General features: G+C 45.3%; 3 protein-coding genes and 3 long non-coding RNA genes across 6 annotated transcripts; 3 read left to right on the forward strand and 3 right to left on the reverse strand.

Annotated features, from left to right (window-relative positions):
* Window positions 1-18,248: 18,248 nt before the first annotated feature.
* On the reverse strand, window positions 18,249-73,235 carry LOC144737829 (uncharacterized). The gene is made up of 5 exons (XM_078620704.1): window positions 73,153-73,235; window positions 71,984-72,319; window positions 27,716-27,967; window positions 21,864-22,293; window positions 18,249-18,281 (listed from the first exon to the last, which is right to left on the reverse strand). Exons 1-5 carry the CDS (start codon window positions 73,233-73,235, stop codon window positions 18,249-18,251), a joined length of 1,134 nt encoding a protein of 377 aa, XP_078476830.1.
* On the reverse strand, window positions 29,890-31,727 carry LOC144737859 (uncharacterized). Its single transcript, XR_013589088.1, has 3 exons — window positions 31,584-31,727; window positions 30,875-30,976; window positions 29,890-30,133 (listed from the first exon to the last, which is right to left on the reverse strand). It is a non-coding gene; the product is annotated as an uncharacterized LOC144737859 (long non-coding RNA).
* On the forward strand, window positions 46,273-60,550 carry LOC144737858 (uncharacterized). The gene is made up of 3 exons (XM_078620730.1): window positions 46,273-46,325; window positions 47,019-47,078; window positions 54,705-60,550. The coding sequence occupies exon 3, from the start codon at window positions 54,733-54,735 to the stop codon at window positions 56,398-56,400; it is 1,668 nt and encodes a 555-aa protein (XP_078476856.1). The 5' UTR covers window positions 46,273-46,325; window positions 47,019-47,078; window positions 54,705-54,732; the 3' UTR covers window positions 56,401-60,550.
* Window positions 73,236-77,079: 3,844 nt separating the features above from the next.
* LOC144737860 (uncharacterized) lies at window positions 77,080-83,467 on the reverse strand. The gene is made up of 3 exons (XR_013589089.1): window positions 83,391-83,467; window positions 81,736-81,808; window positions 77,080-79,003 (listed from the first exon to the last, which is right to left on the reverse strand). It is a non-coding gene; the product is annotated as an uncharacterized LOC144737860 (long non-coding RNA).
* Window positions 83,468-89,643: 6,176 nt separating this feature from the next.
* LOC144737830 (uncharacterized) lies at window positions 89,644-110,591 on the forward strand. The gene is made up of 3 exons (XM_078620705.1): window positions 89,644-90,261; window positions 98,552-99,010; window positions 110,481-110,591. Exons 1-3 carry the CDS (start codon window positions 89,644-89,646, stop codon window positions 110,589-110,591), a joined length of 1,188 nt encoding a protein of 395 aa, XP_078476831.1.
* A 12,042-nt stretch (window positions 110,592-122,633) lies between these two features.
* On the forward strand, window positions 122,634-124,589 carry LOC144737850 (uncharacterized). The gene is made up of 3 exons (XR_013589083.1): window positions 122,634-122,783; window positions 123,027-123,128; window positions 123,483-124,589. It is a non-coding gene; the product is annotated as an uncharacterized LOC144737850 (long non-coding RNA).
* Window positions 124,590-144,179: the final 19,590 nt, after the last annotated feature.

A 144,179-nucleotide genomic window follows, 5' to 3' on the forward strand; every position in this document is an offset into this window, starting at 1 on the left:
CGGCCTTAGAGGCGCGCCGTCGCCAACCTGGCGAAGATCTACGTGATTACGCCGAGGATGTGCGCGAGTTAACAAAGATCGCACGCCCGGGGTACGCAACTAATGTTATTGAGGAACTGGCCGCCGAGAAAATCCAGCGGTACCTGTCTCGCACGGCGTGGTGGCAGCCAGACATGAGCTGCCCACGTCTTCCCTTTAACACCCTTGTCGAGCGCGCGCGTAAGTGTGAAAGAATTCACAGCGAACGCGCGCAGCTCCGGGGGCTGGGACGAGAGCGCGCCATTGCGAGCCTGCTCTCGGAAGACGAGGAGGAGGAACAGGAGCTCGCGAGGACGGTAAGGGGCCGGGAAAGAGAGCCTCCAGTGTCCCGCGAGACAACCCCGGGATGGGTTGCCGGTATACAAACGGGTATAAAGGATGTCTCCGGCCAGGTAACCCAAATAGACAACAAGGTAACCCAGGTAGGCGACAGGGTAACCCGGGCACACATGACTGCGCTGGAGACAATGGTAGAGACGGTCCAGGCCGAGGTAGGAGGATTAACTGGGAGAGTGGCTCGACTGGAGGCAGAGTCGGGGCAGCGGCGTGCCGGAGGGGGGTTAGGGAACGGACGGGGAGGCTCCTACGGGGCGGCCCCCCGTGCGTGTTACCTGTGTGACCGGCGAGGGCATCTCGTGAGAGACTGTCCGCAGATCGCCCGCGCTAGAAACGCGCCGGGGTTAAACCCCAAACGCCCCCTAGAGAGTGGACCATCTGGGGGTGCATTCGAAGCGGTCCCGATGCAAAAAGACGGTAATAATGGCGAGCGAGTGATCTCCACACAGGTTCCAACGACAACACCCAAGGGCGCGGGGACCTCGGGCGATTGGCTGCGGGAGCTGGTGGCAGGGATAACGGGAGCCACGTCGCTGGTGGAAGGCCAGGTGAACGGGCAGCGCACCCGGATCCTGCTGGACACGGGCGCCGTGGCCTCTCTCATGAGCGCCGCGCACTGCAGCATGCTCGGGGTGGACGTGGGCTGCCTGCAGGCGCCGGATCGCGCGCTGCACACTGCAAGCGGAGCCGGGATGGGGTTGCTGGGGAAGGTCTCCCTCGAGGTCCGTCTAGGAAACCAGGTGTGCACACAGGAATTCTACGTGTCGAGTGTGTTGTGCCACGAGTGCATTGCAGGAACGGACCTCCTGGAAAAGTTGGGACTTAACGTACAGCCCCGGCAACGATGCGCTACGGTGGAGGGCAGCGGGGAGCGGATTCCGTTCCTTGGACAGGAGCCGAATCGCCCACGCTTCACACCCGTGGCCGCTACGCTGGTGTCGGCCGTCACCATCGGGCCTCTCGCCGAGATGCTGGTGCCAGTGGCAACCCTCTCCACCGACCCAACCCATCGACCATCGGGCGAGGTAATGCTGACTCCTCACCCGGAGTTGGCATCGCGATACGGGGTGGTAGGGTCAGCTACACTGGTAAACGCAGATGGGGGCCGGCTGTTTATACGTGTGTTTAACCCACACAGTACCCCGGCAATGATACGACGACGCACCCCGGTAGCCACCGTACACCCCCTGCATGCTCGCCACTCGAACGACTCGGTGTTCGCACTCTGGGCGGAGGACCCTGGCCGCTCCGAGGACAGCCAGGATCTGGCCTGGCGGGTCGGCCCGACCCCCCGAGCCGAGATTGTTCCCCTGCAGGATGCGTTACATGTGCCTTGGGCAGCCTTACCTAAGGGGGAGGCCGATCAGCTGCGCGGGTTATTGCGGGAGTACGCCGACGTGTTCAGTGAGCACGATTCGGACGTGGGCCGGACCGACCTGGTCAAGCACCAAATTGACACAGGTGCAGCCCGACCCATCAAACTCCCCGCATACCGAGTGGGCGCGCCTGAACGGACCCAGATCAAAGAGGCAGTCACGGATATGCTACGCGATAACATAATCCAGCCCTCCGCGAGCCCTTGGTCTGCCCCGGTGGTACTGGTAACGAAAAAGGATGGGTCAACCCGGTTCTGCGTCGATTACCGTAAACTAAATGCAGTCACGCTCGGCGATGCCTTCCCCATACCCCGCATCGACGACACCTTCGACAGTCTCGCAGGAGCGCGGTATTTTTCCACCCTCGATCTGGCGTCCGGTTACTGGCAGGTGGAGATGACGGAGGAAGATCGGCCGAAAACCGCATTCACCACCCCGATGGGACTATTCGAGTTTCGAGTACTCCCGTTCGGACTCACCAATGCGCCTGCGACGTTCCAGCGGCTGATGGAGTTGGTGATGCGGGGCTTGCAATGGGAACAGTGCCTGATTTACTTGGACGATGTGATAGTGTTCAGTAGATCTTTGTCTGAGCATTGGTCCAGGCTTCGAGAGGTGTTCCAGCGACTGCGAGCGGCTCATCTCAAGCTCAAGCCACGTAAGTGTTACATCGCACAACGCGAGGTGGGGTACCTCGGGCATCGCGTCAGCGAGGCAGGCGTGCACACCGATCCGGAGAAGGTACGCGCCGTAGTGGAGTGGCCACGGCCAAGGAATCTGACGGAGATCAGATCCTTTTTGGGGCTCGCCACCTATTATCGTCGATTTGTAAAGGGATTCAGCGAGATTGCACGCCCTCTCACCCAACTCACCTCCCCTAAGCACCCCTACCAGTGGACGGGGGCCTGCCAGACGGCCTTCACCACTCTCAAAGATCACCTCACCCACGCCCCCACCCTCGCTTTCCCCGATTTTACCACCGATTTTATTTTGTACACCGACGCCTGCAGCAGCGGGTTGGGCGCGGTGTTGTCACAGGTACAGGATGGGACGGAACGAGTCATCGCGTACGCCAGCCGGACCTTGAGTGGGGCCGAGCTGAACTATTGCGTGACACGCCAAGAGTTGTACGCCGTGATTTTCGCATGTAAACAGTTCCGGCCGTATTTGTACGGCAGGAAATGTCACGTACGCACTGACCATTATGCTCTGCAGTTCCTTCTTACATTCAAGGAGCCGCGGGGGCAGATGGCCCGTTTCGATCGTTCTAAATTAAAACACTAGTTCATAGTCGTTTTATGTTTAGTATTATCGTTTATAGTGTTACAGTTTACATGTTATAGAGTACAGTGTATCCCCGGCATACTTCGGGATTAAGGACTGGTAGGTTGAGAAACGATTAACTACGGGACCTTTCCCCTCAAGGAACACGTGTTAATCGGGTAGACAGCCAAGATGCTGCCGGTTAAGGGCACACTTGTGTGATAGAGATCCTCCTCCTGAAATAATCTTAACATGTTTTTGCTAAGAACATTATAAAATAAAGAACGGACAAACATGAGTTAATAATACGTTTTTATTCATCTGCAATCATTTTTACGTCAAAACTCGAATGGAATATTTATTATGTCCTATGTTCACATATTTCCAGTACAATGCAAACCATTTCCGTTCCAGGAATACCAAAGCGTTAAAGTATCATTCACCATTATTTCCTTATTAGTTCATCACGTTTGTTCACCTGTGCGTCTATGTTGAAGTCAAGGCCATATATCCAACGAACGCGTCATCAATGTACATCCTGAAATCGACTATCTAAAGTCGATTAATACCAACCACAATAAACCTCATACTTGAAAAAAAAACCTTTTAAAATGTTGAGTAAAGATCTAACTACAGACGCATTCCAACTTTAGCTCAACAGGAACACTTAACGACCACAATTCAACCATCTCACAACCAGTACTCATCACACCACTTCAGCAAGTAATCCGATAACATTACAAACCACCACTGTACACGTCATTAAACTCTCAAAAAAACTATAAAACTAAAATGGTCAAAATTAAACACAAAAGTACTCAAGACAGCTTAATAGGTATAACCGCATGCAACATTATATTTCAGTCACCCCGAGCTCTCGGTTTGATCCTCGAGCCACTCCATTACATCCAGCCATCTCTCGGGATCCAACTGCATGGGATCGAATGTGGAAACTTCTTCAGGACTCATTGCAGCACCTTGAATTTCAGCTTTTGATTTCAGTTTCCTATCATTGTGGACCTTCTGATGCCTGTTCATGGTTGATGACCGTGCAAATGCCTTCCCACACACAGGGCACAAGAATGGCTTCTCGCCCGTGTGTGTTCTCTGGTGACTCTGAAGATGTGATGAGTTTGTAAATGTCTTCCCACACACAGGGCACAGGAATGGCTTCTCGCCCGTGTGTGTTCTCTGATGAGTTTGAAGAGTTGACGACTGTGCAAATGTCTTCCCACACACAGAGCAAAGGAATGGCTTCTCACCAGTGTGTGTTCTCTCGTGACTCTGAAGATGTGACGAGTGTGCAAATGTCTTCCCACACACAGGGCACAGGAACGGCTTCTCGCCCGTGTGTGTTCTCTGGTGTCTCTGAAGATGTGATGGCCATGAAAATGTCTTCTCACACACAGAGCAATTGAATGGCTTCTTGCCTCCGTGTGCGTGGGGCTGTGTGCTCCATGTGAGCGTAGTAACAGCAGCGGTGTTATCGAGTTAACAGTACGCTATCGGTCGCAAGGATGTTTAGCGTTGAGTTTTGGATTTTGTTAACTGCTAAAACAAGAACGACACTCGCGTCTAACCGAGACGCAAACAAATCCCCTAAATTTGACGACGAACACGTTTAAGAGTTTATCCGCGAAAATAGACACTTACTTGGAGATTGACGGTATATCGATGTCTGAAACCCGTCTGAAGATGTCGCCACGAACTCTCCGACGCAAAGTCGCCTAACTGTCGTCACAGCAATTGTGCTCGCCAGGCTGCGTTGTCTCGCGGTTGAAGGGCGATCAGCAGAGCGACGAGTCGAGCGTCCAACCTCATCAAGTTCCCTCTCGAAATGGCATTGAGCTCTGCTTCTGAGCCGCCTTATAACTCCCCCCCTAGGATCCAATCCTTTGTCTTTCAGGATATTTGCATTCGATTGTTAATTTTGGAAGGTACAATCCGCATGTATACTAACATATCGAAGGGTAATGTGCCCATTGTGCTTCATGCATGAATATGTAAGTGCATCTCAGTGTGTAATTATGCGCTTATTTTGAATAAATGGAAAAAACACGTTCCCCATGCCCTCCATTGTCCTCGATTTGAAGTGAATGCAGCCCCGTGGCGTTGCCAAAAATCGCCGAGCTTCGGGAGTGAGCACGTACAGACGCGTAGTGACCACACTTGCAACACAATCACTCTAACATCAGTAACCAAAATCCGATCTGGTACATGGTCTCCGCTTGGTCTGGTTTGTATCGGTCATCATTCCGGAGACAAACAGCGATGCATGGTTTGTCCAGCCACCACCTCGTTTGCCAAATGAGCTATACATTGCGACGCTTTAAAATAACACTACAAACTAGTGTTATAGTAAACTATAATGTTGTGAACTCTAACAATATAAGCTATGTTACAGATTAGAACACCGTACATTGAAGTGTGATATTTAAATCTCATTCGAATTCTTAGCTTCATACCGTGGACCTCTAAGAATCACACTATGCTCGTGAGTATATAACATGTCTGTTTGTAATATGCATGAATATAATATGTCTGTATGTAACATGTATGCATGTAACATGTATGTAATATGGACGTGCGAACCAAGGGTGGAATATGTGAAACGGAAGGTGCAGGATCAGGATGGGATTAAAATTATTTGAATAACACTTTGGTGGTATTAGGATCAAGCTGTCCACTATTGGATGAATATTCCATATCAATGGCATCAAATAGCAATATTCAGTATGAATATGTAAAATAATCGCACAAACCCAATATTAGCCCGTGAAATAATGAATCGTTACAATTGTAATGACTCCGGACTCAGACTGCAGAGGGTTCTTTTATTCAGCCTTTAACGCGGTTTCAGACCCCAGGCGTCACGATATAGCAACGACGACGACGAGACAGCAACCAGCCAACGCAGCCCCAAAACTCGTTCCTCCCCCTCTCTCATTCTCGGCGTGAACCTCCGCCCACACTTGGTCTCGCATTCCCTTCTCGAACTCTCTCTATCATGTTGTCACCACTTGTCCCTTAGTTGATGCACTGTTATTACATCACCCACCTCTATGACCTCTATCTGACCCCGCCATGGGCGGAATAACTTGGGGGACATACCCGGTGGCACCTGTAGGCAATACAACCATGCCCTGTCCCCCACTGCCCATGGAAGCACGTGTTCCCACCACCCGTGTTCTTTTCATTAGCGGCTTGCACTCTGGCGGGGAAAGGTCCTCGTTATAAATCGTTTCGCAACGTTCTGGTCCCGAAACCCGAAGTATACCGGGGATCACTATAACATGTAAACTGATAACACTATAAATAAACAATAACACTAAACATTAAACGACTAAATTTCGATTTAAAGCTTTCGTGACTGCAGGCATTCATCTTCTTGGTTCTTTCGGTAAAGTCACGTAGAAGGAAAATAATAAAAGAATAAAAATAAAACATAATAATGTAATGCACAGCGACAGCTACCACTGAGAGGGGTGTCCAATTTAAAACGCGATGAGATGAGAGATGCGAGAGGCTCATCGCATGCAATGCACTCTGAGATGCCTTCGACGTCAAGGGAGGTGGCTCTCTCGACCACAAATCACTGACGGACACTTTTTTGAAATCGTGGATGTGTTGAAGCGGCCAAATGGTCGTGCACGCATTCTTCACCGCTTACAGTTCAGATCTTGCTTCCCGCCTTGGCTATTATTGCTGCTGCATTGACCACACAGATCCACACCCATTCCGTCACAGTGGACGTTCAGGATCTCTATCGATGCCATTTGAAATGCTTAGGACATTATGTGCAAGGGGTCAATTAGAATATACATATAGAAAATGTCAATCTAGATTTTCATTTTTCGTGACTGCAGGGATCCATACTCTTTGGTTATATCGGTAAATTCACATAGGTATGAAATAAAATAAATTAAATCACGTTTCGATGGCCATGTCGTTATTGCAAGAAAGTTTCTTTCTGTGGTTTCCCACCTGATGATGATTGCTTGTGTTGCAATCGAAACGTGACTTTACCGAAAGAACCAAAAATGTCACTTCAAATTATTCAGCTGAATTTGCACAGCAACGCCACCCACTACTGTGAAACTACAGCAGTCTGTGTGAGACACAGCTGCACCTATCTCATGGATAGCCTGGCGCCATGAGAATGACAGCACCAATACTAAGCACACTCACTGGCCATGTCGTTATTGCTGTTTCTATTCAGCTCGAATTAATCCGCCACACATTCCACCCACGGACGATGGGGAGATGGCGATGTCTGCCGTAGCAGCAAGGTGGAACGGTGTCGTGTTGTCTCTTCACAGATCTGAGCCAGTGCAGCCCTCCTCCTCACTCGTCCAGGCCTTTGAAGTGATGACAGGGGTTGTGGAGAAGGAGGCGAAGGGAGAGGTGAAGGAGAAGATGATGGAGGATGAGGTAGAGACAGAGGAGGAGAAATCGGAGGAAGAGAAAGCAAAGGAGGACGAGATTGTGATGGTGACAATGGAGGAGAACACGGAGGGAGAGGAGAAAGACAATACGGAGATGGAGGACAAGGAGACAACAAAGGATGAACAGATGGTCGTGGTGGAGGACATGGAGACGACGGACAAAGGGGCAACAATGGTGGTAGAGGAGGAAGAGAAGACGGTGTCGGAGATGGTGGTGCCAGAAGTTGAGGAGGAGATGAAGGAGGAAGAGATGGTGCTAGCGGAGGAGAAGAAGATGGAGAAGATGGAGGTGGCGCAGGAAGAGGAGGAGAATAAGATGGTGGCGGAGGATGAAGAAGAGGGGATGGAGGAGGATGAGACGGAGGAGAAGATGGAAGAGGTGCAGGTGGAGATGCACGAAAAGAAGAGGAAGCGAGGGGGCCTCGCTCGCGTGGCGAGAGCGATCGCCTCACTCCTCCGCCGCGTGCTGCTTTGTGGTGGCAGGTCCACCGCCCAGTAGGGGTGGTGGCGGTGGTCGTGCATCGGTGCCAACCGTCACCGCTATCACCACACTACCCACCCACCCCGTGATACTCGCTACACACACCACACGGTTCCCCAGAGAGACGGTGCCACTGGGACCACAGCTGGGGAATGAAGCTGAGCAGCAGATGCCAGGACTACAGTGGAGAATGACTGCTGCCAGGAGACCTCACATCACACACACACGGGACTATGTCATTAGCATAGCCGGCCCCACAATGGGCCCCTTCTATGCTGGTTTTCATCCAGGCAGTCCTCATGGGATGACCTTGCCATGGTTTCCAGGACATGGTCGTATTAGCATTTTATTGTTCTTGAATGTATGTTAGGTGCAAATGCACATCATTAGTCGTAAATGCGAGGGAGGGGTTAAGAGGTGCACGTTTAATCCAGTGTTAACATTTATTTTAGCATCATATTAAAGGACACTGTTGTTGATACGAATTTGTCTGGACGTGGCACGTGCCTTGTTCTACTCGATCAACCAAATTTAGTACAATGTTGGTCATACAGGAGTGTGATATCATTCATGAGTAGTATTCACAGAGCCCCGATGACACTAACCTACCTAAAGTTTTGGTTAAACAAAGTAATATTGAGTGACTTAATTCTCAGCTCAGACATGATCATCGTAATCATTTCCAAAGACGTGTGGGGTCCTGCGAGAGCAGGTCCCGACTCCAAACAGCTGGGCAGCAGAATCGGAAGTAGCTGCGTCGCCCTCGAAATGTGATGTTGCTGCTGTTGTTGTCGCTGCTGTTGTTGCTGCAGCTGTTGTAGCTGCTTCTGTTGCTGTGATAAACGCAGGGAGATGGTGTTCCGTGATGGGAAGACGCATTTGATTAAAGCCTCTGATGAAACTCACCCGATTGACGCCCGTGATCGTCGCATTTGATCAACTCTGATATTGTATACTCTCACATGTTAAGCTCTATCATAGTGAAACATAATATTATAACCTATGAACCATCACCTATCCATTGTAACGCTGTAAAAGAATATTACCCATTGGGTTTCACTCCCTCGTCGAGAAGGCCGCTCTCTTCCTTTTCTAAAGTTACATGCTAATTTCTCACGTGAACATCACTAGCCCCGGCCACTTCTTTATGACCCGAGGTCTACACCCATTTCAAACGTTGTAAAACAGTCTGCCTCAGCAGCAGACCATGCTTTCCAACATGACGGACGCTTGTGTTGTGCCCGAAACGTCGTGATTTATTCTATGCCTATATGACTTTTAATTAAATAACCAAAGAGTTTATAATATTATAAACTATTAACTACAACCATTATAACTCTGTAAATACTATTAATTGTTAAAGTGTATAATCACGTAAATGGAGGTATGGGATTATAATCGCATAAGAATCATTAGAATCGCACTGTGCCCATTTTAGAATCACACTGTGGTCGTACGTATGGTAAGTGAATATGCGAACACGGGGGTAGGATATGCAGGATTAGAATCGAATTACAATTATTCGAATCACACTAGTCGAATTAGAATCAGACTGTCTACTGTTGGATGCATGTGTGGTATCAATGGAATTGATTAGCTATTTTCAGTAAATACACACATTTAAAGAGTATAACAATCACACATTATAACATTTATACAATACACATAATTTCAAAAACGTATTTAAGCATTTCCATTCGTTTTTTTTTAAACTGAGAATGTCGTTGTCCATGTGGGGAGATGGAGCACAGTGGGTCGTATCGTCTAAGCTGCTTTTAGGAATCCGTGTGATAACCCAGTCACATCGCCTAACTACAGTGACAGCACCTTACCCAAACTACATCTCCCCAACAAGGCAGCCTTACCGATGCTGTGTAGTGTTTATGGGATAACAGAGGTGTGTATTTTCCCATACGCCTTGCCCAAAAAGATTGATTGTCCGCTTAACAGCCTAGCCTGTAAACCACCATTGGTGATAGTGTTGTTTGAGAGCAGCTATTAAAGTCGCTTTGGCCAAACCATGCCTCGCTGTTTGTCTCCGGAGTGATGACGGATACCAACCAGACCAAGCGGAGACCATGTACCAGATCGGATTTGGTTACGGATGTTAGAGTGATTGTGTTGCAAGTGTGGTCACTACGCGTCTGTACGTGCTCACTCACGAAGCTCGGCGGTTGTGGGCAACGCCACGGGGCTGCATTCACTTTAAATCGAGGACAATGGAGGGTATGGGGAACATGTTTATCCATTTATTCAAAATTTGTTGTTGATAAGAATTCGTCTGGACATGGCACGTGCCTTGTTCTACTCGATCAACCAAAATTAGTACAATGTCGGTCATACAGGAGTGTGATTTCATTCAAGAGTAGTATTCACACTGCCCCGATGACACTAACCTACCTAAAGTTATGGTTAAACAAAGTAATCTTGAGTGACTTAATTCTCAGCTCAGACATGATCATCGCAATCATTTCCAAAGACGTGTGGGGTCCTGCGAGAGCAGGTCCTGACTACAAACAGCTGGGCAGCAGAATCGTAAGTAGCTGTGTCGCCCTCGAAATGTGATGTTGCTGCTGTTGTTGTCGCTGCTGTTGTTGCTGCTGTAGTTGCTTCTGTTGCTGTAATAAACGCAGGGAGGTGGTGTTACGTGATGGGATGACGCCTTTGATTAAAGCATCTGATCAAACTCACCCAATTGACGCCCTTGATCGTCGCATTTGATCAACTCTGATATTGTATACTCTCACATGTTAAGCTCTATCATAGTGAAACATAATATTATAACCTATGAACTACAACCTATCCATTGTAACGCTGTAAAAGAATATTACCTATTGGGTTTCACTCCCTCGTCGAGAAGGCCGCTCTCTTCCTTTTCTAAAGTTACATGCTAATTTATCTGCATTCACTTTAAATCGAGGACAAAGTTTTTCCATTTATTCAAAATAAGCGCACAATTACACACTGAGATGCACTTACATATTCATGCATGAAGCACAATGGACACATTACCCTTGTTAATATACATGCATATTGTACCTTCCAAATTAACAATCGAATGCAAAAATCCTGAAAGACAAAGGATTGGATCCTAGGGGCAGAGTTATAAGGGGGCTCAGAAGCAGAGCTCAATGCCATTTCGAGAGGGAACTTGATGAGGTTGGACGCTCGACTCGTCGCTCTGCTGATCGCCCTTCAACCGCGAGACAACGCAGCCTGGCGAGCACAATTGCTGTGTCGACAGTTAGGCGACTTTGCGTCGGGAGAGTTCGTGGCGACATCTTCAGACGGGTACCGTGATTCTCCAAGTAAGTGTCTATTTTCGCGGAAAAACTCTTAAACTTGTTCGTCGTCAAATTAGCGGGATTTGTTTCGGTTAGACGCGAGTGACGTTCTTGTTTTAGCAGTTAACAAAATCCAAAACTCAACGCTAAACATCATTGCGGCCGATAGCGTACTGTTAACTCGATACCACCGCTGCTGTTACTACGCTCACATGGAGCAGAGACGCTCTCCACAGCCCCACGCACACGGAGGCAAGAAGCCATTCAATTGCTCTGTGTGTGGTAAGTCCTTTTCACGGCCATCACATCTTCAGAGCCACCAGAGAACACATACGGGCGAGAAGCCATTCCTGTGCCCTGTGTGTGGGAAGACATTTGCAAAGTCATCACATCTTCAGAGTCACCAGAGAACACACACGGGCGAGAAGCCGTTCCTGTGTTCTGTGTGTGGGAAGGCATTTGCACACTCGTCAACTCTTCAAGCCCATCAGAGAACACACACGGGCAGCAGAAACTGCAGAATCAGAAGTAGCAGCGTCGCCCTCGAAATGTGTTGTTGCTGCTGTAGTTGCTTCTTTTGAAGTTATATACGCAGGGAGGTGGTGGTCCGTGATGGGATGACGCCTTTGATTAAAGACTTTGATCAATCGCACCCGATTGACGCCCTTGATCGGCGCATTTTATCAACTCTGACATTGTAAACTCTCACATGTTAAACTCAAACATATAATATTATATATCATGCTCTCATGCCCTTTGGATTGCACCCGTTGGGTTGCACTCCCTCGTCGAGGAGGCCGCTCTCCTCCTTTTTTATAGTTACATGCTTATTTCTTACATTAGCATCATGCTAATCTCTCACACTGTGGTCGTACGAATGATAAATGAATATGCGAACCGGGTGTTGGATATGCAGAATAAGAATCGAATTAGAATTATTCGAATCCCGCTAGTCGTATTAGAATAACACTGTTCACTGTTGGATGAATGTGTCGTATCAATGTAATCGAATAGCTATATACAGTATATATACACATACAAAGAGTATTACAATCACACATTGTAAAATATAAACAATACACATGATTCGAGAAGGGAAGGCGAGACCAAGTGTGAGAGGAGGTTCACGCCGAGAATGAGAGAGGGGGAGGAACGAGGTTTGGGGCTGTGTTGGCTGGTTGCTGTCTCGTCGTCGTCGTTGCTATATCGTGACGCCTGGGGTCTGAAACCGCGTCAAAGGCTAAATAAAAGAACCCTCTGCAGTGTGAGTACGGAGTCATTACAATTGTAACGATTCATTATTTCACGGGCTAATATTGGGTTTGTGCGATTATTTTACATATTCATACTGAATATTGTTATTTGATGCCATTGAGATGGAACATTCATCCAATAGTGGACAGCTTGATCCTAATACCACCAAAGTGTTATTCAAATAATTTTAATCCCATCCTGATCCTGCACCTTCCGTTTCACATATTCCACCCTTGGTTCGCACGTCCATATTACATACATACATTTTACATGCATACATACTACATACAGACATAACTCATGCATACATACATGTTACATACTCACGAGCATAGTGTGATTCTTAGAGGATCACGGTGTGAAGCTAATAATTTGAATGAGATTCGAATATCACACTTCAATGTACGGTGTTCTAATCTGTAATACTAGTTTATGATGTTATTTTATAGCGTTATAATGTATCGATCATAGCTTACATTGTTAGAGTTCACTACATTATATTTTACTATAACACTAGTTTGTAGTGTTATTTTAAAGCGTTACAATGTCTAGCTCATAGTTTAAAGGTTATATTGTTAGAATTTATAATGTTAAAGTATGCAATGTGAGTTTACAATTTGAGAATATGTGGACGTGCACTGTTCTCGTGGGACCCGACACGGATTTGGAAATAATTGCTAAAATCATGTCTGAGCTGGAATGAGCGACGAATGTTTACTTTGTTTAATCATAACTGTGTGTAGGTTAGTGATATCGGTGCTTAGTGAATACTACTCATGAATGAACTCATACTTCTTTCGGTAGAAATTTGAAATCGTGTTGGTAGAACAAGTCGCCTGCCTTTTCTAGACGAAATTGTTATCTTCAAGTGCTTCCGTAAATATACGGAGATGTAGTTTGGGTAAGGCGCTGTGGCCGGGTGATGACACGGATTCTGAAACAATTGAGTTAAACACTCGCTGCTTGGCCCCGTCGACAGCAGCGAAGGCTGTCATATACCGCCCCATTTACGAGTTGGCTGTATAATGTGTATAGTTGAAGGTGCTAGGTGTTGTCTTCTTCTAACAGCTACTAACGTGCGTGTGTTGTCTGTTTTTTAGGTTTGTGCGTGTGTTTATATAAATATATTCCGTCTTTTGTTATTCGATGACATCTAGCAGTGAAAATCGTGATTGCAATATGACCATGTTGCAATTGTAATACTTTTTATCCGATCCTTGCACGTACACTATACAAACATATTAGCGATTCTTATACGACCACACTGTGATTCTAATCATCTGCAATCATTTTTACGTGAAAACTCGAAGGGAATATTTATTATGTCCTGTGTTCACACATTTCTAGTACATTGCAAACCATTTCCGTTCCAGGAATACCAAAGCGTTAAAGTATCATTTCCCATGATTTCCTGATTAGTTCACCACATTTGTTCACTGTGCGTCTAAAGTCGATTAATAGCAATCAAAAAAAGCTATATACTTGAAAACTAAAACGTTTAAAATGTTGAGTAAAGATGTACCTACAGACGCATTTCAACTTTAGCTCAACAGGAACACTAGTTGCCGTCTCGTCGTCGTCGTTTCTATATCGTGGCGCCTGGGTCCTAAGCCTCGTTAAAGTCTAAATAAAACAACCCTCTGCAGTCTGAGTCCGAAGTCATTACAACCATCAATAATCTCACGGGCATATATTGATTTTGTGCGTTTATTGAAACATATATATGTGTACATTGCTATTGGATGTCATTGAGATTGAACATTCATCTAGCAGTCACAATCCTGATCCTAATATGACCATAGTGCTATTGTAATAGTTGTAATGGGATTCTAATCATGCATATCCAAAGTCGCATTAGCGACTCCCGATCTGCATTTACAAATATCATACATTCGAGCATATATACTGTATAGAGCTATTCGATTCCATTGATACGACACATTCATCCAACAGTGGACAATGTGATTCTAATACGACTAGTTGGATTCGAATAATTGTAATTCGATTCTAATCCTGCATATCCTATACCCGGTTCGCATATTCACTTACCATACATACGACCACAGTGTGATTCTAATTTGAGCACAGTGCGATTCTAATTATTCTTATGCGATTTTAATCCCACTATAACAGTTAATAGTATTTTACAGCGTTCATAGGTTATAATATTATGTTTCACTATGTTAGAGCTTAACATGTGAGAGCTTACAACTATCAGAGTTGATCAAATGCGACGATCAAGGGCGTTAATCGGTTAAGTTTGATCAGAGTCTTTGATCAAAGGCGTCATCCCATCACGGACCACCACCTCCCTGCGTATATAACTTCAAAATAAGCAACTACAGCAGCAACAACAGCAGCAACAACACATTTCGAGGGCAACGCAGCTACTTCTGATTCTGCTGCTTCCGCTGCCCGGCTATTTGTAGCCGGGCACTGCTCTCGCGGGACCGCACACGTCTTTGGAAATGATTGCGATGATCACGTCTGAACTGATAATTAAGTAACTTAAGATTACTTTGTTTAACCATAACTGTATGTAGGTTAGCGTCATCATGACTCATCGAATACTACTCATGAATGAACTCACACTGTTTGATGACAGAAATTGTAATCATTTTGGCTGCCCGTGTTATAGACAAGTCACCTTCCTTGTCTAGACGCATTCTAAACACAACACTGACCTTTAATATGTTGCTAAAATAACGTCTACACCCTATTCAACATGAAGCCACATCACGCGCAGAGGGAGGAGACCACGAGGGAGACGGCCTCAATTTGAAGAGAAAGTTGACAAACTCACGGATGCCATCACCCAGCTGCTGCAACGCTTGTCGGATGAGACGCTGCGTCCCGCGGCACCAACCAGGCGAGTAAAGGAAGAGCTGAGCCCGAATCGGAGGTCGCCATCGAAACATCAGCAGCAGTCGATAGCGTGATTCTAATAGGACCACGTTGTTATTATAATTTTGATGCGAATCTAAACCGCGCACCTCCCAGGTTGCATTAACTCCCGATGTGCATCTACATATAACATACATTCTAGCTCAGTGTAATTCTAATACGACCATAGTGTTATTCAAATCATTTTAATCCGATCCTAATCTTGCACCCCCCGGTTCGCATGTCCAACGGACGTACATATTACATACATACGAGCACAGTTCGCTTTCACGTACCCTATTATACATACATATGCGCAGAGTGTGATTCTAAGACGATCACATTGTGATTCTAATACTTTTAATGATATTCTAATATTGATTTGAAGCTTTTATGACTGCAGCAATCCATACTTTTTGGTTCTTTCGATAAAGTCACGTAGGTAGAATTGAAGCAAAATAAATCACGACGTTTCGGAGGCAACACAAGCGCCTTCAGGTGAAAATCGCGATATCCGCGATGTCTGCTGCAGACATCGTTTCGGGTGCGCTTGTGTTGCGTCCGAGGCGTCGTGGTTTATTTTGTTTTATTTCTACCTATGTAGGGGTGTTACGGAGGGGCTGTTATAGAATGGGATCAGATAGGAAAAAAACACAGTGGGCGTGGCTATGTCGGTGCACGGGAAGGTGCTCCTAGCGACGTCCGCATCGGGCAGCCTGGGGGGCTGACTCGGAGCTGGGATCCCCCGGGGCCCCACCCCTCAGCGGGGGTTTTGGTATAAAAGGGAATGAGCTAGAGGGCTGAGGAAAAGATGTTGAAGCTAACCAGTGAAGGCTGAAGATCGTCGTAGATAGAGCCTTGGACTCCCCTGGATCGCCGCCCTTATCAGGGCCGAACAGGATCGAGCCAGCGGCGTGGTCCCGAGAGCCAGAGCCGGTGCTCTTGTAAGAGCTGGTCTGGGACTCCGGGTACCGTGAGCCCGACTTACCAGTGTCGGGCTAGCTAGCCTCCCCTAGCCCGTTAGTGGAGGACCCAGAGGTAGGCTAGGCGTAGCTAGAGAGTGTATCCCCAGTTAGACGGGTGAGGGGGCCGATACCCCCTCCAGTGTTGTATGTCAGTGTTGTGCTGTACCGACACGGAATAAATACGTGTGCCTCCAAACCCCGGCGTCCAGTCTCCTGGAACATTATTACACCTACGTGACTTTACCGAAAGAACCAAAGAGTATAAAATTTCTAATACTGTCCCTCCGTGTTAAAAATTACGTATTAAAAAACTATTTTATAGTCGTCTAATGTTGATTTTGCTTCTGGAGAATGTTATATTTGAATCTCATTCAAATTTTTGGCCAGCCACCACCTCGTTTGCCGCAGCGACTTTAATAGCTGCTCTCAAACAACACTGTCACCAATAGTGGTTTATGGGCTAGGGTGTTAAGCGGACAATCAGTCGTTTTGGGCAAGGCGTATGGGATAATACACACCTCTGTTATACCATAAACACAATACACAGCAGCGAGAAGGCTGCCTTGTTGGGGAGATGTAGTTTGGGTAAGGCGCTTTGACTGGAGTTCGGCGATGTGACTGGGTGATCACACGGATTCCGAAAAGCAGCTTAGACGATACGATCCACTGCGCTCCATCTCGCCACATGGACAACGACATTCTAGTTTCAAAAAAATTACATTGATTCGACACATTCAGTGGACAGTGTGATTCTAATACGACTAGCGGGATTCGAATAATTGTAATTCGATTCTAATCCTGCACATCCTACCCCTGGTTCGCATATTCACTTATCATACGTACGACCACAGTGTGAGAGATTAGCATGATGTTAATGTAAGAAATAAGCATGTAACCGTAGAAAAGGAGGAGAGCTGCCTCCTCGACGAGGAAGTGCAACCCAACGGGTGCAATCCAAAGGGCATGAGAGCATGATTTATAATATTATATGTTTGAGTTTAACATGTGAGAGTTTACAATGTCTGAGTTGATCAAATGCGCCGATCAAGGGCGTCAATCGGGTGCGATTGATCATAGTTTTTGATCAAAGGCATTATCCCATCACGGAACACCACATCCCTGCGTATATAACAGCAAATAAAGCAACTACAGCAGCAACAACGATATCAGCAACGACAACAGCAGCAACATCACATTTCGAGGGCAATGCAGCTACTTCTGATTCTGATTTTTCTGCTGCCCGGCAGGACCCCACACGTCTTTGTAAATGATTGCTATGATCATGTCTGAGCTGAGGTTTGAGCGAATAAAGTTTACTTTGTCTCACCATAACTGTGTGTGGGTTAGTGTCATAGGGGCTAGGCGAATACTACTCATTAATGAACTCGCACTCCTTTATGACCGACATTGTACTAATTTTGGTTGATCGAGTAGAACCAGGCACGTGTCATGTCCAGGCGAATGATTATAAACAATAGTGTCCTTAAATATAATGCTAAAATTAACGTTAACACTGGATTCAACGTGCACCTCTTAACAACTGCCTCGCATTTACGACAAATGATTGCATTTGCACATAACATACATTCAAGCACAGTAAAATCCTAATACTATTGTTATTCTAGGAATTCTAATGCGATTCTTACCCTGCACCTCCCACAATTCGCATATCCGATCCCCGGTTCGATTGAACGAACACTTTACATACATATGAGCAAAGTGCAAATATAATACTTCTAATGAGATGTGAATACCGTATCCATAAATTGCCTAAATATGAAAATGCGTCGTTAAACCCGCCACCACCCAACACACCTAATAAGTAAGGGTTGTCACGTCCAGCACAATGGTGTGTTTGAGAGCCAAGCCACAACATATACAATCTGAGTACGACGTTTTGCCAGTAATTACAACAATTTTCATTAGGCGACGGCCAGTTTTGTGGAGACGTCCTCCTGTTTCGTTCCGTAAATAGAGAGGTAGATGTGATGACAAAACGTGTGTGCTCTTCTTGCGCGAAGTGGGGGAGGGGGGGTGTTAATGGATACATATATATATATGGCTATGGGTACCCATTGCCGTTTGGGTAATGTATATGGTAATCAACGTACATTAGGCATGCGAATTAAGTGAACCCATTGACCTTGTACATCCTGTCGATTGTGTGTACTAAAATAGCCGTGCCAACGGTAATCCTAATTGAAGAATAGTGACCGGAATAGACATGCTTTAGTAACGAATTGTCATGTTCTGTTTAAGTGACAAACCTTACTATTTTCATGTGGCGGGTTTAACAAAATATATTTTTTACTTACGCAATTTAACCCAAAAACCTGTTCGATTTAACATATACTATACATATTTATGAGCAGAGTGCTATTCTAATACTTATAATGAGATTTTAATATCGTACCTCCGTTAATGGTGTAATAAATTATTAAACCAGTTTATAGTAGTTTAATGTTTAGTGCTATCGTTTATAATGTTACAGTTGACATGTTATAGAGTACAGGTGATCTCCAGTATACTTCGGGATTAGGGACCAGAATGCTGCGAAACGATTTATAACGGGGCCATTCGCGTCTAGGAACATGTTAATGGGGAGACAGCCAAGATGCTGCTCGTTAAGGGCAGACTTGTGTGACGGAGTTTAGCGAATACTACTGAATAATTAGCTCACACTCATTTATGACAAGATTTGTCGTAATTTTGGTTCATTACGGAGAACAAGACACCTGCTATGTTGACGAATTCTTAGTACATATAGTGTACTTACCTATATTGCTCAAATATCGTTAACACTAGAATAAACTCTTAGCCATCCCATCACGTTGCTTCAAATATGCTCTAGGTTGAGTGTCCTGATGTGGTCTGAAGCATTTACTGTGATTAAATTGAAGCATTCAAAGCGGTCCACAACCCTGAATTGTGCAGCTTGGAATAATGGAGGAATTCGCATTAATTTTTTTTTTGTTTTTTTGAACCTGAGGCCATAATTAGGAGGTACATCACAAGCGAAAGCGATAGTATTTGCCAAGAATATCTTCATAAATCGAGAACGAAAGTAAGAAGTTCGAAGGCTGTCAAATACCGCACCATTTACGAGTTGGTTCTTTGGGGCTGTACAATGTGTCGAGTTGAAGGTGCTAGGTGTTTTCTTCTTCTAACAGCTACTAACGTGCGTGTGATGACTGTTTTTAGGATTTGTCCATTGTTGTTGTTTTTTTTTTAGGCTTTTTTTCTTGAGTTCTGTCACTTGAGTGTTGCAGTTTGAGAATTCGTCTAGTGACAGTGGTGTTTTGCTAAGTATTACATATAAATATTCCGTATTTTGAAATATAATTTAATTTCGGGTTTGTCTATGGCAGTATATAGTGCGGGGTAGATCCGTGTGATGTAAGAAAAAGTTTAGCTGGAGGCATATTAGTAAAAGAAAAATTGCGGCCTAGAATTGTAATGTATGACTTACTGTTGGTAGCTCAGCTTATTGGAGAGTATATTTAGCATATTGATAATATTGATGTAGTTTATATTTTAGTTTTTTACGTGGTGGAATGGCAGCTGCAGCTCCTTATTATTTAAATTCCATCCCTTTATTACTGCTAACCCCAATTCCTCCCTTTCTTCCTGCTAATCCTACATAATGCACTGGCATAATATGACTTTGAGACCCCCCCCCTACCTCCTACACATTCCACAAGTAGTGACTAATCCCCTATCTGCATTTGCCATAAATATTCTAAATTCATCTGTTGATATGCAAATTCCCTTGTCAAGGCGCCCTTCCCCCTCCAGCTTAAATATACGCTGCCAAGCTTGGTGGTGTTCATTCAGACGCTGTCTTTCTGACAGCCCTGTTCTTCACCTGAGGACGGCTGCCTGCGTTGTGGCCGAAACGTCGTGATAATTTTTTTATTCTGTTTTATTTGTATTATTTTATTATTTCCCTTCTACGTAACTTTACCGAAAGAACCAAGAAGATAACCTACACACAGTTATGGTTGAACAAAGTAATATTTAGTCACTTAATTATCAGTTCAGACGTGATCATCGCAATCATTTCCAGCACGGCCACAAACAGCCGGGAAGCAGAAGCAGCAGAATCAGAAGTAGCTGCGTCGCCCTCGAAATGTGATGTTGCTGCTTCTGTTGCTGTTATATACGCAGGGTGGTGGTGTTCCATGGTGGGATTACGCCTTTGATCAAAGACTCTGATCAAACGCTCTAACATAGTGAAACATAATATTATAACCTATGAACGCTGTAAAATACTTTTAACTGTTATAGTGGGATTATAATCGCATAAGAATAATTAGAAGCGCACTGTCCTCAAATTAGAATCACACTGGTGTCTTATGTATGGTAAGTGAATATGCGAACCGGGTATAGGATATGCAGGATTAGAATCGAATTACAATTATTCGAATCCCACTAGTCGTCAATTTGTGATTGTTATAATAATTGTAACGATTCATAATCTTATGAGTTTATAATGGGTTTGTGCATGATTCTTATACGACCACACTGTTATTCTAATGATATTATAATACCTTACCTCCGTGTTATCGTTTATAGTATTACAGTTTACATATTATAGAGTACAGTTTATCCCCGACATATTTCGGGATTAGGGACTGTTACGTTGATGAACGATTAACTACGGGGATCTTTCCCCTCAAGGAACACGTGTTAATCGGGTAGACAGCCAAGATGCTGCCGGGTAAGGGCACACTTGTGTGACGGAGATCCTCCACCTGAAATTCTCTGAACATGTTTTTCCTAGGAACATTATAAAATAAAGACCGGACAAACATTTGTTAAAAATACGTTTTTATTCATCTGCAATCATTTTTACGTCAAAGCTCGAAGAGAATATTTATTATGTCCTATGTTCACACATTTCCAGTACAACGCAAACCATTTCCGTTCCAGGAATACCAAAGCGTTAAAGTATCATTCTCCATGATTTCCTTATTAGTTCACCACATTTGTTCACTGTGCGTCTATGTTCAAGTCAAGGCCATATATCCAACGAACGCGTCATCAATGTACATCCTGAAATCGGCTATCTAAAGTCGATTAATACCAATCAAAAACAGCTATATACTTGAAAGAAAAAATGTTTAAAATGTTGAGTAAAGATGTACCTACAGACGCTTTCCAACTTTAGCTCAACAGGAACACTGAACGACTACAATTGAACCCTCTCACAACCAGTGCTCATCACACCACTTCAGCAAGTAATCCGATAACATTACAAACCACCACTGTGCACGTCATTAAACTCTCAAAAAAACTGTAAAACTGAAATGGTCAAAATTACACACAAAAGTACTCGATACGGCTTAAAAGGTATAACCGCATGCAACATTATATTTCAGTCACCCCGAGCTCTCGGTTTGATCCTCGAGCCACTCCATTACATCCAGCCATCTCTCGGGATCCAACTGCATGGGATCGAAGGTGGAAACTTCTTCAGGACTCATTGCAGCACCTTGAATTTCAGCTTTTGATTTCAGTTTTCTATCATTGTGGACCTTCTGATGCCTGTTCATGGTTGATGACCGTGCAAATGCCTTCCCACACACAGGGCACAGGAATGGCTTCTCGTCTGTGTGTGTTCTCTGATGACTCTGAAGATGTGATGACCGTGCAAATGTCTTCCCACACACAGGGCACAGGAATGGCTTCTCGCCCGTGTGTGTTCTCTGATGACTATGAAGATGTGACGAGTGTGCAAATGTCTTCCCACACACAGGGCACAGGAATGGCTTCTCGCCCGTATGTGTTCTTTGATGGTCTTGAAGAGTTGACGAGTGTGCAAATGCCTTCCCACACACAGGGCACAGGAACGGCTTCTCGCCCGTGTGCGTTCTCTGATGAGTTTGAAGAGTTGACGTTTGTGCAAATGCCTTCCCACACACAGGGCACAGGAATGGCTTCTCGCCCGTGTGTGTTCTCTGGTGTCTTTTAAGATTTGATTGCCGTGAAAATGCCTTCCCACACACAGAGCAATTCAATGGCTCATTGCCTCCGTGTGCGTGGGGATGTGGAGAGCGTCTCTGCTCCATGTGAGCGTAGTAACAGCAGCGGTGTTATCGAGTCAAAAGTACGCTATCGGCCGCAAGGATGTTTAACGTTGAGTTTTGGATGTTGTTAACTGCTAAAACAAGAACGACACTCGCGTCTAACCCGAGACGCAAAAAAATCCCGTAAATGTGACGACAAACACGTTTAAGAGTTTATGTGCGAAAATTGACACTTACTTGGAGATTCACGGTTTATCGATGTCTGGAACCCGTGTGAAGATGTCGCCACGAACTCTCCCGACGCAAAGTCGCCTAACTGTCGACACAGCAATTGTGCTCGCCAGGCTGCGTTGTCTCGCGGTTGAAGGGCGATCAGCAGAGCGTCCAACCTCATCAAGTTTCTTCTCGAAATGGCATTGAGCTCTGCTTCTGAGCCTACTTATAACTCCCCCCCTAGAATCCAATCCTTTGTCTTTCAGGATATTTACATTCGATTGTTAATTTTGGAAGGCACAATCCGCATGTCTATTAACATACCGAAGGGTAATGTGTCCATTGTGCTGCATGCATGAATATGTAAGTGCATCTCAGTGTGTAATTGTGCGCTTATTTTGAATAAATGGAAAAACACGTTTCCCATGCCCTCCATTGTCCTATATTTAAAGTGAATGCAGCCCCGTGGTGTTGCCAAAAATCGCCGAGCTTCGGGAGTGAGCACATACAGACGCGTAGAGACCACACTTGCAATATAATCACTCTAACATCAGTAACCAAAATCCGATCTGGTACATGGTCTCCGCTTGGTCTGGATTGTATCTGTCATCACTCCGGAGACAAACACGAGGCATGGTTTGGCCAGCCACCACCTCGTTTGCCAAAACGACTTTAATAGCTGCTCTCAAACAACAATGTCACCAATAGTGGTTCATGGGCTAGGGTGTTAAGCGGACAATTAGTCGTTTTGGGCAAGGCGTATGGGATAATACACACCTCTGTTATCCCATGAACACAATACACAGCATCGGGAAGGCTGACTTGTTGCGGAGATGTAGTTTGGGGAAGGCGCTATGACTGGAGTTCGGCGATGTGACTGGGTGATCACACGGATTCCGAAACACAGCGGAGACGATACAGTCCACTGCACTCCATCTCCCCACATGGACCTCGACATTCTCAGTTTAAAAAAAATGAACATGTATTTTAAAAATAAGTTTTTGAAATCATGTGTATTGTTTATATGTAAAAATGTGTGATTGTTATATTCTTTGCATGTGTGTATGTGTCGGGGTCGCTGGCCCCCGAAGTCCCTCCATGCTCCGTGCGTGTGGCAGGGGCCCCGCCCGACGGCTCCCCTCCCTGGTCCGTCCCTCCGCGAGCTCGTGTGAGAGGCATAGCTCGCCGCCCGCTCTCGTTCACCTGCAAACGCTGCGTTGTCTCTCCACGGCTCACGCGCTATTAAACGGGGGTCAGGGGTCGGAGGGCGAACGACGCTGCCCTCACACTGCGCGAGTCCCGGCGGCGACAGACGGAGCGGGGACCTGCGGGCGCACCGACCCCTTCCCCCACACTACGAGCGCACACACCTGCACACACGCGACACCCACTCGTGCGCCGCTCTACGCAGCGCTCACTCACGTGGCGAACTACTGTGTACACACGCGCACCCACACACGCCGCTCCGCGCACTCCAACTCAACTCACGTTATGATCGCGCACCTGTATCACACACGGAGTGAACCCACGCGACACCCGCTCTCGCGCCGCTCTGCGCAGCGCTCCCCCGAGGCGAGCCGCAGCACTACACTCACCCCTGACTACTCGCGTTATGATCGCGCACCTGTATCGCGCACGGGGTGGACGCACGCACCTACACGCAGCTCCCCACGCGACACACTGCTCAACAAGATCACGCGAGACCACGCTTCGCTATTAATGATTTATTATCTGCTACTCGCGAATTGATGCTAAGTCAGTGAGTCGACGAGGCTGGCCCACGCTGATACCTTTATGCCTATTCCCGATTTTTCTGCTATGATTATAATTCACCTCCTTACTCACTGTTAGGTGCTCACGGCGGTCCGTTGATCCCCTGCTCGCAGCGTACCTCGGTGCGTCACACGGACGTCCGGGTCGCTGGGCTGGAGCTGCGTATCGTCGCCTCGCGCTGGAGTGAGAGACCCCGATTTCCCCTTTGCGCCCACTATTTATCCTCCCTACCTCAAAGGGTGTCGGCTCTGAACAATGGGCTCGCGCCCCTCTAGCACGCGCACCGCGGTTCCGGGCGCCTGTGATATGCTAATCAGTGTGCGGCGTTGCGCGGCGTACATTCTAATTAATCCCTTTCCCTCCCTAACAATGGTGCCTGCGCGCTCAAGCGTAATATCCCAACTATCCGTGACTATGCGCAAGAGCCCCTGCGGTCCCGCTACTCATGCTGTCCCGTCCCTCCCCTGCTTGCCCCGTCGACACGTGGGTGGTGTGTGTGGGGGATGCGCTTCAACCGCGGTGGCCGAATGCCCCTCGCCGCGGCCACACCATCTTAAGGCAGGTCGCAGCGCCGCGGTGCAACGTAGCGTCGGGGGAGGCCGTCCAATTCCCTGATTGCCGGAAACCGTGAGAGTTAATCCCGATAAGGGTTTCTCAGATAAAAACCGGTCAATCAGGTGACCTTCCCTTCCAGCTCTATGGGGGGGGGGGGGGGATGCGTGCGGGTGTGTTCATGTGAGGTGAGGTGAGGGGGACGAGGGGTTGGCTCCGTTGCTTGGTGGTGGCGAGGTCGGGGATGGGGCGCCTGCTGAACGGCATCACATAATCAACGTACATTAGGCATGCGAATTAAGTGAACCCATTGTCCTTGTACTTCCTGTCGATTGTGTGTACTAAAATAGCCGTGCCAACGGTAATCCTAATTGAAGAATAGTGACCGGAATAGACATGCTTTAGTAACGAATTGTCATGTTCTGTTTAAGTGACAAACCTTACTATTTTCACGTGGCGGGTTTAACAAAATATATTTTTTACTTACGCAATTTAACCCCAAAAACCTGTTCGATTGAACATACACTATACATATTTATGAGCAGAGTGCTATTCTAATACTTACAATGAGATTTTACTACCGTACCTCCGTTAATGGTGTAATAAATTATTAAACCAGTTTATAGTAGTTTAATGTTTAGTGCTATCGTTTATAATGTTACAGTTGACATGTTATAGAGTACAGGTGATCTCCAGTATACTTCGGGATTAGGGACCAGAATGCTGCGAAACGATTTATAACGGGGGCCATTCGCGTCTAGGAACATGTTAATGGGGAGACAGCCAAGATGCTGCTCGTTAAGGGCAGACTTGTGTGACGGTGATTAGCGAATACCACCGAATAATTAGCTCACACTCATTTATGACAAGATTTGTAGTAATTTTGGTTGATTACGGAGAACAAGACACCTGCTATGTTGACGAATTCTTAGTACATATAGTGTACTTACCTATATTGCTAAAATATCGTTAACACTAGAATAAACTCTTAGCCATCCCATCACGTTGCTTCAAATATGCTCTAGGTTGAGTGTCCTGATGTGGTCTGAAGCATTTACTGTGATTACATTGAAGCATTCAAAGCGGTCCACAACCCTGAATTGTGCAGCTTGGAATAATGGAGGAATTCGCATTAATTTTTTTTGTTTTTTTGAACCTGAGGCGATAATTAGGAGGTACGTCACAAGCGAAAGCGATAGTATTTGCCAAGAATATCTTCATTAATCGAGAACGAAAGTAGGAAGTTCAAATGGTGTCATATACCGCCTAATTTTCGAGTTGGATCTTTGGGGCTGTACAATGTGTAAAGTTGAAGGTGCTAGGTGTTGTCTTCTTCTAACAGCTACTAACGTGCGTGTGGTCTGTTTTTAGGATTTGTCCATTGTTGTTGAACTTGTTGTCGTGCGCATTTCTTGTTGAGTTCTGCCACTTTAGTGTTGCAGTTTGTTAAATAATCCGCCACGTGAGCGTGATGTTTTGCTTAGTGGGAATTTCGCTTTGTTACAATTTGTGATTGTTATAATAATTGTAACGATTCATAAGCTCATGAGCTTATAATGTGTTTATGCGTTTATTTATGAATAGAAAACTGTCTATTGTTCTTCGATACCATTGAGATGTAACATTCATCCAGCAGTGAAAATCGTGATTCTATAACGACCGTAGTGTAATTGTAATGATTTTAATCCGATCCTTGCACGTACACTATACATACATATGAGCAAAGTGCTATTCTAATAAGACCACACTGTGATTCTACTGCTTATAATGAGATTCTAATACCTTACCTCCGTTCATATCGTTCTAAATTAAAACACTAGTTATAGTCGTTTTATGTTTAGTATTATCGTTTATAGTGTTACAGTTTACATGTTATAGAGTACAGTTTATCCCCGGCACAATTCGGGATTAAGGACTGGTACGTTGAGAAACGATTAACTACGGGACCTTTCCCCTCAAGAAACACGTGTTAATCGGGTAGACAGCAAAGATGCTGCCGGTTAAGGGCACACTTGTGTGACGGAGATCCTCCACCTGAAACTCGCTTAACATGTTTTTGCCAGGAACATTCTAAAATAAAGAACGGACAAACATTTGTTAAAAATACGTTTTTATTCATCTGCAATCATTTTTACTTCAAAACTCGAAGGGAATATTTATTATGTCCTATGTTCACACATTTCCAGTACAATGCAAACCATTTCCGTTCCAGGAATACCAAAGCGTTAAAGTATCATTCCCCATGATTTCCTTATTAGTTCACCACATTGGTTCACTGTGCGTCTATGTTGAAGTCAAGGCCATATATCCAACGAACGCGTCATCAATGTACATCCTTAAATCGTATATCTAAAGTCGATTAATACCAACCAAAAAAAGCTATATACTTGAAAAAAACTTTAAAATGTTGAGTAAAGATATACTTCCAGACGCATTCCAACTTTAGCTCAACAGGAACACTTAACGACTACAATTGAACCCTCTCACAACCAGTGCTCATCACACCACTTCGGCAAGTAATCCGATAACATTACAAACCACCACTGTGCACGTAATTAAACTCACAAAAACTGTAAAACAAAAATGGTCAAAATTATACACAAAAGTACTCGATACGGCTTAAAAGGTATAGCCACATGACATCACATTTTTTCAGTCACCCCGAGCTCTCTGGTTGACTCTCGAGCCACTCCATTACATCCAGCCATCTCTCGGGATCCAACTGCATGGGATCGAAGGTGGAAACTTCTTCAGGACTCATTGCAGCACCTTGAATTTCAGCTTTTGATTTCAGTTTCCTATCATTGTGGACCTTCTGATGCCTGTTGATGTGTGACTTGTGTGCAAATGTCTTCCCACACACAGAGCACAGGAACGGCTTCTCGACTGTGTGTGTTTTCTTGTGACTCTGAAGATGTGATGACTGTGCAAATGTCTTCCCACACACAGGGCACAGGAATGGCTTCTCGCCCGTGTGTGTTCTCTGATGACTCTGAAGATGTGATGAGTGTGCAAATGTTTTCCCACACACAGAGCACAGGAATGGCTTCTCACCCGTGTGTGTTCTCTGGTGTCTCTTAAGACTTGATGACCATGAAAATGCCTTCCCACACACAGAGCAATTGAATTGTTCCTGGCCCCCGTGTGCGTGGGGCTGTGGAGAGCGTCTTTGCTCCATGTGAGCGTAGTAATAGTAGCGGTGTTATCGAGTCAAAAGTACGCTATCGGCCGCAAGGATGTTTAGCGTCGAGTTTTGGATTCTGTTAACTGCTAAAACAAGAACGACACTCGCGTCTAACCGAGACGCAAAAAAATCCCGTAAATTTGACGACGGTCACGTTTAAGATTTTATCCGCGAAAATAGACACTTACTTAGAGATTCACGATATATAAACCCGTCTGAAGATGTCGCCACGAACTCTCCGAACGAAGTCGCCTAACTGTCGACACAGCAATTGTGCTCGCCAGGCTGCGTTGTCTCGCGGTTGAAGGGCGATCAGCAGAGCGACGAGTCGAGCGTCCAACCTCATCAAGTTCTTTCTCGAAATGGCATTGAGCTCTGCTTCTGAGCCGCCTTATAACTCCCCCCCTAGGATCTAATCCTTTGTCTTTCAGGATATTTGCATTCGATTGTTAATTTTGGAAGGCACAATCCGCATGTCTATTAACATACCGAAGGGTAATGTGCCCATTGTGCTTCATGCATGAATATTTAAGTGCATCTCAGTGTGTAATTTTGCGCTTATTTTGAATTAATGGAAAAAACTTTGTCCTCGATTTAAAGTGAATGCAGAGAAATTAGCATGTAACTTTAGAAAAGGAAGAGAGCGGCCTTCTCGACGAGGGAGTGAAACCCAATAGGTTGTAGTTCATAGGTTATAATATTATGTTTCACTATGATAGAGCTTAACATGTGAGAGTCTACAATATCAGAGTTGATCAAACGCGACGATCAAGGGCATCAATCGGGTGAGTTTGATCGGAGGCTTTAATCAAAGGCGTCATCCCATCACGGAACACCACTTCCCTGCCTATATCACAGCAACAGAAGCAACAACAGCAGCAACAACAACAGCAGCAACATCACATTTCGAGGGCAACGCAGCTACTTCCGATTCTGCCGCCCAGATGTTTGTAGTCGGGACCTGCTCTCGCAGGACCCTGTGGGGGCCGTTGGCCCCCGGGGTCTCTCCCGCCATCATCCCCTATTCCGTTTATGTTACCCCACCTCCCTAATACCCGCTAGGGTTTCGCCGGCCTTCGAACGCGACGCTCCTACCCATACGGCTTCACGCAGCGCTCCCACGCTGCGAGCATACGTGCGCACGGCATCATCAATCAAACGCCATACTCCCCCTCTTTACGCCGCTACGTACAGCTCTCGCACGCTGCGAGCGTGCGCTCGTCTACAGCCCTGTGCGGCACTCGCCTCCACGTCGAATAACCACGTTACCAATGCGCACCCGTATCCGACACGTAGCGAACGTACGCGCACTCCCGCACACAGCTCCCCGCGGCACCCACTCACCACGGAGCACTCACGTTGTGATCGCACACCTCTATCATACACGTAGCGAACGTACGCGCACTCACGCACACGCCATGTCCCTCTCTGAGGGACATGGCGAACTGGCTGGTTATCTCCCACACGTACACCAGCACCAAAACGAACGCGGTGGCGTGCACGCGCGCGCCGCTGCATGCGAATGTGCTAAGCAGAGGTCGGCGCTATCTTCTTGGTTCTTTCGGTAAAGTCATCACGTAGAAGGGAAGTAATAAAATAATAAAAATAGCCCCTTACCCATTGTTCTCCCGTGCCCTGAAGTTTGCGTCTTAGGGTCTGGTCTTTACGCCTAATATTCCACCCTCCGTCCTCCCAACAATGTTGTGTGTAACTCATTGCGGTTGGCCCAGGGCACCTTTTCTTTTGCGCCCATACAATTTTAAGCCAATTTAGGGGCACTGGATTGTAACCTGTCCTGTGAGGGTTGGTCAATCTCCTGGCACCGGGAAACCGTGGGACTCTCCCTCTAGGGGCCCCTTCGGATTAAAACCCGATGTGCCAGGCAACCCCCGGCCAGGACACTACGTGTGTGCGCTGCGTGCGGGTCGCGTGTTTAAGTTGCGGGGACCGGGAGGGAGTCGCGTGGCACCGCAGGTGGTTAGTCCGTGTTGTGAGCTGGATATGGCGGCGGGGAATCATCCAGTGGAGCTGTCTTCTCGTATGGAGGAGGTGAAATCTGCAGACACACAGACAAAGGCAAAGCTTTATCAGGTAGCCTCTAGCAGGGATATAGGGGCAAGTGCTGTTACACACAGACAAAGGCAAAGCTTTACCAGGTAGCCTCTAGCAGGGATTTAGGGGCAAGTGCTGTTACACACAGACAAAGGCAAAGCTTTACCAGGTAGCCTCTAGCAGGGATATAGGGGCAAGTGCTGTTACACACAGACAATGCAAAGCTCCCCCAGGCAGCCTCTAGCAGGCTGCAGGGGCAAGTGCTGTTACACACAGACACAGACAAAGTTCCCGAAGGTAGCCTCTAGCAGGGATGTAGGGGCAAGTGCTGTTACACACAGACAAAGGCAAAGCTTTACCAGGTAGCCTCTAACAGGGCTGTAGGGGCAAGTGCTGTTACACACAGACAAAGGCAACGCTTTACCAGCTAGCCTCTAGCAGGGATATAGGGGGAAGTGCTGTTACACACAGACAATGCAAAGCTCCCCCAGGTAGCCTCTAGCAGGATGTAGGGGCAAGTGCTGTTACACACAGACAAAGGCAAACCTCCCTCAGGTAGCCTCTAGCAGGGTATAGGGGCAAGTGCTGTTACACACAGACAAAGGCAAAGCTCCACCAGGTAGCCTCTAGCAGGATGTAGGGGCAAGTGCTGTTACATACAGACACATGCAAAGCTTCCCCGTGTAGCCTCTAGCAGGCTGTAGGGGAAAGTGCTGTCAGTAGTAGCGAGTAGCAGCACACGCACCTCATTGGTCGCCTCGAAGCCACGCCCCTTGTGGACGGGGGCCGTGGGCACGATGCCACGCCCCCTCGCCTCTGATTGGTCTACAGGAGGAACGCCGCCCATCTGCGAACGACAGCCAATTGGAGCAGAGCCAGCGACACGCCCATCGTGAACCCCACCCACCCACACAATCACCCATTCACCCACACACTCACCCACACATCCACACACTCACCCACCAACTCACCCATTCACTGACTCACTCACCCACCCACTCACCCTACCACCGACCCACTCACCCACCACACTCACCCACCCAATCATCCACCCACCCACCCACTTACCCACTCACTCACTCACCCACCCACTCACCCACCCACTGACTCACTCACCCACCCACCCACTCACCCACCGACTCACTTACTAACTCACTCACCCACCCACCCCGACTGACTCAACAGCTGGTGCTCAGATTATCCACTCACTCACTCACTCACCCACCCACCCACTTAACCACCCCCCACCCACTCACCCAACCACCCACCCACTCACCCACTCACCCACCCACTCACCCAACCACCCACTCACCCACTCACCCACCCACTCACCCACCCACTCACCCACCCACTCACTCATCCACCCATTCACCCACCCACCCACTCACCCACCCACCCACTCACCCACCCACCCACTCACCCACCCACTCACCCTCCCACCCTGACTGACTCACCAGCTGGTGCTGCTCCATCAGCTCAGAGTATCCACCCACCCACGACCTCCTCCACCATCTCTTCCTCGTCCTCAAGAAGCAGCACAAGAGAAGTCCCAGCGAGAGGGCGAGGAGCAGACCCAGGATGGAGATACCGGCCCTGAAGATCACTCACAAGGGGGGGGGGGGGGAGATCAGTGTGTGATCAGCGGTGATCAGCTGTGATAATGCGTCATCTTAAACAACTACGCTGGTTTGGTCGTCTGCGTGCGTATCTGGACGTTAATTTATTTACGGACCCGCCCAAACAGCTCGCTCTGATTCGATGAAAATAAAACAGCCGGCAAAAAGCCACAGCTCACTTTGATTCGATAAAAATAAATAATTAACACGCCCGGAAGAGAGCGATAGCATAGGTTTGGCAAAGTCTGCGCCGCAGTGATGCAGTGCACTGTGGGCGCAGACCCTGCGCTGTGTGAGTGCGGTGTGTATGCAAGTGTGCGAATGGTAGTTACGCTAATATTACGTTTATTTATGTAAAAAATGGGTGCTGCGTGCTGCGATTAGTGGAGTCCCCAAACAACTTTACCTTACGAGTAGGCAGGGGTCGCTATACAGTGAGTCTTAGCGGACTGAGCTGGCAGCTTCACCTGCCGGAACCACGGAGGGTTGCGTAGCGCCCCCTACAGTTTCGCCCATGGGTCAATACCCCCATGGGGCAACCCAGCTGACTGTTTGATGGGTACAATGGGTACTTTTCGGTTTATCCGGCTTATTACCATTATTATGTATTGACGTTGATCACGTCTCCATGGACGGCTTGCTGTCTACTTCGGTTGTGTAATTGAGATGTTGTGCATGCTGCTGCTGGTAAGGGCATGTGTTGCATAATATGCAGCATGTGTCCGCGTATCATGTTTGGCACGGATGCAGTTGGCGTTACTGTACATTTATCATGTTTTGGAGTGCCAATCCCATGCACTTTGAAATGTAATTAACTGTCTAAAAAGGTTGCAGCCCGGCCCCCGCCGCTGTCACTCTCTGGCCGTTGCACAAGCCATAACGGAATTTGCGACATGCTAAAACAATGAGTACAGTGTGACACCACCCGGGTAACTCACGGGATCAAAATGGGCATTGGAAAGTGATCGCTTTGTTGAGATGATTATGGTACTACCACAGGGTATTGTGAAAGGTTCAGGAGGAGGAGATGTCTGGATTTGTAAGTCTCACAGTACCGGTAAGAAGCGCCGGGTGGGGGATGCCCTCCACTGGGGTACAAATTCTGTCATTATTAGTATACGATCATGCAATGTTTCTAACTGAAAGCTGTCATAACTGAAACGATCCCCGTTATTCTTCGATTGAGAAATGGAGTGAACCACACCTCTGATACCATATGTGAGGAACCCAAAAATCTGAGGCATGCGTAAAACACCCACAATGGGAATACGTAAACGTAAAAACACCAACAAAATATTTTTTTATAAGAAAAAAATAGGTGGCCCCATAGCGCATCTGTCTGTGTGTGTACATACAGACGGAGGATGCAGGGGCCAACCTGTGTGCGATCGGAACGGTGCAATTGCTGACCAATGTCACTGTGGATGGCGCACACGCTGACGCACACCGGAGCTGTGTCTTTGCGATGCAAGGTGGATAGTCATGCCATGGTGGATGGTGGAGCGCATATGGATGGTGCGTTACGAATAAAATAAAACAAACCGCTGGAAGCAGCCATGCGAGCAGGCTACCTTGAGAGCGATCGCGAATGGGTTGCGTGTCTGGAAGAAGCCTCGCTCTTTCAGATGCCGTACCAGCTTCGTCAACTCTTCGCTACGATTCTGCTGTATTCCATGCCAGCAGATACAAAGGCTCTCTGGGATAAATTCTACGACGAATTGGCTCGCGATTACGAGTACCAGTACCGCCAGCTAACCAAAAAAGAAGAAATGGTAATTCTTCTTGGTTCTTTCGGTAATGTCACGTAGAAGGGAAGTAATACAATAAAAAAGAATTAAACATAATAAAATAATTCTCACGAAGTTTGGCCACAACGCAAGCAGCCGTCATCAGGTGAAAACCAGGTCTGTCGAGGCGAAAGCGTCTAAATGAAACAGCACACGTGCTTGGAGCATATATATAAGCTGGGTTGGAAGGGGGGGAAAGGGCGCCTTGACGAAAGAATTTGCATTTCAGGAGGAATGTTGCATATTTATGGGAAATGCAGGTATGTGATTAGTACTACTTATGCCCGTGCATTATGCAGGATTAGCAGCATCAAAAGGAGGGGATATGGGAAATGCAGGTATGTGATTAGTACTACTTATACCCGTGCATTATGCAGGATTAGCAGCATGAAAGGGAGGGGATATGGGAAATGCAGGCATGTGATTAGTACTACTTATACCCGTGCATTTTGCAGGATTAGCAGCATCACGGCAGGTGGGATGGCTCTGTCGGACTTTGACGACCTCCCGCAGCTTTCCGAGTACCCACACTTGGTCTTGGACTCGCTGCTTGAGAACAACCATATCCGCCGCGAATTGGACACGAAGGACTTCCCATTTCGACTTCGGCGCAAACAGTTCCACATTGTCCCAGCCTTCGCGATGACTATCAACAAGGCGCAAGGGCAAACTGTTCACAACCTGGGATTATATCTACCAACGCCATGCTTCTCGCACGGCCAACTGTACGTGGCACTATCGCGAGTCACGGCAAGATCCAACATCAAGGCGCTTATTGAGGGACCTGACGACGAGGAGGAAGACAGAGTGCACACGAAGAATATCGTGTATCGCCAGATATTTCAATAAGTTGCATTCTATATTTGAATAAGTTGCATTCTTTAATATTGTCGATTGAGCGTCTCATAAAAATTAATATAACCTCACAAAAATAAACATAAAACAATCACCAAAACATGTCTATTGTGTCCAGCCACTTTCAACTCCCCACCAACCAAGGATATACACAACGCCCGCGAAGCGGGTGGCGACTGCTAGTTTGAATAATTTGCATTCTTTAATATTTTCGATTGAGCGTCTCATAAAAATTCATATAATCTCACAAAAATAAACATAAAACAATCACCAAAACATGTATATTGTGTCCAGCCACTTTCAACTCCCCACCAACCAAGCATGTACACACCACCCGCGAAGCGGGCGGCAACTGCTAGTCGTTACAATTGTAATGACTCCGGACTCAGACTGCAGAGGGTTCTTTTATTTAGCCTTTGACGCGGTTTCAGACCCCAGGCGTCACGATATAGCAACGACGACGACGAGACAGCAACCAGCCAACACAGCCCCAAACCTCGTTCCTCCCCCTCTCATTCTCGGCGTGAACCTCCGCCCACACTTGGTCTCGCCTTCCCTTCTCGAACTCTCTCTATCTTGTTGTCACCACTTGTCCCTTAGTTGACGCACTGTCTTTACATCACCCACCTCTATGACCTCTACCTGTCCCCGCCATGGGCGGAGCAACTTGGATTTTCCCGGTGGCACCTGTAGGCAATACAACCATGCCCTGTCCCCCACTGCCCATGGAAGCACGTGTTCCCGCTGCCCCGAGTTCTTTTCATCAGCGGATTGCGCTCTGGTGGGGAAAGGTCCTCGTTATGAATCGTTTCGCAACGTTCAGGTCCAGAATACCGAAGTATACCGGGAATCACCTGCAGTTAAAAAACATGTAAATTGATAACACTATAGACAATAACACTAAACATTAAACGACAAAAAAATATCAACTGGTTTTATAATTTATAGCACCATAAACGGAGGTACGGTATTTAAATCTCATTAGAAGTATTAAAATCGCACTCTACACATATGTATGTAAATTATTTGTTCAATCTAACCGGGGGTCGGATATGTGAACTGTGGGGGGTAAATGGCAAGAATCGCATTCAAATTTTAGAATAACAATAGGGTCGTATTAGCATTTTTCTGTGCTTGAATGTATGTTATGTGAAAATGCAAATCGTTAGTCGTAAATGCGAGGGAGGGGTTAAGAGGTGCACGTTTAATCCAGTGATAACATTTATTTTAGCATCATGTTTAAGGACACTGTTGTTGATAAGAATTCGTCTGGACATGGCACGTGCCTTGTTCTACTCGATCAACCAAAATTAGTACAATTTCGGTCATACAGGAGTGTGATTTCATTCATGAGTAGTATTCACAGAGCCCCGATGACACTAATCTACCTAAAGTTATGGTTAAACTAAGTAATCTTGAGTGACTTAATTCTCAGCTCAGACATGATCATCGCAATCATTTCCAAAGACGTGTGCAGTCCTGCGAGAGCAGGTCCTGACTACAAACAGCTGGGCAGCAGAATCGGAAGTAGCTGCGTCGCCCTGGAAATGTGATGTTGCTGCTGTTGTTGTTGCTGCTGTTGTTGCTGCTGGAGTTGCTTCTGTTGCTGTGATATAGGCAGGGAGGTGGTGTTCCGTGATGGGATGACGCATTTGATTAAAGCCTTTGACCAAACTCACCCGATTGACGCCCTTGATCGTCGCATTTGATCAACTCTGATATTGTATACTCTCACATGTTAAGCTCTATCATAGTGAAACATATTATAACCTATGAACTACAACCTATCCATTGTAACGCTGTAAAAATTAACCCGTAAAAACGAAGTTTTTCACTATAAATCCTTTATATGCGTGGCGGCTAGAGTCCTCTCGTCCTCTGGCTTGAGATTGCTGCCACCTAGGGGTCAGATGATTGCCTGCCACCATTAAGCAATTGCTAATTAAATATAATTTATTTTTTCCTTAAAAGTGTAAAATTTTGGGGGAAAAAATTCACGAAAATAAATTGTCACGAACAACGAGTCTGTGTGCAAAATGTCAACTCGATTGGATCACGGGAAGTGGGTTAAAGAACGACTGAAAGATGTGTACGGTCGTAAGCGCGCAAGCAAGCAAGTGAACTTAATATAAAGGATTTAAAAATAATATTACCTATTGGGTTTCACTCCCTCGTCGAGAAGGACGCTCTCTTCCTTTTATGAAGTTACATGCTAATTTCTCTGCATTCACTTTAAATCGAGGACAATTGTTTTCATTTATTCAAAATATGCGCACATTTACACACTGAGATGCACTTACATATTCATGCATGAAGCACAATGGGCACATTACCCTTCCGTATGTTAATATACATGCATATTGTACCTTCCAAAATTAACAATCGAATGCAAATATCCTGAAAGACAAAGGATTGGATCTTAGGGGGGGAGTTATAAGGCGGCTCAGAAGCAGAGCTCAATGCCATTTCGAGAGGGAACTTGATGACGTTGGACGCTCGGCTCGTCGCTCTGCTGATCGCCCTTCAACCGCGAGACAACGCAGCCTGGCGAGCACAATTGCTGTGTCGACAGTTAGGCGACTTTGCGTCGGGAGAGTTCGTAAATGGGGCGGTATATGACAGCCTTCGCTGCTGTCGACGGGGCCAAGCAGCGAGTATTTAACTCCATTGTTTCAGAATCCGTGTCATCAACCGGTCACAGCGCCTTACCCAAACTACATCTCCCCAACAAGGCAGCCTTCCCTATGCTGTGTATTTTAGCAGTATATTTACGAATGCACTTGAAGATAACAATTTGTCTAGAAAAGGCAGGCGACTTGTTCTACCAACACGATTTCAAATTTCGATCCGAAAGAAGTATGAGTTCATTCATGAGTAGTATTCACTAAGCCCCGATGGCACTTACCTACGCACAATTATGATTAAACAAAGTAAACATTAGTCGCTCATCCCAGCTCAGACATGATGATGATTATAGCAATTATTTCCAAATCCGTGTCGGGTCCCACGAGAACAGGGCAAGGCCACAAACTCTCAGATTGAAGAAGTCGCTGCTTTGCCATCGAATGGTTTCGTAGCTGCTGTAGTTGCTTCTGTTACTGTTATATCGGCAACATGTTGGTGTCCCGTGATGGGATAACGTCTTTGATTAAAAAAAAAACTATGATCGAACCTACCAGACCAACGCCATCGATCGACGTCTTGGATATACTCTCACATTGTAAACTCTCACATTGTAAATTCTCACACTGTGAACTTTAACATTATGAACTTCAACAATGGTAACTTAAAAACATTCACATATACATTTGAAGAATCTACAAATTACTGTAAACTAGTGTTATAGTAAACTCTAAATTTGTGAACTCTAACAATATAACCTATGAGCTATACATTATAACGCTATACAATAACAGTATTAACTAGTTCTAGATTTGAAGCTTTCGTGACTGCAAGGATTCATACTCTTAGTTCTTTCGGTAAAGTCACAGACATAATTTCAACCGTGATGATGGGTACAAACTTAGTAATCATTGGAAAGATGTTATCAACCATGCAAAAAAGATTTAATTACACATTTTTTGACCATCTTATCTAACAGGCACTATTTTACTTCACCGAGTGTTAACATCCCTAACGTTTAACAGTACTCTTTATTGTCAGCCAACACTGGTATAAACATGGGAATTTCCGCTCCTTTTCTATTATGTACATCCACAGTAACTTGCGCAACACGTCCCTGACCACGAGTCCATTCATCCCACAGTGACTTGCGCACAAACAACATAACAAAGTTATTCTTTGGTTCTTTCGGTTAAGTCACGTCTAAAGATAAAATAATAAATTAAAATAATAGCGACGTTTCGATTGCAACACAAGCAATCATCATCAGGCATAAGAGAAACAGCAACAAAAATCTAACTAGAAAACTATAGACAGACATACAAGCACACAAACTATAGACAGACATACAAGCACACATTTCGATATTTTGCGAGGTTATTTAATTTTATTGTGTCTTTCTCCTAATTTTCAAGCTTGCGTGCAGTGCCACGTCGTCATCTTACTTGCGCAGCAGCAACACGTTGCCGTCCACTCATTGATATGCTAATTTTCTCTGCCCCCTCCCTCTCTCCGTCCCCGCCCCCCCTCCCTATATTTAAGGGAGTCACAGAAACGACCCCTCTCTGTGCCGATATGTGTCCTCTCTCTGTGTGTCCTTGTGATGTCTGTCTGCTTGTATGTCTGTCTATAGTTTTCTAGTTAGATTTTTGTTGCTGTTTCTCTTATGCCTGATGATGATTGCTTGTGTTGCAATCGAAACGTCGCTATTATTTTAATTTATTATTTTATCTTTAGACGTGACTTAACCGAAAGAACCAAAGAATAATTCCTGCAGTCACGAAAGCTCCAAAAATTAACATAACAAAGAGCGGCTTAATCGTATCTAAGTCATTTACCCACCCAGCAGTATAACAAAAGCAGTAATTGACCACTTCACAACTCCTCCTCCCCCGCTGCCCTTCCTGGCTCCTCCCCCCTTAACCACTATATAAGGTACAGATATTTTGCTGTGAAGGTTTCACCTGAAGACGGAAGCTTGTGTTGCCTCCGAAACGTCGTGATTTTTATTGTTTTATTTTTATTATTTTAATTTCATTTTTTACCTACGTGACTTTACCGAAAGAACTAAGAGTATGAATCCTTGCAGTCACGAAAGCTTCAAATCTAGAGAATCATTACCACCCTTCATAATCACCACCCATCATCACCACCATCCATTATCAAGAAACATCATCACCACCCATCATAAATAACAAACACACACAGCTACAAACCAAGATATGTAACTTGACACAGACATAGATAACAGACACACACAAATAAACAATCTCATTAACAACTTAATTATAAAAAGCCCATATTACCACTGCCAGGATAGGTGCACACAGACAAATCCTTTACACAATAACAATTTACATGGAACTCAAATTCACACTTAGTACAACCACCTCACTCACTTAAATATAACTACAGATCAATAACTATAATACAAACCTTAATTTAAAAGTAAATAAACCAATAGGATGGTGTTTATACGTTTTAAATGTAATTAATGAAATGCAAGTTAATAATTCCAATTAAACAAAAAATAACTACGAACAAATATGAAGCCTGAGGCCTAGGTATATGCCAGGCCTGATGGCCAGGCATCGCTTCAGTCCTCGCCGCAGTAACGGCGACATCAAAGACGGCACAAAGCGAGGGGGCAAATGTTTAATGTCGAACCGAGGACTCTGCTGTTTCCGGTGACGCACACCACCCGCACTGCACCACGTGGTGCGCCCGTCAAGCGCGTGGGGGCGGAGCCTCGCTGTAGTGACGTCACCTCTGTTACGTCATAGCCACGCCTCCACCAGCAGTCGAGAGGAATGCGCACGAGTGAGCAGCAGAAGAAGCCTTTGCAGAGCGAATTCTCAACGAGGTGAGCGTCCCTGTTGACGATGTGTGTTGTTTATTTTTATTGCACGTTTTGACTACAAACTAAAGCTTCATTATTTTTGTGTATGTTGGTATTTGGATTTTCTGCAACCAAATTAGGACTATTAGTTAGTTTACTTGGCATGCTCTGATATGTTGCTGTTACTGTCATTGTTTAGAACCAAAGCAGGTCAACATTTAAAACGTTCATAACTAACCTGTTTAAATCTCATATAATATGATTAACATGTCTATAATTATTGTGTTCTGATTGCCTGCATAATTGTGCCCTGCATTGCATGTATTGAATGTTATCCAACACGGGGGAGGAGTCTGCCTTTTAGTTCAGACCCTAGCTGCTGCCATAGACGTCTTCTATCTGTGACGTCACAGCCACATGGGCGGTACCTCTGACTTCAAGTGACCTACGACGTCATTCTCGGGTTATAACAGATAATTTAAGTATGGTCATTTGACCCCAATGACCTACAAGACATAGGGGGGCCTATATCAAGCAGTCGATTAATACAAATGGGCTGTGCATCAACATGCTTGTCTGGATTAGAGGTTAAACATCACGGTTATGTCTGGCCATTATGTTTAATGCAATAGGAATAAACATGTTCGCGTGGGTGGATGAGTGAGTGATCTGACGCACGTGTGAGTGGGCAAACAAGCGAGTGAGTGATTTGATTGGTAAAGTGAGTGGTCAAATTTGTAATAATTGAGAGGATGAGTGATTCAAAAGGCTGATAAATCTGAGCGTTTTTACAACCTCCCCAGGCCCTCCAACATCAAACAGAAACCATTCCTTCCCAACAACATGGACAGACAACGCAAGTGGGCTGATATCTTGGAGGACTATGATGGTAAGTCCCAGTTACCTGCATCACGTGGCTTTTATGATGAGGAGGCAGCTCCCTGATTAATTATTTTTAGTGGACGTGGCTTTGTGGCAATGGGAAGAGGTAACGGTCAAGTGTGGCAGACAGCATGGATTTAGAGCTGCGTTTCAGGCATATTGGTTTAAACGGGGGTCTCACCTTTATGAAATTGATGATCTCAACATGCTTACAAAATATGACTTGTAATGTTTTACTGCCATGTGACTAATGTTTCTCAACAGCAGGTCATGTTATGTGTTAAGAGGTAATTACAGGGATCTCAGAATTAGTTGTGTGAATATCCACGTGCTTCGTTCTCTAAGACATTACTCGTCCTTTGAATTAATTTTGTTTTCCGTAGCCGGGAGTCATGGCGCCAGTCGACCACGTGGGGGGACATTATGGATGAAGTGAACCCTTTCCCAGGCCAAAGCTACGAGCATCCCTCCCCAAAGGTGTGTATGGGGTCCATGGGGGTCAAACACCACATTCTCACACCATTTCACCACACCATTGCACCAAAACATCACTACAACTCACATTATCTCTTCACGTCACCTTTCTCATCACACCACCACCAACTCAATACACCGTCACAGAGCCTCAATGCGTCAATACCATCACGACACTATCTCTCCAGAACATTCCACAATTTCACCTCTCTATATCACAACACCATCTCCCAACACCATCCCTCCATCTCTCCACCATCACGTCATGCCATATCCCACTCGTACAGGCAAATGAAGTCGCCATTCATTACCAATGAAGACAGAATGATATCATGCAATCTCATGAATTATGTCTGTGAGCTGATTGGAAGTTGCCATTCCAGCTGCCCATTATGGGTGCTGCAATAAAATTTGTCCAGATCATGGGCATCCAGATCTTTACAATAGAACATTCTGTGGAAACTATTGCCCTTGATGATTGTTGCAACAATCGCCATGAAATCGTTGTAGACTATCACTGCATTAAGTGCGTGTATTGAATTTGTGAGAATATGAGGATGTAACATGTATTTTGATAACATTAGGTGATGGTGTATATTCATACGTGTGCTAGCATGTTTGCATGAGTGAATGTGCATGTTTGCATCCGTACATAGATGTGCAAGTATGCATTTTTGTTTGCATATGTGCCCGTCCATGTTTGTGTGCCTGCGAGAATGGATTTTGTCCTGAGTGTGCATGTCTAAATGGTCATGTGCTTATCTTCGCGTGAACAGAGGAGCATTGGGGAGGTGAAGAACTTCAGCGGAGTGACGCGTCTCCAGGAGGACAAGCGCCTTGCGAAGGAGAAATGCACAATGGAAGAGAAGCGCCCCAATGAGGTGAAGCACCTCGCCAAGTTGAAGCACCAAACGGAGCAGAAGTGCCTTCGAAATAATATCCTCAACGACGTGAAACGCGTCATGGAAAAGCGTCTCCTTGAAGAAACGCGCTTCATAGAGGAGAAGCGCCTTCGCGAGGTGAAGCGTCTCAAGGAAAAGCATCTGGAGGAAGAGAAGCGCCTCATAGATGTGAAGCAGGTCAAGGAAGAGAGGCGCCTCATGGAGCAGAAGCGGGTGGAAGAAGAGAAGCGCCTTGTCGAGGAGCAGCGCCTCATTGAGGTGCAGCGGGTCGAGGAAGAGATGCGCCTAATGGAGGAGAATCGCCTCTTTGAGGTGAAGCGTCTCATAGAGCTGAAGCGTCTCGAGAAGAAGAAGAAGCGTCTTGAGGAGAGGCGCCTTCGCAAGGTGAAGCTCCTCGAGGAGAAACGTCTCATGCAGGAGAAGCGCCTCGTTGAGGTGAAGCGTCAAGAGGAGGAGGAGCACTTGATGGAGGAGAAGCGTCTTGTGGAGCAAAAGCGCCTCGAGGAGGAGCAGCACCTCGCCAAGATCGAGCGACAATGGCTCCAGACCGCTACCACCAGCAGCACCACCACCACTGACACCACCTCCGCCACCACCACCACCGCCAACGCAACCAAACCTGTGTTGAGCCCAATTGCTCCAAGCTTTGGAGAAGAGCGCTTCCAAGAAGATAAAGCAAACTCCAGAGTCGCTGAGCCACGGTAAACCACTCTGCGTGTGCGCCCTGTGTGTTTATTTTTGTTATGTATTGCCATGCTTCTCACGCAGCATCAGCCTTACTCGGTCTCAAGACTTTTTTTCAGGAGGATCCTGCCAAGTTTGCTCGCATTTTGCAAGAAAGTTGCTACTGTTTGCGATCCAAATTGAACGATTTGCATTGCTTGTGTGGGTTCAGTAACAGGGAGAAAGCTGCAGAACCTTCCCAGAACAGGGGGATGCATAATCCACACGGAGAATGTGGCCAAACGTGGAAATCAAACCCAGGTCAATGTTGCTGTGAGGCACAGGTGCTCAAGCCCTGTCGCGCTCACAAAATTCACAGACATTGCAAACCCCACGTGTACATTCCGATATACTGAGGACAGATTTATTTTTCATAACTGATTTCTGGGTTAGACCACGTAACAAAGTGGGCATATCTTCACCATGTAACCCTCCATCCACCGTGAGATTTTCGCTGTCTATCGCCTGTTTCCAGGCCAGGTGCCAAGTCGCCTTGTAATGCACAGCGACAGCTACCACTGAGAGGGGTGTTCAATTTAAAACGCGATGAGATGAGAGATGCGAGAGGCTCATCGCATGCAATGCACTCTGAGATGCCTTCGACGTCAAGGGAGGTGGCTCTCTCGACCACAAATCACTGACGGACACTTTTTTTTAAATCGTGGATGTATTGAAGCGGCCAAATTGTCGTGCACTCATTCTTCACCATTACAGTTCAGATCTTGCTTCCCGCCCTGGCTATTATTGCTGCTGCATTGACCACACAGATACACACCCATTCCGTCACAGTGGACGTTCAGGGTCTCTATCGATGCCATTTGAAATGCTTAGGACATTATGTGCAAGGGGTCAATTAGAATATACATATAGAAAATTTTCAATCTAGATTTGAAGTTTTCGTGACTACAGGGATCCATACTCTTTGGTTATATCGGTAAATTCACGTAGGCATGAAATAAAATAAATTAAATTAAATCATGACGTTTCGATTGCCATGTCGTTATTGCAAGAATGCTTCTTGCTGTGGTTTCCCACCTGATGATGATTGCTTGTGTTGCAATCGAAACGTTGTGATTTAATTTATTTGATTTTATACCTACGTGACTTTACCGAAAAAATAAATGTCACTTAAAATTATTCAGCTAAATTTGCACAGCAACGCCACCCACTACTGTGAAACTACAGCAGCCTGTGTGAGACACAGCTGCACCTATCTCAAGGATAGCCTGGCGCCATGAGAATGACAGCATCAATACTAAGAACACTCACTGGCCATGTCGTTATTGCTGTTTCTATTCAGCTCGAATTAATCCGCCACACATTCTACCCATGGACGATGGGAAGATGGCGATGTCTGCCGTAGCAGGAAGGTGGAACGGTGTCGTGTTGTCTCTTCACAGATCTCAGCCAGCTCAGCCCTCCTCCTCACTCGTCCAGGCCTTTAAAGTGAAGACAGGGGTTGTGGAGAAGGAGACGAAGGAAGAGGTGAAGGAGATGATGGAGGATGAGGTAGAGACAGAGGAGGAGAAATCGGAGGAAGAGAAGGCAAAGGAGGACGAGATTGTGATGGTGACAATGGAGAACACGGAGGGAGAGGAGAAATACAATACGGAGATGGAGGACAAGGAAACAACAAAGGATGAACAGATGGTCGTGGTGGAGGACATGGAGACGACGGACAAAGGGGAAACAATGGTGGTAGAGGAGGAAGAGAAAACGGTGGTGGAGATGGTGGTGCCGGAAGTTGAGGAGGAGATGAATGAGGAAGAGATGGTGCTAGCGGAGGAGAAGAAGATGAAGATGGAGGTGGCGCAGAAAGAGGAGGAGGTAGAGGAGAAGATGGTGGTGGAGGATGAAGAAGAGGGGATGGAGGAGGATGAGACGGAGGAGAAGATGGAAGAGGTGCAGGTGGAGATGCACGAAAAGAAGAGGAAGCGAGGGGGCCTCGCTCGAGTAGCGACAGCGATCGCCTCACTCCTCCGCCGCGTGCTGCTTTGTGGTGGCAGGTCCACCGCCCAGTAGGGGTGGTGGTGGTGGTCGTGCATCGGTGCCAACCGTGACCACTATCCCCACACTACCCGCCCACCCCGTGATACTCGCTACACACACCACACGGTTCCCCAGAGAGACGGTGCCACTGGGACCACAGCTGGGGAATGAAGCTGAGCAGCAGATGCCAGGACTACAGCGGAGAATGACTGCTGCCAGGAGACCTCACATCACACACACACGGGACTATGCTTTTAGCATAGCCGGACCCACACTGGGCCCCTTCCATGCTGGTTTTCATCCAGGCGGTCCTCATGTCTGGATGTTTTCGCCTGAGGACGACCGCTCGTGTTGCGATCGAAACGTCGTGACTTATTTATTATTATTTTATTTTTTCTACCTACGTGACTTTACTGAAAGAACCAAAGAGTATGAAAGTCGTCTTGTCTGCTGATGTTGTTCATATCTGTGTACATCGATATCCCACATTGCTTACACGTTCACACCACACACAATGAAATAAATAGAAACTAGAACGACTTCCGGGGATGGGCAAAGATCGAGGAAACTCTTTAAATGGAGCGAGTTCAGTGTGTTCGATTCAACATCTGTCAGTCTGTGTCTGTTCGCCTCTGTGTCTCTCTCTGCCTGTCTCTCTGTCTATCTGTCTCTGTGTTCCTCTTGTCTGTGTCTGTCCGCCTGTCCTGCCTGTCTGTATGTGTGTGTCTATCAGCGTCTGTCCAACCGGAGTCAACGACTGTCAGTAGCAGCATGCGTCCGTTCAACTCCCACGGCTACACGCCACTCAAACTTGCTCCCAACACACAAAGATCCCCCGTATAGCCTTAACAGACTGTAGGGGCAAGTGCTGTTAGCGGGCACCTATTAAGATTGGGACGGCACACGAGGAGTGGGTGGCCAGCACCACGCCCGGACGCCTTTGTCTCCCCAGTGGCGATGTTTACACACCGCACCGGGTACTCGTTTGAGGCTGAGTCGACGTAGGGGAGGCTCAGGACCGGTTCAGAAAGTCGTCACTGGCGGTGTTGGCCACGAGCGGGAATGGAACTCGGCTGGTCAGTGCGGAGCGCAGCGCTCACCACGACACTGCCGCTCCCCTTCTGTCAACAAACTTGAACTCTGACCCCGCCCTCCAACGTCACCGCTCAGCGTGACCTCATCGGCGTCAAACGCCAGGGGGAGGTGTTCCTCGGTAGTGACGTCATGTCACCCACCTCCCCACCACTGCGCTCTTGAGCGTGACGTCATCTCTGCTCGGCCGCTGCCGATATCTGTCCCAGTGCCAATCCTTATTTGGGCAAAGCCACGCCCAGTAACTGGCGGCTCATTAACATAATGAATTCGTGAAAGTCGTCGCGAGTTTCGAGCCGCTCATTGGGGGAGGGGAGTGTCATCGTACCCCGCAAGTGACGTCATGTCACCTGCTGCCGCGTGACGTCGCGAGGGACCAGGAAGTTCCCGCTCTACCCGTGCACTGAACTCCGAGGTGAGAAATTCTCATCGCTGTTGTGGTTGTGGTGTTGGTTGTTGTTTTGGTGGTGGTTGCGGTGGTGGTGGTTGTTGTGGTGGTGGTTGTTGTGGTGGTTGTTGTGGTGGTTGTTGTGGTGGTGGTTGTTGTTGTGGTGGTGGTTGTGGTGGTGGTTGTTGTGGAGGTGGTTGCGGTGGTGGTTGCGGTGGTTGTGGTGGTGGTTGTGGTGGTGATTGTGGTGGTGGTGGTTGCGGCGGTGGTGGTGGTGGTGGTTGCGGTGGTGGTTGCGGTGGTGGTTGCGGTGTTTGTTGTGGTTGTGGAGTTGGTTGTGGCGTTGGTTGTGGTGGTGGTTGCGGCGGTGGTTGTGGCGGTGGTGGTTGCGGTGGTGGTTGCGGTGGTGGTTGCGGTGTGGTGGTGGTTGTGGTGGTGGTTGTGTGGTGGTTGTTGCGGTGGTGGTGGTGGTTGTGGATGTGGTGGTGGTTGTTGTGGTGGTTGTTGTTGTTTACCGAGGTAGAGCCTCGCTCTCTTTCGTTGGGATGTCAATTGAGTAGCAGCGAGCATGGAAGCGATGTCCAGGTTGTAACTTTACAACGCGGGGCCTTGCCTCCTGCCCTCGCCTGATCGCGTTTGCTTCAAATCTCTCGCTTAAGTTTAATTTCTCTTCACCTGGCTCGCAACTTTGTAACTTTGTTTTACTTTATATATTCTCAGGCCAAGCCCGCTTGAGCTGCTATACCGCTCTTGTTTCAGAAGCGACCTTCCCACAACAAGGTGAGGTTTGTCAACAGCGTGGCGGTGTTCACTCTAGACGCGTGGTGGTGTTCACTCTAGACGTGTGGCGGTGTTCACGTTAGACGCGTGGCGGTGTTCACTCTAGACGCGTGGTGGTGATCACTCTAGACGCGTGGCGGTGTTCACTCTAGACGCGTGGCGGTGTTCACTTTAGACGCGTGTCGGTGTTCATTCTAGACGTGTGGTGGTGTTCACTCTAGATGTGTGGTGGTGATCACTCTAGACGCGTGGTGGTGTTCACTCTAGACGTGTCGCGGTGTTCACTTTAGACGCGTGTCGGTGTTCATTCTAGACGCGTGGCGGTGTTCACTCTGGACGCGTGGCGGTGTTCACTCTAGACGCGTGGTGGTGTTCACTCTAGACGCGTGGCGGTGTTCACTCTCTGCATGTGGAGTGAGGACAACCGGGATATCCGGAGATAAATCCACGCGACCATGGGGAGAGAGAGACACGTAAACTCGAAATATACAGCAGGCGTCAGGGTTGGGATCGAACCCACGACTTCCTGTATGCCATGACAGGTAGTTAACATCTCACCACCAGGAGAGAGACATGCAGCCTCGGCTGTGTTGGTTGTTCCTCAATGAATTACTTGGAGTGAGGAAGCATTAATACTGAGCGGATGAAGGTGGCCAGGCATGGGTCTGGACACACCACCACCTGTGAACCGTGTCACTGAAAAACCCTGAAAATGTTATTTTTGTAAGAAAGAAAAAAGCTGAAAGAAATCAATTTAACTAAATGGGATGTTTTTCACTGAAGGAAATTTAACCTTAACCCACTTCTACGTAATGTCGATTTTGACAACTCGGGAAGGGAATGACGTGGCAAGCTGAAAATAGTCGTGTTCACTGATTAATTCCAGACAGCATAAGCTGTGAAAATTTCATGACGGCAGAGCTCAGCGTTGGAGAGTTTTTGCTGCTTCACACAAACAAACATATGTAATTTCTGCTTTATATTTAAGATAGCAGTTGTACCTGTTATTCACACGGATATGTATTGAAACTCCGAGAAGCCAATGGCTTCATCGGCCAGGAGCGAAGCGCCACCTAAAATCTCCCGGCACGCTGTTAACAGCTCTAGAAGTACGGTACACGAAGAGCCATATGGTAGGGGTACGCGTTGCAGAGCGCTTAACTCAGGTGTGTTGCGGGTTGATTCCACACACTCCATGGTCATTTCTCCCCCCCCCCCCTCCCAAAATACAAAAGTCTATTTTTATAGTTATTACATTGTGTACAGTATGGAACCTACCCACATGCCAAATTTCAAGTGTGTTGCATATTGGGAAGTATGCAAAACATTTCGAACAGACACACATATCCACACATTTCCCTTTGATATATAGACTAGCTTTACTACCCGGCTTCGCCGGATTAAAACACGGCCTACGCGGAGTGTTTGGGGGGGGTGACGTCAGCAAGCACACTGTGAAATGCTTCCGCATGCGGGTGTGACATCACAGATGTGATGACAGATGTGATGTCACTGCTCACTTGCATGCAAAATATATGCATTATTGCACCCCTTCCCCAAGATACAAAAGTCTATTTTTATATTCTTAGGTTTTTTTTGGTAAAGTCACGTAGGTAAAAAATTTTAACTTAAAATTAATAAAAGTAAAATAAAAATAAAAATCACGACGTTTCGATTGCAACACAAGCAATCATCATCAGGTATATAAATGAAATAGCAACAAAACATTCTAACCAGAAAAACTATAGACAGACATATAAGCAGACAGATATCACCAAGATACATAGAGAGAGAGTAACACAGGTACAGAGAGGGAGATCGTCTCTGTTGAGTGGCCTTAAATAGGCAGAGGGGGCGGGGGCAGAGAGATGGAGGGGGTTAGATAAAAAATTAACATGTCAATGAGTGCGGAAAATGCGTAACAAATTAACATGTCAATGAGTGCGGAAAATGCGTAACAAATTAACATGTCAATGAGTGCGGAAAACGCGTAGTAAAGAAAGCAAGTTTGAACATTAGGAGAGAGGGAGAAAGAACACACTAAATTAAATAACCTAGCAAAATATCGAAATGTTATGTAATACAACACAGAGAGTCGGTCAACACACAATTAACGCATAGCCTGGTCGATTACGTATTTCAAAGATTGCTAAGTTAGAATTTAAGTGTGAAAATTACAAAGAAAGACAAAACATAAAACAAAAGGAACGGAGACACACAGACAGAGCAGAACATAAGAACGACAAAAAACGAGTGTAGACAGAAAAAAGTACACTAAATACATAGGCAGATAGAGAAAACAAAAACCCAGAGAGAGAGAAAAAAAGGTAAACTTGGAACTTCCCCGTCCATTTCTCTGCCCCCGCCCCCTCTGCCTATTTAAGGCCACTCAACAGAGACGATCTCCCTCTCTGTACCTGTGTTACTCTCTCTCTAAATAACCTATGTATCTTGGTGATATCTGTCTGCTTATATGTCTGCCTATAGTTTTTCTGGTTAGAATGTTTTGTTGCTATTTCATTTATACCTGATGATGATTGCTTGTGTTGCAATCGAAACGTCGTGATTTTTATTTTTATTTTATTTTACTTTTATTAATTTTAATTAAAAAATTTTTACCTACGTGACTTTACCGAAAAAACCTAAGAATATGAATCTTTGCAGTCACGAAAGCTTCAAATCTAGAATTGAACCACTTCTACGGGGAAGTTCCAAGTTTACCTTTTTTTCTCTCTGGGTTTTTTTTTCTCTATCTGCCTATGTATTTAGTGTACTTTTTTCTGTCTACACTCGTTTTTTGTCGTTCTTATGTTCTGCTCTGTCTGTGTGTCTCCGTTCCTTTTGTTTTATGTTTTGTCTTTCTTTGGAATTGTCACACTTAAATTCTAACTTAGCAATCTTTGAAATACGTAATCGACCAGGCTATGCGTTAATTGTGTGTTGACCGACTCTCTGTGTTGTATTACATAACATTTCGATATTTTGCTAGGTTATTTAATTTAGTGTGTTCTTTCTCCCTCTCTCCTAATGTTCAAACTTGCTTTCTTTACTACGCGTTTTCCGCACTCATTGACATGTTAATTTGTTATCTAACCCCCTCCATCTCTCTGCCCCCGCCCCCTCTGCCTATTTTGGGCCACTCAACAGAGACGATCTCCCTCTCTGTACCTGTGTTACTCTCTCTCTCTATGTATCTTGGTGATATCTGTCTGCTTATATGTCTGCCTATAGTTTTTCTGGTTAGAATGTTTTGTTGCTATTTCATTTATACCTGATGATGATTGCTTGTGTTGCAATCGAAACGTCGTGATTTTTATTTTTATTTTATTTAACTTTTATTAATTTTAATTTAAAAAAATTTACCTACGTGACTTTACCGAAAAAACCTAAGAATATGAATCCTTGCAGTCACGAAAGCTTCAAGTCTATTTTTATAGTTATTACATTGTGTACAGTATGGAACCTAACCACATGCCAAATTTCAAGTGTGTTGCATATTGAGAAGTATGCAAAACATTTCGAACAGACACACACATATCCACACATTTCTCTTTGATATATAGACTAGCTTTACTACCCGGCTTCGCCCGGGACTTGGATTCTTGTCTTGGATTAAAACACGGCCTACGCGGAGTGTTTGGGGGGGGTGACGTCAGCAAGCACACTGTGAAACTCTGCCGCATGCGGGTGTGACATAATAGATGTGATGTCACTGCTCACTTGCGTGCAAAATATATGCATTATTGCACCCCCTCCCCAAAATACAAATGTCTATTATTATACTTTTCGCATTGCGTACAGTCTGAAAGCTACCCACATGCCACATTTCAAGTTTGTTGCATGTCGGGAAGTATGCTAAACATTTCGAACAGACACATTCACAAACTTCCCTTTTTTATATATAGATAAATCAGCATTTTGCGACCGCCACCGTATGGCATATTATTATGTGCCAGGGACTCTTGAGAGGACAACAGTCCAAGTCCATAATTTGCAATAAGTAAGAGAAAGGCAGTTACAAGCGACTCGCAGAATTGTGCGCAGTTGCGTATACAGTACACGACTTCCGTGAAGGCAAACACCTTCAGCGAGCGCGATGCCGATCACACGCGTCAAATAAAAAGCAAGGGACAAGTCCTTACTAATAACTCTTTACTAACAACTTTGAAGCTTTCGTGATTGCAAGGATTCATACTCTTAGGTTTTTCGGTAAAGTCACGTAGGTAAAAACTTAAGTAAAATAATAATAATGAATGAAAATAAATCAATTAAAATCACAACGTTTCAGAGGCAACACAAGCCTCCTTCATCAGGTGTCAAAAGGCACAGCAAAATATCTGTAGTGGGAGTTATTTGTAATGGGGCATTTAATATATAGGGTAAGAGGAGGGGGGAGGAGCCAAGGGGGACGGGTGCAGGATGGGGGGGGGGGGTTGCGGTGTGGGTGGAGCCAGGAATGTGAAAATAGTAAAACGTTGTAGGAAGGTGAAAATAGTAAAACGGCGTCTAAATAGTCATTGGAGGGAGAACGAAGTGTAGGATGGGGGAGGGGGGGGGGGTTAGGATGTGGGTGGAGCCAGGAAGGTGAAGGTGGAACTAAAAGACGGCGTCACGGATGGTGGAGGAGGGACGCAGAGCGGGGGGGAGTGGCGATTTAAGTTTAACATGGTTAATCACATCTTTCCAATGATTGCTCAATTTGAATCCATCTTCTCGGGTGAAGTTATGTCTGTGTTTGTATATCTGTATGGCTTCATGGACAAATCTTTGGTGGTATCCAGCCGGCTTGCAGAGTACCTTCGTATCGGAGAAAACGATATCATGATCACCCACAGCATTGTAACAATGATTGGCAATGGCTGAAGAATTTGTTCTGCCATGTTTCAAATCTGATTTGTGTTCGCGAATTCGGTCCGAAATGTCGTTTCGTCTCCCCGATATACAAGTCCCCGCAGGTACAACTCAATTTGTAAACACCGGGGTACTGTTAGTCCGGAATGACATCCTTTACGGATGGGATCAGATCCCAGATTTTATGTACTGTACTGAATCGGACTTGGATCTTATGTTTGTTTAGAATTTTGGAGATCTTTTTGGTCACGCCTGCTATGTATGGCAACGTGACAGTTTTGATCGGAGTTTCAAGTGGTTGTTTCTGTATGGTGGGAGAAACAGCTTGGCGGATAGTGCGGACAGAGTATCCGTTCATCTTGAGGGCCAAATGTACATGTTTCAGTTCACTGGCCAGGTGGTGTTGGTCAGAGATGCAATGAGCTCTCTGGTATAGTGTTTTGATGAGAGAATTCTTTTGAGCCGGATGGTGGTGGGAATCAGGTTTCAATTAGGAATCTGTATGGGTGGCCTTCCTGTAAACACAATGTCCCAAGGATCCATCAGGTCTCCTCTCAAACAGAACATCCAAGAATGGTAGTTTGCCATCTTTCTCCACTTCCATGGTGAATTTGATGGATGGGTGTCTGGAATTGATGTGGTCCATAAAATGGTTCAATGCTGGGAGGCCATGTGGCCAAATGACGAAAGTGTCATCCACATATATCTTCCACAGGGAAGGACGCAGGGTGGACGTCTGGATAGCATCTGATTCAAACTTTTCCATGAACACATTGGCTATCACTGGTGACAAGGGGGAGCCCATGGGGGTACCCTCATTCTGTTTGTAGAAGGTGCCATTCCAGGTAAAGTAAGTGTTGGTGAGGCAATGCCTAACCAGCGCAGGTACATCCGAGTTCAGTCCATGTTGGACCAAGTCTTCGATTATTGTTAAGGTGTCAGGAACTGGGACTTTGGTAAACAGAGATACCACATCAAAACTGATGAGGATATCATCAGGAGACAGTACCATGTCCTTGACCATAGAGACCAATTGGGTTGAGTTAAGTACTGCTGTCGAGGTCTTGCCAGTGAAGGGGAGCAGAGTATCTGATAGTAAACGGGCCAGTTTGTAGGTAGGAGAGTTGATTGTACACTATGGGTCGTAGTGGGGAGCCTTCTTTATAGATCTTGGGAAGACCATAGAATCTGGGAGGTCTTGCAGCCGAGGGTTTTAAGGAGGGACGTTTGGTTGGTTCGATTAGGGACGTCGAACTCGTGATGATCTTGTTGGTCTTTGTCGTTAGGCTGTTAGTAGGATCCTACTAACAGCCTAACGACAAAAACCAACAAGATCGAACCAACCAAACGTCTTTTACGAGGATTCATGTCTGCATTTACCACAATACTTGCAGTCAAATGCAAACAAAACACACTATGATAATATATGCATTGTCCTTGAAACTGATTGGTCCACACCAAGGGACGGCGTTTTTTGAGCCTTGACCCAATTGGTGCTCGACCAGAGGACGCCAATTGGTGCTCGACCAGAGGACGCCAAAAGGCGTACAGCTCACACATTATCATAGTGTGTTTTTGCGGTTGGGGGTTGTGAGGGGTCCTACGATCCCTCGCAAACACTCCCAATGGCCGGGGGGGCTACGGACGTACTGGCCTGCAACGGCAGACATGCAGACCTCGGTGAGGGACTCTGGGGTCACCCGCGTCCCTCACGGAGGTCCGCATCTCGGCTGAGAAACGTATATAAGGCAGACCTCTGGAGAGGTCCTGGCAGTTGAAGACGACCAGTTGAAGCAAGAAGACCTGCTAGAATAGGACCCTGGACCCCTAGCTCCACCGTCTTTTTAAGGGCCGAAGCTCTGTGAGGCCAGTGGTGGACCCTGGGTCTCCCATAGGATATTATAGCCAGAGGACCTGGAGCACAGCCGGGGCAGGCATGTTACGTAGGAGGCGTATACTATACCGAGTGGAAGTACTCGAGATAAACTGTACGAGGAGTTGATGTTTAGTAGTTAGGGCGCGTGTATATAATAAAGACGTGCCCCCAACAAAGTGTCTCCGGAAAAAACACGACACAGAAATGAATCCTCGTAAGGTTTCAGTTTTGTTGCCAGAAAAAAGGGGAAAACTCCTATTATTAACTCCTATCATTTTTCATTGCTGGAGGGTTTGCCCCCCTCCCTACCTTAAAATGCTGGCTCCGCCCCTGAGTGTGTGACAGTGTCAAGTTTGTATTTGCAGTAAAGTCTATTAATTCTATTGAGCACGGAGGTTATATCAAAACGGTAGTTTATTTTTGTTTTCCTCTGGAAGTCTTTGTAAGATTGGAGTCAGGAAGTTATCACAGCACATGTGCAGCTGAAGTCGGAACTTCATACCAGCATTCAAGGACATCTATGCCTGGTTTCACACCTCTAAGTTGCAATTGAACATTAATTTATGCATTTGTGCATAACACAAATAGTATTTTTTTCAACACCCTTTGCTATGTCAGCTGAATTTAGCTTTCATAAATAGTAATTTTGAAGCCAGACAGCCGAAATCGTGTGCTCGGAGTTTTGGGTTAACATTTATTTTGAAGATACTAGGGCTTCCAGGTATGTTTATAACCATTTGCCCTCTCATTGTGTGCCATAACAGCCCGTGTGATGAATTTGGGACACTTTTTCACTATCATGAATATATGTATAAGTATAGACGTGTAAGTCACGTGTGACTGTATATATGCATTGATACTGATGTGTAGATGGTGTGGATATATTTTTCTGTCTGCAGCTGTCGCTTCCTCTGCAGAATTGGTCTGATGGAGCAAAGGCACTCGGCGCGGCTCGGTGCAAAAAGGCAACAATGCGACCTGCGTGCCAACAGCACAGATCGTACTGAACATTTGACACAGCACCAGAGAACTCACACAGCAGAGAAACCCGTCAAGTGCAGTGTGTGTGGGAAAACGTTTGCACAGTCATCTACTCTTGTAAAACACCAGAGAACACACACAGGAGAGAAACCCTTCAAGTGCAGTGTGTGTGGGAAGGCGTTTGCAAAGTCATCTACTCTTGTTATACACCAGAGAACACACACAGGAGAAAAACCCTTCAAGTGCAGTGTGTGTGGGAAGGCGTTTACACATTCATCTACTCTTGTAAAACACCAGAGAACACACACGGGAGAGAAACCCTTCAAGTGCGGTGTGTGTGGGAAGGCGTTTGCACTTTTAGCTACTCTTGTAGAACACCAGAGGACACACACGGGAGAGAAACCCTTCAAGTGCAGTGTGTGTGGGAAGGCGTTTGCACAGTCATCTGCTCTTTTAAAACATCAGAGAACCCACACGGGAGATAAACCCTTCAAGTGCAGTGTGTGTAGGAAGGCGTTTCAACAGTCATCTACTCTTGTAATACACCAGAGAACACACACAGAAGATAAACCCTTCAAGTGCAGTGTGTGTGGGAAGGCGTTTGCACAGTCATCTGCTCTTGTAATACACCAGATAACCCACACAGGAGATAAACCCTTCAAGTGCAGTGTGTGTGGGAAGGCGTTTGCAAAGTCATCTATTCTTGTTATACACCAGAGAACACACACGGGAGAGAAACCCTTCAAGTGCAGAGTGTGTGAGAAGGCGTTTGCACGGTCATCTACTCGTGAAGCACACCAGACAACACACACGGGAGAGAAACCCTTCAAGTGCAGTGTGTGTGGGAATGCGTTTTCACGGTCATCTGTTCTTGTAATACACCAGAGAACCCACACGGGAGATAAACCCTTCAAGTGCGGTGTGTGTGAGAAGGCGTTTGCACATTCATTTACTCTTGCAGAACACCAGAGAACACACACAGGAGAGAAACCCTTCAAGTGCAGTGTGTGTGGGAAGGCGTTTGCACAGTCATCTGCTCTTGTAAAACACCAGAGAACACACACGGGAGAAAAACTCTTCAAGTGTGGTGTGTGTGAGAAGGCGTTTGCACGGTCATCTACTCTTGTAGAACACCAGAGAATACACACGGCAGAGAAACCCTTCAAGTGCAGTGTGTTTGGGAAGGCGTTTACACTTTCACCAAATCTTCAAAGACACCAGAGAACACACAAGCATCACAATATCCACAAGGAGTGGAGTCTGAAATCAGCTTGTGAAAGTCAAAGTGATGCAATGAGTTCATCTCTCGTGAAACAAGAACCGGAAGAAAATCCCAGCTTGGATACTTTGAAAGGTATCGAGGTGAAACGTGAAGATGTGAAGGTGAAATGTGAAGAAGTGATGGTGAAGAGCAAAGAAGTGAAGGTAAAATGTGAAGATCAAGATTCAACTCCAAAATCGGACCTTCACATCGATGGAGGCAACGTGAAGCAGGAGGAGAATTCTCACTGTGAGGCAGAGCGAGGCAACTCCCAGCAGTTTGTGGAAGTGGAGGTGTGGGTTGACTTCCTCCGAGACAATAGAAAGTCAAATGAAGACCCGGGAGATGTGTAAGCTTGAGACGATGTCGCTCCAATAGACGCACCTTTGTCACAGGCCTTTAATGACAAGAATGTGAAGTTGAACACTCGGTTCCTAGGTTCAACCTGCAGGGTAAGAGCGGCCAGTCTTTGTGGACCTGTGTGTTGGTTAAATTTCTAACCAGGAGCGAGAGCCAATAAGCTCCCAAGCATTCACGGTGCCTTAATGCGGCGAGAGAGTTTGTGTACGTCTGAGAAGCTGATCGCTATACCGTCGAGAGCCTAGTGCTCTCAGAAGGGTCACCCAAGGCGGGAAGACTTCAGTGGAGACGTCAGACAAAACCCGTTTCGAAAGGTCCCCACGTGACCTTTTCAAATAAATTGTGATCCAAGAAAGCAACGGGAAACTACTTGGATTATTTCTCCCTTGAAAACTTCAATGATGACAAGCAAAATCAACAAAGGCCCTGAGTATCGGCGTCCTTTAAATAGGACAGGGGTGCTAATAATCTCCGAGCTTGTGTCAAAGAACCCTTTCAAAGTAGAAACTTGGAACGTTAGAAGTTTACTTCAAGCAGGAAAACTAGCCAATGTCGTACAAGAAATGGATCGACTTAAAATCAACATAATCGGTCTAAGCGAAACTAAATGGCCTGGAACAAAAAAGTTTATATCGAGCGAACACCACATCTTCTGCTCCGGAGGAGAAGAAAACACCAAACAAACATACGGTGTCGCCTTTATAGTACACAAGAAATTAGCGAATAAAGTCAACAACTTTACCCCAGTATCAGAACGAATAGCACTACTACAATTAGCAGGCAACAAAGTCAACGTGAACATTCTACAGGTTTATGCTCCAACAGCAGATAAACAAGTTTATGAAATCGAATCGTTCTATGAGCAACTAACCAACACGCTGAAGAAGCAAGACATCACTATAATCCTCGGCGATTTCAACGCCAAGGTTGGCCACGGTCGAATGCAGAACATTGTCGGAGAACACGGACTAGGAACAAGGAATGAACGAGGCGACAGACTGGTTCAATTCTGCCAAGAAGAACGTTTCAGTATTGCTAACACGTGGTTCCAATTACCACCTCGACGACTGTACACGTGGACCTCGCCGCAAGACTCCGACAACAACATCGTCAGGAACCAAATCGATTATATCCTAATTAACATCAGGTTTAAGTCCAGTGTGATTACAGCAAAAACCTACCCTGGAGCCGATATATCGTCAGATCATAACCCAGTAACAGCTACAATAAGACTCAAATTGCGATCAATACAATGTACAAAGACGAGACGAGCAGACCTGGAGAAACTGAAGAACAGCGCCGATAAAAGACAAGTACAGCAACATCTCAACGATAGCATCCGCTCAATAACAACAGAAACAGCAGATGTTCAGGAGTACTGGCGCTCGTTCAAACAATGCATCACAGAAACAACAGAAGTCATGCTGGGACATCAGCCACCGAAAGAGAAACAACGATGGATGACACATTGTATTCTCGATCTAATGAGCAAACGAAGAATGTACAAAAATAACAACTTGGAGAAGTACAAACAAATGCAACAGAAGATCAGAGAAGCAATCCGACAGGCAAAAGAAAAGTGGATGGAAGAACAATGCGCCGAGATTGAAGAACTAATTAAAAAACATGACAATTTTACTCTGCACAAGAAGCTCAAAGAAGCTGGTAACATCTATAGACCAGCCCCAACAGCTACCTTGTATGCGGACAACAACCAACCAATCCTAAATAAACAAGAAAAAATGGACACCTGGACAAACTATATACACAAGCTCTATGGTGCCGCGAGAACACCTGCAGAAAAAGACCAACAGATGTCGAAAGACGCTCTACACATTTTAACATCAGAAGTAGAACATGCAATCAAAACAGCTAAGTCAGGCAAAGCGTGCGGGCCCGACACAATCTATGTAGAATTGCTCAAACTATTAGACAGTAACAACATACGACAATTGACTAATTGGTACAATCAAATATACAATGGCAATAAAATTCCATCCGACTGGCTACAATCCATCTTTGTGGCCATACCAAAGAAAGCAACAAGCCGGAAATGCGAGGACTACAGACTGATAAGCTTGATGAGCCACGCGCTGAAAGTCTTCCTGAAGGTGATCCAACAGCGCATACGCTCCACATGCGAAAATGCATTGAAGAACACACAGTTTGGCTTCTGCAAAGGACTAGGCACAAGAGAAGCAATCTTCTGTCTACAGATACTACTACAGCGATGCTACGAACATCAGAAAGAAGTGTACATCTGCTTCATAGATTACGAGAAAGCCTTTGACTCAGTCGACCACGACCGACTAGCAGCTCTATTAAAACAACTGGGACTAGATAAAAACGACATCAACTTCATCATTGCTCTTTATTGGAAGCAAACAGCCCAACTCCGATATGACAACGAATTGACAGACCCAACACCAATACAAAAAGGTGTACGACAAGGTTGCCCACTTTCACCCAGTCTTTTCAACATCTACTCGGAGCAGATTTTTGATCGAACACTAGCAGATAAAAACATTGGTATTAAAGTCAATGGACAAAACATCAACAACATCAGGTATGTCGACGACACTGCACTGCTGGCCGATTCGGAACAAGACCTACAACAAATCTTGGACGAGGTTGCCACAGAGAGTCAAATATGGGGCTTACGAATTAATAAAAAGAAAACAAAGGTTATGAAGGTCAGCCGAACTACAAGCGAAATAACAATCAAGCTTGGCAGCGAAAAATTGGAACAAGTACACCGATTTAAATACCTTGGTGTAATCATTGACGATCAGTTGAACCATGAAGTCGAAATCAAGAGCAGAATTGAACAAGCAAGGCAAGCATTTATTAAATGGAAAACACTCCTTGCAGACCGCAACTTGAGTACATCACTGAAACTGCGCACACTGAAATGCTAAATCTGGGCAATTTTGCTGTACGGAGTAGAGACGTGGACACTAACAACAACAGCAACAAAAAGTCTCGAAGCTTTCGAGATGTGGCTATATCGAAGAATGCTGAAAATCCCATGGACAGCCAAAACCACCAATACACAAGTTCTGCAAGATATGGGCACTGACAGGCAACTGCTGAAGACCATCATTAGCTGGAAGTGTTACTACCTAGGCCACATTGCCCGAAACGACCACAAATACCAGCTATTAAAGCAAATCCTGGAAGGAAAAATCGAAGGGAAAAAACGACCAGGACGGCCAAAAACGACACGGCTCAGTAACATCAAAACATGGCTACAATTAACAACAGCACAAACTCTACACGCCGTGCTAGACCGGGACCAATATCATCGTGAAGTCGCACACGCCGTTAGGCAGCACTAAAGAAGAAGATGGTGCTTACTTAATCGCCTCGGCAACTCGGAGTTTTGTATCGTATCTCGTTTCAAACACTCGAAGAGCACCCCCAAGTAGCAGCTGCCCCTGTGTGGCACAATGTGGTGGCCCTGCACCGGCCTGCATGTAGACAAGAGCCTGTCAGTAGAGGGCGATGGTTGATGTGGCACCTTGGTTGTGGAGTTTGTAGGTAATGTTTGGAATTTGCTCAATTTTGACCCAGACACCAGCATTCGTTTTGAATGGCGCAATAGTATTAGTTAAAATGATTGTCAATAATTTAGAATGATTACTTGTCTGGTGTGCGCACATGTAACATTTTGTCTATAAGGGTCAAACATTGAATAAGTGATGTTAGGACAAAGTTTGTGTTTTGCAAGTAACCTGTACAGATCACTTGGGTGAGACTCATTGATTTTGTGATACAGGTCAAAGGGTACTTTTGTGTTTTCAGGAAGCGTCTGCCTCTGGAGCAACTCATTGTCTTTTAAATAGTGAGCACGCTCGGATCATTAATCAGTTACAAGGCATACCAATTCAAAGTTACACGAAAAGGAGGAACATTCTCTACAACACGAATTATAATTTTGTATTATGTGTTGACATACATTTTGTCGAATTAGGACGAGAAATGGTCCTTGCTGATTGTAAAGTGACGAAAAAAATTGCACACGAGCGACGCATCTACGCAAGCTCCCGATGCTCCGTTTTGAAGTTTGAAAATGAAACAACTTTGATTTATGTTTTGAATTAGATAAATGTACTTCTTCATTAAAAGCTTATTCATTGAAAACGATATTTCGTGTGAATTTTCTCTCGTCGTGAAGTAGATGGCCTTGCTGGGGGTTCAGTTTGATGCAGACTTTCACCTGTTTGGGATCGCGGGATCGAGATGAGGCGACACAGAGCTGGCCGTGCGATAAGACCGCCGTCTGCAGATCGATTCCAACGCGATCGAACGTCTGTCCCTGCCCCTCCGTTGTTCATGCAGAGGGCACGTAGGTTTGCAGCGCCCCCTGCATGAAAGCGACGGAACGTGCAGCGTTCGTCACGAAGTTGTGCGTAAGCGCCATAACAAGGCGCTGTAAGCTGACCTGCCACCACGTGCACTGGTCAACAGGGAGCAGGCGAGAGAGAGCGAGGTGCGTAGGGGTCGACCAAAGGTTAAACCCCCGGCACCCCACCGTGACCGGAGACTAACACCCCTGACCCCCCACTCGTCCCTAATGCCCATTAAGATCTTTCAGAAGGTTCTGGGACAGGGGGGGGGGGGGGTCAGGAGGGGAGGGGTGATCCCGACCTGGGGATAAAAGGCCGGCCCTCTGGACGGACCGGGCAGTGTTCACCAACTCAAGCCTGAGGACATCCGAAGACCTGAAGACTGGAACAGCACCCGGGGACCCTCAACCGAGGCTCTTGTTAGAGCCGGGTTGTAGTGGACCCGAGGTGAACTCAGACACTCTGGGACCCTCCCCCAGCTCTAGCCAGAGCCGAGTTGTAGCGGACCAGAGGTGAGCTCCAGTACCTTGGCTGGGACGGGTCGTCCAGTCTTCCCTTAACGCCGGGCTAAGGGACTCGTGGGTGGCAGAGCCCGGAGTGTGCAGGCTGCGATAGAAGGGAGGCTGTCACTCCCGTAGGCTATCGGGTGGAAGGGGTCGTACCCCTTCGTGTTTCAGTCGTGTGTAGAGCCGAGTTCGAAAGAGTTATAATAAACGTGTTGCCTCAACCAGACGTCCCCGTGTGGTTAGTTAAGGACACAACACTTATATAAAAGAGTATAGCCAGTGGGTTTTCAAAGTACCTTCGTTTTACAGAAATCAATTTCGCGTGAGCCCACCGCATTGAAACAATGCTCAGCTGAGCGAGGCGAGCCCCGGGAGGGGGGGGGGCTCACCTCATATTTGTCACGTGCCGTAGCTCACGTGACATTTGCCGCGACAATGTCTGGATGTTTTAGCCTGAGGACGATCGCTCGTGTTGAGATCGAAACGTCGTGATTTATTTATTATTATGTTATTTGTTTTACCTACGTGACTTTACTGAAAGAACCAAAGAGGATGAAATACGTCTTGTCTGCTGATCTTGTTCATATCCGTGTACATCGATATCCCACATTGCTTACACGTTCACACCACACACAATGAAATAAATAGAAACTAGAACGACTTCTGGGGATGGGCAATTATCAAGGAAACTCTTTCAATGGAGCGAGTTCAGTTAGTTCGATTCAACATCTCTCTGCCCGTCTGTGTCTCTGTTCGCCTCTGTGTGTTTCTCTCTGCATGTGTCTATGTCGTCTCTGTATCTCTGTCTCTGTGTTCCTCTTGTCTGTGTCTGTCCACCTGTCTTATCTGTGTGTGTCTGTCTATCAGCGTCTGTCCAACCGGAGTCAACGACTGTCAGTAGCAGCAGGCTCCCGTTCAACTCCCACGGCTACACGCCACTCAAACTTGCTCCCAACACACAAAGACAAACATCCCCCGTGTAGACTGGACAGAATGTCAGGGCAAGTGCTGTTAGCGAGCACCTAACACAAACACAAAGATCCCCCGTATAGCCTGCACAGAATGTTGGGGCAAGTGCTGTTAGTGAGCACCTAAGACAAAGACCCCCCATATAGCCTGGACAGACTGTAGGGGCAAGTGCTGTTAGCGAGCACCTAACACAAACAGAAAGATCCCCCATATAGCCTTAACAGTTTAATTTCATTTTCATGTATTTGGTATAGCCCTGTGAGCCATTCGGCTCTTGAATCGGGTGCAACCGCAACAAATAAAAAACAAAAACATGAACTAGAAAACATCTCAAAGTGACTATGCGCAAACAGAAAAATCCATGGAAAAACTGCAACGTCTTCCAGAAAAAAGAACCGTACACCAACGCTGTGCAAAAATCCCAGTGGGATGCCAGTCAAACAACAACAACCACAAGACAACTTAGATTAAAGCCATCATTCTAACTCCGGACTACAACAAACATGGCTAAACCAAAAATATTTTTGAAATCACCAAAATAAAGCCATAAGCAATGTAACAGTGATCATAGGAACTGTGACCGAAATTTCACAATAAACGACAAAAAACATGTTCCACCAAATTTCTATTTAAAGCTTTCGTGACTGCAGGGATTCATCTTCCTGGTTCTTTCGGTAAAGTCACGTAGAATGTAAATAATAAAATAATAAAAATAAAAAATAATAAAATAATTCTCACGACGTTTCGGCCACAACGCAAGCAGCCGTCAGGCGAAGAACAGGTCTGTCAGAAAGACAGCGTCTGAATGAACACCACCAGGCTTGGCAGCGTATATTTAAGCTGGGTTGGAGGGGGAAGAGCGCCTTGACAAAGGAATTTGCATATGAAGAGGGATTTAGCATATTCATGGTAAATGCAGGTATGTGATTAGTACTACTTATGCCCGTGCATTATGCAGGATTAGCAACATCAAACGAAGGTGATATGGGAAATGCAGGTATGTGATTAGTACTACTTATGCCCGTGCATTATGCAGGATTATCAGCATCAAAGGGAGGGGATGGGGGTAGCATTAACAAAGGGAAGGAATGTTAATAGTATGTAGCTGCAGTTAATAAACAACCACGTAAAAAACTAAAGTATAAACTACATAGTATCATCAGTATACTAAATATACTCCAATAAGCTGAGCTACTAAAAGTAAGTAATACATTACAATTCTACGTCGCAAAAAATATAATATGCTTCCAGCTAAACTTTTTTCTCTTACATCACACGGGTCTACCCCGTACTATATACTACCATAGACAAACTCAACATTAAATTATATACTGTATTACTATACACCACTCTATACCTTCGACTATAATATTACCCTAAGTATTATTCTACCCACCCTACTGTATACCACACTGCTGTATGTTCACTATACATTTACGATACTGTATATTACCTTATACATTGTATTAAACATTACAATTTTATACTATTTATACAATCTGCTATACTCTATACCATTGACCGTCGCGTGAAAGATACTAAGAGGAAGCAACGAAATATGTCAATGAGAGAGTGGTAAGAGGAGACTTGCAGGGGAGCAAAGAATCCATTCGCTGTGGAGAATACAAGATATTTTGACAATGCCAGTCAGTGGACTGCGGTCTTTTTTACGTGGTTGTTTAGTAACTGCACCTACATACTATTAACATTCCATCCCTTTGTTAATGCTACCCCCATCCCCTCCCTTTGATGCTGCTGGTCCTGCATAATGCACGGACATAATATGACTTGAAACCCCCCGCCCACCTCCTACGCATTTACCATATATATGCTAAAATCATCTTGATATGCAAATTATTTTGTCAAGGCGCTCTTCTTCCAACCTCCCCCCCTCCAACCCAGCTTAAATATACGCTCCAAGCTTGGTGGTGTTTCGTTCTTCACCTGAGGACGGCTGCTTGCGTTGTGGCTGAATTTTAATTATGTTTTATTTTTATTATTTTATTACTTCCCTTCTACGTGACTTTACCGAAAGAACCAAGAAGATAAATCCCTGCAGTCACGAAAGCTTTAAATCGAAATTTAATGCGATTCTTGCCCTGTACCCCCCACAGTTCACATATCCGACCCCTGGTTCGATTTAACAGATAATTTACATACATATGTATAGAGTGCGATTTAATACTTCTAATGAGATTAAAATATCGTACCTCCGTTTATGGTGGTATAAATTATTCAACCAGTTGATAGTTTATAGACGTTTAATGTTCAGTGTTATTGTTTATAGTGTTATCAGTTTACGTGTTTTTAAGTACAGGTTATCCCCGGTATACTTCGGTATTCTGGACCTGAACGTTGCAAAACAATTCCTAACGAAGACATTTCCCCACCAGAGCGCAAGCCGCTTATGAAAAGAACACGGGCCGACGGGAGCACGTGCTTCCATGGTTGGTCAGGGAGAGGGCATGGTTGTATTGCCCACAGGTGCCATCGGGTATGCCCGCCCATGGCCGGTTCCGGTCGAGGTCATCGAGGTGGGTGATGTAAAGACAGTGCGTCAACTAAGGGACAAGTGGTGACAACAAGATAGAGAGATTTCGAGAAGGGAAGGCGAGACCAAGTGTGGACGGAGGTTCATGCTGAGAATAAGAGAGGGGGAGAAACGAGGTTCGGGGCTGTGTTGGCAGGGATTCTGGTCGGGGCTGTTTGCCGTCTCGTCGTCATCGTTGCTATATTTTGACGCCTGGGTCCTAAGCCGCGTTAAAGGCTAAATAAAATAACCCTCTGTAGTCTGAGTCTGGAGTCATTACAATTTTAAGGATTTATAATTGCACTGGCTTATATTGGGGTTGTTCGATTATTTATATATTCATACTGAATATTGCTATTTGATGCCATTGAGATGGAACATTCATCCAGCAGTGGACAGCTTAATCCTAATACCACCAAAGTGTTATTCAAATAATTGTAATCCCATCCTGATCCTGCACCTTCATGTTTCACATTTCCCACCATTGGTTTGCACGTCCATATTACATACATACATACATGTTACATGCATACATACTACATACAGACATATCTCATGCATACATATTACATACAGACATGTTACATACTGACGAGCAAAGTGTGATTCCTAGAGGACCACGGTGTGAAGCTAAGAATTCGAATGAGATTCGATTATCACACTTCAATGTACGGTGTTCTAATCCGTAACACTAGTTTATGATGTTATTTTATAGCGTTATAATGTATCGCTCATAGCTTATATTGTTAGATTTCACAACATTATAGTTTACTATAACACTAGTTTGTAGTGTTATTTTAAAGCGTTACAATGTGTAGCCCATAGTTTAAAGGTTATGTTGTTAGAGTTTATAATGTTAGAGTATACAATGTGAGTTTACAATTTGAGAGTTTGTGGACGTGCCCTGTTCTCGTGGGACCCCACACGGATTTGGAAATAATTGCTATTATCATGTCTGAGCTGGAATGAGCGACTAAAGTTTAACGTTGTTTAATCATAGCGGTGTGTAGGTTAGTGTCATCGGTGCTTAGTGAATACTACTCATGAATGAACTCATACTTCTTTCGGATAGAAATTTGAAATCGTGTTGGTAGAACAAGTCGCCTGCCTTTTCTAGACGAATTGTTATCTGCAAGTGCGTCCGTAAATATAATGCTAAAATACACAGCATAGGGAAGGCTGCCTTGTTGGGGAGATGTAGTTTGGACAAGGCGCTGTGACCGGTTGATGACACGAATTCTGAAACAATGGAGTTAAACACTCGCTGCTTGGCCCCGTCGACAGCAGCGAAGGCTGTCATATACCGCCCCATTTACGAGTTGGCTGTATAATGTGTATAGTTGAAGGTGCTAGGTGTATTCGATGACATCTAGCAGTGAAAATCGTGATTGTAATATGACCATGTTGTAATTGTGATAATTTTTATCCGATCCTTGCACGTACACTATACATACATATTAGCGATTCTTATACGACCACACTGTGATTCTAATGATTCTAATGATAGTATAATACCTTAACTCCGTTTATATGGTTATGAATTATAACACTAGTTTATAATAGTTTAATGTTTAGTGTTTTCGTTTATAGTATTACAGTTTACATGTCATAGAGTACAGTTTATCCCCGACATACGTCGGGATTAGGGACTGGTACGTTAATCTTAAACAACTACGCTGGTTTGGTCGTCTGCGTGCGTATCTGGACGTTAATTTATTTACGGACCCGCCCAAACAGCTCGCTCTGATTCTATGAAAATAAATCAGCCGGCAAAAAGCCACAGCTCACTTTGATTCGATAAAAATAAATAATTAACACGCCCGGAAGAGAGCGATAGCATAGGTTTGGCAAGGTCTGCGCCGCAGTGCTGCAGTGCACTGTGGGCGCAGACCCTGCGCGGTGTGAGTGTGGTGTGTATGCAAGTGTGCGAATGGTAGTTACGCTAATATTACGTTTATTTATGTAAAAAATGGGTGCTGCGTGCTGCGATTAGTGGAGTCCCCAAACAACTTTACCTAACGAGTAGGCAGGGGTCGCTATACAGTAAGTCTTAGCGGACTGAGCTGGCAGCTTCACCTGCCGGGACCACGGCCAGTTGCGTAGCGCACCCTACAGTTTCGCCCATGGGTCAATACCCCCATGGGGCAACCCAGCTGACTGTTTGATGGGTACAATGGGTACTTTTCGGTTTATCCGGCTTATTACCATTATTATGTATTGACGTTGATCACGTCTCCATGGACGGCTTGCTGTCTACTTCGGTTGTGTAATTCAGATGTTGTGCATGCTGCTGCTGGTAAGGGCATGTGTTGCATAATATGCAGCATGTGTCCGCGTATCATGTTTGGCACGGACTGCAGTTGGCGTTCCTGTACATTTATGATGTTTTGGAGTGGCAATCCCATGCACATTGAAATGTACTGTCAAAAAAGGTTGCAGCCCGGCCCCCGCCGCTGTCACTCTCTGACCGTTGCACAAGCCATATCGGAATTTACGACATGCTAAAACAATGAGTACAGTGTGACACCACCCGGGTAACTCCCGGGATCAAAATGGGCATTGGAAAGTGATCGCTTTATTGAGATGATTATGGTACTACCACAGGGTATTGTGAACGGTTCAGGAGGAGGAGAGGTCTGGATTTGTAAGTCTCACAGTACCGGTAAGAAGCGCCGGGTGGGGGATGCCCTCCACTGGGGTACAAATTCTGTCATTATTAGTATACGATCATGCAATGTTTCTATCTGCAAGCTGTCATAACTGAAACGATCCCCGTTATTGTTCGATTGAGAGTGACCCACACCTCGGATAACCATATGTGAGGAACCCAAAATCTGATGCATGCGTAAAACACCCACAATGGGAATACGTAAACGTAAAAACACCAACAAAATATTTTTTATAAGAAATAAATAGGTGGCCCTATAGCGGATCTGTCTGTGTGTGTACATACAGACGGAGGATCCAGGAGCCAACCTGTGTGCGATCGGAACGGTGCAATTGCTGACCAATGTCACTGTGGATGGCGCACACGCTGACACACACCGGAGCTGTGTCTTTGCGATGCAAGGGCATGGTGGATGGTGGAGCACATATGGATGGTGCGTTACGAATAAAATAAAACAAAACAAACCGCTGGAAGCAGCCATGCTACCTTGAGAGCGATCGCGAATGGGTTGCGTGTCTGGAAGAAGCCTCGCTCTTTCAGATGCCGTACCAGCGTCGTCAACTCTTCGCTACGATTCTGATGTATTCCATGCCAGCAGATACGAAGGCTCTCTGGGATAAATTCTACGACGAATCTTAAACAACTACGCTGGTTTGGTCGTCTGCGTGCGTATCTGGACGTTAATTTATTTACGGACCCGCCCAAACAGCTCGCTCTGATTCGATGAAAATAAAACAGCCGGCAAAAAGCCACAGCTCACTTTGATTCGATAAAAATAAATAATTAACACGCCCGGAAGAGAGCGATAGCATAGGTTTGGCAAGGTCTGCGCCGCAGTGCACTGTGGGCGCGGACCCTGCGCTGTGTGAGTGTGGTGTGTATGCAAGTGTGCGAATGGTAGTTACGCTAATATTACGTTTATTTATGTAAAAAATGGGTGCTGCGTGCTGCGATTAGTGGAGTCCCCAAACAACTTTACCCTACGAGTAGGCAGGGGTCGCTATACAGTAAGTCTTAGCGGACTGAGCTGGCAGCTTCACCTGCCGGGACCACGGCCAGTTGCGTAGCGCACCCTACAGTTTCGCCCATGGGTCAATACCCCCATGGGGCAACCCAGCTGACTGTTTGATGGGTACAATGGGTACTTTTCGGTTTATCCGGCTTATTACCATTATTATGTATTGACGTTGATCACGTCTCCATGGACGGCTTGCTGTCTACTTCGGTTGTGTAATTCAGATGTTGTGCATGCTGCTGCTGGTAAGGGCATGTGTTGTATAATATGCAGCATGTGTCCGCGTATCATGTTTGCCACGGATGTAGTTGGCGTTCCTGTACATTTATGATGTTTTGGAGTGGCAATCCCATGCACATTGAAATGTACTGTCAAAAAAGGTTGCAGCCCGGCCCCCGCCGCTGTCACTCTCTGACCGTTGCACAAGCCATATCGGAATTTGCGACATGCTAAAACAATGAGTACAGTGTGACACCACCCGGATAACTCCCGGGATCAAAATGGGCATTGGAAAGTGATCGCTTCATTGAGATGATTATGGTACTACCACAGGGTATTGTGAACGGTTCAGGAGGAGGAGAGGTCTGGATTTGTAAGTCTCACAGTACCGGTAAGAAGCGCCGGGTGGGGGATGCCCTCCACTGGGGTACAAATGTTGTCATTATTAGTATACGATCATGCAATGTTTCTATCTGCAAGCTGTCATAACTGAAACGATCCCCGTTATTGTTCGATTGAGAGTGACCCACACCTCTGATAACCATATGTGAGGAACCCAAAAATCTGATGCATGCGTAAAACACCCACAATGGGAATACGTAAACGTAAAAACACCAACAAATATTTTTTCATAAGAAATAAATAGGTGGCCCCATAGCGGATCTGTCTGTGTGTGTACATACAGACGGAGGATCCAGGAGCCAACCTGTGTGCGATCGGAACGGTGCAATTGCTGACCAATGTCACTGTGGATGGCGCACACGCTGACACACACCGGAGCTGTGTCTTTGCGATGCAAGGGCATGGTGGATGGTGGAGCACATATGGATGGTGCGTTACGAATAAAATAAAACAAAACAAACCGCTGGAAGCAGCCATGCTACCTTGAGAGCGATCGCGAATGGGTTGCGTGTCTGGAAGAAGCCTCGCTCTTTCAGATGCCGTACAAGCGTCGTCAACTCTTCGCTACGATAATGATGTATTCCATGCCAGCAGATACGAAGGCTCTCTGGAATAAATTCTACGACGAATTGGCTCGCTATTACGAGTACAAGTACCGCCAGCTGACCAACAAAGAAGAAATGGTAAATCTTCTTGGTTCTTTCAGTAAAGTCACGTTGAAGGGAAGTAATAAAATAAAACATAATAAAATAATTCTCACGACGTTTTGGCCACAACGCAAGCAGCCGTCCTCAGGTGAAAACCAGCTCTGTCGAGGCGACAGGGTCTGAATGAAACAGCACACGTGCTGGGTTGGAAGGGGGGGAAAGGGCGCCTTAACAAAAAAATATGCATATCAAGAGGAATTTAGCATATTTATGGGAAATGCAGGTATGTGATTAGTACTACTTATGCCCGTGCATTATGCAGGATTAGCAGCATCAAAGGGAGGGGATATGGGAAATGCAGGTATGTGATTAGTACTACTTATACCCGTGCATTATGCAGGATTAGCAGCATCAAAGAAAATAAAAGAAATGGTAAAGTTCAAGACCCTTCACAGCCTCCACGAGTTCCTCACGGCAGGTGGGATGGCTCTGTCGGACTTTGACGACCTCCCGCAGCTTTTCGAGTACCCACACTTGGTCTTGGACTCACTGCTTGAGAACAACCATATCCGCCGCGAATTGGACACGAAAGACTTCCCATTTCGACTTCGGCGCAAACAGTTCCCCATTGTCCCAGCCTTCGCGATGACCATCAGCAAGGCGCAAGGGCAAACTGTTCACAACCTGCGATTATATCTACCAACGCCATGCTTCTCGCACGGCCAACTGTACGTGACACTATCGCGAGTCACGACAAGATCCAACATCAAGGTGCTTATTGAGGGACCTCACGACGAGGAGGAAGACGGAGTGTACACGAAGAATATCGTGTATCGGCAGATATTTGAATAAGTTGCATTCTATATTTAAATAAGTTGCATTCTTTAATATTGTCGATTGAGCGTCTCATAAAAATGCATATAACCTCACAAAAATAAACATAAAACAATCACCAAAACATGTCTATTGTGTCCAGCCACTTTCAACTCCCCACCAACCAAGCATATACACACCGCCCGCGAAGCGGGCGGCGACTGCTAGTAGCTCATAGGTTATATTGTTAGAGTTCACAAATTTGGAGTTTACTTTAACACTTGTTTACGGTTATTTGTATATTCTTCAAATGTATACGTTAATGTTTTTAAATTATATTGTTGGAGTTCAAATTGTTAACGTTCACAGTGTGAGAGTTAACAATGTAAGACTATATCAAAGGCGTCGATCGATAGCGTTAATCTGGTAAGCCGTTATCCTCTTACGGGACACCAACATGCTATGGAAATAATTGAGATGATCCTATCTGAGCTGAGATTTGAGCGTTATCGTTCATAGTATTACAGTTTACATGTTATAGAGTACAGTTTATCCCCGACATACTTCGGGATTAGGGACTGGTACGTTGATGAACGATTAACTACGGGGACCTTTCCCCTCAAGGAACACGTGTTTAATCGGGTAGACAGCCAAGATGCTGCCGGTTAAGGGCACACTTGTTAGACGGAGATCCTCCACCTGAAATTATCTGAACATGTTTTTGCTAGGAACATTATAAAATAAAGACCGGACAAACATTTGTTAAAAATACGTTTTTATTCATCTGCAATCATGTTTACGTCAAAACTCGAAGGGAATATTTATTACATTTCCAGTACAATGCAAACTATTTCCGTTCCAGGAATACCAAAGCGCTAAAGTATCATTTTCCATGATTTCCTTATTAGTTCACCACATGTGCGTCTATGTTGAAGTCAAGGCCATATATCATACGAACGCGTCATCAAAGTACATCCTGAAATCTAAAGTTGATTAATACCAACCAAAACAAGCTATATACTTGAAAAAAACTTTAAAATGTTGAGTAAAGATGTACCTCCAGACGCATTCCAACTTTAGTTCAACAGGAACACTTAACGACAACAATTGAACCCTCTCACAACCAGTGCTCATTACACCACTTCGGCAAGTAATCCGATAACATTACAAACCACCACTGTGCACGTCATTTAACTCACAAAAACTGTAAAACTAAAATGGCTAAAATTACACACAAAAGTACTCGATACGGCTTAATAGGTATAGCCACATGACTTAATATTTTTTTTCAGTCACCCCGAGCTCTCTGGTTGACTCTCGAGCCACTCCATTACATCCAGCCATCTCTCGGGATCCAACTGCATGGGATCGAAGGTGGAAACTTCTTGAGGATTCATTCCAGCACCTTGAATTTCAGCTTTTGATTTCAGTTTCCTATCATTGTGGACCTTCTGATGCCTGTTCATGTTTGATGAGCGTGCAAATGTCTTCCCACACACAGGGCACAGGAATGGCTTCTCGCCCGTGTGTGTTCTCTGATGAGTTTGAAGAGTTGACGAGTGTGCAAATGCCTTCCCACACACAGAGCACAAGAATGGCTTCTCGTCCGTGTGTGTTCTCTGATGGTTTTGAAGAGTTGATGATTGTGCAAATATCTTCCCACACACAGGGCACAGGAATGGCTTCTCGCCCGTGTGTGTTCTCTGGTGTCTCTGAAGATGTGATGACCGTGCAAATGTCTTCCCACACACAGGGCACAGGAACGGCTTCTCGCCCGTGTGTGTTCTCTGGTGTCTCTTAAGATGTGATGACCGTGAAAAGGACTTCTCACACACAGAGCAATTGAATGGCTTCTTGCCTCCGTGTGCGTGGGGCTGTGGAGAGCCTCTCTGCTCCATGTGAGCGTAGTAACAGCAGCGGTGTTATTGAGTCAAAAGTACGCTATCGGCCGCAAGGATGTTTAACGTTGAGTTTTGGATTTTGTTAACTGCTAAAACAAGAACGACACTCGCGTCTAACCGATAGGAAAAAAAAACTAGGATATAAAGAGTTAAATAAGGGAAGGCGGGACAAAGGGTGGGGGTAGATTCACAACGAGAATAAGAGAGGGGGAGGAACGAGGTCCGGGGCTGTTTTTGTAGAATATCGGGTCCTGGCTGGTTGCTGTTTCGTCGTTGTCGTTGCTAGATCGTGATTCCGGGGTCGTAAGCAGTGTTACAGGCTACATAAAATAACCCTCTATAGTCTGAGTCTGGAGTCATTAGAATTGTAACGATTCATAATCTCAAGAGCTCATAATGGGTTTGTTCAATTACTAGCAGTCGCCGCCCGCTTCGCGGGCGGTGTGTATATACTTGGTTGGTGGGGAGTTGAAAGTGGCTGGACACAATATACATGTTTTGGTGATTGTTTTATGTTTATTTTTGTGAGATTATATGAATTTTTATGAGACGCTCAATCGACAATATTAAAAAATGCAACTTATTCAATAATAGAATGCAACTCATTGAAATATCTGGCGATACACGATATTCTTCGTGTACACTCCGTCTTCCTCCTCGTCGTCAGGTCCGTCAATAAGCGCCTTGATGTTGGATCTTGCCGTGACTCGCGATAGTGCCACGTACAGTTGGCCGTGCGAGAAGCATGGCGTTGGTAGATATAATCCCAGGTTGTGAACAGTTTGCCCTTGCGCCTTGTTGATGGTCATCGCGAATGCTGGGACAATGGGGAACTGTTTGTGCCGAAGTTGAAATGGGAAGTCCTTCGTGTCCAATTCGCGGCAGATATGGTTGTTCTCAAGCAGCGAGTCCAAGACCAAGTGTGGGTACTCGGATAGCTGCGGGAGGTCGTCAAAGTCCGACAGAGCCATCCCACCTGCCGTGAGGAACTCGTGGAGGCTGTGAAGGGTCTTGAACTTTACCATTTCTTTTATTTTCTTTGATGCTGCTAATCCAGCATAATGCACGGGTATAAGTAGTACTAATCACATACCTGCATATCCCATATCCCCTCCCTTTGATGCTGCTAATCCTGCATAATGCACGGGCATAAGTAGTACTAATCACATACCTGTATTTTCCATAAATATGCTAACTTGCTCTTGATATGCAAATTCTTTTGTCAAGGCGCCCTTTCCCCCCCTTCCAACCCAGCTTATCTATATGCTCCAAGCACGTGTGCTGTTTCATTCAGACGCTGTCGCCTCGACAGACCTGGTTTTCACCTGAGGACGGCGGCTTGCGTTGTGGCCGAAACGTCGTGAGAATTATTTTATTATGTTTAATTTTTTTTATTGTATAACTTCTCTTGTACGTGACTTTAGCGAAAGAACCAAGAAGATTTAGCATATCTTCTTTGTTGGTCAGCTGGCGGTACTGGTACTCGTAATCGCGAGCCAATTCGTCGTAGAATTTATCCCAGAGAGCCTTGGTATCTGCTGGCATGGAATACAGCAGAATGGTAGCGAAGAGTTGAAGAAGCTGGTACGGCATCTGAAAGAGCGAGGCTTCTTCCAGACACGCAACCCATTCGCGATCGCTCTCAAGGTATCCTGCTCGCATGGCTGCTTCCAGCGGTTTGTTTTGTTTAATTTTATTCGTAACGCACCATTCATATGCGCTCCACCATCCACCATGCCCTTGCATCGCAAAGACACAGCTCCGGTGTGCGTCAGCGTGTGCGCCATCCACAGTGACATTGGTCAGAAAATGCACCGTTCCGATCGCACACAGGTTAGCCCCTGCATCCTCCGTCTGTATGTACACACACAGACAGATCCGTTATGGGGCCACCTATTTTTTTCTTATATTAAAATGTATTTTGTTGGTGTTTTGACGTTTACGTATTCCCATTGTGGGTGTTTTACGCATGCATCAGATTTTTGGGTTCCTCACATATGGTATCAGAGGTGTGGGTCACTCCATTTCTCAATCGAACAATAACGGGGATCGTTTGAGTTATGACAGCTTGCAGATAGAAACATTGCATGATCGTATACTAATAATGACAGAATTTGTACCCCAGTGGAGGGCATCCCCCACCCGGCGCTTCTTACCGGTACTGTGATACTTATAAATCCAGACCTCTCCTCCTACTGAACCGTTCACAATACCCTGTGGTAGTACCATAATCATCTCAATAAAGCGATCACTTTCCAATGCCCATTTTGATCCTGGGAGTTACCCGGGTGGTTTTACACTGGACTCATTGTTTTAGCATGTCGCAAATTCCGATATGGCTTGTGCAACGGCCAGAGAGTAACAGCGGTGGGGTCCGGGCTGCAACCTTTTTAGACAGTTTATTACATTTCAAAGTGCATGGGATTGACACTCCAAAACATGATAAATGTACAGCAACGCCAACTGCATCCGTGGCAAAAATGATACGCGGACACATGCTGCATATTACGCAACACATGCCCTTACCAGCAGCAGCATGCACAACATCTGAATTACACAACCGAAGTAGACAGCAAGCCGTCCACGGAGACGTGATCAACGTCAATACATAATAATGGTAATAAGCCGGATAAACCGAAAAGTACCCATTGTACCCATCAAACAGTCAGCTGGGTTGCCCCATGGGGGTATTGACCCATGGGCGAAACTGTAGGGGGCGCTACGCAACTGGCCGTGGTCCCGGCAGGTGAAGCTGCCAGCTCAGTCCGCGAAGACTCACTGTATAGCGACCCCTGCCTACTCGTCAGGTAAAGTTGTTTGGGGACTCCACTAATCGCAGCACGCAGCACCAATTTTTTACATAAATATACGTAATATTAGCGTAACTACCATTCGCACACTTGCATACACACCACACTCACACAGCGCAGGGTCTGCGCCCACAGTGCACTGCAGCACTGCGGCGCAGACCTTGGCAGACCTATGCTATCACACAGCGCTTACCTTCTGTGTGCTTCTGCTTGTTTGGAAATGGACGACTGACTGACTGACGCGTGCTGCCGCCACAAAGCAAGCAGCCCACTTTGAGGCAATTAAATGTAAGGGATAATGAATTAGTCCAATGAGATTGAAGGCAACACCGACATAATTTCTCGAGCGCTGGTTTGATATGTAGGGCGGGGAACTGTGCAGGGCCACTTTGCACACACTTGTTTCGGCCCAATGAAAGATTAAGCACAGTGGTTTCAAGGGAATGGGCGCAATATTGATGGAGCTGCGTACGAAAGAGTAGTCAGTTTTGTCCACTGCATGGGCCGTCGAAGCGAACCCCACCAATAATGAACAGATTTTATTGAAAGTTCTGGAATTGAAAATGTATGTGGCTATCTGATTAGTGGAGGGTTCTTGGTTGCAGCCGCGGACGTTCTTCGTTGGGGAGATATCGCCACCAAAACGCAGTGTTCGGCGGGTGCAACAGCAACACTGTACCTACAGTAGATTTTCCGTTGCGACCATCACTGTGAATATGGTGTTGCGTGAAAGTAGGTGCAATTGTTGACCGAAGAGACGCTGTTGTGCGGCAGGTTTATTTATTTATATTTGTCGAATGAAAGTGAGCTGTGGCTTTTTGCCGGCTGTTTTATTAATTTTTATCGACGAATCAGAGCTAGCTGTTTGGGCGGGTCCGTAAATAAATTAACGTCCAGATACGCACGCAGACGACCAAACCAGCGTAGTTGTTTAAGATAACTCTTTCGAACTCGGCTCTACACACGACTGAAACACGAAGGGGTACGACCCCTTCCACCCGATAGCCTACGGGAGTGACAGCCTCGTTTCTATCGCAGCCTGCACACTCCGGGCTCTGCCACCCAGGGGTCCCTTAGCCCGGCGTTAAGGGAAGACTGGACGACCCGTCCCAGCCAGGGTACTGGAGCTCACCTCTGGTCCGCTACAACCCGGCTCTGGCTAGAGCTGGGGGAGGGTCCCAGAGTGTCTGAGCTCACCTCGGGTCCGCTACAACCCGGCTCTAACAAGAGCCTCAGTTGAGGGTCCCCGGGTGCTGTTCCAGTCTTCAGGTCTTCGGATGTCCTCAGGCTTGAGTTGGTGAACACTGCCCGGTCCGTCCAGAGGGCCGGCCTTTTATCCCCAGGTCGGGATCACCCCTTCCCTCCTGACCCCCCCCCCCGTCCCAGAACCTTCTGAAAGATCTTAATGGGCCTTAGGGACGAGTGGGGGGTCAGGGGTGTTAGTCTCCGGTCACGGTGGGGGGCCGGGGGTTTAACCTTTGGTCGACCCCTACGCACCTCACTCTCTCTCGCCTGCTCCCTGTTGACCAGTGCCCGTGGTGGCAGGTCAGCTTACAGCGCCTTGTTATGGCGCTTACGCACAACTTCGTGACGAACGCTGCACGTTCCGTCGCTTTCATGCAGGGGGCGCTGCAAACCTACGTGCCCCCTGCATGAACGACGGAGGGGCAGGGACAGACGTTCGATCGCGTTGGAATCTATCTGCAGACGGCGGTCTTATCGCACGGCCAGCTCTGTGTCGCCTCATCTCGATCCCGCGATCCCAAACAGGTGAAAGTCCGCATCAAACTGAACTCCCAGCAAGGCGATCTACTTCACGACGAGAGAAAATTCACACGAAATATCGTTTTCAATGAATAAGCTTTTAATGAAGTACATTTATGTAATTCAAAACATAATGCAATTCAAAGTTGTTTCATTTTCAAACTTCAAAACGGAGCATCGGGAGCTTGCGTGGATGCGTCGCTCGTGTGCAATTTTTTTCGTCACTTTACAATCAGCAAGGACCATTTCTCGTCCTAATTCGACAAAATGTATGTCAACACATAACACAAAATTATAATTCGTGTTGTAGAGAATGTTCCTCCTTTTCGTGTAACTTTTAATTGGTATGCCTTGTAACTGATTAATGATCCGAGCGTGCTCACTATTTAAAAGACAATGAGTTGCTCCAGAGGCAGACGCTTCCTGAAAACACAAAAGTACCCTTTGACCTGTATCACAAAAACAATGAGTCTCACCCGAGTGATCTGTACAGGTTACTTGCAAAACACAAACTTTGTCCTAACATCACTTATTCAATGTTTGACCCTTATAGACAAAATGTTACATGTGCGCACACCATCAGACAAGTAATCATTCTAAATTATTGACAATCATTTTAACTAATACTATTGCGCCATTCAAAACGAATGCTGGTGTCTGGGTCAAAATTGAGCAAATTAGAAACATTACCTATAAACTTCACAACCAAGGTGCCACATCAACCATCGCCCTCTACTGACGGGCTCTTGTCTACATGCAGGCCGGTGCAGGGCCACCACCTTGTGCCACACAGGGGCAGCTGCTACTTGGGGGTGCTCTTCGAGTGTTTGAAACGAGATACGATACAAAACTCCGAGTTGCCGAGGCGATTAAGTAAGCACCATATAAATGCAATTTATAACAGTGAATGCTTGGGAGCTTATTGGCTCTCGCTCCTAGTTAGAAATCTACCCAACACACAGGCCCACAAAGACTGGCCGCTCTTACCCTGCAGGTTGAACCTAGGAACCGAGTGTTCAACTTCACATTCTTGTCATTAAAAGCCGGTGACAAAGGTGCATCTATTGGAGCGACATCGTCTCAAGCTTACACATCTACCGGGTCTCCATTTGACTTTGTATTGTCTCGGAGGAAGTCCACCCACACCTCCACTTCCACAAACTGCTGGGAGTTGCCTCGCTCTGCCTCAGTCAGAATTCTCCTCCTGCTTCACGTTGCCTCCATCGATGTGAAGGTCCGATTTTGGAATTGAATCTTCATCTTCACATTTTACCTTCACTTCTTCAATCTTCACCATCACTTCTTCACTCTTCACCATCACTTCTTCAATCTTCACCATCACTTCTTCACTCTTCACCATCACTTCTTCACATTTCACCTTCACCTCCTCATATTTCACCTCGATACCTTTAAAAGTGTTCGAGCTCGGATTTTCTTCCGGTTCTTGTTTCATGAGGGATGGGCTCATTGCAGCACTTTGACTTTCACAAGCTGATTTCAGACTCCACTCCTGGTGGATCTTCTGATGCTTGTGAGTTCTCTGGTGTTTTTGAAGATGTGGTGACTGTACAAACGCCTTCCCACACACACTGCACTTGAATGGTTTCTCTCCCGTATGTGTTCTCTGGTGTACATGAAGATTTGATGACTGTGCAAAATCCTTCTCACACACACCGCACTTGAAGGGTTTCTCTCCCGTGTGTGTTCTCTGGTGTACATGAAAATTTGATGACTGTGCAAAATCCTTCTCACACACACCGCACTTGAAGGGTTTCTCTCCCGTGTGGGTTCTCTGGTGTTCTACAAGAGTAGATGACTGTGCAAACGCCTTCCCACACACACTGCACTTGAAGGGTTTCTCTCCTGTGTGAGTTCTCTGGTGCCGTGTCAAATTTCCAGGATTATTCGTGCTGTATGCACACCAGTCGCATTGCCGCCTTTTTGCACCGAGCTGCGCTGAGTGCCTTTGCTCCATCAGACCAAATCTGCAGAGGAAGCGGCAGCTGCAGACAGAAAAAAAAGAAAATCCACACCTTGTACACGTCAGTATCGAGGCACAGCGGAATGCATATATACACAGTCACACGTGACTTACACACCAATACGTATTCATAGATTCATGATATAGTTGTAAAAGTGTCCCAAATTCATCACACGGGCTGTTATGGCACACAATGAGAGGGCAAATGGTTATAAACATGCCTGGAAGCCCTCGTATCTTCAAAATGAATGTTAACCCAAAACTCCGAGCACACAATTTTGGGTGTCTGACTTTAAAAGGAATATTTATGAAAGCTAAATTCAGCTGACATAGAAAAGGATGTTGAAAATAATACTATTTGTGTTATGCACAAATGCATAAATTAATGTTCAATCGCAACTAAGAGGTGTAAAGCCAGGCACAGATGTCCTTGATTGCTGTGATGAACAGTTCCGACTTCAGCTGCACGTGTGCTGTGATAACTTCCTGACTCCATTTTTACAAAGAGTTCCAGAGGAAAACAAAAAAACTATTGTTTTTATATAACCCCCGTGCTCAATAGAGTTAATTGACTTTACTGCAAATACAAACTTGACACTGTCACACACTCAGAGGCGGAGCCAGGAATTTCAGGTAGAGGGGGCAACCCCTCCAGCAATGAAAAATCGTAGGAGTTGTTATTAAGTAAGGACTTGTCCCTTGATTTTTATTTCACGCGTGTGATCGGCATCGCGCTCGCTGAAGTCGTGTACTGGATATGCAACTGCGCACAATTCTGCAAGTTGATTGTAACAGCTTTGCCGTTACTTATTGCCAATTATGGACACGGACTGTTGTCCTATCATCTCATAGAGTCCCTAGCACGTAATAATATTCCACACGGTGGCAGTGGGGGTCGCAAAATGCTGATTCATCTATATATATATAAAAAGGAAATTTGTGAATGTGACTGTTCTAAATGTTTAGCATACTTCCCGACATACAACAAACTTGAAATTTGTCACGTGGGTAGTTTCCAAACTGTACACAATGCAAAAAGTATAAAAATAGGCTTTTATATATTTTGGGGGGGGGCGCAATTATGGATATCTATATATAAAAGGGAAATTTGTGAATGTGTGTCTGTTCGAAATGTTCAGCATACTTCCCGACATGCAACAAAATTGAAATTTGGCATGTGGGTAGCTTCCAGACTGGACACAATGCAAAAAGTATAAAAATAGACTTTTGTATTTTGGGGGGGGGGGGGGGCGCAATAATGCATATATTTTGCACGCAAGTGAGCGGTGATGTCATATCGGTGATGTCACCCACATGCGGCAGCGTTACGCAGTGTACCTGCTAACGTCACGCATCCCCCCCCCAACACTCCGCGTAGGCCGTGTTTTAATCCAAGATAAGAATCCAAGTCCCGGGCGAAGCCGGGTAGTAAAGCTAGTCTATATATAAAAGGGAAATGTGTGGATATGTGTTTGTGACTGTTCGAAATGTTTAGCATACTTCCCAAAATGCAACACACTTGAAATTTGTCATGTGGGTAGGTTCCATACTGTACACAATGAAAAAAGTATAAAAATAGACGTTTGTATTTGGGGGGGGGGGGGGGGGGGGGAAATGACTATGAAGTGTGTGGCGTCAACCCGCAACACACCTGAGTTAAGCGCTCTGCAATGCTTACCCCTACCATATGGCTCTTCGTGCGCCGTACTTCTCGAGCTGTTAACAGCGTGCTGGGAGATTTTAGGTGGCGCGTCGCTCCTGGACGATGAAGTCATTCGCTTCTCGGAGTTTCAATACATATCCGTGTGATGAACAGGTACAACTGCTATCTTAAATATGAAGCAGAAATTACATCTGTTTGTTTGTGTGAAGCACCAAAAACTCTCCAACGCTGAGCTCTAGCATCATTAAATTTGCACAACTTATGCTGTCTGGAATGTCTAAGTGAACGTGACTATTTTCAGCTTGCCACGTCATTCCCTTCCCGAGTTGCAAAATCGACCTTACGTCGAAGTGGGTTAAGGTTGAATTTCCTGCAGTGAAAAACATCCGATTTAGTTAAACTGATTTGTTTAGGCTTTTTTCTTTCTTGCAAGCATACATTTTTTTCAGGATTTTACAATGAAATAAAAGGGAATATGAAATTAATCCAAGACAAGAATCCAAGTCCCGGGCGAAGCCACGTAGTGAAGCATGTTACTAATAAACCCCAATGATCCCATCGAAATTAGTGATTTCGATCGGACCATTGGGGGGGCACGTGCCACTCCACCCCCACTTCCTCCACCACTGTCACGCACTGGCATAGTTCACAGGTGGTGGTGTGTCCAGACCCACGCCTGGCCACAATCACCTGCTCAGTATTAATGCTTCCTCACTCCACCAAGTAAATAATTGAGGATCAATCAACACAGCCGAGGCTGCGTGTCTCTCTCTCTGTGGTCATGGGGATTTCCCTCCGGATCCCCCGGTTTACCCGCCACGCGTCCAGAGTGAACACCGCCACGCGTCCAGAGTGAACACCGCCACGCGTCCAGAGTGAACACCGCCACGCGTCCAGAGTGAACACCGCCACGCGTCCAGAGTGAACACCGCCACGCGTCCAGAGTGAACACCGCCACGCGTCCAGAGTGAACACCGCCACGCGTCGAAAGTGAACACCGCCACGCGTCTAGAGTGAACACCGCCACGCGTCTAGAGTGAACACCGCCACGCGTCTAGAGTGACCACCGCAACGCTGTTGACAAGCCCCACCTTGTTGTTATTGTTGTTGTGGGCAGGTCGCTTCTGAAAACAAGAGCGGTACAGCAGCTGAAGCGGGCGTGGCCTGGTAAAAAATGAAAAAAAACTGTGAATATTTAAAATAAAACAAAGTTACAAAGTAGCGAGCCAGGTGAAGAGAAATTAAAACGTAAGCAAGATACTCTTTGGTTCTTTCAGTAAAGTAATGTATAAAAAAATAATAATAGCATACGACATTTCGATTGCAACACAAGCAATCATCATTAGGTACAAATGAAAGAGGAAAAAAACCTAGTAAACTCATAAATGTATTGCAATACAACACCGAGAGTCGGCTAACATAACAGTCAACACCCCACCCGGTTGATTACGTTCTTCCAAAGATTTCTCAATTTGAGAGAGATGAAACACCGACACGGAGACACATGAACAGAGAGAGATGACACACACACATAGACACACCGAGAGAGACACACACACATAGACACACAGAGAGAGATGACACAGAGACACACAGAGAGAGATGACAGAGAGACAGAGAGAGACACACATAGGCACACAGAGAAACAATGCTTCTGTGTCGAGGTCTTAAATAGAGAGGGGGGGGGGTAGAGAGAGAGGGGGGGGTAGAGAAATTAGCATGTCAATGCAAGGCCGTAGCCATGGAGTCAACATTGGGGGGGGATCAAATCTTACAGGGGGTCAAGGGTCCCCCACTAGAAAAATATCTATATTTGAAAACTCATTTCCTGCCATTTCCTCCCTAAAATATTTTTAAAAATTCACTAACACATGGGATGGAATTTTTTTTATTTGATACAATAATGTGTAATAGTATATTGTATTACATTGCTGTGTTTTTTTATTAACCTTTTCTTGTTTCATAGTATGTAATGGCAGAGATTAGGGATTCATAAAGTACAACGCAATCACATAAACATAAATCTATGTATTGTTATATGAAGACAAGTCCAGATTTCGTGGCCAAGGTTTAGCAAATTGTTGTTTTTATTAACATAGCATCGCAATTATTACTTTTAAAGAAGATTTTTATAGCAATAAATTGGAGGGGCATATTTGATTATTAGAATTATTATAATATATAATAATTATTCTAACATATTATAATTATGGCCTTGTGTCAATGAGATATTTGGAGGTTTGGTGACTGCAGTAGAGGACACAGAGAGAGCACACTTAATCAAACAAACTTCGTAAAATTTGGAAATGTAATGCAATGCAACACAGAGAGTCGGTCAACACACAATGAACGCATAGCCTGGGAGATTACGTTCTTCCACAGATTGCTAAACTAAGCGAGAGAATTGAAGCAAACGCGATCAGGCGAGGGCAGGAGGCAAGGCCCGCGTTGTAAAGTTCCAACCTGGACATCGCTTCCATGCTCGCTGCTACTCAATTGACATCCCTACGAGAGTGAGGCTCTACCTCGGTAAACAACAACAACCACAATCACCACCACAACCACCACCACTACAACCACCACAACAACCACCACAACAACCACCACAACAACCACCACCACAACCACCACCACAACCACCACCACAACCACCACCACAACCACCACAACCACCACCACTACCACATCCACCATCACCACAACCATCACCACAACCACCACCACAACCGCGATGAGAATTTCTCACCTCGGATTTCAGTTCACGCGCGGAGATGCAACAGCCACGCGGCAGCAGGCCGTGACGTCACTTCTTGGGTACAAAACACTCCCCTTCCGCAATGAGCGGGTCTTAACTTGAATAAATTATGTTAATGAGTCCAGCCCATACGAGTTCAAGTTCAAGTTCATTTATTAGGTATAGCCCTGTGAGCCATTCAGCTCTTGAATCGGGTGCAACCGCAGCAAACAAAAAACAAAAACATGAACAAAAAAACATCTTAAAGTGAATATGTGACTAAGTGCAAACAGAAAATCCAAGAAAAGACAGCAAAATATTGCAGAAAAAACACCGTACACCAACGCTGTGTGCAAAAATCCCAGTGGGATGCAAGTCAAACAACAACAACAACCACAAGACAGCTTAAATTAAGGCCATCAGTCTAACTCTGTACTACAACAAACAAACATGGCTAAACCAATACACTTTTCGAAATCACCAAAATAAAGCCATGAAAGCAATGAAAAAGCAATCATAGGAACTGTGACAGAATTTTCACAATAAATGGCATAAACAACATGTACTACCAAAACCCTGCAGCCATAGCTGGCTGCATGAGTCACTCCATCTTTAAGATCAGCACACTAAATCAAAACACAGGTCATACTTTGTAGCGATCATCCGGAGCGAAACATTTTACTTTAGGTCACTGAATAGCACTGGCAGCTAGGGGTGTACAACTCCTCTAGAGCAGTTTTGAGTGAAGATCTCATAGGTAGTGACTCAAGTTTCAATTTATTGGCAACAGCATTCCAGACCCTGGGGGCATCAATAGCAAAGGCCCTTCCTCCAGTATATGTACGGCAATAGGGAATATTAAGCTGGTAAATGAGTGTAGACCTTAGGTCAAATTTGTTCTTTGAAACAGAGATGAGATCCAGTAGGTAATCTGCAGATTCTTTTGCAAGTACATCATGAATAAATAAGATCTGGTGCACAAGCCGTCGAACATTCAGAGATGTTAAGTTTGACCCAATGTAGAGGTCACAGTGGTGAGTCCTATATGGGCAGTTCAATGCAAATCTTAAGGCCGAGTGATACATTGAGTCAAGCTTCTTCAGTACAGTACTTGGGGCTGATTTATAAACAATGTCACAGTAATCAAGTAGAGGCAGTATGGTAGCTTTAATCAATTCCAAACGGAACATAGGGGGGAAGCAGTGCTTGTGTCGATATAGAAAACCAATTTTAATTTTTGTCTTTTTCCCAATATAATCAATGTGATCTTCAAAATTCAGTTTTGAATCCAGGATGATCCCAAGATACTTATAGATCTTAACTTGCTCTATTTGATCATTATTTAAGGAATGTAATTTGGGGAAAATAACTTCCCGCTTTAGTCCTGGTGAGAAGCATAGCACCTTGGTTTTGGCAGGATTTGGCAGGATTTAGGACTAGTTTAAGAGCAACTAGCTGATGTTGTAGTTTGTTGAAATCAAAAGCTGAAATTCAAGGTGCTGCAATGAGTCCTGAAGAAGTTTCCACCTTCGATCCCATGCAGTTGGATCCCGAGAGATGGCTGGATGTAATGGAGTGGCTCGAGAGTCAACCAGAGAGCTCGGAGTGACTGAAAAAATATTATGTCATGTGGCTATACCTATTAAGCCGTATCGAGTACTTTTGTGTGTAATTTTAGTTTTACAGTTTTTTTTAGAGTTTAATGACGTGCACAGTGGTGGTTTGTAATGTTATCGGATTACTTGCCGAAGTGGTGTGAAGAGCACTGGTTGTGAGAGGGTTCAATTGTAGTCGTTAAGTGTTCCTGTTGAGCTAAAGTTGGAATGCGTCTGTAGGTACATCTTTACTCAACATTTTAAACGGTTTTTTTTCAAGTATATAGCTTTTTTTGATTGGTATTAATCGGCTTTAGATAGCCGGTTTTCAGGATGTACATTGATGACGCGTTCGTTGGATATATGGCCTTGACTTCAACATAGACGCACAGTGAACAAATGTGGTGAACTAATAAGGAAATCATGGGGAATTATATTTTAACGCTTTGGTATTCCTGGAACGGAAATAGTTTGCATTGTACTGGAGCATAGGACGTAATAAATATTCCCTTCGAGTTTTGATGTAAAAATGATTGCAGATGAATAAAAACGTATTTTTAACAAATGTTTGTCCGGTCTTTATTTTATAATGTTCCTAGAAAAAACATGTTAAGAGAATTTCAGGTGGAGGATCTCCGTCACACAAGTGTGCCCTTAACTGGCAGCATCTTGGCTGTCTACCCGATTAACACGTGTTCCTTGAGGGGAAAGGTCCCCGTAGTTAATCCTTCATCAACGTACCAGTCCCTAATCCCTAAGTATGTCGGGGATAAACTGTACTCTATAACATGTAAACTAATACTATAAACGATAACACTAAACTTTAAACGATTATAAACTAGTGTATTAGTAGGTATTATAATATCATTAGAAGCATTAGAGTCGTATAAGAATCGCTAATATGTATGTATAGTGTACATGCAAGGATCGGATACAATTATTACAATTACAACATGGTCATATTACAATCACGATTTTCACTGCTATATGTAATCGAATAACAAAAGACGGAATATATTTGTATAAATACACGCACAGAATCATAAACTCATGAGATTATGAATCGTTACAATTATTATAAGAATCACAAATTGTGACAAAAACTAAATCCCACAATCAAAACACCACGCTCACGTGACAAATTCTTAAACAAACTGCAACACTCAAGTGACAGAACTCAACAAAAAAACGCCCAATAAAAAGAACAACATCAATGGCCAAATCCTAAAAACAGACAACACACGCACGTTAGTAGCTGTTAGAAGAAAACAACACCTAGCACCTTCAACTAAACACATTATACAGCCCCAAACAGCCAACTCGTAAATGGGGCGGTATATGACAGCCTTCGCTGCTGTCGACGGGGCCAAGCAGCGAGTGTTTAACTCCATTGTTTCAGAATCCGTGTCATCACACGGTCACAGTGCCTTAGCCAAACTACATCTCCCCAACAAGGCAACCATCACTATGCTGTGTATTTTAGCACTATATTTACGGACGCACTTGAAGATAACAATTCGTCTAGAAAAGGCATGCGACTTGTTCTACCAACATGATTTCAATTTATATCCGAAAGTTCATTCATGAGCAGTATTCACTATGCCCCGATGGCACTAACCTACACACAGTTATGATTAATCAAAGTAAACATTAGTCGCTCATCCCAGCTCAAACATGATCATACCAATTATTTCCAAATCCGTGTCGGGTCCCACGAGAATAGGGCACGTCCACAAACTCTCAAATTGTAAACTCACATGGCATACTCTAACATTATAAACTCTAACAATATAACCTTTAAACTATGAGCTATACATTGTAACGCTTTAAAATAACACTACAAACAAGTGTTATAGTTAACTATGATGTTGTGAACTCTAACAATGTAAGCTATGAGCGATACATTATAACGCTATAAAATAACATCATAAGCTAGTATTACAGATTAGAACACCGTACATTGAATTGTGATATTCGAATCTCATTCGAATTCTTAGCTTCACACTCGTGAGTATGTAACATGTATGTATGTAATATGCATGAATGTAATGTCTGTATGTAACATGTATGCATGTAATATGGACGTGCGAACCAAGGGTGGGATATGTGAAACGGAAGGTGCAGGATCAGGATGGGATTACAATTATTTGAATAACATTTTGGTGGTATTAATATCAAGCTGTCCACTAATGGATGAATGTTCCATCAAAATGGAATCAAATAACAATATTCAGTATGAATATGTAAAATAATCGCACAAACCCAATATTAGCCCGTGAAATAATGAATCATTACAATTGTAATGACTCCGTACTCAGACTGCAGAGGGTTATTTTATTTAGCCTTTAACGCGGTTTCAGACCCCAGGCGTCACGATATAGCAACGACGACGACGAGACAGCAACCAGCCAACACAGCCCCAAACCTCGTTCCTCCCCCTCTCTCATTCTCGGCGTGAACCTCCGCCCACACTTGGTCTCGCCTTCCCTTCTCGAACTCTATCTTGTTGTCACCACTTGTCCCTTAGTTGATGCACTGTCTTTACATCACCCACCTCTATGACCTCTACCTGACCCCGCCATGGGCAGAGCAACTTGGGGGACATACCCGGTGGCACCTGTAGGCAATACACCATGCCCTGTCCCCCACTGCCCATGGAAGCACGTGTTCTCGCCGGCCCGTGTTCTTTTCATTGGCGGCTTGCGCTCTGGTGGGGAAAGGTCCTCGTTATGAATCGTTTCGCAACGTTCAGGTCCAGAATACCGAAGTATACCGGGAATCACCTGTACTTAAAACATGTAAACTGATAACACTATAAACAATAACACTAAACATTAAACGACAACAAAAATATCAACTGGTTTTATAATTTATAGCACCATAAACGGAGGTACGGTATTTAAATCTCATTATAAGTATTAAAATCGCACTCTACAGATATGTATGTAAATTATCTGTTCAATCGAACCGGGGGTCTAGATGTGTGAACTGTGGGGGGTACAGGGCAAGAATCATATTAAAATTTTTGAATAACAATATGGCCGTATTAGCATTTTAATGGGTTTTAATGTTTGTTACGTGCAAATGCAAATCGTTAGTCGTAAATGCGAGGGAGGGGTTAAGAGGTGCACGTATAATCCAGTGTTGTGTTTAGAATGCGTCTAGACAAGGAAGGTGACTTGTTCTACACGGGCAGCCAAAATGATTACAATTTCTGTCATCAAACAGTGTGAGTTCATTCATGAGCAGTATTCGCTGAGCCATGATGACATTAACCTACATACAGTTATGGTTAAACAAAGTAATATTTAGTCACTTAATTCTCAGTTCAGACGTGATCATCGCAATCATTTCCAAAGACGTGTGCGGTCCCGCGAGAGCAGTGATAGGCCACAAACAGCCGGGCAGCGTAAGCAGCAGAATCAGAAGTAGCAGCGTTGCCCTCGAAATGTGTTGTTGCTGTTGTTGTTGCTGCTGTAGTTGCTTCTTTTGAATTTATACACACAGGGAGGTGGTGGTCCGTGATGGGATGACGCCTTTGATTAAAGCCTCGGATCAAACTCACCCGTTTGACGCCCTTGATCGTCGCATTTGATCAACTCTGATATTGTAGACTCTCACATGTTAAGCTCTATCATAGTGAAACATAATATTATAACCTATGAACTACAACCTATCCATTGTAACGCTGTAAAAGAATATTACCCATTGGGTTTCACTCCCTCTTCGAGAAGGACGCTCTCTTCCTTTTCTAAAGTTACTTGCTAATTTCTCACGTGAACATCACTAACCCCGGCCACTTCTTTATGACCCGAGGTCTACACCCATTTCAAACCTTTTAAAACAGTCTGCCTCAGCCGCAGACCATGCTTTTCCACATGACGGACGCTTGTGTTGCGCCTGAAACGTCGTGATTATTAAATGCCTAGAACCAAAGAGTATATAATATTATAAACTATGAACTACAACCTATCCATTTTAACTCTGTAAAATACTATTAATTGTTATAGTGTATAATCACGTAAATTGAGGTATGGGATTATAATCGAGGACAATGGATGGCATGGGGAACTTGTTTTTCCAGCGCTAATCCCATTTATTCAAAATATGCGCACAATTACACACTGAGATGCACTTACAAATTCATGCATGAAGCAAACAGGGCACATTACCCTTCGGTATGTTAATATACAAGCGGATTGTACCTTCCAAAATTAACAATCGAATGCAAATATCCTGAAAGACAAAGGATTGGATCCTCGGGGCGGAGTTATAAGGCGGCTCAGAAGCAGAGCTCAATGTCATTTCGAGAGGGAACTTGATGAGGTTGGACGCTCGACTCGTCCCTCTGCTGATCGCCCTTCAACCGCGAGACAACGCAGCCTGGCGAGCACAATTGCTGTGTTGACAGTTAGGCGACTTTGCGTCGGGAGAGTTCGTGGCGACATCTTCAAACGGGTTCCAGACATCGATATACCGTGAATCTCCAAGTAAGTGTCTATTTTCGCGATTAAACTATTGAACGTGTTCGCCGTCACATTAGCGATATTTTTTTGCATCTCGGTTAGACGCGAGTGTCGTTCTTGTTTTAGCAGTTAACAAAATCTAAAACTCAACGCTTAACATCCTTGCGGCCGATAGCGTACTTTTGACTCAATAACACCGCTCACATGGAGCAGAGACGCTCTCCACAGCCCCACGCACACGGAGGCAAGAAGCCATTCAATTGCTCTGTGTGTGGGAAGTCCGTTTCATGGCCATCACATCTTCAGAGACACCAGAGAACACACACGGGTGAGAAGCCATTCCTGTGCCCTGTGTGTGGGAAGACATTTGCACACTCATCACATCTTCATAGTCACCAGAGAACACACACGGGCGAGAAGCCATTCCTGTGCCCTGTGTGTGGGAAGACATTTGCACACTCATCACTTCTTCAGATTCATCAGAGAACACACACGGGCGAGAAGCCATTCCTGTGCCCTGTGTGTGGGAAGACATTTGCAAAGTCATCACATCTTCAGATTCATCAGAGAACACACACGGGCGAGAAGCCATTCCTGTGCCCTGTGTGTGGTAAGACATTTGCAAAGTCATCACATCTTCAGAGTCACCAGAGAACACACACGGGCGAGAAGCCATTCCTGTGCCCTGTGTGTGGGAAGACATTTGCACACTCATCACATCTTCAGAGTCACCAGAGAACACACACGGGCGAGAAGCCATTCCTGTGCCCTGTGTGTGGGAAGGCATTTGCACGCTCATCAAACATGAACCGGCATCAGAAGGTCCACAATGATAGGAAACTGAAATCAAAAGCTGAAATTCGAGGTGCTGGAATGAATCCTGAAGAAGTTTCCACCTTCGATCCCATGCAGTTGGATCCCGAGAGATGGCTGGATGTAATGGAGTGGCTCGAGAGTCAACCAGAGAGCTCGGGGTGACTGAAAAAATATTACGTCATGTGGTTATACCTATTAAGACGTATCGAGTACTTTTGTGTGTAATTTTAGCCATTTTAGTTTTACAGTTTGTGAGAGTTTAATGACGTGCCCAGTGGTGGTTTGTAATGTTATCGCATTACTTGCCGAAGTGGTGTGATGAGCACTGGTTGTGAGAGGGTTCAATTGTAGTCGTTAAGTGTTCCAGTTGAGCTAAAGTTGGAATGCGTCTGTAGGTATATCTTTACTCAACATTTTAAACGTTTTTTTCGTCGAAGAAATAGCATTTTTTGATTGGTATTAATCGACTTTAGATAGCCGATTTCAGGATGTACATTGATGATGCGTTCGTTGGATATATGGCCTTGACTGCAACATAGACGCACAGTGAACAAATGTGGTGAACTAATAAGGAAATGATGGGGAATGATACTTTAACGCTTTGGTATTCCTGGAACGTAAATGGTTTGCATTGTCCTGGAAATGTGTGAACATAGGACATAATAAATATTCCCTTCGAGTTTTGACGTTAAATGATTGCAGATGAATAAAAACTTATTTTTAACAAATGTTTTTCCGTTCTTGATTTTCTAATGTTCCTAGCAAAAACATGTTAAGATAATTTCAGGTGGAGGATCTCCGTCACACAAGTGTGCAGCATCTTGGCTGTCTACGCGATTAAACTCGTGTTCCTTGAGGGGAAAGGTCCCCGTAGTTAATCGCTCATCAACGTACCAGTCCCTAATTCCCGAAGTATGTCGGGGATAAAATGTACTCTATAATATGTCAACTGTAATACTATAAACGATAACACTCAACATTAAACGATTATAAACTAGTGTTTTAATTTATAACCATATAAACGGAGATAAGGTATTATAATATCATTAGAAGCATTAGAATCACAGTGTGGTCGTATAAGAATCACGCACAAACCCATTCTTAACTCATGAGATTCTGAATCTTTACGATTTTATAACAATCACAAATTGTAACAAAGCGAAATTCCAACAAGCAAAACACCACGCTCACATGACGTATTCTTAAACAAATTGCAACACTCAAGTGACAGAACTCAACATAAAAACGCCGCAATTAAAAGAACAACATCAGTAGACAAATCCTAAAAACAGACAACACACGCACGTTAGTAGCGGTTAGAAGAAAACACCTAGCACCTTCAACTATACACATTTTACATCCAACTCGTAAATGGGGCGGTATACGACAGCCTTCGCTGCTGTCGACGGGGCCAAGCAGCGAGTGTTTAACTCCATTGTTTCAGAATCCGTATCATCACCCGGTCACAGTGCCTTAGCCAAACTACATCTCCCCAACAAGGCAACCTTCACTATGCTGTATATTTTAGCAGTATATTTACGGACGCACTTGAAGATAACAATTCGTCTAGAAAAGACAGGCGACTTGTTCTACCAACATGATTTCAATTTATATCCGAAAGAAGTATGAGTTCATTCATGAGTAGTATTCACTAAGCACCGATTACACTAACATACACACAGTCATGATTAAACAAAGTAAACATTAGTCGCTCATCCCAGCTCAGACATGATCATAGCAATTATTTCCAAATCCGTGTCGGGTCCCACGAGAACAGGGCACGTTCACAAACTCTCAGATTTTAAACTCACATTGCATACTCTAACATTATAAACTCTAACAATATAACCTTTAAACTATGAGCGACACATTGTAACGCTTTAAAATAACACTAGAAACTAGTGTTATAGTAACCGATAATGTTGTGAAATCTAACAATTTACGCTATGAGCGATACATTATAACACTATAAAATAACATCATAAACTAGTGTTACATATTAGAACAAATTGAAGTGTAATATTCGAATCTCATTCGAATTCTTAGCTTCACACCGTGGTCCTCTAAGAATCACACTATGCTCGTGAGTATGTAACATGTCTGTATGTAATATGTATGCATTAGATAAGTCTGTGTAGTATGTATGCATGTAACATGTATGTATGTAATATGGACGTGCGAACCAAGGGTGGAATATGTGAAACGGAAGGTGCAGGATCAGGATGGGATTAAAATTATTTGAATAACACTTTGGTGGTATTAGGATTAAGCTGTCCACTGCTGGATGAATGTTCCATCTCAATGGCATGAAATAGCAATATTCAGTATGTATGTATAAAATAATCGCACAAACCCAACATAAGCCCGTGCAATTATAAATCGTTACAATTGTAATGACTCGTTTGATAAGAGTATTTAATCAAAGTTTGTTAACCCACGGAACACCACTGGAACTGAAGCATATTCAGCAGCAACAGCAGCAACAGCAGCAGCAACAGCAGCAGCAGCAGTAGCAACAGCAGCAGCAACAGCAGCAGCAACAGCAGCAGCAGTAGCAACAGCAACAGCAGCATCAGCAGCAGCAACAACAGCAACAGCAGCAGCAGTAGCAACAGCAGCAGCAGCAGCAACAGCAGCAGCAGCAACAGCAGCAGCATCACCTTCAGAGATGCTGCGTCCCGCGGCACCATCCAGGCGAGGAAAGGAAGAGCAGAGCCCGAATCGACGGCCGCCACCCGAACATCGGCAGCTGTAGATAGCGTGATTCTAATAGGACCACGTGTATTAATGCTACCCCTATCCCCTCCCTATGTAGTTTATACTTTAGCTTTTTACGTTTTTGTTTAGTTACTGCAGCTACATACTATTAACATTCCTTCCCTTTATTAATGCTACCCCTATCCCCTCCCTTTGATGCTGCTAATCCTGCATAATGCATGGGCATTATGCATGATTAGCATTTCACAAATAGCACTAATCACATCCCTGCATTTCCCATAAATATGCTAAATTCCTCTTGATATGCAGATTATTTTGCCAATGCGCATCCCCCCCCCTTCCAACCCAGCTTAAATAGACGCTCCAAGCGTGGTGGTTTTTATTTTAGACGCTGTCGCCTCGACAGACCTGGTCTTCACCTGAGGATGGCTGCTTGTGTTGTGGCCGAAACGTCGTGAGAATAATTTTATTTTATTATGTTTATTTTTATTATTTTATTACTTCCCTTCTACGTGACTTGTCATTATACTCATTTTGATGCTATTCTAAACCGAGCACCTCCCAGTTTGCATTTACGACTCCCAATGCGCATCTACATCCTGATCCTGCACCTTCCGCTTCACATATCCCACCATTTTTTGGCACGTCCATATTACATACATACATGTTACATGCATACATGTTACATACATACATGTTACTTTAACGCGTTGGTATTCCTGGAACGGATATGGTTTGCATTGTACTGTAACTGTTTGAACATCGGACTTAATACATATGCGGTTGGAGTTTTAACATAAAAATGATTGCAGATTAATAAAAACGTATTTTAACAAATGTTTGTCCGTTTATTTATTTTACAATGTTCATAGCAAAAACGTTTTTTAAGCGAGTTTCAGGTGGAGGATCTTCGTCACACAAATCTGCCCTTAACCGGCAGCATCTTGGCTCTCTCTCCATTAACATGTGTCCCTGGAGGGGAAAGGTCCCCATTATAAATCTATTCGCAACGTTACGGTCCCAAATCATCAAGCATGACATGTGAACTGTAACACTATCAACGATAACAAAAATAATTTAAATACTATAATCTATTAACTAGTATCATCATTTATAACACCAAAAACATAGGTACGGTATTATTAGTTTTGAACAAAAGAAACGGAGGTTCGTGATGAAAATAGCATAATAATAATTATAATCGCACTGTGATAATGTTAGAATCACACTGTGGCCATATGCATGTTAAGTGAATGCGAACCGGGGGTAGGATTTGCAAGATTTGAATCTCATTACAATTATTAAAATCCCACTGTAGTCGTATTAGAATCAAACTGTACACTGTTGGATGAATGTCATGTTAATTTAATCGAATAGCTATATACGGTACTAGCTGTACTACCCGGCTTCGCCCGGGACTTGTATCCACCACGCCCGGCCGCCTTTGTCTCCCCAGTGGCGATGTGAATACGCCACACCAGTTACTCGTTTTGAGGCAGAGTCCCTCCCTCGCCACTCTCCCTCCCTCGCCACTCTGCCTCCCTCACCACTCTGTAGAGGACGTGAAATTTGTATGAATTTACCTCAGAGTGGCGTGGTGGGTGTCGAGGCCTAGCACCGTGCAGAGCCTCCCGCTTCACCTGATTTTCCCACCCGGCTGACGCTGGGTACGGGTGCCGGTCCCCCCTCCCCCGCGCTACAATAATACTGTGTAATCGCTATAATTTAATAATCGACCGACCCTGTAATAGTAATAGCACACATTGTGGTGGGGGGGGAGTGAATTTACCTCAGAGTCGCGTGTTAATGCGTGCACCTATTTTTAACGGGAATTAAAAATGGCGTCCACCCCGCGGCCCGTCGCTACCCGTTGCCAGGGGCAACCGCCGTCCAATGAAAGCGGCGAAGGCGTCGCTACCCGTTGCCAGGGGCAACCGGCGTCCAATGAAAGTGCGTATGGTCCGGCGACACACACACACAGACAGATTCGCGATTTTATATATATATGTAAACATATAAAGTGTATAACAATCACATATTATAACATAATTGCATTTCATATGATTTGAAAAACATACGTTCATTGAGAAAAAATGAGAATTTCGTGGACCTTGTGGGGAGATGGAGCGCAGTGGATCGGATCGTCTCCGCTGCTGTCGACGGGGCCAAGCAGCGAATGTTTAACTCCAGTCACAGCGCCTTACCAAAACTACATCTCCTCAACAAGGCAGCCTTCCCTCTGCTGTGTATTTTAGCCGTATATTTGAGGACGCTATTGAAGGTAACAATTCGTCACGAAAAGGCATGATTACAATGTCTTTCATAATGGAGTATGAGTTCATTCATGAGTAGTATTCGCTAAGCCCAGATGGCACTAACCTGCACTCAGTTTTGTTTAATGAAAGTGAACTTAAGTCGCTCAAATCTCAGCTCAGGATCATCTCAATTATTTCCATGAACGTGTGGGGTCCCACGAGAGCAGGGCCGGCCACAAACATTCGGGCAGCAGTTGGAGCAGAAGCAGAAGTCGCTGCTTTGCTATCGGACGGTTTCGTAGCTGCTGTAGTTGCTTCTGTTACTGTTATATAGGCAGCATATTGATGTCCAGTGATGGGATAACGCCTTTTATGAAAAACTCTGATGCAACCTACCAGATCGTAGCCATCGATCGACGCCTTTTGCTATACTCTTACATTGTAAACTCTCACACTGAACTTTAAGATTATGAATTCCAACAATATCACTTAAATATTAAAATATACATTTGAAGAATATACAAATTACTGTAAACTAGTGTTATAGTAAACTCTAACAATATAACCTATGAGCTATACATTATAAGGCTATACAATAGCATTATTAACTAGTGTTACAGATCAGAACACCGTACATTGAAGTGTGATATTCGAATCTCATTCGACTTCTTAGATTCACACCGTGGTCCTCTAAGAATCACACTATGCTCATGAGTATGTAACATAAATTTTGATTTAAAGCTTTCGTGACTGCAGGGATTCATCTTCTTGGTTCTTTCGGTAAAGTCAAGTAGAATGGATATAATAAAATAATAAAAATAAAACATAATCAAATAATTCTCACGACGTTTCGGCCACAACGCAAGCAGCAGTCCTCAGGTGAAGAACAGGTCTGTCGATAAGACAGAGTCTGATTGACACGTCCTAGGCTTGGAGCGTCTATTTAAGCTGGGAGGGAGGAGGAAGATCGCCTTTACAAAATAATTTGCATATCAAGAGGAATTTTAGCATATTTATGGGAAATGCAGATATGCAAATACTCCAAATAGTACTACTTGTGAAATGCGTAAGAGGTTTGGCGGGGGGTTTAAAGTCATGTTTTGCCCGTGCATTATGCAGGACCAGCAGCATCAAAGGGAGTGGATAGGGGGAAATATTAATAGAGGGAAGGAATGTTAACAGTATGTAGCTGCAGCAAACAAACCACCACGTAAACAACCAAAGTATAAACTACATAGTATCATCAGTATACTAAACATACTCTCCAATAAGCTGAGCTACAAACAGTAAGTAATACACCACAATTCTATGTCGCAAAAAATATAACACGCCTCTAGTCAAACCTTATTCTCCCACATCACACGGGTCTACCCCGTACTACATACTGCCACAGACAAACCGAACATTAAACCACATACTGTATTACTATACACCTTATACATTGTAATATTACTCTATGTATTATTCTACCTACCCTACTGCACACCACACTGCTGCATATTCACCATACAACTACGAATTTTAGCATATTTATGGGAAATGCAGATATGCGACTAGTACTACTTGTGAAATGCGTATGAGGTTTGGCGGGGGGTTTAAAGTCATGTTTTATCCGTGCTTTATGCAGGACCAGCAACGTGGTGGTTTGGTTGCTGCAGCTACATACTGTTAACATTCCTTTTTTATTAATTCTTCCCCCTATCCCCTCCCTTTGATGCTGCTGGTCCTGCAAAAATATGAAAACTGATAACACTATAAACAATAACACTAAACATTTAACGGCAAAAAAAATATCAACTGGTTTTATAATTCATAGCACCATAAACGGAAGTACGGTATTTAAATCTCATTAGAAGTATTAAAATCGCACTCTACAGATATGTATGTAAATTATCTGTTAAATCGAACCGGGGGTCGGATATGTGAACTGTGGGGGGTACAGGGCACTGTGCTTGAATGTTTGTTATGTGCAAATGCAAATCGTTAGTCGTAAATGCGAGGGAGTGGTTAATCCAGTGTTAACATTTATTTTAGCATCATATTTAAGGACACTGTTGTTGATACGAATTCGTCTGGACATGGCACGTGCCTTGTTCTACTCGATCAACCAAAATTATTCATACAGGAGTGTGATTTCATTCATGAGTAGTATTCACAGAGCCCCTATGACACTAACCTACCTAAAGTTATGGTTAAACAAAGTAATCTTGAGTGACTTAATTCTCAGCTCAGACATGATCATCGCAATCATTTCCAAAGACGTGTGGGGTCCTGCGAGAGCAGGTCCCGACTACAAACAGCTGGGCAGCAGAATCAGAAGTAGCTGCGTCGCCCTCGAAATGTGATGTTGCTGCTGTTGTTGTCGCTGCTGTTGTTGCTGTTGTAGATGCTTCTGTTGCTGTGATAAACGCAGGGAGGTGGTGTTCCGTGATGGGATGACGCCTTTGATTAAAGCCTCTGATCAAACTCACCCGATTGACGCCCTTGGTCGTCGCATTTGATCAACTCTGATATTGCATACTCTCACATGTTAAGCTCTATCATAGTGAAACATAATATTATGACCTATGAACTACAACCTATCCATTGTAACGCTGTAAAAGAATATTACCTATTGGGTTTCACTCCGTCGTCGAGAAGGCCGCTCTCTTCCGTTTCTAAAGTTACATGCTAATTTCTCTGCATTCACTTTAAATCGAGGACAAAGTTTTTCCATTTATTAAAAATAAGCGCACAATTACACACCGAGATGCACTTACATATTCATGCATGAAGCACAATGGGCACATTACCCTTCGGTATGTTAATAAACATGCGGATTGTACCTTCCAAAATTAACAATAGAATGCAAATATCCTGAAAGACAAAGGATTGGATCCTAGGGTGGGAGTTATAAGGCGGCTCAGAAGCAGAGCTCAATGCCATTTCGAGAGGGAACTTGATGAGGTTGGACGCTCGACTCGTCGCTCTGCTGATCGCCCTTCAACCGCGAGACAACGCAGCCTGGCGAGCACAATTGCTGTGTCGACAGTTAGGCGACTTTGCGTCGGGAGAGTTCGTGGCGGCATCTTCAAACGGGTTCCTGACATCGATATACCGTGAATCTCCAAGTAAGTGTCTATTTTCGCGGATAAACTCTTAAACGTGTTCGCCGTCACATTAGCGAGATTTTTTTGCATCTCGGTTAGAGTGTCGTTCTTGTTTTAGCAGTTAACAAAATCCAAAACTCAACGCTAAACATACTTGCGGCCGATAGCATACGTTTGACTCGATAACACCGCTGCTGTTACAACGCTCACATGGAGCAGAGACGCTCTCCACAGCCCCACGCACACGGAGGCAAGAAGCCATTCAATTGCTCTGTGTGTGGGAAGTCATTTTCATGGCCATCATATCTTAAGAGACACCAGAGAACACACACGGGCGAGAAGCCATTCCTGGGCTCTGTGTGTGGGAAGGCATTTGCACAGTCATCACATCTTCAGAGTCATCAGAGAACACACACGGGCGAGAAGCCATTCCTGTGCTCTGTGTGTGGGGAGGCCTTTACACGGGCATCAACTCTTCAAACTCATCAGAAAACACACACGGGCGAGAAGCCGTTCCTGTGTTCTGTGTGTGGGAAGGCATTTTCACTTTCAGCAAATTGCCAACGCCATCAGAAAACACATACGGGCGAGAAGCCATTCCTGTGCCCTGTGTGTGGTAAGACATTTGCACACTCGTCAACTCTTCAGAACCATCAGAGAACACACACGGGCGAGACGCCATTCCTGTGCCCTGTGTGTGGGAAGGCATTTGCACGGTCATCAACCATGAACAGGCATCAGAACGTTCACAATGATAGGAAACTGAAATCAAAAGCTGAAATTCAAGGTGCTGCAATGAGTCCTGAAGAAGTTTCCACCTTCGATCCCATGCAGTTGGATCCCGAGAGATGGCTGGATGTAATGGAGTGGCTCGAGAGTCAACCAGAGAGCTCGGAGTGACTGAAAACATATTATGTCATGTGGCTATACCTATTAAGCAGTATCGAGTACTTTTGTGTGTAATTTTAGTTTTACAGTTTTTTTTAGAGTTTAATGACGTGCACAGTGGTGGTTTGTAATGTTATCGGATTACTTGCCGAAGTGGTGTGAAGAGCACTGGTTGTGAGAGGGTTCAATTGTAGTCGTTAAGTGTTCCTGTTGAGCTAAAGTTGGAATGCGTCTGTAGGTACATCTTTACTCAACATTTTAAACAGTTTTTTTTTCAAGTATATAGCTTTTTTTGATTGGTATTAATCGACTTTAGATAGCCGATTCCAGGATGTACATTGATGACGCGTTCGTTGAATATATGGCCTTGACTTCAACATAGACGCACAGTGAACAAATGTGGTGAACTAATAAGGAAATCATGGGGAATGATACGTTAACGCTTTGGTATTCCTGGAACAGAAATGGTTTGCATGGTACTGGAAATGTGTGAACATAGGACATAATAAATATTCCCTTCGAGTTTTGACGTAAAAATGATTGCAGATGAATAAAAACGTATTTTTAACAAATGTTTGTCCGTTCTTTATTTTATAATGTTCCTAGAAAAAACATGTTAAGATAATTTCAGGTGGAGGATCTCCGTCACACAAGTGTGCCCTTAACCGGCAGAATCTTGGCTGTCTGCCCGATTAACACGTGTTCCTTGAGAAGTAAAGTCCCCGTAGTTAATCGTTCATCAACGTACCAGTCCCTAATCCCGAAGTATGTCGGGGATAAACTGTACTCATAACATGTAAACTGTAATACTATACACGATAACACTAAACATTAAACGATTATAAACTAGTGTTTAAAATTATAACCATATAAATGGAGGTAAGGTATTATAATATCATTAGAAGCATTAGAATCACAGTGTGATCGTATAAGAATCTCTAATATGTATGTATTGTGTACATGCAAGGATCGGATAAAATGTATTACAATTGCAACATGGTCATAATACAATCACAATTTTCACTGCTAGATGTCATCGAATAACAAAAGACGGAATATATTTATATAAATCCACGCTCAACCCTATTATAAACTCATGAGATTATGAATCGTTACAATTATTACAACAATCACAAATTGTGAAAAAGAGAAATTCCAGCAAGCAAAACACCACGCTCACGTGACGAATTCTTAAACAAACTGCAACACTCAAGGTGACAGAACTCAACAAAAAAACGCCGCAATAAAAAGAACAACATCAATTAACAAATCCTAAAAACAGACAACACACGCACGTTAGTAGCTGTTAGAAGAAGACAACACCTAGCACCTTCAACTATACACATTATACAGCCCCAAAGAGCCAACTCTTAAATGGGGCGGTATATGACAACCTTCGCTGCTGTCGACGGGGCCAAGCAGCGAGTGTTTAACTCCATTGTTTCAGAATCCGTGTCATCACCCGGCCACAGCGCCTTACCCAAACTACATCTCCCGAACAAGGCAGCCTTCCCTATGCTGTGTATTTTAGCAGTATATTTACGGACGCACTTGAAGATAACAATTCGTCTAGAAAAGACAGGCGACTTGTTCTACCAACATGATTTAAATTTATATCCGAAATTAGTATGACTTCATTCATGAGTAGTATTCACTAAGCCCCGATTGCACTAACCTACACACAATTATGATTAAACAAAGTAAACATTAGTCGCTCATCCCAGCTCAGACATGATCATAGCAATTATTTCCAAATCCGTGTCGGGTCCAACGAGAACAGGGCACACTAAACATTAAACGACAAAAAATATATCAACTGGATTTATAATTTAGTGCACCATAAACGGAGGTACGGTATTTAAATCGCATTAGAAGCATTAAAATCGCTCTCTACTCGTATATATGTAAAGTGTACGTGCAATCGGCCCGGGGGTTGGGTTTGCGAACTGTGGGGGTGCAGGGTTAGAATCGCATTCAAATTCTTAGAATTACAATATGGACGCATTAGCTTTTACTGTGCTTGAATGTATGTTATGTGCAAATGCAAATCGTTAGTTGTAAATGCGAGGAAGGGGTTAAGAGGTGCACGTTTAATCCAGTGTTACATTTATTTTAGCATCATTTTTAAGGACACTGTTGTTGATAAGAATTCGTCTGGACATGGCACGTGCCTTGTTCGACTCGATCAACGAAAATTAGTAGAATGTCGGTCATAAAGGTGTGCGAGTTCATTCATAAGCAGTGTTCGCTGATCCCCGATGACACAGACCTACACACAAACAAAGTACTCTTTATTAAATTATTATCAGCTCAGACATCATCATCTCAATCATTTCCAAAGACGTGTGGGGTCCCGCAAGAGCAGGGCCTGGCAACAAATATCTGAGCAGCGGAAGCAGCAGAATCAGAAGTAGCTGCGTCGCCCTCGAAATGTGATGTTGCTGCTGTATTTGCTTCTGCGTCGATCAAGATTGACGCTCTTGATCGTCGCATTTGATCAACTCTGACATTGTAAACTCCCACATGTTAAACTCTAACATAGTGAAATATAATATTATAACCTATGAACTACAACCTATCCATTGTTACGCTTTAAAATACGATTAACTGTTATAGTGCAGAACCACATAATTGGAGGTATGGGATTATAATCGCATACTAATAATTATGATCGCATTGAGCTAATTAGAATCACACTGTGGTTGTACGTATGGTAATTTAATATGCCAACCGGGGGTAGGATATGCAGGATTAGAATCGAATTACAATTATTCGAATCCCACTCATCGTATTACTATACAGTATACACAAATAAATAGTATAACAATCACACATTGTAACATAGATACAATACACATTATTTAAAAAACGTTTTTACAAATATATGTTCCACTTTTTTAAAACTCAGAATGTCGTCGTTCATGTGGGGAGATTGAGCGCAGTGGATCGTATCGTCTAAGCTGCTTTTCGGAATCCGTGTGATAACCCAGTCACATCGCCTAACTCCAGTGACAGCACCTTACCCAAATAACATCTCCCCAACAAGGCAGCCTTACCGATGCTGTGTATTATGTTTATGGGATAACAGAGGTGTGTATTTTTCCATAAGCCTTGCCAAAAACGACTGATTGTCCGCTTAACAGCCTAGACTGTAAACCACCATTGGTGATAGTGTTGTTTGAGAGCAGCTATTAAAGTCGCTTTGGCAAACGAGGTGGTGGCTGGACAAACCATGCCTCGCTGTTTGTCTCCGGAATGATGACCGATACAAACCAGACCAAGCGGAGACCATGTACCAGATCGGATTTTGGTTACTGATGTTAGAGTGATTGTGTTGCAAGTGTGGTCACTACGCGTCTGTACGTGCTCACTCCCGAAGCTCGGCGATTTTTGGCAACGCCACGGGGCTGCATTCACTTCAAATCGAGGACAATGGAGGGCATGGGGAACGTGTTTTTCCATTTATTCAAAATAAGCGCATAATTACACACTGAGATGCACTTACATATGCATGCATGAAGCACAATGGGCACATTACCCTTCGATATGTTAGTATACATGCGGATTGTACCTTCCAAAATTAACAATCGAATGCAAATATCCTGAAAGACAAAGGATTGGATCCTAGGGGGGGAGTTATAAGGCGGCTCAGAAGCAGAGCTCAATGCCATTTCGAGAGGGAACTTGATGAGGTTGGACGCTCGACTCGTCGCTCTGCTGATCGCCCTTCAACCGCGAGACAACGCAGCCTGGCGAGCACAATTGCTGTGTCGACAGTTAGGCGACTTTGCGTCGGGAGAGTTCGTGGCGACATCTTCAGACGGGTTCCAGACATCGATATACCGTGAATCTCCAAGTAAGTGTCTATTTTCGCGATTAAACTCTTAAACGTGTTCGCCGTCACATTAGCGAGATTTTTTTGCATCTCGGTTAGACGCGAGTGTCGTTCTTGTTTTAGCAGTTAACAAAATCTAAAACTCAACGCTAAACATCCTTGCGGCCGATAGCGTACTTTTGACTCGATAACACCGCTGCTGTTACTACGCTCACATGGAGCAGAGACGCTCTCCACAGCCCCACGCACACGGAGGCAAGAAGCCATTGAATTGCTCTGTGTGTGGGAAGTCCTTTTCATGGCCATCATGTCTTAAGAGACACCAGAGAACACACACGGGCGAGAAGCCATTCCTGTGCCCTGTGTGTGGGAAGACATTTGCAAAGTCATCACATCTTCAGAGTCACCAGAAAACACACACGGGCGAGAAGCCATTCCTGTGCCCTGTGTGTGGGAAGACATTTGCACGGTCATCACATCTTCAGAGTCACCAGAGAACACACACGGGCGAGAAGCCATTCCTGTGCTCTGTGTGTGGGAAGACATTTGCACAGTCATCACATCTTCAGATTCATCAGAGAGCACACACGGGCGAGAAGCCATTCCTGTGCTCTGTGTGTGGGAAGGCATTTTCACAGTCGTCAAATCTTAACACGCATCAGAAGGTCCACAATGATAGGAAACTGAAATCAAAAGCTGAAGTTCAAGGTGCTGCAATGAGTCCTGAAGAATTTTCCGCCTTCGATCCCATGCAGTTGGATCCCGAGAGATGGATGGATGTAATGGAGTGGCTCGACGATCAAACCGAGAGTCAGGGATGACTGAACAAATATTACGTCAGGTGGTTATACCTGTATCGATAACTTGTGTGTAATTTTGACCGTTTTAGTTTTACAGTTTTTGTGAGAGTTTAATGACGTGCACAATGGTGGTTTGTAATGTTATCGGATTACTTGCCGAAGTGGCGTGATGAGCAGTGGTTGTGATATGATTCAATTCCGGACAATATTGTAGTGTTTAAGTCTTCCTGTTGAGCTAAAGTTGGAATGCATCTTCAGTTAGATCTTTTCTCAACATTTTAAACGGGTTTTTTCAAGCATATATTGTTAGAGTTTATAATGTTAGAGTATGCAATGTGAGTTTACAATTTGAAAGTTTGTGACTATTTTTTTTGAAAGTTTGTGACTATTTTTTCAGTCACCCCGAGCTCTCTGGTTGACTCTCGAGCCACTCCATTACATCCAGCCATCTCTCGGGATCCAACTGCATGGGATCGAAGGTGGAAAATTCTTCAGGACTCATTGCAGCACCTTGCATTTCAGCTTTTGATTTCAGTTTCCTATCGTTGTGGACCTTCTGATGCCTTTTAAGAGTTGACGACTGTGAAAATGCCTTCCCACACACAGATCCGTTCCAGGAATACCAAAGCGTTAAAGTATCATTACCCATGATGTCCTTATTAGTTCACCACGTTTGTTCACTGCTCGTCTATGTTGAAGTCAAGGCCATATATCCTAAGAACGCGTTATCAATGTACAACCTAAAGTCGATTATTACCATCCAAAAAAAGCTTTATACTTGAAAAAACCCGTTTAAAATGTTGAGTAAAGATCTAACTACAGAAGCATTCCAACTTTCGCTCAACAGGAAGACTTAAACACTACAATATTGTTCGGAATTGAACAATCTCACAACCACTGCTCATCACACCACTTCACCAAGTATCAACATCAAAAATCAACACCTGCACGTCAATAAACTCTCAAACGAACTGTAAAACTAAAGGGTCAGAATTACACACAAAAGTACTCAAGACAGCTTAATAGGTATATCCGCATGCAACATTATATTTCAGTTACCGCTAGCTCTCGGGTTGATCCTCGACCCACTCCATTACATCCAGCCATCTCTCGGGATCCAACTGCATCGGATCGAAGGTGGAATTATCTTCAGGAATCATTGCAGCACCTTGAATTTCACCTTTTGATTTCAGTTTCTTATCATCGTGGACCTTCTGATGCCTGTTCAGTTTTGATGATGGTGCAAATGTCTTTCCACACACAGGGCACAGGAATGGCTTCTCGCCCGTGTGTTCTCTGGTGAGTTTGAAGAGTTGATGAGTGTGCAAATGTCTTCCCACACACAGAGCACAGGAATGGCTTCTCGTCCGTGTGTGTTTTCTTATGATCTTGAAGAGTTGATGATTGTGCAATTGTCTTCCCACACACAGAGCACAGGAACGGCTTCTCGCCCGTGTGTGTTCTCTGGCGTTTCTGAAGATGTGATGAGTGTGCAAATGTCTTCCCACACACATAGCACAGGAATGGCTTCTCGCCCGTGTGTGTTCTCTGATGACTCTGAAGATGTGATGAGAGTGCAAATGCCTTCCCACACACAGGGCATAGGAATGGCTTCTCGCCCGTGTGTGTTCTCTGGTGTCTCTGAAGATGTGATGGCCATGAAAATGTCTTCCCACACACAGAGCAATTGAATGGCTTCTTGCCTCCGTGTACGTGGGGCTGTGGAGAGCGTCTCTGTTCCATGTGAGCGTAGTAACTGCAGCGGTGTTATCGAGGCAAAAGTACGCTATCGTCTGCAAGGATGTTTAGCGTTTGGATTTTGTTAACTGCTAAAACAAGAACGACACTCGCGTCTAACCGAGACGCAAAAAAATCCCGCTAATTTGACGACTAACACGTTTAAGAGTTTATCCGTGAAAATAGACACTTACTTGGAGATTCACGGTTATCGATGTCTGGAACACGTCTGAAGATGTCGCCACGAACTCTCCCGACGCAAAGTCGCCTAACTGTCGTCACAGCAATTGTGCTCGCCAGGCTGCGTTGTCTCGCGGTTGAAGGGCGATCAGCAGAGCGACGAGTCGAGCGTCCAACCTCATCAAGTTCCCTCTCGAAATGGCATTGAGCTCTGCTTTTGAGCCGCCTTATAACTCCCCCCCTAGGATCCAATCCTTTGTCTTTCAGGATATTTACATTCGATTGTTAATTTTGGATGGCACAATCCGCATGTCTATTAACATACCGAAGGGTAATGTGCCCATTATGCTTCATGCATGAATATGTAAGTCGTATGGATGTTATGTACACGCGATTTTGTGTATATTATGGGTAACGGCGCTTTGTGAGAGAGAGAGCGCGCTTTGAGGGTGCGTGATGACGCCGTTGTGGGTGTCTCAAAGGTTAACGCTAATGGGACCGTAAATTGGCGCCAAGTTGCGTCGCGTATTCGGTTGGTCGCATGCAGCCACGAGTTGCTTTGCGAGTTGGGTTGTGTAACCAATGTGGTTGGTAAAATATTGGTTAAAAATTCCCCGATATGACTGCTGCGCGCAGCAAGCTGGGGCTGTGCGTCTATCGTTGTTGGGATTGTTACAATAAGACGGGGAAAGCAATTTGTGACCCCCAGCAAAGGGAAGCTGGGGTGCACGAATGGAGAAAACTGGCCACGTGTTCGCACGTTGGGCCGCCATTTTGCGCACACGCGGGGTATGGCGTCGATGCGCTTTGCGGAAAGGGCAGCCATTTTGAGTGCGCGCGAGATATTGCGCGAACGCGCTGGGCGAAGGGGGCCGCCATTTTGAGTGCGCGGGAAAAACCTCGGTGGGGCAAATATTCCATCTGTTATGCCTGCCATTGTTGATTGGGTGATGCACGAGTGGTGGTCACGTCGGCCTATGGCTGATGGCTGACCTGACAGCCCGGAGGCGAAACCTCCGTGGTATGTCTTAAACTAATGGGCCGTGTGCTCATATGGCTCGGGGAGTCATGGTTCAGTTGTGCGGTGGCAGACTGAACCTGGTGTGCTGGGGGCTCACGGGATTTGGGTTAGGGCGTTATTGTCTCTATAAGAGAACATTACCCCGTGGGGGGGGGTCGTTGATATCTGGCCTTGCCGAGGGATTGATCTTCCCTTGGCTATGAAGCGCATTTCAAAGATTGATGGAGCTCGTTTGACGGGGTTGCAGTGGCAGACGTGTCTTATATATTTGGACGATATCATTGTCTTCAGCCGCACATTTGAGGAACATTTAACACGGCTGGAGACAGTGTTCACGAGGATGCGCTCTGCGAATTTAAAATTTAAACCAAAGAAATGCCACCTACTGCAACGGTCCGTCCGTTATCTGGGGCACATTGTGAGTGCTGAGGGGGTGTCCACGGATCCGGAAAAGACGGCGTGCGTCCGGGATTGGCCGACTCCGGCCACCGTGGGGGATGTTCGGCGGTTTTTGGGATTTGCCTCGTATTACCGAAGATTTGTGCCGGGTTTTGCGACGATTGCGAGGCCCTTGCATCTCCTTATGGGTAAAGGACGGAAATTTGTTTGGGGACAGCCGGAAGAGGCGGCCTTTCGGAGTCTGCGTGATCTATTGGCTACGGCTCCGACATTGGATTATCCCGATTTTGATCGCCCTTTCATTCTTGATACGGACGCGAGTGACACAGGTAATGGGGCGGTATTATCACAGTCTAAAGGGGGCGTAGAGCGCGTCGTGGCGTATGGTAGCCGAGTCTTGTCGCCTGCGGAAACACGCTACTGTGTCACTCGTAGAGAACTTTTGGCGGTTGGTTTTTCCTACGGCAATTTCGACCGTACCTTTACGGTCGTTCTTTTATTGTGCGTACGGATCATGCGGCCTTGCAATATGCACTTAAAATGGACCAGCCATCGGGACAGTGGGCACGTTGGTTGGACACGCTACAGGCATTCTCCTTCCAAATTCAACATCGGAAGGGAGTGCGCCATGCGAACGCTGACGCACTTTCCAGATTACCAGGGCACGCCTCTTGTAAATGTGCGTCGGGGACGCATAGGTGTTCGCCGATTCTAAACCCCCCTCAGCCGCTTACGTTGGCCGTCGAGAAGTCGGATACTCCGATGGAACCGGGACCGACTGACGGGGTTTTGAATCTGCCGCGGTCTGTCTGGATTCGGGAACAAATGATGAATGAGTTGTTGTTGTCCATGCGGAAGCGGTCTATGAGGGACAATGGGAGTCCGAGTACGGCTGTGGGGCCGCGAACCGCTCTCCGAGATGGTCTGCTTATGTGGCAAGAAGGGTTCCAGGAAAGCTGGCGTGTGGTGCTACCAACGTCCTTGCGATTCGAGTTGATTAGAACTCTCCATTGTGACACACTATTGCATTTAGGGGTGCAGAAGACTTTGTTGACGTTGCAACGTCATTATTTTTGGCAAGGCTGGTGTGTGTCCATCGCTGATGGGATAGTAAGGGAGGAGCATGGCCGAGTGCTGCTCATCCCCGAAATGGCACTAGCTGAGAGTATGGTAAATGGATGTTGCCGTGGGTTGACGACCACGGTGAGGGTTACGGCGAATTAAACGTTACCGCTGGGGAGCGTGGCTCTCTCCACGCGAGGGTGTGCGATTAGGGGTTTTGTTGGTTTGTTGAGAGTGACTGTGGGTACATGCTGTGTACGTCTGAGGTCTGTGCTGGTCCTCAAGGGGGGACTGCTGGTGGGTAAGAGCAGAAATTTTTTTTGTTGTTGTTGTTTTCACGTGTAAATAATATTGTTGTTAAAATGTAAATACTGGGGCGTCCATCGCGGTTATTTGGGTAATTATTGGGGTTTTCTTAAGCGGGCCGGAATTACATCGTCTCCACTACCCTGGGGCCGGGTGGCTGTCGTGTACGACATGCGGATGTGCGTTGTTGTGCTTTGTGCTGTTGTTGTTCTTGTTGTTATATTACATGCTTAGTGTCCTTTAAGGGGGAAGGTCGGTTCACCGCATTACGCTTTGGTATTGTTCAGCCGAGGTCGGCTGGGTTTTTTCTATGGGGGAGGGTGGTGTAATGCGGGCGAAAGCGACCTTCCGGATGTGACGTCACGAGGAGGCGGAGCCAGGTGACGTGGGGGAAAGGTTGGGGTCCTTAAGCGGGTAAACCGGAAAGAGAAGGCAGTCGGGTTGTGAATGGAAAAGGGTGAGGCCACGAGGGCGAACGAGAGGAGGGGGGCACCGCCGGCGAGCGGGAGCCGACCCCAGAGTACAGCCAGGAAGGCTGTGTGTTAGAGGCAGCGGTGTGGCTGCAGAGAGTCGCAGGAGCGACGAAGAGAGAGGAGAGTACAGCCAGGAAGGCTGTGTGTTAGAGGCAGCGGTGTGGCTGCAGAGAGTCGCAGGAGCGACGAAGAGAGAGAGACAGCACGAGGCTGTCAGCGCTGCGGAGTGAGCAGCAGCGATTTCAGCCAAGGGGGCTGAGAGTGAGTAACAGCAGCGGAGCTGCTGTGGGGGCTACAAGAGCGACAGAGACCAACAGAGGGGCTGCTGGTGGAGTCTGGAGAGACATCGGAGTCAGCACTGTGGGGACTGAGCAAAGAGGAGACAGCCGTGTGGGTAATACAGTACGGACCAAATAAAGGACACTGAGCCAGAGATCGTGGTCAAGTCTTTTATTACAAACGTACCAGTCACTAATCCCGAAGTATGTCGGGGTTAAACTGTACTCTATAACATGTAAACTGTAATACTATAAACGATAACACTAAACATTAAACGATTATAAACTAGTGTTTAAATTTACAACCATATAATCGGAGATAAGGTATTATAATATTATTAGAAGCATTAGAATCACAGTGTGGTCGTATACGAATCGCTAATATGTATGTATAGTGTACGTGCAAGGATCGTATACAAATTATTACAATTACAACATGGTCATATTACAATCACGATTTTCACTGCTAGATTTCATCGAATAACAAAAGACGGAATTTATTTATATAAATACACGCACAAACCCATTATAAACTCATGAGATTATGAATCGTTACAATTATTATAACAATCACAAATTGTGACAAAGAGAAATTCCCACAAGCATAACACCACGCTCACGTGACGAATTCTTAAACAAACTGCAACACTCAAGTGACAGAACTCAACAAAAAACGCCGCAATAAAAAAAACATCAATGCACAAATCCTAAACACAGACAACACACGCACGTTCGTTGCTGTTAGAAGAAAACAACACCTAGCACCTTCAACTATACACATCATACAGCCAACTCGTAAATGGGGCGGTATATGACAGCCTTCGCTGCTGTCGACGGGGCAAAGCAGCGAGTGTTTAACTCAGAATCCGTGTCATCAACCGGTCACAGCGCCTTACCCAAACTACATCTCCCCAACAAAGCAGCCTTGCCTATGCTGTGTATTTTAGCAGTATATTTACGAACACACTTGAAGATAACAATTTCGTCTTGAAAAGGCAGGCGACTTGTTCTACCAACATTATTTCAATTCATATCCGAAAGAAGTATGAGTTCATTCATGAGTAGTATTCACTAAGCCCCGATGGCACTAACCAACACACAGTTATGATTAAACAAAGTAAACACGAGCGAGACGGCCTCAACTTGAAGAGAAAGTTGACAAACTCACGGGTGCCATCACCCAGCTGCTACAACGCCTGTCGGATGAGACGCTGCGTCCCGTGGCACCAACCAGGCGAGTAAAGGAAGATCTGAGCCCCAATCGAAGGCCGCCACCCGAACATCAGCAGCAGTAGATAGCGTGATTCTAATAGGACCACGTTGTTATTATAATAATTTTAATGCGATCAAAACCGCGCACCTCAAATTTTGCATTCTCGACTCCAGATGTGCATCTACATATAACGTACATTCTAGCTCAGTGTAATTCTAATACCACCATAGTGTTATTCTAATCATTTTAATCCGATCCTAATCCTGCACTCCCCCCCCCCATATACGACCTCCTGTTCGCATATCCAAAGGCCATATTACATACATACAAGCACAGTTCGCTTGCACGTACATTACACATACATGCGCAAAGTGTGATTCTAATACGATCACATTGTGATTCTAATAATTGTAATGATATTCAAACATTGTTTTGAAGCTTTCACGACTGCAGGAATTAATACTATTTGGTTCTTTCGATAAAGTCACGTAGGTAGAATTAAAGCAAAATAAATCACGACGTTTCGGAGGCAACACAAGCGCCCGAAACGATGTCTGCGGTAGACATCGCGGATTACGCTTATGGTGTTATAAATGACGTATTAAAAAAACTATTTTATAGTCGTCTAATGTTAAGTGTAGTCTTTAGAGTGTTACAGTTTACATGTTTTAGAGTGCAAGTGATCTCCGGTATACTTCGAGGGACCGGAAGGTTGCTAAACTATTTATAACGGGGACCTTTCCCCTCTAGGACCACATGTTGATGGGGGAGACAGCCAAGATGTTTTAGGATTAGGATCGGATTAAAATGATTAGAATAATGCATCTTAAACAACTACGCTGGTTTGGTCGTCTGCGTGCGTATCTGGACGTTTATTTATTTATTTACGGCCCCGCCCTGACAGCTCACTCTGATTCGATAAAAATAAAACAGCTGGCAAAAAGCGAAAGCTCACATTGATTCGATATAAATAAATACTACCGCCGGCAAAGAGAGCGAAAGCATACGTCTGGCAAGGTCTGCGCCGCAGTGGTGCAGTGCACTGTGGGCACAGACCCTGCGCTGTGTGAGTGTGCTGTGTATGCAAGTATGCGAATGGTAGTTACGCTAATATTACGTATATTTATGTAAAAAATGGGTGCTGGGTGCTGCGATTAGATAATAGATAATAGATAGATAATCGTTTATTGTCATTGTCACCAGTACAACTAAATTTAAAATGCTCACCAGTCAGGGCATCATTCATAAATTTAAATTAAATAAAACAAGAAAATGAAAATAAAATTAAATGAAAGATAATCAATTTATACTATATATAAAAACAGCCCAAACAACTTTACCTTTCGAGTAGGCAGGGGTCGCTATACAGTGAGTCTTAGCGGACTGAGCTGGCAGCTTCACCTGCCGGGAGCACGGCCAGTTGCGTAGCGCCCCCTACAGTTTCGCCCATGGGTCAATACCCCCATGGGGCAACCCAGCTGACTGTTTGATGGGTACAATGGGTACTTTTCGGTTTATCCGGCTTATTACCATTATTATGTATTGACGTTGATCACGTCTCCATGGACGGCATGCTGGTGTGCGAGTTCATTCATAACGAAAATTAGTAGAATGTCGGTCATAAAGGTGTTCGAGTTCATTCATAAGCAGTGTTCGCATGATCCCCGATGACACAGACCTACACACAAACAAAGTACTCTTTATTAAATTAATTATCAGCTCAGACATCATCATCTCAATAATTTCCAAAGACGTGTGCGGTCCCGCGAGAGCAGGGCCTGGCAACAAATATCTGAGCAGCGGAAGCAGCAGAATCAGAAGTAGCTGCGTCGCCCTCGAAATGTGATGTTGCTGCTGCTGTATTTGCTTCTGCGTCGATCAAGATTGACGCTCTTGATCGTCGCATTTGATCAACTCTGACATTGTAAACTCTCACATGTTAAACTCTAACATAGTGAAATATAATATTATAACATATGAACTACAAACTATCCATTGTTACGCTTTAAAATACGATTAACTGTTATAGTGCAGAACCACATAATTGGAGGTATGGGATTATAATCGCATACTAATCATTAGAATCGCACTGAGCTCATTAGAATCACACTGTGGTTGTACGTATGGTAAGTTAATATGCCAACCGGGGGTAGGATATGCAGGATTAGAATCGAATTACAATAATTCGAATCCCACTCGTCGTATTAGAATCACACTTTCCACTGTTGGATGCATGTGTCGTATCAATGGAATCGAATAGCCATATAAGTATATACAGTATACACAAATAAAGAGTATAACAATCACACATTGTAACATAAATACAATAAACATTATTTAAAACACGTATTTACAAATATATATTCCACTATTTAAAAACTCAGAATGTCGTCGTTTATGTGGGGACATGGAGCGCAGTGGATCGTATCGTCTAAGCTGCTTTTCGGAATCCGTGTGATAACCCAGTCACATCGCCTAACTCCAGTGACAGCACCTTACCCAAACTACATCTCCCCAACAAGACAGCCTTACCGATGCTGTGCATTATGTTTATGGGATAACAGAGGTGTGTATTTTCCCATACGCCTTGCCCAAAAAGACTGATTGTCCGCTTAACAGCCTAGCCTGTAAACCACCATTGGTGATAGTGTTGTTTGAAAGCAACTATTAAATTCCCTTTGGCGACTTTAAAAGCTGCTGGTGGCTGGCCAAACCATGCCTCGCTGTTTGTCTCCTGAGTGATGACGGATACAAACCAGACCAAGCGGAGACCACGTACCAGATCGGATTTTGGTTACTGATGTTAGAGTGATTGTGTTGCAAGTGTGGTCACTAGGCGTCTGTACGTGCTCACTCCCGAAGCTCGGCGGTTATTGGCAACGCCACGGGGCAGCATTCACTTTAAATCGAGGACAATGGAGGGCATGGGGAACGTGTTTTTCCATTTATTAAAAATAAGCGCACAATTACACACTGAGATGCACTTACATATTCATGCATGACGCACAATGGACACATTACTCTTCGGTATGTTAATAGACATGCGGATTGTACCTTCCAAAATTAACAATCGAATGCAAATATCCTGAAAGACAAAGGATTGGATCCTAGGGGGGGAGTTATGAGGCGGCTCAGAAGCGGTGCTCAATGCCATTTCGAGAGGGAACTTGATGAGGTTGGACGCTCGACTAATCGCTCTGCTGATCGCCCTTCAACCGCGAGACAACGCAGACTGGCGAGCACAATTGCTGTGTCGACAGTTAGGCGACTTTGCGTCGGGAGAGTTCGTGGTGACGTCTTCAGACGTCACCTCTTCAACATCATAAGAAAACGCACACGGGCGAGAAGCCATTCCTGTGCCCTGTGTGTGGGAAGACATTTGCACAGTCATCAACTCTTCAAGATCATAAGAAAACGCACACGGTCGAGAAGCCATTCCTGTGCCCTGTGTGTGGGAAGACATTTGCACACTCATCAACTCTTCAAACTCATCAGAGAATACACACGGGCGAGAAGCCATTCCTGTGCTCTGTGTGTGGGAAGGCATTTGCACAGTCGTCAACTCTTAACAGGCATCAGAAGGTCCACAATGATAGGAAACTGAAATCAAAAGCTGAAATTCAGGGAGCTGCAATGATTCCTGAAGATAATTCCACCTTCGATCCCATGCAGTTGGATCCCGAAAGATGGCTGGATGTAATGGAGTGGCTCGAGAGTCAACCCGAGAGCTCGGGGTGACTGAAAAATATGTGGTTATACCTTTTAAGCCGTATCGAGTACTTTTGTGTGTAATTTTGACCATTTAAGTTTTACAGTTTTTGTGAGAGTTTCGTGACGTGCACTCTGGTGGTTTGTAATGTTATCGGATTACTTGCTGAAGTGGTGTGATGAGCACTGGTTGTGAGAGGGTTGAATTGTACTCGTAAAGTGTTCCTGTTGAGCTGAAGTTGGAATGCGTCTGTAGATACATCTTTTCTCAACATTTTAAACTGTTTTTTTCAAGTATATATCTTTCAGGATGTACATTGATGACGCGTTCATTGGATATATGGCCTTGACTTCAACATAGACACACAGTGAACAAATGTGGTGAACAAATAAGGAAATCATGGGGAATTATACTTTAACGCTTTGGAACGGAAATAGTTTGCATTGTACTGGAAATGTGTGAACATTGGACGTCATAAATATTTCCTTAGAGTTTTGACGTAAAAATGATTGCAGATGAATAAAAACGTATTTTTAACAAATGTTTGTCCGGTCTTTATTTTATAATGTTCCTAGCAAAAACATGTTAAGCGAGTTTCAGGTGGAGGATCTCCGTCACACAAGTGTGCCCTTAACCGGCAGCATCTTGGCTGTCTACCTGATTAACACGTGTTCCTTGAGGGGAAACGTCCCCGTAGTTAATCTTTCATCAACGTACCAGTCCCTAATTCCGAAGTATGTCGGGGATAAACTGTACTCTATAACATGTAAACTGTAATACTATGCACGAAAACACTAAACATTAAACTATTATAAACTAGTGTTATAATTCATAACCATATAAACGGAGTTAAGGTATTATAATATCATTAGAAGCATTAGAATCATAGTGTGGTCGTATAAGAATATCTAATATGTATGTATAGTGTACGTGCAAGGATCGGATAAAAATTATCACAATTACAACATGGTCATATTACAATCACGATTTTCACTGCTAGATGTCATCGAATAACAAACGACGGAATATATTTATATAAATACACGCACAAACTCATTATAAACTCATGAGATTATGAATCGTTACAATTATTATAACAATCACAAATTGTGACAAAGCGAAATTCCCACAAGCAAAACACCACGCTCACGTGACGAATTCTTAAACAAACTGCAACACTCAAGTGACAGAACTCAACAAAAAAACGTCGCAATAAAAAGAACAACATCAATGGGCAAGTCTTAAAAACACACAACACACGCACGTTAGTATCTGTTAGAAGAAGACAACACCTAGCACCTTCAACTATACACATCATACAGCCAACTCGTAAATGTGGCGGTATATGACAGCCTTCACTGCTGTCGACGGGGCCAAGCAGAGAGTGTTTAACTCCATTGTTTCAGAATCCGTGTCATCACCCGGTCACAGCGCTTTACCCAAACTACATCTCCCCAACAGGGCAGCCTTCCATATGCTGTGTATTTTGCAGTTATTTACGAATGCACTTGAAGATGACAATTCGTCTAGAAAAGGCAGGCGACTTGTTCTACCAACACGATTTCAAATTTCTATCCGAAAGAAGTATGAGTTCATTCATGAGTAGTATTCACTAAGCCCCGATGGCACTAACCTACACACAGTTATGATTAAACAAAGTAAACATTAGTCGCTCATCCCAGCTCAGACATGATCATAGCAATTATTTACAAATCCGTGTCGGGTCCCACGAGAACAGGGCACGTCCACAAACTATCAAATTGTAAACTCACATTGCATACTCTAACATTATAAACTCTAACAATATAACCTTTAACCTATGAGCTATACATTGTAACGCTTTAAAATAACACTACAAACTAGTGTTATAGTAAACTATAATGTTGTGATCTCTAACAATATAAGCTATGAGCGATACATTATAACGCTATAAAATAACATAATAAACTAGTGTTACAGATTAGAACACCGTACATTGAAGTGTGATATTCGAATCTCATTCGCTTCACACCGTGGTCCTCTAAGAATCACACTATGCTCGTGAGTATGTAACATGTCTGTATGTAATATGCATAAATGTAATATGTCTGTATGTAACATGTATGCATGTAACATGTATGTATGTAATATGGACGTGCGAACCAAGGGTGGAATATGTGAAACGGAAGGTGCAGAATCAGGATGGGATTAAAATTATTTGAATAACACTTTGGTGGTATTAGGATCAAGCTGTCCACTATTGGATGAATGTTCCATCTCAATGGCATCAATTAGCAATATTCAGTATGAATATGTAAAATAAACCCAATATTAGCCCGTGAAATAATGAATCGTTACAATTGTAATGACTCCGAACTCATACTGCAGAGGGTTCTTTTATTTAGCCTTTAACGCGGTTTCAGACCCCAGGCGTCACGATATAGCAACGACGACGACGAGACAGCAACCAGCCAACACAGCCCCAAACCTCGTTCCTCCCCCTTTCTTATTCTCGGCGTGAACCTCCGCCCACACTTGGTCCCGCCTTCCCTTCTCGAAATCTCTCTATCTTGTTGTCACCACTTGTGCCTTAGTTGACGCACTGTCTTTACATCACCCACCTCTATGACCTCGACCTGACCCCGCCATGGGCGGAACAACTTGGTGGACATACCCGGTGGCACCTGTAGGCAATACAACCATGCCCTGTCCCCCACTGCCCATGGAAGCACGTGCTCCCGCCGGCCCGTGTTCTTTTCATTAGCGGCTTGCGCTCTGGTGGGGAAAGGTCCGCGTTATGAATTGTTTCTCAATATTCCGGACCCGAATCCCAATTATACCGGGGATCACCTGTACTCTATAACATGTAAACTGATAACACTAAAAACAATAACACTAAACATTAAGCGACTTTAAATTTTCCACTACTTTTTAATTTATTCCACCATAAACGGAGGTACGATTTGAGAACGTTATTCGAAGTATTATAATCGCACTCTGCTCATATGTATGTAAAGTGAACGTTTAATCGAATCGGGGAATGGATATGCGAACTCTGGCGGGTGCAGGGTTAGAATCGAATTAAAATTCCAAAAAAAACAATATGGTCTTATTAGCATTTTACAGTGCTTGAATGTATGTTGTGGGTGGGTGGGTGAGTGTGTGGGTGGGTGAGTGGGTGTGTGGTCGAGTGGGTGGGTGTGTGGGTGCGTGGGTGAGTGGGCGGTTGGGTGTGTGGGTGAGTGGGTGGGTGGGTGAGTGAGTGAGTGGGTGGGTAGGTGGGTGACTGTGTGGGTTGGTGAGTGGGTGGATGGGTTCGCGAGTGGGTGGGTGGGTGTTTGAGTGGGTGAGTGGGTGGGTGAGTAGGTGGTTGAATGGTTGAATTTGTGGGTGGGTGAGTGGATGGATGGGTGGGTGGGCGAGTGTGTGGGTGTGTAAGTGCGTGGGTGGGTGGGTGAGTGGGTGGGTGAGTGTGTGGGTGGGCGAGTGGGTGGGTGAGTGTGTGGTGCGGACGGGCAACTCTGTCGTGGACAGTGCTGTGGGGGGAGGGCCAATGCCGATTGGCCTCTCCCCTCATGGCGTCTATGACCACCACAGTGGCTAAACGGGGGCTCTGGACGTGTGCGGGGGGCTGATAACGCCTCCACCTTCAATTAATTACCACTAGACCACAAATTAAATATGTAACTAATACGCTTGTGCCGGAGGTTCTTGGCCAAACCCCAATTGGCGGAGCCAGGAGATTGAATCTTTACCCTCGGGGTTCCTCCAGAAACAACGAAAAACCACTTCGTATGGCCATATAGAATGTTCGAACGCTCACTGCAGAGGAGAGGCGGTCACTCCTCTGTCGCGAACTAGACCGGTACCGCGTGGATCTCTGTGGCATTCAGAAGGTCCGGTGGACCGGTTCTGGCTCGGCCTCTGTGGAGGAGGCTCGTGAAGGCCGCTACTGGGCAGTTGGAGGCAGTCACCCTCCAACAACAACGGAGGGTGGAGGAGCGACGCTCACAACAACGAGCGGAGCGCCGGGTGGCTAAAACACAGCAAGTTGGCACAGTAGGGGGCACAGGTGGTGCATCAGCCAGTCATCTCGGTCATCTCAGTCAGTCGACCCGTGGCACCTGGGTCTGCCCCTTGACCTCCTGCCGGCGGGCGTTCGACACTTCACGTGGCATCAAGGTGCACATGGCCTGGCACAAGCGTCGTGGTGACGTCACCACTACGTAGTGGCGAATGGCGGTTGTTGTTGTTGAGTGTTTGGGTGGGTGAGTGTGTGGGTGGGTGAGTGTGTGAGTGGGTGAGAGTGGGTGGGTGAGAGTGGGTCGGTGGGTGAGTGAGTGGGTGGGTGAGTGGGTGAGTGGATGGGTCAGTGGGTGGTTGGGTGAGTGAATGGTTGGGTGGGTGAGTGGGTGGGTGAGTGAGTGAATTTGTATTGTGGTGAGGGAGTGGGTGAGTGGTTGGGTTGGTGGGTGAGGGGGAGAGTGTTTGGGTGGTTGGATTGGTGAGTGAGTGTGTCTGAGTGAGTTTCTGAGTGAGTGTCTGTGTGTCTAGACACTGCCTGCTACAAACCAGCACTTGCCCCTCCAGCTTTCTTGAGGCTACTGGTGCCACCTTTGCCTCTATCTCTGTCTCTGTTCGTTCACGCGGAATCTCAGCAGTTTCCAATCCTCGTGACTACTCCTCACCCACTCACTTACTCACCCACTCACTCACACACTTACAGACTCACTCACCCACTCACTCACACACTCACACACTCACTCACACACTCAGTCACTCAACCACTCACTCACACCCCCTCACTCACTCAAACACCCACTCACTCACCCACTCACACACTCACACACTCACTCACCCACTTACTCACGCACACACTCACACACTCGCTCACACACTCAGTCACTCACCCACTCATTCACCCACTAATCCACTCACTCAGTCACACACTGACTCACTCACACACTGACTCAGTCACACACTCACTCACTCACCCACTCACTCACTCACTCATTCACACACTCACTCACCCACTCACTCACACACTCACTCACTAACCTACTCACTCACCCAAGATCCCACTCACCCACACACTCACTCACACACTCACTCACCCACACACTCACCCACACACTCACCACACACTCTCTGATGGTCTCTGTGAGTGTGGGTCTCTGTGGGTCTCTTTGAGTGTGGGTCTCTATTAATATGGGTCTCTGTGGGTCTCTATGAGAATGGGTCTCTATGTGTTTGGGTCTCTATGGGTCTATGTGGGTCTCTATGAGTATGGGTCTCTGTGGGTCTCTATGAGTATGGATCTCTTTGGGTCTATGTGGGTCTCTGTATTTCCATGAGTCTATGTATCTCTATGTATCTCTTAGTATTTCTATGTTAGAGCCTCCGGGAAACTCTCAAATTTGCACATTACACGCCCTGGGATCAGCTGATCCCTTCTCACGAGGTGCACACATACACACAGATATATACATTATAATCTGCCTGCCGTCTCTCTCTCTCTCGCTCTGCCTCCCTGTCTCTGTCAATATCTCTGTGTGTACAGAGTCACAGCAGATCCAGCGATACCAGCAGCATCAGTATGTGTCTGTCTATGTGTCTGTGTGTGTCTGTGTGGGTCTATGTGTGTCTGTCTGTGTGTGTCTGTCTGTGTGTGTGTGTCTGCATGTGTGTCTCTGTGTGTCTGTGGGTATGTGTAAGTGTGTGTATCTGTGTGTGTCTGTGTGTGTGTCTGTGTGTGTTTGTGTGTGTCTGTGCGTGTCTGTCTATGTGTCTGTGTGCGTGTCTGTCTATATGTCTGTGTGTATCTGTGTGTCTGTGTCTGTGTGTGTCTGTCTGTGTGTATCTCTGTGTGTATCTCTGTTTGTGTCTGTCTGTGTGTATCGCTGTGTGTGTCTGTGTGTGTCTGTGTATGTCTGTCTGTCTGTGTGTGTGTAAGTTTGTCTCTGTGTGTCTCTGTGTGTCTGTGTGTATGTATGTGTCTGTCATCTCGGTCATCTCGGTCAGTCGACCCGTGGCACCTGGGTCTGCCCCGTGACCTCCTGCCAGCGGGCGTTCGACACTTCACGTGGCCTCAAGGTGCACTTGGCCTGGCACAAGCGTCGTGGTGACGTCACCGCCACTTAGTGGCGAATGTCGGTTGTTGTGTTGTTGTCTGTGTGTGTCTGTATGTATCTGTATGTATGTCTGTATGTGCGTGTCTGTGTGTATGTCTCTGTTTGTCTGTGTGTCTGTGTGTGTGAGTCTGTGTGTGTTTGTGTCTGTATGTGTATGTCTGTGTGTGTGTGTCTGTGTGTGTCTGTGCGTTTCTGTCTATGTGTCTGTGTGTATCTGTGTGTTTGTATGTATCTGTGTGTGTCTGTGTCTGTCTGTGTGTGTCTGTCTGTGTGTATCTCTGTGTATGTCTGTGTGTGTGTGTATCTCTGTGTGTGTGTATGTGTGTCTGTCTGTGTGTGTGTAAGTGTGTGTGTCTGTGTGTCTCTGTGTGTCTGTGTGTGTATGTGTGTGTATGTGTCTGTGTGTATCTGTGTCTGTCTGTATGTATGTCTGTATGTGCGTGTATGTATGTATGTCTCTGTCTGTCTGTGTGTGTCTGTCTCTGTCTGTCTGTCTGTGTCTGTCTCTGTGTGTGTGTGTGTGTCTGTGTGTGTTTCTGTGTGTCTGTGTGTCTGAGTGTGTGTCTGTCTGTGTGTGTCTGTGCAGTGTGTCTGTGTGTGTGAGTCTGTGTGTGTGTTTGTGTCTGTATGTGTATGTGTGTGCCTGTGTGTGTGTGTCTGTGTGTGTCTGTGTGTGTCTGTGCGTTTCTGTCTATGTGTCTGTGCGTTTCTGTCTATGTGTCTGTGTGTGTGTCTGAGTGTATCTGTGTGTTTGTATGTTTGTATCTGTCTGTGTGTGTCTGTCTGTGTGTGTCTGTCTGTGTGTATCTCTGTGTATGTCTGTGTGTGTGTATCTCTGTGTGTGTCTGTGTGTGTGTATCTCTGTGTGTGTCTGTGTCTTTGTGTCTGTGTGTGTATGTGTATGTGTGTATCTGTGTCTGTCTGTATGTATGTCTGTATGTGCGTGTATGTGTGTATGTCTCTGTCTGCCTGTGTGTGTTTGTCTCTGTTTGTCTGTCTGTCTCTGTGTGTGTCTGTCTGTGTGTGTGTCTGTGTGTGTCTGTGTGTGTGTCTGTCTGTGTGTGTCTGTGTGTGTGTCTGTATGTGTGTGTGTCTATGTGTGTCTGTGTGTGTCTGTCTGTATCTGTGTGTCTGTGTGTGTCTGTCTGTATCTGTGTGTCTGTATGTGCGTGTCTGTGTGTATGTCTCTGTCTGTCTGTGTGTATCTGTATGTCTGTGTGTATGTGTGTGTGTGAGTCTGTGTGTCAGTCGACCCGTGGCACCTGGGCCTGCCCCGTGACCTCCTGCCAGCGGGCGTTCGACACTTCACGTGGCCTCAGGGTGCACATGGCCTGGCACAAGCGTCGTGGTGACGTCACCGCCACTTAGTGGCGAATGGCGGTTGTTGTTGTTGTTGTTGTGTGTTTGTGTCTGTGTGTGTGTGTCTGTGTGTGTCTGTGTCTGCCTGTGTGTGTCTGTATGTGTCTGTATGTATGTCTGTATGTGCGTGTCTGTGCGTATGTCTCTGTATGTCTGTGTGTGTGTCTATGTGTGTTTCTGTGTGTGTGTCTGTGTGTGTCTGTGTGTCTGTGTGTGTCTGTGTGTCTGTGCGTTTCTGTCTATGTGTCTGTGTGTGTGTCTGTGTGTGTATGTGTGTGTGTATGTGTGTGTCTGTGTGTGTGTCTGTGTGTGTCTCTGTCTGTCGCACAGGGTTCCAGTATCGATACACACGACCTCCTGCGTACCAGGCGAGGTAGTCAACATCGACTGATAACACCCTGAGGCTCCGCCCCCCTCTCCGTGGCCCCGCCCCCTTTATTTCGCCAGGCCCATCGCCACACCCCGCCCGCCTCAGCTTTACGATGGGGGGAGGAGACAAGGACTATCAGCCAATCGCGTCGCTCGGATCCCCTGGGGGGCGTGGCGGTCCTTCCTATTAGGAGGGTCTCAGGTGAGTGAGTGGTTGAGTGGGTGGGTGAGTGGGTGAGTAGGAGGGTGGGTGAGTCGGTGGGTGGGTGAGTGTGTGAGTGGGTGGGCGGGTGGATGAGTGAGTGGGTGGGTGGGTGGGTGAGTGAGTAGGAGGGTGGGTGAGTGGGTGAGTGAGTGAGTGAGTGGGTGAGTGGGTGGGTGAGTGGGTGGGTGGGTGGGTGAGTGGATGGGTGGGTGGGTGAGTGGGTGGGTGGGTGATTGGGTGAGTGAGTGGGTGAGTGGGTGAGTGAGTTACCGAGTGAGTTCGACCTCACGATCCAATGATGCATCATCACAGCTGATCCCCGCTGATCACCGCTGATCACACACTGATCTCCCCCCCCCCCCCCCCCCATGAGTGATCTTCAGGGCCGGTATCTCCATCCTGGGTCTGCTCCTCGCCCTCTCGCTGGGACTTCTCTTGTGCTGCTTCTTGAGGACGAGGAAGAGATGGTGGAGGAGGTCGTGGGTGGGTGGATACTCTGAGCTGATGGAGCAGCACCAGCTGGTGAGTCAGTCAGGGTGGGTGGGTGGGTGAGTGAGTTAGTAAGTGAGTCGGTTGGTGAGTGGGTGGGTGGGTGGGTGAGTGTGGTGGGTGAGTGGGTGGGTGAGTGGGTGGGAGGGTGAGTAGGTGAGTCAGTGAATGGGTGAGTGGGTGGGTGAGTGTGTGGGTGAATGAGTGGTTGTGTGGGTGGGTGGGGTTCACGATAGGCGTGTTGCTGGCTCTGCTCCAATGGGCTGTCGTTCGCAGATGGGCGGCGTTCCTCCTGTAGACCAATCAGAGGCAAGGGGGCGTGGCATTGTGCCCACGGCCCCCGTCCACAAGGGGCGTGGCTTCGAGGCGACCAATGAGGTGCGTGTGCTGCTACTCGCTACTACTGACAGCACTTTCCCCTGCAGCCTGCTAGAGGCTACACGGGGAAGCTTTGCATGTGTCTGTATGTAACAGCACTTACCGCTACAGCCCTGCTAGAGGCTACCTGAGGGAGCTTTGCCTTTGTCTGTGTGTAACAGCACTTGCCCCTACATCCTGCTAAAGGCTACCTGGGGGAGCTTTGCATTGTCTGTGTGTAACAGCACTTGCCCCTATATCGCTGCTAGAGGCTACCTGGTAAAGCTTTGCATTTGTCTGTGTGTAACAGCACTTGCCTCAATATCCCTGCTAGAGGCTAGCTGGGGAGCTTTGCCTTTGTATGTGTGTCTGCAGATTTCACCTCCTCCATACGAGAAGACAGCTCCACTGGATGATTCACCACCGCCATATCCAGCTCACAACACGGACTAAGCACCTGTGGTTCCACGCGACTCCCTCCCGGCCCCCGCAACTAAACACGCGACCCGCACGCAGCGCACACACGTAGTGTCCTGGCCGGGGGTTGCCTGACACATCGGGTTTTAATCCGAGAGGCCCCAAGGTGGGAGAGTCCCACGGTTTCCCGGTGCCAGTAGATTGGCCGACACTCACAGAACAGGTTACATTCCGGTGCCCCCAAATTGGCTTAAAATTGTATGGGCGCAAAAATAAAAAGGTGAAACATCAAAATTAATGAAAATAAAATAAAATAAAAATCACGACGTTTCGGAGGCAACGTCGTGATTTTTATTTTATTTTATTTTCATTAATTTTGATGTTTTACCTACGTGACTTTACCGAAAAAACCTAAGAATATGAATCCTTGCAGTCACGAAAGCTTCAAATCTAGAATAAAAAGGTGCCCTGGGCCAACCGCAATGAGTTACACACAACATTGTTGGGAGGACGGAGGGTGGAATAATAGGCGTAAAGACCCTAAGACGCAAACTTCTGGGCACGTGAAAACAATGTGTAAGGGGTGAAAAGAGCAAAAAAAACGAAGGCACGAACTAAGAAAACGATGGGTGGAGGTGTAACGGACGCTCCAGGTGAGAGCGGGGCATCAGATGTAAATCGAAAGGTAGGCGCGTAATTGGCTGCGCGACGCCCCCCCCCTCTCCCCCGGGCCTTTGAAGTTTAGAGTATAAAGGTGGGAGCCCCGGGATGATGTGGGCAGTTGTCTACAACCTTCGCGCCGTCACGATCCACTCCCTGCCTGCTGCCCTGCCTCCTCAAGCCGCTCACAGCATCCGTGTGATGCCAGCGAGTGCTGCTGCGAGACAATGATTGGAACACGTTCTTTCGGAGTGGGCAGGTAGGAACTTGGTTGGACAGCGCATTCGTGCACGACAGACAGACAAATAATCCCTGGTGGGCAGTGTGGAACCTGTTGTTCCTACCTGTGTACAAGATAACTTGACTTGAGGTAGCCAGGCAGACAGCCCCCTTCACTATCGGCCCCTCCCCCTTGCTTAGGCACCTCCCCTTGCCCCCCCCCCCCTCCCTTAGGCCCCTCCCATTACCCCCCTCCCTTAGGCCCCTCCCCTGACCAACCCCCCATATCCTTAGGCCCCTCCCCTGACCCTCCTCCCTCAGGCCTCTCCTCTGAACCCCCCCCCCCCCTCAGGCCCCTCTCCTGACTCCCCCCATATCCTTAGGCCCCTCCCCTGACCCTCCTCCCTTAGGCACCTCCCCTCTCCGTACCCGGCAGTAGGTCTCCACCAATCAAAGAGCTGTTTGTAAGGTCTCCACCAATCAAAGAGCCGTGTGTATTATATATTTATTTATGCACGACAGACAGACAGTCAGACAGACAGACAGCTAAATAATCCCTGGTGGGCAGTGTGGAACATTGTTCCTCCCTGTATAAGTCTTCTCTCGTCCTTCTCCCTCCGACTCACTCAGCGTCCGTGGGATGCCGCGAGTCCAGTTTCGAGGTTCGTGGTAGGGCGTCTGAGTAGCTGGGTTCATAGGCAGAGTTACGCTAAGCTCGTCTCGCTTCATATTCTTCCTCCGGGTAATGCGTATTGGCGCCATTAATAAACTCTAGTACAGAATATTGGTTTATTGTGATTTATGTGTGTATGGGCAGAACTTCGGCATAGCGTCTATGATCTGTGTGTTGCGCGTTTGCGTGGAGAGACGTGTGCCCGGTGTGAGCGCGAGCGCAGGGCTGCAGCGTGGGGGTGGTGTGAGTGATTGGAGTGTGCACGTGGGGTGCATGTACTGCAGCAGGGGCGGTTTCTTCATTAGGGCGATTGGGCGACGCACCACCAATCTCAGCCGTCACTGTGCCTCTGGATATAGTCCAATCAGCGTCATGTCACGTTCTGTGGAGTACCGCCTCTTTTTGGGCGATTTCACTCTGACTGAGAATCGCCCCGTGTGGTCCCATAGACTTACATTCAAAGATGTTTTTTTTCGAACGGGGGAGCTGCAATGCATTCTCTATGGCTTACGGGAGGGCTCGCCCTAACGTGCTTACGTCATCATACGTAAGAACGTTTCAGTCAACAATGTTATTTGTCGCCACCTAGTGGAATCTTTAATAAAATAAACTGAGTGGATTGTAATAATAGTGAGATAGAAACAAACAAGATGTATTGTACGAGTCACTTTATTTTTCATTAATATTAAAGAAGTGAAGTTGCCTTTACATGCTTAAGCTGTTAATTTATCCATTGCATGGGTGGACCTTATCCTTGTCAATCATCCAGACATTTGGCCCCCCTGAGAGATTTTGCAGGAGCCGCCACTGTACTGCAGCACACACGGCCGCCGTCGTTTACACGCGCTTGCGCTCGTGTGCGTGTTTACACAGCGCGCTTTACACAGCGAGTTTGCACCGCGTGTTTGCATTACGCTGCTGGGTCCTCTGGGGACCGTAGTGCTGATCGTTGAGGAACCACGCGTCTTCAGATATTCACACAGCCCTTTAGCATTAGCCTTTGTGTGCAAGCGGATTAGGGTTTGACCCCCGAAGGTGCACGCGCATATTCATACTGCCGTTTTGATTAGCGCCAGCCTTTGTGAGGGAAATACACGCCTGCAGGGGCGCGTATGTGCACGCCTCCGTGTTCGTATTTGTGTGGTGGGGGGTACGTGTGCGTGTGGAAAATAACCCCGGGCGGTGGTGAGCCAGCGAGTGAGCGATGTCCCTCAGAGAGGGCGCTGGTGCGGGATGGGGGGGTGATCACCCGACCGGCGGGGGCCTGGCGCGAGGCGGCGGAAGAGGAGGAGGTGGGAGTGGAGGGGGTGGACGTCGCGACCCGCCCGCTCAAGGGGAGCAGGGAGTTGGACGTCGGCCTCCACACGTGCCGCACCCATTCTCACTGCTTGGTGCACAGAGGTAAGGGGATTTAAGATACTTAATCATTTTTTTCAACTGCTGAGGCAGATGGTGTAGCAGAGGGGCAGTGGAGCAGAGAGGCAGGGGATCAATGGAGCAGAGTAGGGGCGGTTTGTTATGAAAAAGGCAAATAACCTGAATATGTTTCTCACCACCGCTTGTATGTGCTTTGTAGAAGGACCATTTCCCAAAACCTTTTTTGTTATCTATTTGTCTTTGTACCGCTGCACACACAGCTGGGATACCGCACACACGAGCCAAGGCTCATTTAAAGAAACCCAGGCAGCACTCGCAAGCAATGCAACGTTACGTTGTGTCCTCAAGGGTTGATTTCACGAAGTTTATAGTAACAACAACAACAACAATTATATTGATCCTAATTCTTAACACAGCATCCTTGAGACTTGGCACGTGCATGTTTAGTTCATTGTCTGCACCAGACCCCTCCAGTTCTCTCACCCTGGGTCAGCTGCCCCTTCCATGTCCTGTAAACCATGGCAAGGTCATCCCATGAGGACCGCCTGGATGAAAACCAGCATGGAAGGGGCCCAGTGTGGGGCCGGCTATGCTAATGACATAGTCCCGTGTGTGTGTGATGTGAGGTCTCCTGGCAGCAGTCATTCTCCGCTGTAGTCCTGGCATCTGCTGCTCAGCTTCATTCCCCAGCTGTGGTCCCAGTGGCACCGTCTCTCTGGGGACCCGTGTGGTGTGTGTAGCGAGTATCACGGCGTGGGCGGGTAGTGTGGTGATAGCGGTCACGGTTGGCACCGATGCACGACCACCGCCACCACCCCTACTGGGCGGTGGACCTGCCACCACAAAGCAGCACGCGGCGGAGGAGTGAGGCGATCGCTCTCGCCACGCGAGCGAGGCCCCCTCGCTTCCTCTTCTTTTCGTGCATCTCCACCTGCACCTCTTCCATCTTCTCCTCCGTCTCATCCTCCTCCATCCCCTCTTCTTCATCCTCCGCCACCATCTTCTCCTCTACCTCCTCCTCTTGCTGTACCACCTCCATCTTCTCCATCTTCTTCTCCTCCGCTAGCACCATCTCTTCCTCCTTCATCTCCTCACCTTCCGGCACCATCATCTCCACCACCGTCTTCTCTTCCTCCTCCACCACCATTGTTTCCACTTTGTCCGTCGTCTCCATGTCCTCCACCACGACCATCTGTTCATCCTTTGTTGTCTCCTTGTCCTCCATCTCCGTATTGTCTTTCTCCTCTCCCTCCGTGTTCTCCTCCATTGTCACCATCACAATCTCGTCCTCCTTTGCCTTCTCTTCCTCCGATTTCTCATCCTCTGTCTCTGCCTCATCCTCCATCATCTCCTCCTTCACCTCTTCCTTCGCCTCCTTCTCCATAACCTCTGTCTTCACTTCAAAGGCCTGGACGAGTGAGGAGGAGGGCTGCACTGGCTCAGATCTGTGAAGAGACAACACGACACCGTTCCACCTTGCTGCTACGGCAGACATCGCCATCTAATAATAATAATCGTTCAATTTGTAACGCGCGCAAATTTGCAGACGTAATGGTCGCAACTCAGAGGCGCGGAGCCAAGCTCAGAGTCGCTCAAAAGCATGATTGTAGAGGTGAGTTTTTAAGTGTTTCTTGAAGGAGGCGATTGAGGTGATGCTGCGAATGTGCAGGGGGATATTGTTCCAGACTGTTGGGGCTGCCACCGAGAAGCGGCGCATAGACATAACCATCCTGGATCTTGGTATCGAGAGGAGGTCGTGAGTCGCGCTGCGCAGGCATCTGCCGTGTGCTGAGCTGCAAGTTGTCAATAATAAAGAAAGGTACGGCGGGCAGGCGGATATGAAGGCATCGTCAGTGGGTGGAATGTGTGGCGGATTAATTCGAGCTGAATAGAAACAGCAATAACGACATGGCCAGTGAGTGTGCTTAGTATTGGTGCTGTCATTCTCATGGCGCCAGGTTATCCTTGAGAAAGGTGCAGCTGTGTCTCACACAGACTCCTGTAGCTTCACCGTAGTGGGTGGCGTTGCTGTGCAAATTTAGCTGAATAATTTGAAGTGACATTTTTTTGGTTCTTTCGGTAAAGTCACGTAGGTATAAAATATAATAAATAAAATCACAACGTTTCGATTGCAACACAAGCAATTATCATCAGGTGAGAAACCCACAGCAAGAAACGTTCTTGCAATAACAACATGGCCATCGAAACGTCGTGATTTAATTTATTTTATTTCATACCTACGTTAATTTACCGATATAACAAAGAGTATGGATCCCTGTAGTCACTAAAACTTAAAATCTAGATTGACATTTTTCTATATGTATATTCTAATTGACCCCTTGCACAATGTCCTAAGCAATTCAAATGGCATCGATAGAAATCCTGAACGTCAACTGTGACGGAATGGGTGTGGATCTGTGTGGTCAATGCAGCAGCAATAATAGCCAGGGCGGGAAGCAAAATCTGAACTGTAAGCTGTGAAGAATGAGTGCACGACCATTTGGTCGCTTCAACACATCCACGATTTAAAAAAAAGTGTCCGTCAGTGATTTGTGGTCGAGAGAGCCACCTCTCTTGACGTCGAAGGCATCTCAGAGTTCATTGCATGCGATGAGCCTCTCGCATCTCTCATCTCATCGCGTTTTAAATTGAACACCCCTCTCAGTGGTAGCTGTCGCTGTGCATTACAAGGCGACTTGGCAGCTGGCCTGGAAACAGGCGATAGACAGCGAAAATCTCACGGTGGATGGAGGGTTACATGGTGAAGATATGCCCACTTCGTTGTGGTCTAACCCAGAAACCAGTTATGAAAAATAAATCTGTCCTCAGTATAGCGGAATGTACACGTGGGGTTTGCAGTGTCTGTGAATTTTGAGAGCGCGACAAGGGCTTGAGCACCTGTGCGTCACAGCAACATTGCCCTGGGTTTGATTTCCACGTTTGGCCACATTCTCCGTGTGGATTATGCAGCCACCTGTTCTGGGAAGGTTATGCAGCTTTCTCCCTGTTACTGAACCCACACGAGCAATGCAAATCGTTCAATTTGGATCGCAAACAGTAGCAACTTTCTTGCAAAATGCGAGCAAACTTGGCAGGATCCTCCTGAAAAGAAGTTTTGAGACCGAGTAAGGCTGATGCTGCGTGAGAAGCATGGCAATAAATAACAAAAATAAGTATAACCCGTAAAAACAAAGCTTTTCACTATAAATCCTTTATATGCGTGGCGGCTAGAGTCATCTCGTCCTCTGGCTTGAGATCGCTGCCACCTATGGGTCAGATGATTGTCTGCCAGTATTAACCAATTGGTAATTAAATATTTAATTTGTTTTCCCTAAACAGTGTAAAATTTTGGAAAAAAATTTCACGGACATTAATTGTCTCGCACAACGAGTCTGTGTGCAAAATGTCAGCTCGATTGGATCACGGGAAGTGGGTGAAAAAACGACCGAAAGATTTGCACGGTCGTAAGCAAGCAAGCACGCAAGCAAGCGAACTTGATATAAAGGATTTAATAAACACACAGGGCGCACACGCAGGGTGGTTTACCGTGGTTCAGCGACTCCGGAGTTTGCTTTATCTTCTTGGAAGCCCTCTTCTCCAAAGCTCGAAGCAATTGGGCTCAACACAGGTTTGGTTGCGTTGGCGGTGGTGGTGGTCGTGGTGGTGGCGGTGGTGGCGGTGGTGGTGCTGCTGGTGGTGGTGGTCGTGGTGGTGGCGGTGGTGGCGGTGGTGCTTCTGCTGGTGGTATCGGTCTGGAGCCATTGTCGCTCGATCTTGGCGAGGCGCTCCTCCTCCTCGAGGCGCTTTTGCTCCACAAGACGCTTCTCCTCCATCAAGTGCTCCTCCTCCTCCTCTTGACGCTTCACCTCAACGAGGCGCTTCTCCTGCATGAGACGTTTCTCCTCGAGGAGCTTCACCTTGCGAAAGCGCCTCTCCTCAAGACGCTTCTTCTTCTTCTCGAGACGCTTCAGCTCTATGAGACGCTTCACCTCAAAGAGGCGATTCTCCTCCATGAGGCGCTTCTCTTCCTCGACCCGCTGCACCTCAATGAGGCGCTGCTCCTCGACAAGGCGCTTCTCTTCTTCCACCCGCTTCTCCTCCATGAGGCGCTTCTCTTCCTTGACCCGCTTCACATCTATGAGGCGCTTCTCTTCCTCCAGATGCTTCTCCTTGAGACGCTTCACCTCGCGAAGGCGCTTCTCCTCCATGAAGCGCGTTTCTTCAAGGAGGCGCTTTTCCATGACGCGTTTGACGTCGTTGAGGATTTTGTTTCGAAGGCAATTCTGCTCCGTTTGGTGCTTCACCTTGGCGAGGTGCTTCACCTCATTGGGGCGCGTCTCTTCCATTGTGCATTTCTCCTTCGCAAGGCGCTTGTCCTCCTGGAGACGCTTCACTCCGCTGAAGTTCTTCACCTCCCCAATGCTCCTCTGTTCACGCGAAGATAAGCACATGACCATTCAGACATGCGCACTCAGGACAACATCCATTCTCGCAGGCACACAAACATGGACGGGCACATACACAAACAAAAATGCATACTGGCACATCTATGTACAGATGAAAACATGCACATTAACTCATGGTATGACGTGATGATGGAGGGATAGAGTGATGGTGTTGGGAGATGGTGTTGTGATATGAAGAGGTGAAATTGTGGACGGTGCCTTGTGATGGTATTGACGCTTTATGAGGCTCTATGATATTGTATTGATTATCGATTTGAAGCTTTCGTGACTGCAAGGATTCATACTCACGTATGTGACTTCACCGAAAAAACCTAAGAAAGAGTCACATACGTGACTTTACCGAAAAAACTAAGAGTATATTGTATTGAGTTGGTGGTGGTGTGAAGAGATGGTGTGGTGATGTGAGGTGTAGTGATGTTTTGGTGCAATAGTGTGGGAGTGTGGAGAGAATGTGGTGTTTGACCCCCATAGACCCCCATACACACCTTTGGGAAGGGATGGTCGTAGCTTTGGCCTGGGAAAGGGTCCACTTCATCCATAATATCCCCCCACGTGGTCGACTGGCGCCATGACTCCCGGGCTACGGAAATTAAAATTAATTCAAAGGACGAGTAATGTATTAGAGAACGAAGCACGTGGAGATTCACGGAGCTAATTCTGAGATTCTTGTAATTACCTCTTAACACATAACATGACCTGCTGTTGAGAAACATTAGTCACATGGTAGTAAAACATTACAAGTCATATTTTTGTAAGCATGTTGAGATCATTAATTTCATAAAGTTGAGACCCCCGTTTAAACCAATATGGCTGAAACGCAGCTCTAAATCCATGCTGTCTGCCACCCTTGACCGTTTACCTTTTCCCATCAGGGAGCTGCCTCCTCTGCATAAAAGCCACGTGATGCAGGTAACTGGGACTTACCATCATAGTCCTCCAAGATATCAGCACACTTGCGTTGTCTGTCCATGTTTTGTGGTGAAGGAGTCGTTTCTGTTTGATGTTGGAGGGGCTGGAGAGGTTGTAAAAACGCTCAGATTTATCAGCCTTTTGAATCACTCATCCTCACAATTATTCCATATTGACCACTCGCTGTACCAATCAAATCACTTTCGTGCCGTTTGTTTTACAAGTCCACTCACTCGCTTGTTTTCCAACTCACGCGTGCGTCAGATCACTCACTCATCCACCCACGCGAACATGTTTATTCCAACTGCCTATTGCATTAAACATAATCGCCAAACATAACCGTGATGTTTAACCTCTAATCCAGACAAGCATGTTGATGCACAGCCCATTTGTATTAATCTACTGCTTGATAAAGGCCCCCCTATGTCTTGTAGGTCATTGGGGTCAAATGACCACACTTAAATTATCTGTTATAACCCGAGAATGACGTCACTGGTCACGTGATGTCAGAGGTACCGCCCATGTGGCTGTGACGTCACAGATAGGAGACGTCTATGGCAGCAGCTAGGGTCTGAACTAAAAGGCAGACTCCACCCCCGTGTTGGATAACATTCAAAACATGTAATGCAGGACACAATTATGCAGGCAATCAGAACACAATAATTATAGACATGTTAATCATATTATATGAGATTTAAACAGGTTAGTTATGAACGTTTTAAATGTTGACCTGCTTTGGGTCTAAACAATGACAGTAACAGCAACATATCAGAGCATGCCAAGTAACCTAACCAAGTCCTAATTTGGTTGCAGAAAATCCAATTACCTACATATTCAAAAATAATGAAGCTTTAGTTTGTAGTCAAAACGTGCAATAAAAATAAACAACACGCATCGTCAACAGGGACGCTCACCTCGTTGAGGAATCGCTCTGCAAAGGCTTCTGCTGCTGCTCACTCGTGCACATTCCTCTCGACTGCGGGTGGAGGCGTGGCTATGACGTAACAGAGGTGACGTCACTACAGCGAGGCTCCGCCCCCACGCGCTTGGCGGGCGCACCACGTGGTGCAGTGCGGGTGTTGTGCGTCACCGGAAACAGCAGAGTCCTCGGTTCGACATTAAACATTTGCCCCCTCGCTTTGTGCTGTTATTGATGTCGCCGTTACTGCGGCGAGGACTGAAGCGATGCCTGGCCATCAGGCCTGGCATATACCTAGGCCTCAGGTTTCATATTTGTTCGTAGTTATTTTTTGTTTAATTGGAATTATTAAGTTGCATTTCATTCATTACATTTCAAGCGTATAAACACCATCCCATTGGTTTATTTAGTTTTAAATTCAGGTTTGTAGTATAGTTATTGATCTGTAGTTATATTTAAGTGAGTGAGGTGGTTGTACTAAGTGTGCATTTGAGTTCCATGTAAATTATTATTGTGTAAAGGATTTGTCTGTGTGCACCTATCCTGACAGTGGTAATATGGGCTTTTTTAAGTAACTTGTTAATGAGATTGTTTATTTGTGTGTTTCTGTTATCTATGTCTGTGTCAGGTTACATATCTATGTTTGTAGCTGTGTGTGTTTGTTAATTTATGATGGGTGGTGATGATGATGTTTCTTGATAATGGATGGTGGTGATGATAATGATGGGTGGTGATTATGAAGGATGGTAATGATGATGGTTGTTGATGATAATGTGTAGTGATTATGATGGGTGGTAGTGATGATGATGGGTGGTGGTAATGATTGGTGAGGTTATGATGATGGGTGGTGATGGTTATGATGTGATGATGATGGGTTGTTGTGATTATGGGTGTTGATGATTATAGATGATTGGTGGTGGTTATGATGAATGTTGGTTGTGATGGTTGGGTGGTGGTGGTGACGATGGTTGGTAATGGTGAGTTGATAGTGATAATGATGATTGGTGATGATAATGGGTGTTGATACTGATGATTTGTGTTGATGAATATGGGTGGTGATGAGTAAATGAGCCACCACCCGACGCATAACAGCAACAGAAGGAACTACAGCAGCACCAATAACATCAGCGACAACAGCAGCAGCAACAACACATTTTTGAGGGCGGCGCAACTACTTCTGATTCTGCTGTTTCTGGTGCTCGACTATTTGTAGCCAGGCCCTGCTCTCGCGGGACCAACCCACACGTCTTCGGAAATGATTGCGATGATCATGTCTGAGCTGAAAATTAAGTGACTAAACGTTACTTTGTTTAACCATAACTTTGTGTAGGTTAGTATCTGGGGGCTCAGCGAATACTACTCATGAAATAACTCGTACTCCTTTATGACCGACATTGTACTAATTTTGGTTGATCGAGACGAACAAGGCACATGCCATGTCCAGACGAATTTTTATTACTAATATTGTCCTTAAATATGATGCTAAAATAAACGTTAACACTGGATTAAACATGCACCTCTTAACCCCTGCCTCGCATTTACGACTAACAATTTGCATTTACACATAACATACAGTCAAGCACAGTAAAATGCTAATACGACAATTGTTATTCTAGGAATTTGAATTCGATTCCAACCCTGCACCCCCACAGTTAGCATATCCAACCCCCGGGTCGATTGAACGTAAGCTTTCTTTTATATGAGAAGATTGCCATTATAATACTTTTAATGAGATTCGAATACCGTATCCATGAATCGCCGAAATATGAACATGTGTCATTAAACCCGCCACCACCCACACACCCAATTAGTAAGGTTTATCACGTAAACAGGACATGCTAATTCGTTACTAGTCCAGCACAATGGTGTGTTGGAGAGCCAAACCACAACATATACAATCTGAGTACGACGTTTCGCCAGTAATTACAACAAGTTTCATTAGGCTACGGCCAGTTTTGTGGAGAAGTCCTCCTGTTTCGTTCCGTAAATAGAGGTAGATGTGATGACAAAACGTGTGTGCTCTTCTTGCGCGAAGTGGGTAGGGGGTGTTAATGGGTACATATATATATGGCTATGGGTACCCATTGCCGTATGGGTAATGTATATGGTAATCAACGTACATTAGGCATGCGAATTAAGTGAACCCATTGACCTTGTGCTTCCTGTCGATTGTGTGTACTAAAATAGCCGTGCCAACGGTAATCCCAATTGAAGAATAGTGACCGGAATAGACATGCTTTAGTAACGAATTGTCATGTTCTGTTTAAAGAAGAATAGTGACCGGAATAGACATGCTTTAGTAACGAATTGTCATGTTCTGTTTAAGTGACAAACCTTACTATTTTGATATGTCGGGTGGTGGCGGGTTTAACAAAATATATTTTTTACTTACGCAATTTAACCCTGTTCGATTGAACATATACTATACATATGTATTAGCAGAGTGGTATTCTAATACATCAAATGAGATTTTAATACCGTACCTCCGTTAATGGTGTAATAAATTATCAAACCAGTTTATAGTAGTTTAATGTTTAGTTTTATCGTTTATAATGTTGCAGTTGACATGTTATAGAGTACAGGTGATCTCCAGTATACTTCGGGATTAGGGACCAGAATGCTGCGAAACGATTTATAACAGGACCATTCGCCTCTAGGAACATGTTTATGGGGAGACAGCCAAGATACTGCTGGTTAAAGGCAGACTTGTGTGACGGAGATTAGCGACTACTACTTAAGAATTATCTCACATTGATGATAGAATGTGTCATAATTTTGGTTGATTACGGAGAACAAGACACCTGCTATGTTGACGAATTCTTAGTACATATATTGTACTTACCCATATTGCTAAAATATCGTTAACACTAGAATAAACTCTTAGCCATCTCATCACGTTGCTTCAAATATGCTCTAGGTTGAGTGTCCTGAAGCATTTACTGTGATTAAATTGAAGCATTCAAAGCGGTCCACAACCCTGAATTGTGCAGCTTGGAATAATGGAGGAATTCGCATTAATTTTTTAGTTTTTTTTAACCTGAGGCCATAATTAGGAGGTACATCACAAGCGAAAGCGATAGTATTTGCCAAGAATATCTTCATTAATCGAGAACGAAAGTAGGAAGTTCAAATGGTGTCATATACCGCCTAATTTTCGAGTTGGATCTTTGGGGCTGTAAAATGTGTAAAGTTGAAGGTGCTAGGTGTTGTCTTCTTCTAACAGCTACTAACGTGCGTGTGGTCTGTTTTTAGGATTTGTCCATTGTTGTTGAACTTGTTGTCGTGCGCATTTCTTGTTGAGTTCTGCCACTTTAGTGTTGCAGTTTGTTAAACAATTCGCCACGTGAGCGTGATGTTTTGCTTAGTGGAAATTTCGCTTTGTTACAATTTGTGATTGTTATAATAATTGTAACGATTCATAAGCTCATGAGCTTATAATGTGTTTATGCGTTTATTTATGAATAGAAAACTGTCTATTGCTCTTCGATATCATTGAGATGTAACATTCATCCAGCAGTGAAAATCGTGATTTTATAACGACCGTAGTGTAATTGTAATGATTTTAATCCGATCTTTGCACGTACACTATACATACATGAGCAAAGTGCTATTCTAATGAGACCACACTGTGATTCTACTGCTTATAATGGAGATTCTAATACCTTACCTCCGTTCATATCGTTCTAAATTAAAACACTAGTTTATAGTCGTTTTATGTTTAGTATTATCGTTTATAGTGTTACAGTTTACATGTTATAGAGTACAGTTTATCCCCGGCACACTTCGGGATTAAGGACTGGTACGTTGAGAAACGATTAACTACGGGGACCTTTACCCTCAAGGAACACGTGTTAATCGGGTAGACAGCCAAGATGCTGCCGGTTAAGGGCACACTTGGGTGACGGAGATCCTCCACCTGAAACTCGCTTAACATGTTTTTTCTAGGAACATTATAAAATAAAGAACGGACAAATATTTGTTAAAAATACGTTTTTATTCATCTGCAATCATTTTTACGTCAAAACTCGAAGGGAATATTTATTATGTCCTATGTTCACACATTTCTAGTATAATGCAAGCCATTTCCGTTCCAGGAATACCAAAGCGTTAAAGAATCATTCCCCATGATTTCCTTATTAGTTCACCACATTGGTTCACTGTGCGTCTATGTTGAAGTCAAGGCCAAGTCAAGTCGATTAATACCAACCAAAAAAAGCTATATACTTGAAAAAAAACTTTAAAATGTTGAGTAAAGATATACCTCCAGACGCATTCCAACTATAGCTCAACAGGAACACTTAACGACTACAATTGAACCCTCTCACAACCAGTGCTCATCACACCACTTCGGCAAGTAATCTTCTATACACTATACCATTGACCGTCGAGTGAAAGATACTAAGAGGAAACAAAATGAAACACCACCACGCTTGGAGCGTATATTTAAGCTGGGTTGGAAGAAGGGAAGGGAGCCTTGACAAAATAATTTGCATATCAAGAGGAATTTAGCATATTTATGGGAAATGCAGGTATGTGATTAGTACGACTTGTGAAATGCGTAGGAGGTGAGCGGGGGGTTTCAAAGTCATATTATGCCCGTGCATTATGCAGGATTAGCAGCATCAAAGGGAGGGGATAGGGGTGGCATTGATAAAGGGAATGAATGTTAATAGTATGTAGCTGCAGTAACTAAACAACCACGTAAAAAACTAAACTATAAACTACATAGTATCATCAGTATACTAAATACACTCTCCAATAAGCTGAGCTACTAACAGTAAGTAATACATTACAATTTTATGTCGCAAAAAATATAATATGCTTCCAGCTAAACATTTTCCCCTTATATCACACGGGTCTACCCCGTACTATATGCTGCCATAGACAAACCTAACATTAAATTATATACTGTATTACTATACACCACCCTATACCTTAGAATAATACATAGTGTAATATTACACTATGTATTATTCTATCCACCCTACTGTATATCACACTGCTGTATATTCACAATACAATTACGATACTATGTATTGCCTTTTACATTGTATTAAACATTACTATTTTATACTATTTATTATTATACAATCTGCTATACACTATACCATTGACCGTCGAGTGAAAGATACTAAGAGGAAGCAACGAAATATATCAATGGAAGAGTGGTAGTTGGAGACTTGCAGTGGAGCAAAGAATCCATTCCCTGCGGAGAATACAAGATATATAGTCATGCCAGTGAGTGGACTGCGGTCTGAAAGTCACCGTAAACGTGAACACAATCTGTTAAAATCCGAAATGGTTTATTACGTCCTTCCAATGATTTCTGAGCCAGAATCCATCTCGGTTGAAATTGTCTCTGTGTTTGTATATGTATATGTGGATCGCCTCATGAAGGAATCTCTCATGGTAGCTAGATGCCTTGCAGAGAACCTCTGTCTTGGAGAAGTTAATGTCATGTGAGCCCACTGAATTGTAACAGCGTCGCCCTCGAAATGTGTTGTTGCTGCTGTTGTTGCTTCTTTTGAAGTTATATACGCAGGGAGGTGGTGGTCCGTGATGGGATGACGCCTTTGATTAAAGACTTTGATCAATCGCACCCGATTGACGCCCTTGATCGTCGCATTTGATCAACTCAGACATTGTAAACTCTCACATGTTAAACTCAAACATGTAATATTATATATCATGCTCTCATGCCCTTTAGATTGCACCCGTTGGGTTGCACTCCCTCGTCGAGGAGGCCGCTCTCCTCCTTTTCTACGGTTACATGCTTATTTCTTACATAACATCATGATAACCTCTCACACTGTGGTCGTACGTATGGTAAGTGAATATGCGAATCAGGGGTACGAAATGCAGGATAAGAATCGAATTACAATCATATATATTGCTATTTGATACCATTGAGATGGAACATTCATCCAGCAATGTGTTATTCAAATAAGTTTAATCCCATCCTGATCCTGTACGTTCCGTTTCACATATGTATGCATGTAACATGTATGTATTACATACTTACATGTTACATGTATGTATTACATACATACATGTTACATACAGAGATGTTACATGCACATATACTTACTACATACAGACATGTTACATGCATACATGTTACATACTTACGACTGTAGTGTGATTCGAAGAGGACCACGGAGTGATTCGAATAATTTGAATGCGATTCGAATATCACACTTCAATGTAGATTGTTCTAATCGAATTACAATTATTCGAATCCCACTATAGTCGTATTAGAATCACACTGTCCACTGTTGGATGAATGTGTGGTTAAAGAGTATAACAATCACAAATTATAACATATATACAATACACATTATTTCAAAAACGTATAACAACATTTCTATTCATATTTTTTTAAACTGAGAATGTCGTTGTCCATGTGGGGACGGAGCTCGGTGGAATGTATCGTCTCCGCTGTGTTTCGGAATCCGTGTGATCACCCAGTCACATCGCCTAACTCCAGTCACAGCGCCTTACCCTTTAAAATAACACTACAAACTAGTGTTATAGTAAACTACAATGTTGTGAACTCTAGCAATATAAGCTATGAGCGATACATTATAACGCTATAAAATAACATCATAAACTAGTGTTACAGATTAGAACACCGTACATTGAAGTGTGATATTCGAATCTCGTTCGAATTCTTAGCTTCACACCGTGGTCCTGTCTTTGCCGCTGGCCCCCGAGGTCTCTCCCTGCTGGGCGCCGACTGCAGGGGTCCCGCCGTTCCCCGACCCCTCGCTGGTCTGCGAACAGATGCTGCCGCCGCTGGGCTCATCGCTCGCGGGGTAAGGACTGTCGCCCGACGGTTCACCTCCCTGGTTCGCACCTCCGCGAGAGAGGCATGGCTCGTCGCCGGCTCCCGTACGCCTGTAAACACAGCGTTGCCTCTCCGCCAATCCAATGCGACGCCTCCCCTCACACAGCCCCGCGCAGCGATCACACGCTCTGAACGGGGGTCAGGGGTCGGAGGACGAATGACTTTGCTCGCACACGCGCTACCGTTTAAAGGGACCGCGGAACGGGTGTTTACGGTGGGTGTGAGCCCTCACGCCGCACAAGTCTCCACGGCGACAGGCGGAGCGGGCACCCGTGTTCTCTAACACACGTAAACTGTAACACTTTAAAGATAACATTACATATGAAACGAATATAAACTAGTTTTTTTATGTAATTTATAATACCGTAAACGGAGGGACAGTATTAGAATATCTATACTCTTTGGTGCTTTCGGTAAAATCACGTAGGAAGAAATAAAACAAAATAAATCACGACGTTTCGGACGCAACACAAGCGCCCGAAACGATGTCTGCAGCAGACATCGTGCTGCTCGCAGCAGACATCGCGGATATCGCGATTCTCACCTGAAGACGTGCGCTTGTGTTTCGTCCGAAACGTCGTGATTTATTTTGTTTTATTTATACCGCTAAAAAATAACATTATAAGTTAGTGTTATAGATTAGAACACCATACATTGAAGTGAGATATTGGAATCGTATTCGAATTATTAGAATTACTCCGTAGTCCTCTTAGAATCATACTTTGCTCGTAAGTACGTTACATGTATTTACGTAACATGTCTGTATGTAATATGTCTGTTTGTAATATGTACGTATGTAATATGGACGTGCGAACCAAGGGTGGGATCTGTGAAACGGAAGGTGCAGGATCAGGATCTGATTACATTTTTTGTCGTACCAGAATTACACTGTGCTCAAATCTACGTTATATGAAAATACGCATCAGAAGACCAAAATGTGGCCTGCGAGGTTCCAGGTTTAGAATCGCATGAAATTATTAGAATCACACCATCGTCGTATTAGAATCAAGTTGCCCACTGATTGATGAATGTTCTATCTCAATGGCGAATCACACTCTGCGCATTTGTATGTATAATAGGGTACGTGCAAGCGAACTGTGCTCGTATGTATGTAATATGTATGTCCGTTGGACATGCGAACCGGGGGTCTGATATGCGAACTGGAGGGTACAGGATTAGGATCTAATAAAAATGATTAGAATAACACTATGGTCATATTAGAATTACACTGAGCTAGAATGTATGTTATATGTAGATGCACATCTGGAGTCGTAAATGTAACCTAGGAGGTGCGCGGTTTTAATCGCATTTAAATTCATCTTCTTGGTTCTTTCGGTAAAGTCACGTAGAAGGAAAATAATATGACTTTGAAACCCCCCCTCGCCCACCTCCTACGCATTTCCCATAAATATGCTAAATTCCTCTTGATATGCAAATTAATTTGTCAAGGCGCTCTTCTTCACCCTCCAACCCAGCTTAAATATACGCTCCAAGCATGGTTGTGTTTCATTCTTCACCTGAGAATGGCTGCTTGCGTTGTAGCCGAAACGTCGTGAGAATTATTTTATTATGTTTTATTTTTAAAACCTATTACTAGGATATAACGAGTTAAATAAGGGAAGGCGGGACAAAGGGTGGGGGTAGATTCACAACGAGAATAAGAGCGGGGGAGGAACGAGGTCCGGGGCTGTTTTGGTGGAATATCGGGTCCTGGCTGGTTGCTGTTTCGTCGTTGTCGTTGCTGTATCGTGATTCCGGTGTTGTAAGCAGTGTTACAGGCTAAATAAAATAACCCTCTATAGTCTACAGAGTCTGGAGTCATTAGAATTGTAACGATTCATAATCTCACGAGCTCATCGTGGGTTTGTTCAATTATGTATCTATTTCCATACTTGTGTAGTGGTGATACGCGCTGGGTGTATATGTCGTGTGCCAGCGCGTATGTACGGGTGTGTGTGTGGTGACGCGCGCTGACGGGGAGGAGCAGGCGTCAGTGCGCGGGTGGGGGTAGTGCTGCTGATTGGCTGTGTGCCGGTGACGCGCCCAGAGGGAGTGATCGGGTAGCAGCGCGGTGTGATTGGTCGGGGAGTGGAAACACGCGCTGAGCGGAACCGGATCGTAGGGATAGCGCGTGGGGATTGGGTAACTGAGGAGCGGTGCCGACGTTGAGGTCCGCATCCGCTCCGTCTCCCGGGAAGAAGGGGTATATAAGGTGATGCACAGAGGAGCAGGGGGCAGAAGTGGAACCATCTAAGAATGAAGAGGAAGGTGCAGAGATAGAGCCCGGAGAGGAGAGTAATGGAGAGTAGAAGAGAGTAAGGTATAGTGTGTAGCCAGCGAGAGAGAACGGTCTACACGAGCTGAGTAATGTATAGTGTGTAGCCAGCGAGAGAGAACGGTCTACACGAGCTGAGTAATGTATAGTGTGTAGCCAGCGAGAGAGAGAGCGGTCTACACGAGCTGAGTGATGTATAGTGTGTAGCCAGCGAGAGAGAACGGTCTGCACGAGCCGAGTATGCATACGGTGTAGCCAGCGAGAGAGAAAGGTCTACACGAGCCGAGTATGCATACGGTGTAGCCAGCGAGAGAGATGCCAAGTCTACACGAGGCGAGTGGAGAGTGTAGCAGAGGCGCAGAGTCTACACGAGGCGAGAGAGGAGTGTAGCCGAGGCGCGGAGTCTACACGAGGCGAGTGGAGAGTGTAGCAGAGGCGCAGAGTCTACACGAGGCGAGAGAGGAGTGTAGCCGAGGCGCGGAGTCTACACGAGGCACAGAGAGCCGGCAGCACAGAATCCAGAGTCAAGAGAAGCGCATTGTGAAGAAGAGAGGCCACGCGTTGTATTGTTACAAGTCAAGATTTAATAAAAGAAGTGTGTTCCCGTCAAGGAGTTTCCTGCCGTCATTTTCCAATACTTCACTTGTATATTGCTATTCGATGCCATTGAGATAGAACATTCATCAATCAGTGGGCAACTTGATTCTAATACGACGATGGTGTGATTCTAATAATTTCATGCGATTCTAAACCTGGAACCTCGCAGGCCACATTTTGGTCTTCTGATGCGTATTTTCATATAACGTAGATTTGAGCACAGTGTAATTCTGGTACGACAAAAAATGTAATCAGATCCTGATCCTGCACCTTCCGTTTCACAGATCCCACCCTTGGTTCGCACGTCCATATTACATACGTACATATTACAAACAGACATATTACATACAGACATGTTACGTAAATACATGTAACGTACTTACGAGCAAAGTATGATTCTAAGAGGACTACGGAGTAATTCTAATAATTCGAATACGATTCCAATATCTCACTTCAATGTATGGTGTTCTAATCTATAACACTAACTTATAATGTTATTTTTTAGCGGTATAATGTAGAGCTCATAGGTTATATTGTTAGAGTTCACAACATGAGATTTTACTATAAAATTAGTTTACAGTGTTATTGTTAGAGCGTTTTAATGTATAGCTATAAAAGTAATATTGTTAGAGTTTATAATGTTAGAGCTTAGTTTATAACGTGAGAGTTTTTGGCCGTGCCCTGTCCTCGTGGGACCCCACACGGATTTGGAAATAATTGCAATGACCATGAATGAGCTGAGATTTGAGTGACTAATGTTTACTTTGTTTCAACATGACTGAGTGCAGGTTAGTGCCATCTGGGCTTAGCGAATACTACTCATGAATTAACTCATACTCCTTTATGAAAGACATTGTAATCATGCCTTTTCGTGACGAATTGTTACCTTCAATAGCGTCCTCAAATATAAGGCTAAATACACAGCAGATGGAAGACTGCTTGTTGGGGAGATGTAGCTTGGGTAAGGTGCTGTCACTGGAGTTAAACATTCGCTGCTTGGCCCCGTCGACAGCAGCGGAGACGATCCGATCCACTGCGCTCCATCTCCCCACAAGGTCCACGAAATTCTCAGTTTTTTTTTTATGAACGTATGTTTTTCAAATCATATGAAATGCAATTATGTTATAATATGTGATTGTTATACACTTTATCTGTTTACATACTGTTGTATCTATGCCCTGTTTTCCGTTATTAATATTAAGAATAATTAAGAATTTTTTTTAATTATTATATCTATATATATATTTTTTAAAATTAAATAATGAAAACAACCACTACAAGCACACCAGGAATCTGTGAAACGGCCATTAAACTGGTAAGAAGTCAGTCTCAGAGAGGTCAGAGACATCCAGATGGACAAAGATCGATAACCTGAACTCCCAAGACATCTTGAGATGCACGGAGGGGGTGCAGAGCAGAGTAAAGGATAATAACGGTTGCCACTCGCGTTTCTTAACGTTTTCCTAACCGAAAAGTAGAAACTTAACAAAAATAATTAACCAACAAACCATAGGTTGTTTTTATTAGTAATTAGCTTATATTACTCGTATTCACCGCATACATATTATTTAGAATTATATGTTTCCTATCTACACGACCTTCCGAAAAACTAAAGAGTACGAATTCCAGAAAGCTTAAGTGGAAACATAGTTACATTTAACCTCAGGACATTAAAATATAACTCAGAATAAAACACCAATCTCTGGAGAACTA

Source organism: Lampetra planeri, chromosome 74 (genome assembly GCF_965212315.1).
Source record: "Lampetra planeri chromosome 74, kcLamPlan1.2.h2, whole genome shotgun sequence".
NCBI lineage: Eukaryota > Metazoa > Chordata > Hyperoartia > Petromyzontiformes > Petromyzontidae > Lampetra > Lampetra planeri.

Coding starts and splice junctions, on each gene's coding strand:
- LOC144737858 (XM_078620730.1), top strand. CDS start 54,733: ATGGAGCAAAGGCACTCGGCGCGGCTCGGTGCAAAAAGGCAACAATGC.
- LOC144737829 (XM_078620704.1), bottom strand. CDS start 73,235: ATGACCATCAACAAGGCGCAAGGGCAAACTGTTCACAACCTGGGATTA. Junction 27,968..71,983: donor CGCTCATCAAACATGAACAG/GCATCAGAAGGT, acceptor AAGTCTTAAGAG/ACACCAGAGAACACACACGG. Junction 22,294..27,715: donor CACAAGTCACACATCAACAG/GCATCAGAAGGT, acceptor AAATCTTAAAAG/ACACCAGAGAACACACACGG.
- LOC144737830 (XM_078620705.1), top strand. CDS start 89,644: ATGGAGCAGAGACGCTCTCCACAGCCCCACGCACACGGAGGCAAGAAG. Junction 90,262..98,551: donor ACATGAACCGGCATCAGAAG/GTCCACAATGAT, acceptor CGCTCTCCACAG/CCCCACGCACACGGAGGCAA. Junction 99,011..110,480: donor AGACGCCATTCCTGTGCCCT/GTGTGTGGGAAG, acceptor GCCATCACCCAG/CTGCTACAACGCCTGTCGGA.